This window comes from Polyodon spathula, chromosome 1, assembly GCF_017654505.1.
Source record: "Polyodon spathula isolate WHYD16114869_AA chromosome 1, ASM1765450v1, whole genome shotgun sequence".
In the NCBI taxonomy this organism is placed as follows: domain Eukaryota; kingdom Metazoa; phylum Chordata; class Actinopteri; order Acipenseriformes; family Polyodontidae; genus Polyodon; species Polyodon spathula.
The window spans coordinates 45,952,122-46,096,300 of NC_054534.1; positions in this window are offsets into that span (position 1 = coordinate 45,952,122).

Here is a 144,179-nt window from a genome sequence, read left to right on the forward strand (position 1 = left end):
AACATCTCTAACAATTTCTTGGCATGTGGAAAGCCCATTTCCTGTCAACTGAGATAATGTGTAGAAATAACTGCCTCTTGCAAGACAGTATAATGTTATGCCAAGTCTGCATTCTTGGGAAAGAAGCTGAGCTGTCACATTGTCCTTGTCAATAAGTGGTCTGATCTTTTCCAGTATGTAGCTGAAGGTTTTCCTGGAAACATAATTAATGATTAGTTCTATGCGACACTGATTTTTTTATTTTTTTAAAGCAAATAGGGGTTATAGTTAATTATAAGTTTACATACAAAATGTGTATAACTGTCTTTATGCAAACTGCTACTGAATTCAGTAGCAATTTGTGTGCTGACAATAACTGCCAGCAAGTATTGCTAGCAATAACTGCCAAGTGTAAAAGCATCCTAGGCCTTGATATTACAGTCTTTTGCAAAATTCAAAGCATATAATACATCTATGTTTTTATTTAATTTATAAAATTTGTTTTTGTTCAGTTATCCATATTTTAAAGTTGCTTTTTAAATTCTCTTCATTAATAAGAGTTGTAAATATGAACCGACTGTCTCGATCAAATCAGTAACACTGATCACTCAGCCATTCAATCAGGCAGGAATAATGAACAGATGATCATTATTAGGACTCATAGCAAATTAGCATCATATAGTGATATTTAAAATTTAAACATGGAAATTAATAATGGTATAATGAAAATTAAACATTCAAGGTGTATTTTGTTTATTTAATTTCATATAGGCCTATGACTTTTTTATTTTTTAATATTTTTTTTTGTTTTTGCTCTGTGGTCCTGTACAGTCCTTATGTTACACAGTACAAATTGTTAATAGTAGAACACGTGTTCCCTGAATACTTTATTGAATCATATGTTGCATGTAGTTCACCAATTATAATGTCAGTTCAAGCATCTACAAGACTGATGTACGTCTGTTGCAACAGATTGACTTGCAGAAAGAAGTAGTGTAGTTGTCATTAGGCATTTCATGAAGAAATGTCTTCTCACCATCATTTTCTTCTTTTCTGTCTCTCGAACAACCTTCCAAATAATGAAGAGAGACTTTAATGCATACTTAATCTTCAGTCTGAAACTGGCCTAAGAATCTTGCAGGTTTGTAGGCAGTCTGATGCTTTGTGTGTATCATTACATTGAAACCATTGCTCATCTTTTCACACCCAGGCAACACAGTGACCATGGCTGACGGTTTTCCCTTTATGGATCACAATTGCCAGAGTTTAAAATGTTTTCCTATCAATTACAACTCTGTCATGCTTTAAATTGGTAAGTACTGTATTAATTGCAATATCATATCATTTTAATAAACTAATAAACAATATGGTGAATAATTAATTATGTGTTTGAATTTTAAAATGGTGCTATATAAATCTGATGATACATAGAATATGCTATAACACAACAAATATAATAGATATCGATATACAAATATAATAAATAAGACACACAAATAACACATGCACACGATGTTTAGCAGTGCAATGTCATATCATTTTAATAAACTAATAAATAATATGGGGGATAATTAATTCTGTGGTTGAATTTTAAAATGGCTCTATATAAATCTGGTGATACAGAGCAGTATGTTTATTTTCTAACTCAGCACAAGTACCATTCCAAATAAGTCATTTTTGGTAGGAATAAACATATCATTCATGTATTTACAGAATCATTTCCATTTCAGAATATTCTTTCAAAAACTGTAAACAGGAGCATGTTATCATTTATGTCTTGTTGTCAAACAACATTTTTTGTGACTTCCTGCATGATTTTACGCCCTGCTCTTGGAGAGATTTTGGCAGGACAGCCACTCCTGGGAAGATTCACTACTGTCCCAAACTTTCTCCATTTGGACGATATGGCTCTGACTGTGGTTTGGTGGAGGCCCAGAGCCTTAGAAATGGCTTTGTAACCCTTTCCAGCTTGATAGGTGTCAACTTTTTTCCGGGGATCTTCAGGAATTTTTTTTGATCGTGGCACGATGTACCTCTAGAACTTGTGTGCTAACAACTTCATTCTGATGGTAAGGGCCAAAGTTAGTAGGAGTATATTGGGCAGGGCTGGCCCAAATCAAGCCTGATTGTCAACCAAAGTATTTAAACAGCTGACCCTAACTATCCCTTTAATTGGGTTGGGTTAACTGGGACGGGGGAGGGGGCAATAACTTTTTCACAGCTGAAGATTGCATGTTTGATTACCTTGCACACCAAACAAATGAAATAAACACAAAACTTTGGTGTCATTTTTTTCTCTCAGACTCCTTCTATATACTACTACAACCCGCAAAAAGATCTAACCAAATTCAATGTGAAAAAATTTGCAAAAATGCAGAAAATTAGACATGGGGAAAATACTTTTTCACTCCACTGTATATCTTATTTTCAGTGTGCAGAAGAGTAGGGGGTTAATAATTGATCATAACAAAAAATAAAAACATCTTACTTTGGGCCGGACCAAATCAAAGGTAGCCCTTAGTGAACAAGAAAGCAAAAGCATTTGTGGCAATAAAACACAAGAAAAATTCCAAGCGAAGTCTCGTGGAACCAAAACAAGCCCTTTTCGCCCTTCAAAAAGCAGCTATCGCTTGTTGACTACAGGTGTGTTGAGAAGGGGGAGTGGTTTGCTATCGCCCAACCAAATCTACTCAATTCCAGCTAAAAATCACATTGCAAGACTTTTGCAGGACCAGATTTTATAGTCAGCTTCGAACTTGTCAAAAGCTATCTCATATTAAGCAAATATAAAAAAAAAAGTTAACACTAAACAGCATATTATTATATGTATTATTTCTATTATTATCATAATATATATTGTGTTTGTTGCACTTTTAAGCCAGACACGCACAAGACCAACCTTTAGCCTACTACATTTTTTTTGGTTTTTGCCACAGTTTGAGTTAAATGTTTAGTAAAGCAATACGTATTATTTCTTCAATGCGTACAAACAATAAACTCTTTTCTACTTTGAGAGAGAACGGATTTTCAAAATTCCCCTTAAACTGAAAGTAATTGATGTGTAAATTCGTTACACCTTTGCAGAGGTGAATCCTATGGTGGAACTGCTGTGCGAAGCAAACAAGTCACACTGATCAACTACTTCCCATCAGATCTATAATGATTAGCTATGGATGAATAGATGAGAAACGGGATGATGCTTTGCTTGGGAGAGTATTTGCATATTATTGGCCTACACAGGCCACCGTTCTAGTACAAGGGAGCAGCATGCCAAACGGTCCCCTCGAAGTGTATAAATCCATGTAGATAACAAAATTATGTAATACCTATAATCAATAAATTAATCAATCAAATTTACACTTAATATAGCGCCCCATATACAGGGGGAGCATCTCAGGGCGCTTGTCACAAAGACGATAGTAGTGGGTGACGTCAGACCAGAAACAGGGACCAACACAGAATAGACAGACGTGGAGTTTGATGAAGCTGAGCACTTGCTTGCACTCCACTTTTAATAAATGATCAAACAGAAAATTAAAAGTTGTAACAAGAAAACAGCACATGTCACTTGAGGCCAAATTAAACAGACAAACAAAATGAATAGACACTAACAAACAGGGTGGACAAACGCTGAATACAAAACAGGTAAGGTGCTGGTGCTTCCAGCACTCGTTATATTTACTTTTTTCTTTCTTTGTTTTAAATTCTCTCCTCTCCACACCCGTTCTCTACTCACGAACATACAACCCTGAGTGAGTGAAACATGCAGGCTTCTATGCAGCTGTACTGAGACTTGATTGCTAATCAATCATTCAATTGGAATCTTGGTACAACTGCACATGAATTAAATTAGTGCACTCCCGTGTCCACTCACTATACGCTTTTTAATCTGCACGTGGAGTGATGTGCAATCCTCGTGCCTAAATACAAATATACATTTTAAATCCCTCGTGTTACACAGACCCATTTATATCCTGTGTACCAATGACTATACACCAACATTAACACACCACATGCAACATATAACACTGTGACAGGGTCTTCCTCGTGTCACGCATGTTCAAGCATACAGAGAGACAGAGGTTGGTGTTGAAACGCCGGCACAGGCGCGCAGGATTTATTAACAACAAACAGAAAACGAAAGTAAAATAAAGCCGGTCATGTGACATTACCAGCGATGGTAACCACAGATGACAAATACAGCAAACTGTACAAAAAGTGCAAAATAAAACACAATACCCCAAACTATAACTCAAAAGGCACCGTGAAAACGGCAGGCCTTGCAGCAGCCCCTATCACAGCGATCGCCATGCTTTTATACTGACGCTCCGCTGAGACACGCCCACCCGCCTGCGGGAACAGCTGATTGCTTTCAGCTGCTGCTCCACGCAGACGGGTACTCGTCCCCAGCGGAGTGCCACAGAAGCTAAACAATTAAATCAATATTAACAATTAACACAAAAACATACAATAAACTACATATTCCATTGTGCAAGGCTTACGCTTTGCCACATATCCTCCCGCTCAGAATGGAACTCATAGGGGTCCATTCGACAAAACAAAAAAACACAAGGGTGGGTGGGAGGGAACATTAGAGCCAGGTGCAACCTCCATACCATCATACCAGACACCAGGCTCCAACGTTAGCATTGCTATAAACAATAAACATGCACACACATATAACCACTATCCACATACCAATAATTATTAATCCCCAGGGCTTCTATAAGGGGGCGCCCATTCAACCCCGCTTACCCCCTAAACCAAGTGCCCCTTCACGGGGCTTCTCTCCAGAGAATTGACCCTCCTCCTTCTGAGAGCTGTAAATAACCACATTGTTGATATACGCTGCTGCATACTCACAATGTGGGTGTAAGACCTGGTCCATCAGTCTCTGAAAGGCAGAGGTCACACCATATAGCTTAAATGGCATAGTTAGAAAGAGAAAATTGAGTTTTCTCTCTAGAGCTGCAGGTTAAGGTGATCTGCCAGTATCAATTCGTCAGGTGCAAAGTGGAGATGAACTTAGCTGTTCCCAGTTTGTCGAGAAACTCATCGACCCGAGGCATGGGGTAGGTATCAAACATGGAAATAGAGTTTACCTTATGGAAATCAACAAAGTAGCAGTTGGTGCTGTCCTTTTTGGCAGCAACAATCACAGTTGGACTGCACTACTCGCTCCAAAGTTCGAGCATCTCCCGTACCTCTTTGCTAACGTCACCTCTCCGACTTTCTGGGATCTGGTAAGGTCTCTCTCACACTGTGATCCTGGAGGAGTGATAATAGCATATTCAACAAAATTAGTTCAACCAGGCAAGTCAGAAAAAGAAACATCATTGAACTCTTCAATTAACTTACGCAGATCTTTGCTGATCAGGAAATAACTGTTCCCCCATTGGAATGTCTCTGGTGCTAGGGGCCTCTAGACAGGGGCCTAAATCATTCTCTACTTCACCTGGGGATATAAATAAGGCCTCCCTTGCTTGCCAGGACTTCAACAAATTAACATGTTAAATTTCACATTCATTTCGGCGATCGGGCTGCTTAATTCGATAATTTACCTTTCCTATAGCCCGAATCACCTCATATGGCCCCTGCGATTTAGCACACAGAGGACTTGAAGTAGCCTCTTGCTCGTTCGGTTACACTGCGTACCAACCCCCTTTGACTGCCGTTTGTTATCATCATAGCACTCTCCCACCAGACCCCAGTCTCATCTCATTGATGCTCCCTCCCATTTTTCGATCTGTCTCTCTTTTTGTTTTTGTAGGACGAAAAGTAGGGGAAAACATATCAGTTATAAAGGGGAAAATCTCACCAAACGGTTCCCCTTTCTCTTTCTGCCACGTTTAAGTGTGTGACCAGGGCTGCCAGTAACTTCACCAATTCCTTATATTTTAGCCAGTCCCGGCCCAGAATTACTGGGTGTGTTAGCTATCCCTACTACCAGGTGACATTTGATCGGTCCTACTGATAAACAGATTTTTTAGTACTGGGTATGTCACCATGTCTCCATGGATATAGGCGACAGCCATCTGACCTTGTGGCTGCCACGACACACTGCCCAAAACAGCTGTTCGAATTAAGGTCTGTTCACACCCTGTTGTCCAGTAATGTGTGGGTTTTCACTTTCCCTATACCATATCCACAATACAAGGCCTCTCCCGACCATTTTCCCATCGCTCCCCCACTTTTGATGTCAAATAGCATGCCGTCACATCACACTCCATTGCCGTTGGGCATGACCAGGTGAGATGTCCTGGCTGTTGGCATCTGCAATAGGGGCAAAGGGAGCTGAAGTATCTGTCCCATTGCTTAAAGGCAACGGGGCAGGGGCAACAAATCTACCTTAGCTGGGGGCCAACCTTGGCCTCCATGATGGGGAGGTAAGGTTTCCCATTGGGGTTGAGGATCTAGGAGGTCTCGGTCCGGGCCCCGGTAGTGGTGGAGCTAGGAGAGTTGGCGGTGCTCGGTTGCTTCTTTGTAAGAGAGCGATGAGTAGGCAGGTCTTGGCGAAGATCATTGAGACCTTGAAATCCTCGACCAGTTTCATATCAGCTTCCAGGGTGTCAGAATTGTGCCGCCGTATCCATGCCTGGGCTTCAGCGATGACCACATGGCAAAACTTCTCAGTGAAGATGGCCTCGCCCACCTGTATAACTGTTGGCGGATAACTGTGGGCGGAGCTTTGTCAGTGCACCATGTGGTCACGTAATCACTGCACAACTACCCTGGGACATGTCTCTGGCGATCTCTGGTACTCCCTGAATCGTAACTTACGTGTTTCCCTCGTGATGTTCAGGCAGCGGAGAATTGCTTGCTTCACCAGGTTGTACTGGGTATCTTTGGTGTCCATCATGGCCTATTAGGCTGGCTTTGGCCTCCCGATCAGGCTGGGCCCTAGCTGGCTTGCCTAGAACACCTTTGGCCATGACGCGGTGGTAGCCAACTGCTCAAATGTAACCAGGTATGCTTCCAGGTCATCCTCCACTGTCATCTTTGTGCCGGAGCCTTTGGGGCTGTCATCACATGTCCTGTTGATGAATGGGAGGAGCATCGAAATACCAACCCTCTTGATTAGATCTGTTTACCTCTCATCTCTCCTTGGCCTCCTGTCTGCTATCCAACACCTCCAACAGTGCAAAAGTGTAGCGTGATCCATCCTGTGTTCTGACACCATGTGTGGCAAAGTAGTTTGCAGTGCACAGGTGTAGAGGTGATGTGATTAAGAAACAGAAGACAGACAACAAAGTTCACAATCCAAACAGAAACGTTTGGTCTGGCGACAGCAAAGATTAATCCCAGGCAATACTCAGCAATGTGTATTGCACTGTTTCAAAACAACAGGATACAGTCCTGAAAGAATAAACACGGTAAAATACACACAAAAACACACACACACACAATCACAAGTCCAGAATGCTAAAGTGTAAGTGGTGAAATACAATTTATTTGTGTACAGTTGTAAATTGTTGTCCGGGTTTGGTGCTGGCCTTAAGCGACAGCTCTGGATCGTCTTAGCCGTCTAACAAGAACAAACAAGTATAATTAGACACAACAAACAAACAAAAAACTCACAGTTAGTTTACAGTTCTCCTTTAGCGGTTCGCTCTTATAACCATAACAAAAGGAACAGATCACCTAGCCACGCCCCCTTTTGTACTGTCAGTCACGCCCCCCTGGTTAGCGAGTGCAACTGTTTTTCCTCCAATCCTCCTCCAATGCCACATATTTCCCTTCTGGGGTGATGACTTGGTGTACCATAGATCCGCCCCCTTTCTAGATGGCCGACTTCCACCTTTCCCTTTGGAATGAATTGTCAGACTATCCAGTCCGGGGCACTCTGTTCCCTTTACATAGCGACCTCACAGGTCGGGAGGGAGATTTATAACTAAGATTCATTCTTTCTGTCACAATAACTATACTATGTAACCCAATTTTTGTTCCTGGGTAGTAAATGTTATTTCTTAATTGCTCATGCCTCAAAAGTATAGAAAATGGCTATTATTCCCCACAGACTTTGCTTTTGTGACCAGGACAGTGATATTTCAAAATATCACTATTTCCAATGGGAAAACTGGCAAATGTGTGTCTTCTTGTTCACATAAAGTCAGAAAAAAACAACATATGAATCCAAATTAACATGTATTTATACTATAGTAATACAAAAATGACTACAAAAGATTTAGAAGTGAGTAGTTTTTCGAGATTTACGATTATACTGTAAATACAAGTACAATTGGTGATACCCAGTCAGATGCCTCAATCTGCTCAATGATACCAGATTCTAATTGCTTTAGTTCTGTTGCGACGGCACTTGTAACAGAAAGTGTCAAGCGGCACAGCTTTTACTGTACTGGAATCACGTTGTCGTGAGTTGAACAAAACAGTTAGCACATGCCATTAGTTTAACAGGGTCAGTGGACATTCGCAGTATTGGCTGAGTTTCCTCTGAAGTAAGCACCTTTTTGCCTGCAATTTGTAAATTTAAGACCATCACTAAATCTATTTAAGTAAAGGTATGTTCCGTCATACACCATGTCACCGCGTTGGCTGTAGCTGACTTGAATTGACAAGCAATAGTCATAGCTTTCTCCAAATTAAGGTCAGGTTCATGCAAAAATCTTTCTCGAATTCAGGCATTTGAAGCACATTCAATAATGTGGCCCTCAGCCTTTCATCTGAGGGCCTATTCACGTAATGCAGCAATGTACTGGACAGTATTTTTATCAGACCTTTGAGCACGCTGTCAGATTTATGGCGGTCAACACACACACCTTTGGGATAAAATGATTTTCTAAAGCAGTATCATCAGAAGCATAGGTGGTACCTGAATTTAGCAGAGTAGAATATTTGTTGTCCTTCTGTTCCCAAACAAAAGCAAAGCAATACGCTTTCAGGGCCCAGGCAATTGATCCCCAGTTGCCTCAATAACAAGAATGTAGTTTTTAAACATTTTCATCCATGTTTTAAATAGAATTGAAGGTTCTTCCAGGCAAGGGAGAAACAAAGAATGTAGCTGAACAGCAGCAGTGGCCATCCTCGTCACCAATTTTTAGTGACCGGTAATGTAATTAAGAATAACCACAACAGTATTGTAATCAAAATCAACAACTATTTAAGTATTGTAATCAAAATCAACAGCTATTTATTGTTCTGCATTCTCAGTGTACCCTTGCACACCCCTCATGTCTAGATTTTATAACCATCTACTGTCTTATCTAGTAATGCATTGAGTAGAAAATTAGTTTAATAATACCAACAACTAAGGTTTTTATAGACCACATTTTTTAGATACTCTTACTTTCCTGAAATTCTGTACTGCTTAGATGTGCTTTATAATAGTTTACTGATTTTGTTTCCAGGCTAATTTATGTAAACTGAGAATTAGAACAGCTTTTGGTTACAAATGTATTTAAACTTTTCTTTTGTTTTATTTTATATAATTTTTCAGGTGGGCAGTTTAATGTAAAAAAAAAAAAAAAGCATAGAACATTTAATAATAATGACCCGTAATCTTTACTATTCTGAAACTGTCACTGCTGAACGCCTACCATTTGATGAACGCCTACCACATGTGTCCTAATGCACATATGATGTGTGGGTGGATTTCAGAACAAGGAGCAGCAGCTCAAGTGGTGTGGGCAGAGCTCCAGATAAGGTTTTGGGTCTCGGAGTAACTTACCCACTAATTTTAACACAGAGGGAGTAAAATGTATTTCCAGGGGGCAAAATTCAACATTACCTTGAAGTCATGAGTAATCTCAATAAATACTGTACAATCTTTAATGGTAATGGGGTAGGCATTAAAGAAGTGCCTTCCATTTTAACTATAATATTACTTTAAACTACTGTACAACCACACGTGTGTTCTACAGGGTTCTTTATCGGCTCAGAGCATTTAATTACATTACTTATATTTTAACATTAAATTCTTAAACTTGGTAAATATTTTAAAACTTCACTATAAAGCCATACATCGAAATAAAATAAGGAAATGCATTATTAAGTTATAAAAGAGTTTGTTTAATATTATAAGGACCTTTTTTTAGCAGTTTTCTCTGATGATGGTTCCAGTTGGATTTGTAGTCTTCAACCTGTGTAGCTTTGCATTTTTCTTATTCTTACTGTGATTGGCTGCAAAGAGAACAGGGCTAGCCAATGATTGGATAATATTTGTTGGGTTGGTTTTTCTTGTGTACAGTTTCATAGTAACTGAAGACAATGTATTCTGGGAGATGTAGTTGTGAGTGGAAGTTTTATAGGAGGCACACAATCTGTGCAGCAAAATTGCTATGCATATTTTTATGCATTTAATTTAAATTGAGTGTGTATTTCGGAAATTTTTTGTGCAGAAAAACAGCAGGTATGCAGCTTTCAACTCTGATTTAAAAGCAAAGGTGCCTCTTTTTCCGGAAAAATATAAAAGGCTAAACTGTCCCTAAATAGATCTCGTTGTCTCAGGTGTCATGCAATATGAATTCCACATCTCTGCAGTAAGTAAGTCTGAGCAACTTTTTATACCACTTCGGACTAAATAAAAAACTATTAATTTACATGTAGTATCAAAACTACATGTTCCAAAACTGTGGCTTTCTTCTTATCTCAAATATGAATAAAACATTTGAATGGGAAATTCTGAGTATACTTACAGCTTCTGTCTGTGAAATCTCTACACTTGGTGCATCTGCAGATTCTGCAACAGGCAGCAGTGAAACTGTTGCCTGTGCTGGTGTTGTAGTTTGCCTACATGTAGAAGGCCTGACTTTGCTTGGCTTAAGGAGGCATTAAGCAGAGATTTACTTACAGAGGCTTCTGTCATTCCTGGTATGCCTAATATTAAAATTGAGAATTAGCAGTAGAAGCGCCAAGCTGGGCAATTTGACTGTTTTGAAATTTAAATTATTCTGCATTCCCGGAATGTAGTGCGCATGCCTGTTTCTGACTTTTTAAGCACGTTTACCTAGAAGCACCAAAACCGGTCAATTTAACTGGTTATTTCAATAAATATTTATTTATCAAATATAGCCTATAATCCTGCCTGTCCTTTTCAATACAATCACTTGTCCTTTTCAATACAATCAGTCCCATGATCAAGTGACATCTACCTGTCTACATTCTTTGAGTGCTTGAAAAACACACCTCTCTGAGTCATAGGTACCCCCTTTGTATAGCATTGCAGGTTCATTCTTACAACTATACTGAGATTGAGTGGGCATACTGAGAGTGATACACCAAAAATAAGTTTTATACAATCATTTGTCTTTCATTATCTTATTACAGCTTATTACAGCTACCGCAATCAGTATATAAAGTGTATAGCTAACCTAATGCCATCAGAACTGTATTAGCTAGCTAGCTAATAATAATAATAATAATAATAATAATAATAATAATAATAATAATAATAATAATAATAATAATAATAATAATAAATTCAGCTCACTTTAGTGTTTTTGAATGTACTTTGCTGCCACAGCTACATTGAAGTCCTTTGTGCTTGTTGTTGCAGTTGCAGTACGTAGACATGCATCAACACAACAGTTCTCAAGCTGATTCCTTGTGGATGTTTTGATCAGGGATCAGTGTCAGTAAAAGAAGTGACAACCTTGCCAGTTCACTGTATTCATCCTCACTTGAATTAAACAAAAGACATCACGATTTTGTAATATCACTGCCACAGCGGTCTGAGTTGTCTTTGCAGCCTCATCCTCACAGTACAATGTACAATGTATATTGCATTTTCAACTTTGCTGCTTTGTAAATCTTGCACCAAGTTTTTGAATTTCTGAGACTGGTAGCTTTTTGTTGAAGGGGTCCAAGTAAAGCATGCATTTCACCAGCAGTTTTTCAGGAAACCTGGCCTTGAATGCCTGTTCAAGTTTCTTTGCATATTCGATGAACGTTGCTTTTACCTGAGCAATCTTTGTGTCTGGCAAGTAGTGCTGCTCCTCCTACTCTCTCAGCATCGCTGTGACCTTGGCACTGGGAATAGACAGGTTGGAGATCTGAAAGATTCCAGCATAGAACACTCATTTGAAGGCTTCAAAATTACCTTGCAATACTTCTCCAGAGAGCAGCACTCATTTTACATATGAGAGATCTCTTTCTGCAGTGCCAAATTCATTGATGTGAGAAGTGGCAAAACCCAGTTCAACAAACTGAGATACAGAGTGACTTTAGGAGATTGTAGCCTGTCATGTCTCGTAATTTATGATGTCACCGAAACCCTAGATCAAATGGTTTTCCTGTAACTCCCTGAAGCTCATCTCTCTCTCTCTCTCTCTCTCTCTCTCTCTCTCTCTCTCTCTCTCTCTCTCTCTCTCTATATATATATATATATATATATATATATATATATATATATATATATCCAAGATTAGCTGACCAATGTTTCGATAGCTTGACTTTCTAAAGGAATGTGTAGAATCAAACGTAGGTATTAAAGAATTTTGACCCGGATGTACACAATTGTTTCAAAGAATTCCATATGAGGAATCCATAAAAACTGGCGTATTCAGGAAATATTATGCAAAAAGTTTTCGGAATTATGTAGAATCCGCAAGTGTTTCTAAACTATCTTGGAAATATTATGCAAATGTTTAGAGGAAGTCATTACTAATTGGACTCTTTTGCTCTTTTTATCTCTATTTTTATAATCTAGTAGACCATCTCTTTTTAGTTATCCACTTTTCTTTTGAGCATATTGTTTGTATTCTTATTACTAGACCTGTTAGGATTGCCCTTTTAGTGTGTTTTGGATGTGCAGAGGACATGTGTAAATATTGGTCCATGTCAGTAAAGTTACAGAAGAGGTCAGTCTTAATTGAACCTTCTTCAAGTTTTACTATGGTATCTAAAAATTGTATTTCTTTCCCATTGAAGGTCCACCTTAATATTATTGTGTATTTCATTTGTCATTTTATGAAACTAGAAAAGAGATTCTTCCCCATGTGTCCAAACCCCAAAAATATAATCTACAAACCGAATGTATTCTAAAGGTTCTTGTTCTGATTTTTCAAGTAGTTGTTCTTCCAATTTCCTCATGTATGTACTGGCAAAATGCATTCCTAATTTAGATCATATTGCTGTACCATCATTTTATAATTCTTATCAACAAAAGTAAAACAACTGTTTTCTAAAACTATGTTAATCATGTTCAGCACCACTGATGTTGGTATTGATTTATCTAGTCTATTATCCAGTGCTTTTTGATAAGCTTCTAAAGTTTCTTTACGAGGGATACTTGGATACAAGGATTTTACATCCATGCAAAATAAAATTGTATTCTCTGGAAAGTTGTGCTTTAGTGATTCAAGTCTTTTTTAAAAATTATGTTGTATCCTTAACATAGCTTGTCATTTCTCAATGTGTGACCTAAGTTGTTTTTTTGACTATTTCAGCTATTATGTGTGTTGGATTATCAATCATGCTGAATATCATTCACATAGGGTGATTTTCATTGTGCATTTTAGGATTTCCTCTTGCTAGGCCTGTTCTTGCATTATGTGGTTGCATGTATTATTTTAATTATTTTGATATAATGCCTTTATTGTATAGTCTCTTCTCAAATTCTTTAACCTCTTTTACCGACTTATTGATCTTATTTTATCTTTTAACTTCTTCATATGTATCCTTATGATTTAATTCACACTCTACAGATTTCATATAGTCATCTGTGTTCATTATCACTAGTCTTATATTCACCCCCCTTGGACTTTTCCACATTTTATTGTTTTACAACATTGGATTTAAATGGATTTAATTAGGAGTTTGCCACTGATCAACACAAAAAAAGTCCATAATGTCAAAGTGAAAAATAATATCTACAAATTGTGTGTTCTAAATTAATTACAAATACAAAACAGAAAATAACTGATTGCATAAGTATTCACCCGCTTGGGTCAATATTTGGTAGAGGCACCTTTGGCAGCAATTATAGCCATGAGTCTGTTTGGATAAGTCTCTACCAGCTTTGCACATCTGGAGACTGCAATTTTTGTCCATTCTTCTTTGCAAAATTGCTCAAGCTCGGTCAAGTTGTATGGGGACTTTTGGTGAACAGCAATTTTTAACTCTTTCCACATATTCTCAATTGGATTGAGGTCCGGGCTTTGACTGGGCCACTCCATAACATTGACCTTTTTGTTTTTAAGCCACTCTAGTGTGGCTTTGGCTGTATGTTTGGGGTCATTATCCTGCTGGAAGATAAATCTTCTTCCAAGTCCCAGGTCTCTTGCAGACTTCAGCAGGTTTTCCTCCAGGATTCCTCTGTACTTTGTTGCATCCATTTTGCCCTCTATCTTCATGAACTTTCCAGGCCTGACACAGAGACTCATCCCCATAGCATGATGCTGTCACCACCATGCTTCACGGTAGGGATGGTATTCTCAGGATGATGTGCGGTGTTAGGCTTGCACCAAACATAGCTCTTAACGTTGAGTACAAAAAGCTCTATTTTGTTCTCATCAGATTATGGATTCTTCTTCCACTTGGTCTTAGAGTCATGGCAAACTCTAACTGAGATTTGATGAGTTTTTTGCAATAATGGTTTTCTTTTTTTTTTTTGTGAAGCACCCGGGCTATTGTTGCCATATGCACAGTGTCTCCGATCTCAGCCGTGGAAGACTGTAACTCCTTTAGAGTTGCTATAGGCCTCTTGGTAGCCTCTCTGACTAGTGCCTTTCTCTTCCGGATACTCAGTTTTTGAGGACGGCCTGTTCTAGACAGATTCACAGTTGTGCCATGTTCTCTCCATTTCTTAATGATGAACTTTACTGTGCTCCAGGGGATATTCAATGCCTTGGAAATGTTCTTATATCCTACCCCTGATGCTTTTGAAGAACCTTATTCCAGATTTGCACCTTTGAATGTGCCTTCTTCTTCATGATGTAGTTTTTGTTAGGAAACATACTAACCAACTGTGGGACCTCCCAGAGACAGGTGTGTTTAACACCTTAATTGCACACATGTGGACTCCATTCAACTAATTATGTGACTTCTAAAGACAATTGGTTGCACCAGAGCTTATTTAGGTGTGTCATAGCTAAGGGGGTGAATACTTATGCAATCAATCATTTTCTGTTTTATATTTGTAATTAATTTAGAACAATTTGTAGATTTTATTTTTTACTTCGACATTATCAATGTTTTTGTGTTGATCAGTGGCAAAAACTCTGTTTGTAACACAATAGAATGTGGAAAAGACCAAGGTGGATGAATACTTTTGACAGCCACTGTAATTACCTGGCCATCCATCACAGTGGATGACAGTTTGTTTATGTAGATTTTGCAGCAAGGCTCTTAAAAGCAATCAATTATAATGCTTGCCTCACAGAAAGTTTTCTTCTGAGATTTCTACTGCTTTTTTTTAAAATCGATATATAAATCTAGAAATGCGTTGTAATTGTTTGAATAGATATGTGAAATTGCCTTTTACAAGGGCAGAAAGTCAGCAGTGTTTTAAGCTCTGAGTGTTTGTTTATTTTGTTGTGTAGCTAAGTGCTTTAAAGATATTAGGCACAGGGGAGATATGTTTGTTCAACTAATAAAAATGAAAGCTCCCAAACTAGTGATCCCAATTGACTGGTTAATTTATAATTAAAACACATTTTCAATGGTAATACACTGCTCTACTTGGACCAGACATAATATTTTACAGATTATCTACATGGAATAAAGACACAAAAGGATGAACAAAAAAATTGCGTCCCTTCCCTTGTGCAGAATGATTAATGATTTGTGTTTTCTTAATTGCAGGATTGCTACAAAAGGCAGCTGAAAAAAAGAAGGATGAAAACATTTTGATACATATTCATGATGTTGACTGTGTGGCAGCAGAGGCCAGGTACCATACAAATTGTTTTAAATGGTACACATGATTTTTAACCAAAGTCAAAAGATCTGAAGGAAATTAGAGGTGAGCATATTGATCTGTTTAACAGCCTTTATTTGATGTTACAATGTACAACATTTTTTTTTGAGAATCATCTAAGCAATATATTTGCATGGATCTCCTTTTCAGATTGCAAGAACAATGGCATCCACGGGGCAAGAGCTAAACTGAATTTTGTCAGCCTGTCATAAATAGGAAGATCATTGAAAAGCACAAAGCGAATGTCCTAAGTATGACAAAGCTGGTGGAGTTGATGTGTGGAATGTTGGAGAAGGAAGGGGAATCAGGGAAAGATACTCTTGAGTTAATTGCAGATGATATTTTGCTCATGATGATATGATATTGTCCTCTCTTCCTGGCTATGCAATCCATCACTTGTTTCAGTTACTTCACATCTAACCTATACTATGACTATTTTCTCTCATTCCAGGGCTGATCACCTATAGTAGTATCTACTGAGGCTGGATGAGGCTACTCCAGCCTGTCTCAATATACCGGACATGTGGAACTCAAGTGCGGACCTAGTGTGGAACAAGAAAAATGATTACGCACTGGTGCACGCTTGGGGGTAGGTCCAGTCTATTGAAGGTAAGAATGTTGAAGATGACAGGCGGCTGGTATTTCCGCATTTCATTATAAAAGGCCAATTGTTATACAGGGTGAAGCCTGCCACGGGCACAGGACAGCCTGTAATACAATTAATGCTTCCCCAGTCTTATTGGTCCGAGGTCATGAGGCTTGCAAATGATATCCCTTTTTAGTACAGTGCAGGATCACCAGTAATTTAGGGAGTTCGGAGCTGTGACAGAGTTCATCAAATGTGTTCTTGTTATTAAATACAACAGTTACATTCAATATTGGATTCATGTATTTTATTTAAAGAAGAACTGAAATATAGGATTCGGATTCAGTTCACCGAATCTGAAAACGAATCCTGGATTCGGTGCATCCCTAGTTCCATTAGACCAATACCAACCATATTTGAAGAGAGAATTCAAGCTTGACATGGCATACGTCCTTTTCAAGTGCATTGGTGCAGCTAAGAATGACCTACCAAACTGGACCAATTACAACACCCTACACCACCACAATGATGCGATGAAGAAGTCAACAGTGGCATACCTTCATGTTACCAAGGCTTCATCAGCTGAAATGGACACTGTTCACACTATTCTTCTGTGGACCATTGAATTGGCTGATATGTTCAAACTACAAGACATTGTCATTGTTGTTGATCAGAATATGTATGCCAAAACACAAGAAATTCGATGGATAACGAAAATATTCAAAGACAGACTTGTGATTCACCATGGGGAATTTCATACAACAATGTCATTCCTCTCTATCATTGGGTGCAGGTTCCGTGATGCTGGCCTGCTTGACATATTCATTGAGGTTGGAATTGTTGCAACTGGTTCCACTAATGGTGTTATGGACAGGAAACACTACAATCACAGCATTAGAGCTCATAAGCTCATGTACGAAGCTTTGAAACATCTACAATTTGTCTAATTTCTGGAATCTTTTCGCAACAACAGTCAAAAGATTACAGTTTCTTACATACAGTACATGGCTGAGGCTTTTCCTTCACTACTGTATGAAAATCTCAGCCACTGTGATGACTTTCGAGATATCATCAGTGTGTACCAATCATACATTGATCAACAAAGTACCAACAACAAAACATTTACATTTTGTGCCTCCTACATCCAAATGGTAGAGACTTTGCTTTGTTTCCAGGGGAATGCAAGACACTGATTGGATGCAACATATATCTTCAATTCACTCTATGTTGCTGTGGCAGTTTGCATTCCAACTATTCACGCTATCTACCAACGTATTGGGTGTGAGATGGTTGGTTAATTTATCAACATCGCATCCCAAGGTTCATGAATATTTAACCAATGATCATCAGTGGGTTGTGCAGCAAAATGGCAATTATGGCTTTTCTGCTAAGGCATCAAACAGACAATGAATAGGGACAGTAAAACTACCGGAGTCATAAGTGGCTTCACCCTCAATCGCAATGCTGTTCATAAATGGCTCGTCTGGTTGTGAACGAGCGGCCATTGTTCCAGAATGTCAGAAGATGGCAGGCTTCCATGCAGAGTTGAGAAATCAGAAAGACCTTGATGCACCAGTTATACAGAGGGATGAGAAAGCAGTGGAAAGAATCATCAGATGTGTTCAACAGATGATCAATCCATTCTCTGTTGAACAGAGAGACCTTATTATTGAGCATCAGCTCTGGTGTTGTCAGTGTATTCTGAAGATATTACCAGTGACCTTCAGAATGCATTTCATCTTGATGAGCAGGCATACACATCATTAATAAGCACATGTATTTTGAGCAATGTGACTGAGTTACATGATTCTATTAAAAAGCTCAAGCTGAAGACCTTCTCCAACCATCTGAAAAAAATCATTGCTGTGTCAAAGGGCAAGGAATTTGTACTAGAAGGGACATGCAAGCCGTTTGCGATGTCTGGTTATAGCCAGGAAGCACAACATTGATTTATGAGACATTCTTTCGTATTCACTCGAACCTACATCATGCCTTCTCAAATGAAACACTGGCAAAAACTGAGAAATTGGTCTTGCTCAAGCACAATGAAAAACAATGCAACAACAACTGCCTAGTTGAAAAAGTGCCACCCAGGAATGCTCTCATCATTGATGCTATGGCCTTCATCCAAGTTCTATTTAAGAACTTACCTGGTGTGTTTTTGTATGTATGTATGTATGTATATATAGTAGTGTTTTCTGGGGCGGGTTCTTTGTAAGGTGGGGTTTACACATAAAGCCACACAACACAAGTCCAAGTAAAGGTTAAAACCTGTTTATTATTTTCAGGCTTTGACAGCGTTCTTGATAAATAAAAATCAAAGCAAACAAAGTAAATAATCCGCCGCCAGTGGGAGGTCCTTCAAGTGTTGTCTTTGCAAGCCGGGGTTTGTTACCGAGGCTCGTTTTCATACAGAAGGTGGGTCCAAGTGCCGTTCAGGTTCTCCATTCCAGTCCTAGTTTGTTGTTGAGTGTTCAATCCTTGTTATAATTATCTCTGTAAAACCTCCTTCTCCACAGTACACATTCTCTCTCTCTCTCTCTCTCTCTCTCTCTCTCTCTCTCTCTCTCTCTCTCTCTCTCTCTCTCTCTCTCTCTCTCTCTCTCTCTCTCTCTCTCTCTCTCTCTCTCTCTCTCTCTCTCTCTCTCGTGGAGGATTGTGGGAAGGGCTTGCAGAGAGGTGGAACGCCGGTGCGGTAGGACCGGGAAATTTAAAACTTTATTTATTTTATGTATTCTCTCCTCTCTCCTATCTATTTCCCCTTTATTTATTTATTAGGATATTTATTTATTTATTTATTTATTTATTTATTTATTTAGTTTGTTTGTTTGATAGTTACTTAGTTGTTTTTTTTTTTTGTGTGTTTGTTTGTTCGTAGGTTAGTGGTGTGTGTGTGTTTGTTTGTTTGTTTGTTTGGAGGGTGTTTGGAGATCCCGTTATGGGGTCTCGTTCAGGAGGGCTGGGGGCTCTCACCCGCCGACACGGGGTCCGTTGCCTGCCTGACCCCGGGGTTTCGGTGGAGGAGTGCCTGCTGGCAGTAGGAGAGGTGGTGGGGTTTGAAAATATTATGTCGGCGTCAAGAATGAATAAAGCTCTGGTAATATTTTTAGCGGAGGTGTCTCTGGTACACAAGCTGGTAGAGGAAGGATTTACAGTGAAAGGTGAATTTGTTCAGGTTTCCCCTCTAGTAACCCCGGTTACGAAAGTTATTATTTCTAATGTGCCTCCGTTTTTAAAAAATGAGCAATTAGAAAAGAATTTAGCTCGTTTTGGTAAACTGGTGTCCCCGATTAAGGGAATCCCGCTGGGGTGCAAAAATAACAGTGTTAGGCACGTCATGTCGTTTAGAAGGCAGGCGTTTGTCTTACTAAATGATCCTAACCAAGTCATTAATGTTGCCTGGAATTTTAACGTGGAAGGGATGAATTGTGTAGTTTTTGTCAGTTCCGAAACGATGAGATGTTTTTACTGTGGAGAACAGGGACACCAGAGGAAAGCCTGCCCGAGAAAGGAGGCTAGAGCGGAGACAGGGCAGGATCAGGGCGATGCTGGCGGGGAGGAAGTCGGGGGTGTTGGGGGTGAGCGGGAGGAAGAGTCGGCTCCCCCAGCGCAGCCGCAGAGCGAGCCCGTGCTGACCGAGGAGGGGGCGATCCAGAAGGAAACCGGAGCAGAACCACCAACACCACGGCCTCGCACAAAGAGACCCAGCCGCAGCCTGTCACTGACGGGTTCGGAGGATAATACCGCTACTACTGAGAATGGTGAAGAATCATTCAAGGTAGTAGCGAAAAAGACACGAATTCAGCGGAAGGCTGCAGAGCTGCCGGATGGCAGAGCGCAGCCAGTGCAGAACTCCGAACCCGTGCAGACAGGGAGACTGCGGGCTCCAGGCGGGGCGTCAGTCCCTCCCAACGCGGAGGAAGAGAGCACAGCGCAGGGTGAGCCGGGCGCGGTGCAAGACTCTCCGCTAGCTGAATCTCAGCCGCCTGAAATAGTGCCGGCTGTAGCAGAGACCGGTGTCGAGGAGTCGGAGGGAGCTGCGGAGGAACGGATTCTCGGGGGCGAGCGAGAGGACAGCGCGGATGAGATGGAGGGGGAGCTCTCTGACTCCTCGCTTATCTCAGACATCCCTGATAGCCAACCCGTCAGTAAGAAAAAGTTATACACGCTTGAGCAGGTAAATGATTTTATGATAGAAACAAAAGGGAAAAGGGGAGTAGAAATAGAGAGTTTTTTCCCTGATCTAAGGTTATTTCTCCACTCCGCTCACGTTATAACAAGGAAAGCCACAATAGAAGAATTTGATCAGCCAAAACGTTATAGATTAAAAAAAATTGTTCAGAAAATTAAAAAGGATCTTAAAAGTGGTTCAAAATCTCTTGTTTAAAAATGGCTGTGTTTTATGAAACTTCTTTTATTACTTGTTTTAGTGTGTTAGTTTTTTTAGCTATGATGGAAAGGTGCGTTTTTATTTCTTTTAATCTAAACGGCTGCAGACAGTCTTTTAAGAGGGCGCAGCTAGTCGAGTTTTTAGAGCAGAAGCAGGCGGGGGTGGTGTTTCTGCAGGAAACGCACTCGGATCAGGAGAATGAGGAGGCGTGGCGAGCGGAGTGGAAGGGGCTGTGCGTGATGAGTCACGGCGCTAGTACTAGTGCAGGAGTAGCCGTGCTTTTTAAACCCAGCCTGGGGGCAGTTTTACTAGATATAGATGAAATCGAGAAAGGGAGGATTTTAAAAGTAAGAGCTAGGCTGGGCAGTACAGTGTATGTTTTTATTAATATTTATGCCCCCAATAGAGGGGGGGAACGAATTTTATTTTTTAAGAAATTAAAGCAAGCTCTTTTTAATATTAATAATAATGATGTGGTGGTAGTAGGAGGAGATTTTAATTGTACTGTTAATTTTAATATTGATAGAAATAATGATGAACCACACCCTCAGTCCTCCAGAGAGTTGGCTGCATTGTTAGAGTCCAGTGACCTGGTTGACATATGGAGATGCCTGCACCCCAGTTCAAGACAATACACCTGGTCTCAGTATCACACAGACTGTGTATATAGAGCAAGACTAGACCGGTTTTATACTTCAAAAAACGATTTAAATAAATTTATCAAAGCAAGAATCATCCCCAGTAGTCTCTCTGACCACCACTGTCTATTAATTACAGTATTAATTCAATCAGAACCCCACAGAGCATCTTACTGGCATTTCAATGTAAAATTATTACAAGATGTAAAATTTAAGCAACAATTCAAACTTTTTTGGATAATTTGGAAAAAAGAAAAAGCACAATATAAAGATTTAAGACAGTGGTGGGACATTGGCAAAATACAAATTAAATGTTTTTGTCAACAATATACTATAAATGCAACCAGGTCACTGAACACAGCCGTGAGAGAACTGGAGTCCAAAATCCTCCTCCTAGAGGAAAGTTTAAATTCAGAATTTAAAGAACAGACCCTGGAGAACCTAAAGGAGCAGAAAATCGCGCTGGGGAGCTTGCTGAAGGAAAGAGTGAAGGGGGCGATTGTGCGTTCCAGATTCATGGAGTTGAGAGACATGGATGCCCCCACTAGTTTCTTCTTCAACCTGGAGAGGAAGAGAGCGGACAGTAGACAGCTGTGTTGTATCAGGACTCCTGGTGGGAAAGAACTGCACACCCGGGAGGAAATCAGCAGAGAGGCGGTGCGTTTTTACAAGGAACTTTATAATAAAGAACTGTGCAACATAGAGGACACTGAGCGGCTGCTCCAGGGGTTACCCAGCCTCAGTGAGAAGGAGCAGATTCAGCTGGACGCACCGCTGACCCACCAGGAGATGACCGCCGCTGTCAAGCAGCTCTCCAGCGGAAAGGTTCCCGGGATCGATGGACTGCCAGCAGAATTTTATAATAATTTCTGGGATATAATGGGGGAGGATTTGCTCCAGGTTCTGAGAGAGAGCCTCAGCCACAGGGAACTGCCTCTTAGCTGCCGTAGGGCAGTGGTTACACTGCTGCCCAAGAAGGGAGACCTATGCCAGCTTAAAAATTGGAGACCTGTGTCAATTTTATGTTCTGATTTAAAGATTTTATCCAAAACAATCGCTAATAGATTAAAAAGTGTTATTGGAACTGTAATACATATGGATCAAACATATTGTATACCGGGTCGCTCTATTTTTGATAACTTGTTTTTTATTCGAGATTTTTTAACTGTAAGTGATATTTGTGATTTTAATGTAGGAATGGTCTCCCTGGATCAAGAGAAGGCTTTCGACAGAGTCGACCACACCTACCTCTTTCATACACTGGAAGCCTTCGGGTTCGGTCCTGGTTTTATTTCTTATATTCGGCTTTTATATTCCAACATTTTTAGTATTTTAAAGATCAACAATGGGCTGAGTCAGCCCTTCCCAGTGTGCAGGGGTATAAGGCAGGGCTGTGCCCTGTCTGGTATGCTGTATTCACTGGTTATAGAGCCCCTGCTGCACCTGCTGAGGGTCAGGCTAGCTGGATGGACAGTGCCCTCCTCGCCCTCCACACCCTCCTCTGCCACAGTGAAGGTGTCTGCCTACGCAGACGATGTGACTGTGTTTGTGAGGGGGGATGCAGATGTCCAAGCGCTGCAGCAGACTCTAAATGAGTTCCAGAGAGCATCTTCTGCCAGAGTAAACTGGGCAAAATGTGACACCTTCCTGTCAGGCGGCTGGGATGAGGGCACCCCTCCTTTCCTGCCTGAGGGGCTGAAATGGAACAGAACAGGTATTAAAGTGTTGGGGGTGCACCTCGGAACAGAAAACTACATGAAAAAGAACTGGGAGGGTTTGTTGGATAGGGTGAGGGGGCGGCTGCAGAGGTGGAAGGGACTGCTGGCTCAACTGTCCTTCAAGGGCCGGGTGCTTGTTATTAATAATCTGGTGGCCTCTAGCTTGTGGCACAAGCTGGTATGCTTGGACCCACCCCAGGGCCTGGTGAAGGAGATCCAGAGAGTGTTGCTGGAGTTCTTTTGGAGCGGGAGACACAGTTTGAGGCCGGCAGTCCTCTACCTCCCTAGTGATGAGGGGGGGCAGGGGCTAGTCAGCATTGCCAGCAGGGTGGCAGCCTTCAGACTGCAGGCGGTTCAGAGACTCCTGTACACTGAGGAGGAGGCTCATTGGAAGAGGCTGGCCTGTTTCCTTCTCAATAGATTTGGGGGGCTGGGGTTAGGAAAACACCTGTTTTTAATTGAGAACACCAGTTTTAGTAAAGCAGGACTTCCTCCTTTTTATCAAAGTATTTTAAAAGCCTGGCAGCTGGTGAGGGTGGAAAGGGATGTGGAGTCCTTGACAGGGCAGGACCTGTTTGAGGAGCCCCTATTTTTTAATCCACTCTTTCCAGTTAAGTTCCTCCAGTCGATGACGCTCTGTGCCAGTTTTTTAAAAGCAGGTGTAACCAGGATGGTCCACCTGTTAAACCTTGAGCTCTCCTGCTGGCTAACTGCCTCCCAGCTAACTGCACAGCTAGGCTGGCACTCAGAGAGGCTTGCAGAAAGACTGATGGGTGAGTTGAGGGGCTGCCTCTCCCCGCGGCTCAAGGCAGTCCTGAGGGAGGAGTTGTCCAGAGGCACAGAGCAGAGACAGCTTTCCTTATTTCCAGGGATGATCGTGTCACCAGCAGTAGGTGAGGAAGGTGAGGGCGGTGGAGAGAATGGAGGGACTTTGCTTAAATTGCAGAATGTGGAGGAAATTATCTTTCACACAATGAATGGAAAACAGATATACAAATTGTGTGTTAAAGCCACAGAGTATAGTAGGCTAAGGGGTCTGGTAGACTCTAAGTGGCGAGCTTACTTGGCTGTAGAGGAGGGGCACAGGCCGGTGTGGAGGGTGCTGTACAAGCCGCCTCTCGCCAAGAGAGTGGGGGACCTGCAGTGGAAGATTCTACACTGCATTGTGTCCACAGGCAGGTTTCTCCATAGAGTGGACCCCAGCATCAGTGAGCAGTGCGCTTTTTGCTCAGCAGAGGAAACTCTCTTTCATGCCTACAGTGAGTGTGAGAGGCTGCGGCCACTTTTTAATTTACTGCAGGGAATCCTGAATAATTTAGGGGTCGTTTTTAGTAAGGAGCTTTTTATTTTTGGGGTTCTATACAGTTTTAAAATGAAAAACAGGTGTGTTCTTATTAATTTTTTAATTGGACAGGCAAAATTGGCTATTTTAAAGACAAGGAAAAATCAACTCTCTGGTTCTGGACTGACCAGTTTAGTGGTTCAGTTCAGGGTGCTCGTGGTCAGCCAGATCAGAGTAGAGTTTGAGTATTTTAAACTGGTCAGTAACCTGGAGGACTTTCAGGAGAGGTGGTGTGTGGGAGACGCCTTGTGTGCTGTGAGTGAGGAGGGGGAGCTCCAGTTTTTGTTCTAATTTTATTTAATTTTTGTTTTACAGTGTTTTATTTTGGCTTTTATCTGTTTTCAACAAAGAAAAAAAAACACTGTTTAATATTGATTTTTTAATGATCCTTTTATTTTGTTTAAAATCTGTTTTTAAGGAGAACACGATATATTTTAGGATTTTTTAAATTTTGCTCAGGCAGTAGGAATCTTAACTTTTGTTGTGTTTTACCTTTATTTGAATTTTAATGGATTTTATTTGGAATATTTAAATAAAGGATCTTAAAAGTCAAAGTCTCTCTCTCTCTCTCTCTCTCTCTCTCTCTCTCTCTCTCTCTCTCTCTCTCTCTCTCTCTCTCTCTCTCTCTCGTGGAGGATTGTGGGAAGGGCTTGCAGAGAGGTGGAACGCCGGTGCGGTAGGACCGGGAAATTTAAAACTTTATTTATTTATTTATTTATTTATATTATTTATTTATTTTGTTTTGTTTGTTTGATAGTTACTTAGTTGTTTTTTTTGTGTGTTTGTTTGTTCGTAGGTTAGTGGTGTGTGTGTGTGTTTGTTGTGTTTGTTTGTTTGGAGGGTGTTTGGAGATCCCGTTATGGGGTCTCGTTCAGGAGGGCTGGGGGCTCTCACCCGCCGACACGGGGTCCGTTGCCTGCCTGACCCCGGGGTTTCGGTGGAGGAGTGCCTGCTGGCAGTAGGAGAGGTGGTGGGGTTTGAAAATATTATGTCGGCGTCAAGAATGAATAAAGCGCTGGTAATATTTTTAGTGGAGGTGTCTCTGGTACACAAGCTGGTAGAGGAAGGATTTACAGTGAAAGGTGAATTTGTTCAGGTTTCCCCTCTAGTAACCCCGGTTACGAAAGTTATTATTTCTAATGTGCCTCCGTTTTTAAAAAATGAGCAATTAGAAAAGAATTTAGCTCGTTTTGGTAAACTGGTGTCCCCGATTAAGGGAATCCCGCTGGGGTGCAAAAATAACAGTGTTAGGCACGTCATGTCGTTTAGAAGGCAGGCGTTTGTCTTACTAAATGATCCTAACCAAGTCATTAATGTTGCCTGGAATTTTAACGTGGAAGGGATGAATTGTGTAGTTTTTGTCAGTTCCGAAACGATGAGATGTTTTTACTGTGGAGAACAGGGACACCAGAGAAAAGCCTGCCCGAGAAAGGAGGCTAGAGCGGAGACAGGGCAGGATCAGGGCGATGCTGGCGGGGAGGAAGTCGGGGGTGTTGGGGGTGAGCGGGAGGAAGAGTCGGCTCCCCCAGCGCAGCCGCAGAGCGAGCCCGTGCTGACCGAGGAGGGGGCGATCCAGAAGGAAACCGGAGCAGAACCACCAACACCACGGCCTCGCACAAAGAGACCCAGCCGCAGCCTGTCACTGACGGGTTCGGAGGATAATACCGCTACTACTGAGAATGGTGAAGAATCATTCAAGGTAGTAGCGAAAAAGACACGAATTCAGCGGAAGGCTGCAGAGCTGCCGGATGGCAGAGCGCAGCCAGTGCAGAACTCCGAACCCGTGCAGACAGGGAGACTGCGGGCTCCAGGCGGGGCGTCAGTCCCTCCCAACGCGGAGGAAGAGAGCACAGCGCAGGGTGAGCCGGGCGCGGTGCAAGACTCTCCGCTAGCTGAATCTCAGCCGCCTGAAATAGTGACGGCTGTGGCAGAGACCGGTGTCGAGGAGTCGGAGGGAGCTGCGGAGGAACGGATTCTCGGGGGCGAGCGAGAGGACAGCGCGGATGAGATGGAGGGGGAGCTCTCTGACTCCTCGCTTATCTCAGACATCCCTGATAGCCAACCCGTCAGTAAGAAAAAGTTATACACACTTGAGCAGGTAAATGATTTTATGATAGAAACAAAAGGGAAAAGGGGAGTAGAAATAGAGAGTTTTTTCCCTGATCTAAGGTTATTTCTCCACTCCGCTCACGTTATAACAAGGAAAGCCACAATAGAAGAATTTGATCAGCCAAAACGTTATAGATTAAAAAAAATTGTTCAGAAAATTAAAAAGGATCTTAAAAGTGGTTCAAAATCTCTTGTTTAAAAATGGCTGTGTTTTATGAAACTTCTTTTATTACTTGTTTTAGTGTGTTAGTTTTTTTAGCTATGATGGAAAGGTGCGTTTTTATTTCTTTTAATCTAAACGGCTGCAGACAGTCTTTTAAGAGGGCGCAGCTAGTCGGGTTTTTAGAGCAGAAGCAGGCGGGGGTGGTGTTTCTGCAGGAAACGCACTCGGATCAGGAGAATGAGGAGGCGTGGCGAGCGGAGTGGAAGGGGCTGTGCGTGATGAGTCACGGCGCTAGTACTAGTGCAGGAGTAGCCGTGCTTTTTAAACCCAGCCTGGGGGCAGTTTTACTAGATATGGATGAAATCGAGAAAGGGAGGATTTTAAAAGTAAGAGCTAGGCTGGGCAGTACAGTGTATGTTTTTATTAATATTTATGCCCCCAATAGAGGGGGCGAACGAATTTTATTTTTTAAGAAATTAAAGCAAGCTCTTTTTAATATTAATAATAATGATGTGGTGGTAGTAGGAGGAGATTTTAATTGTACTGTTAATTTTAATATTGATAGAAATAATGATGAACCACACCCTCAGTCCTCCAGAGAGTTGGCTGCATTGTTAGAGTCCAGTGACCTGGTTGACATATGGAGATGCCTGCACCCCAGTTCAAGACAATACACCTGGTCTCAGTATCACACAGACTGTGTATATAGAGCAAGACTAGACCGGTTTTATACTTCAAAAAACGATTTAAATAAATTTATCAAAGCAAGAATCATCCCCAGTAGTCTCTCTGACCACCACTGTCTATTAATTACAGTATTAATTCAATCAGAACCCCACAGAGCATCTTACTGGCATTTCAATGTAAAATTATTACAAGATGTAAAATTTAAGCAACAATTCAAACTTTTTTGGATAATTTGGAAAAAAGAAAAAGCACAATATAAAGATTTAAGACAGTGGTGGGACATTGGCAAAATACAAATTAAATGTTTTTGTCAACAATATACTATAAATGCAACCAGGTCACTGAACACAGCCGTGAGAGAACTGGAGTCCAAAATCCTCCTCCTAGAGGAAAGTTTAAATTCAGAATTTAAAGAACAGACCCTGGAGAACCTAAAGGAGCAGAAAATCGCGCTGGGGAGCTTGCTGAAGGAAAGAGTGAAGGGGGCGATTGTGCGTTCCAGATTCATGGAGTTGAGAGACATGGATGCCCCCACTAGTTTCTTCTTCAACCTGGAGAGGAAGAGAGCGGACAGTAGACAGCTGTGTTGTATCAGGACTCCTGGTGGGAAAGAACTGCACACCCGGGAGGAAATCAGCAGAGAGGCGGTGCGTTTTTACAAGGAACTTTATAATAAAGAACTGTGCAACATAGAGGACACTGAGCGGCTGCTCCAGGGGTTACCCAGCCTCAGTGAGAAGGAGCAGATTCAGCTGGACGCACCGCTGACCCACCAGGAGATGACCGCCGCTGTCAAGCAGCTCTCCAGCGGAAAGGTTCCCGGGATCGATGGACTGCCAGCAGAATTTTATAATAATTTCTGGGATATAATGGGGGAGGATTTGCTCCAGGTTCTGAGAGAGAGCCTCAGCCACAGGGAACTGCCTCTTAGCTGCCGTAGGGCAGTGGTTACACTGCTGCCCAAGAAGGGAGACCTATGCCAGCTTAAAAATTGGAGACCTGTGTCAATTTTATGTTCTGATTTAAAGATTTTATCCAAAACAATCGCTAATAGATTAAAAAGTGTTATTGGAACTGTAATACATATGGATCAAACATATTGTATACCGGGTCGCTCTATTTTTGATAACTTGTTTTTTATTCGAGATTTTTTAACTGTAAGTGATATTTGTGATTTTAATGTAGGAATGGTCTCCCTGGATCAAGAGAAGGCTTTCGACAGAGTCGACCACACCTACCTCTTTCATACACTGGAAGCCTTCGGGTTCGGTCCTGGTTTTATTTCTTATATTCGGCTTTTATATTCCAACATTTTTAGTATTTTAAAGATCAACAATGGGCTGAGTCAGCCCTTCCCAGTGTGCAGGGGTATAAGGCAGGGCTGTGCCCTGTCTGGTATGCTGTATTCACTGGTTATAGAGCCCCTGCTGCACCTGCTGAGGGTCAGGCTAGCTGGATGGACAGTGCCCTCCTCGCCCTCCACACCCTCCTCTGCCACAGTGAAGGTGTCTGCCTACGCAGACGATGTGACTGTGTTTGTGAGGGGGGATGCAGATGTCCAAGCGCTGCAGCAGACTCTAAATGAGTTCCAGAGAGCATCTTCTGCCAGAGTAAACTGGGCAAAATGTGACACCTTCCTGTCAGGCGGCTGGGATGAGGGCACCCCTCCTTTCCTGCCTGAGGGGCTGAAATGGAACAGAACAGGTATTAAAGTGTTGGGGGTGCACCTCGGAACAGAAAACTACATGAAAAAGAACTGGGAGGGTTTGTTGGATAGGGTGAGGGGGCGGCTGCAGAGGTGGAAGGGACTGCTGGCTCAACTGTCCTTCAAGGGCCGGGTGCTTGTTATTAATAATCTGGTGGCCTCTAGCTTGTGGCACAAGCTGGTATGCCTGGACCCACCCCAGGGCCTGGTGAAGGAGATCCAGAGAGTGTTGCTGGAGTTCTTTTGGAGCGGGAGACACAGTTTGAGGCCGGCAGTCCTCTACCTCCCTAGTGATGAGGGGGGGCAGGGGCTAGTCAGCATTGCCAGCAGGGTGGCAGCCTTCAGACTGCAGGCGGTTCAGAGACTCCTGTACACTGAGGAGGAGGCTCATTGGAAGAGGCTGGCCTGTTTCCTTCTCAATAGATTTGGGGGGCTGGGGTTAGGAAAACACCTGTTTTTAATTGAGAACACCAGTTTTAGTAAAGCAGGACTTCCTCCTTTTTATCAAAGTATTTTAAAAGCCTGGCAGCTGGTGAGGGTGGAAAGGGATGTGGAGTCCTTGACAGGGCAGGACCTGTTTGAGGAGCCCCTATTTTTTAATCCACTCTTTCCAGTTAAGTTCCTCCAGTCGATGACGCTCTGTGCCAGTTTTTTAAAAGCAGGTGTAACCAGGATGGTCCACCTGTTAAACCTTGAGCTCTCCTGCTGGCTAACTGCCTCCCAGCTAACTGCACAGCTAGGCTGGCACTCAGAGAGGCTTGCAGAAAGACTGATGGGTGAGTTGAGGGGCTGCCTCTCCCCGCGGCTCAAGGCAGTCCTGAGGGAGGAGTTGTCCAGAGGCACAGAGCAGAGACAGCTTTCCTTATTTCCAGGGATGATCGTGTCACCAGCAGTAGGTGAGGAAGGTGAGGGCGGTGGAGAGAATGGAGGGACTTTGCTTAAATTGCAGAATGTGGAGGAAATTATCTTTCACACAATGAATGGAAAACAGATATACAAATTGTGTGTTAAAGCCACAGAGTATAGTAGGCTAAGGGGTCTGGTAGACTCTAAGTGGCGAGCTTACTTGGCTGTAGAGGAGGGGCACAGGCCGGTGTGGAGGGTGCTGTACAAGCCGCCTCTCGCCAAGAGAGTGGGGGACCTGCAGTGGAAGATTCTACACTGCATTGTGTCCACAGGCAGGTTTCTCCATAGAGTGGACCCCAGCATCAGTGAGCAGTGCGCTTTTTGCTCAGCAGAGGAAACTCTCTTTCATGCCTACAGTGAGTGTGAGAGGCTGCGGCCACTTTTTAATTTACTGCAGGGAATCCTGAATAATTTAGGGGTCGTTTTTAGTAAGGAGCTTTTTATTTTTGGGGTTCTATACAGTTTTAAAATGAAAAACAGGTGTGTTCTTATTAATTTTTTAATTGGACAGGCAAAATTGGCTATTTTAAAGACAAGGAAAAATCAACTCTCTGGTTCTGGACTGACCAGTTTAGTGGTTCAGTTCAGGGTGCTCGTGGTCAGCCAGATCAGAGTAGAGTTTGAGTATTTTAAACTGGTCAGTAACCTGGAGGACTTTCAGGAGAGGTGGTGTGTGGGAGACGCCTTGTGTGCTGTGAGTGAGGAGGGGGAGCTCCAGTTTTTGTTCTAATTTTATTTAATTTTTGTTTTACAGTGTTTTATTTTTGGCTTTTATCTGTTTTCAACAAAGAAAAAAACACTGTTTAATATTGATTTTTTAATGATCCTTTTATTTTGTTTAAAATCTGTTTTTAAGGAGAACACGATATATTTTAGGATTTTTTAAATTTTGCTCAGGCAGTAGGAATCTTAACTTTTGTTGTGTTTTACCTTTATTTGAATTTTAATGGATTTTATTTGGAATATTTAAATAAAGGATCTTAAAAGTCAAAGTCTCTCTCTCCATGGTCCTGCCTCTGTGGAATACTTCACATTGCTGTCCGTGGTCCTGGCAGCCAAAAAACAAAGAAACCCCCAGGCACATAACGTCCATCCATAACACAACCCCTGAAACATATATATATATATATATATATATATATATATATATATATATATATATATATATATATATAATATATACATATACACACACACACACACACACACACACTATACAACAGTGCCTATAGAAAGTTTACACCCCCTTTCAAAATTTTCACCTTTTGTTGCCTTATAGCCTGAAATTAAAATGCATTCAAATTGTTTTTTTTCATTTATCTACCCCACAACTTCCAAGTGAAAAAATTACTCAGCAATTTGTACAACATTCATTAAAAATAAAAACTGAAATAGCTTGGTTGGATAAGTGTCCACACCATTGTAGTAGCAATCCTAAATTAGCTCAGGTATAAGCAATCACCTTAAAAATCATGTTAAGTGGCCTCCACCTGTGTTAAATTGTAGTTATTCACATGATTTCAGGATACATTCATCAGTTCCTGTAAGTTCCCTCTGCTGGGTAGTGCATTTCAAAACAAAGAGAAAACCATGAGCACCAAGGTGGTTTCAAAAGAACTCTGGGACAAGCTTTTGAAAGGCACAGATCAGAGGATGGGTATAACAAATATCAAAGGCCTTGAATATCCCTTGGAGCATGGTTAAGACAATTATTAAGAAGTGGAAGGTGTATGGCACCACCAAGACCCTGCCTAGATCAGGCCGTCCCTCCAAACTGGATGACCGAGCAAGAAGGAGACTGATCAGAGAGGCTACCAAGAGGCCAATGGCAACTTTGCAAGAGCTACAGGCTTTTATGGCCAAGACTGGTCAAAGTGTGCATGTTACAACAATATCCCAAGCACTCCACAAATCTAGCCTATATGGTAGGATGGCAAGAAAGAAGCAATTACTCAAGAAAGCCCACCTTGAATCCTGTTTGAATAATGCAAAAAAAACACTCAGGAGATTCTGTAGCCATGTGGCAAAAAGTTTGGTGGTCTGACGAAACTAAAATGGAACTTTGTGGTCTAAATGCAAAGTGTTATGTTTGGCGCAAACCCAACACAGTGCATCACCCAAAGAACACCATCCCTACTGTGGATCATGGTGGTGGCAGCATCATGTTATGGGGATGTTTCTCATCGGCAGGGACTGGGGCACTTGTCAGGATAGAAGGGAAAATGAATGAAGCAAAGTATAGAGAAGTCCTTGAGGAAAACCTGCTGCCCTCTACAAGAAAGCTGAAAAACTGGGATGGAAGTTCACCTTTCAGTATGACAACGACCCAAAGCACACAGCCAAAGCTACACTGGAGTGGCTAAGGAACAAAAAGGTAAATGTCCTTGAGTGGCCCAATCAGAGCCCTGACCTAAATCCAACTGAAAATTTGTGGCATCATGCTGTACATCAATACTTCCCAAGGAACTTAACAGAGCTTGGACAGTTTTGTAAAGAAGAATAGTCAAATATTGTCAAATGTAGATGTGCAAAGTTGGTAGAGACCTATCCCAACAGACTCACAGCTGTAATTGCTGCCAAAGGTGCTTCCACCAATTATTAACTCAGAGGGGTGGAGACTTATCCAATTTTGATCTTTCAGATTTGTATTTTTAATATATATATATATATATATATATATATATATATATATATATATATATATATATATATATATATATATATATATATATATATATATATATATATTATCTAAAAACTTTTGCATGAAACACTGAGGCACTGTCACAAAGACTGCTGCAGTGGGTGACGTCAGACCAGAAACAGGAAATAAACAAAGAGAGAGGTGGAGTTTGGTGGAGCTGAGCAAATGGCTTCGCTCAGCATTTAATGAGTGAACAGAACAGACAGAAAATAAAACACAACAAACAAAAACACAGGACATGGCACTGGTAGCCAAAATAAACAGACAAACAAAACGGACTAACACTGAACAAAACATGGTGAGCTTCTATTTTTCTTATTACTTTTACAATTACCTCCTTCTCCAATCCTGTTCTCTACACACCGAACACACAACCCCGAGTGGGTGAAAACATGCAGCTTTTATGCAGCTGTACAAAGACTCGATTGATAATCAATCATTCAATTGGAGTCACGGTACAACTGCATGTGAATTAATGAAGTGCAATTCCCCATGCTCACATATTATTACGTTTTACTTGCACGTGAAGTACTGTGCAATCCTTGTGCCTAAATACAAATATACATTTTAAACACTCGTGTTACACAGACCCATTTATATCCCATGTACCAATGACTATACACCAACATTAACACATAACATATAACATAAAATACACACAGGGGCGAGCACTTTGCCACAGGCACTGACACAACAAAATATGAAAAAAAGTTCAAGGGGGTATAGACTTTCCATAGGCACTATATGTAGATGCCAGTACCCTTTTGACTTGCAGAATTGTATTAGCTTCTTGTGTGTCTTCTCTTACTAGGGTATACAACCTCACTGTCTAGTGGAAGCGAGCGGGTACTGCCATTGCTTGGCTATAAAACAATAATTGCACTTTGTCTTTGTAAATTCTGTTTTAATAAAATCAACTTTTTGTATTTTTACATTCAATACCTGCCTCCTTTATACACACAGCAATACTCACACTGTACAGCGACCCTGAAACAGGCATAAAACAGCCAGTTATAATCTCGGGTGATTGGGGCATGATTCAACTGGGGAGGGGCTTTGCTATAAAAATACAACGTGCCTTTTGTTCATGGAATCTGTTTGTTCTGTACCTGGGACCCATTTGCCCAGCCTGAATCCCTTGCAGAGGACCAGAACGAAGAGGACGGACGGAGACTGTTTCTACTTTCGGCCCAGACGGTGTGAGTGAGACCTTGGACCTGGACTTCAGCTCGAACCTACAATCATGTACATTTGTGAGTAAAACACATGTTTTATTGGTTTTTTAACGCAGTTTGGATACGTTAGTAATTAGTTAATTGTCATCACAAGGAAAATTGCTATTTTCTGTTACGAGCACTGCTTAGTTGAAGAGACAGATGTGTGGAACCATCACAGCGCTGCAGGCAGAGAGAGAGAGAGAGAGAGAGAGAGAGAGAGAGAGAGAGAGAGAGGATGTTTTTGCACTTCGTCCGATTACCACAGTAATAACCTCTGAAACTGAGGTCACCTCCTTGGAAAAGATTTGCTGAAGGCTAATGGTTTGATAGCTATTAGACTAACTCTTAATTTTTCTAACCTTTCACAATGAATATACCAAGTAAGCTATAAAAACCATTAGATACGTCCAGAGATAGAATGATTTACGTGTATAATAATTGGATAAAACACGTAATATAAACCCGTATGACTTTTTAAGGAAATTCAGACCTTAGAAAAAAAATGACGCATACCTGTTGTATTGGGGATACCTACCTAAAACTCGTAGATTGGTTAAGTTGAACTTATTATACAAATTTCAAACAACATGTGATTTCGTAACAAGGAAATGTTGTAATGATAAAAAAGAAGAATTCCTTTTAACAATAAAAGACAATGCTCGTGACGAATCAAATTCTCTGTCTACACCACTTTGCAGCCGACGTCCGCGCTCCTGCAACAGAGAGAGAGAGAGAGAGAGAGAGAGAGAGAGAGAGAGAGAGAGAGAGAGGTAAAGATTGCTGCTACACTAACTGTGTTTGAAAAAACTTTTAGAAAGAAAACAAATGTTTTTGGTAATTTATATCTGAAACAAATTAAGTTCTCTACCCAGAAATATTTTATTAAACATATTTTTGTGAATTAATGTTAAGTGTTTGTTTGTCTGTGTGGGAGTTTTATGTTTTAAAGCTATGGATGGATTTGAGCATCTATGAATCATGAATAGATATTTGCAGCACAGATTACACGAGTAATAGAGGTTGTATTATTGATTTGGCTAAAAGGACAGGGAAAGCAGCCAACAGTGCTGCTGCATGCTTAAAGGTGTTGTCGAAGTATCAGAATATAATTGTTGGTGTCAGATCCCTTGGCAGATTAGGATACAATATGCTTTATGTTTATCACAATTAATGTTTTACAGAGCTTCTTGTGAGCTTGCTTTTTCAGTTTGCCAAACGCAGTATCGGCATACAGAGGAGAGGTGATGATAACTAGATTAATGTGATAATTGAACCATAAATAAGATTGAAAATGAAATTGGAGTGTTGGTGCAAGCAATTGACAGAGCAGTATAGAACTGCAGGCTTGATAGATTGTGGTACTGGTATGATAGCCAGTCCATTAGTTAATGTTTATTTGTCTGTGAATATAGGGTACGAATACCCTCTTGTGCAAGTTCAGCACAAGAAGCTGAGCTAATGGTAGTATTGTGATGCGTAACAAAATAAACACTGCAGTAGCAAAAGTAATGGTGCAATCACAGTAGTAAAAATTTATTGATCATGACTGATTTAATGGGAAATCAGCATGTAAATTAATTAAGTAAAGAACTAACTGCCCCCCTCTATGAACGAGGGTAACTGCCCCCCCTCTTGAAACACCTCAAGGACACATTTCCAAGCAGCACTGTTAATGGGATTAATGGTCACATACCTTGTTTAAGGCATTAAAACAGGCACTGATTCCAACCCCCACACAGGGTTTCCTTTCAAACATGGGGAGGACCAAAGATTGGCTATAATATATTATAAAAAAAAAATTATTTTATAATTTAGGGACAATATCACATATGGACCTTCCATATGAGTATAATTTGACAATCTAGTGAGAAATTGGCATATAAAATAAGAGTTGCACTGAATTGCTCACTTGCTATTCGTTCGGACTAGTTTTCAGGATGGATGCAATAGACTAGTGGTACAAAATGAAACTTCCTAAGTGAAGGAGATGTTTAGCTATACAGACACACTGCAATGGGATTAAGGGTCACATACCTTGTTTAAGGCATTAAAACAGGCACTGATTCCAACCCCCACACAGGGTTTCCTTTCAAATTGGAGACCAAATAATGCTATAATATTTAAAAAAAAAAAAAATAGTATAAATCAGGGGCATGGATAACTGGAAAGGTCCATATGAGATAATGGACAAACTAGGAGAAATTGGCAATATAAAAAAGAGTAAGTGAAAACTGCCATGGAAACTAGTTTCACTGATAAGCAAGCCTACTGAAGAACTGAAATTCCTAAGTGAACTGATGCAGTTAGTTTAGTGTGACAATTGTGAACAAGAAGGAGATGTTTAGATATACAGTACTGTGCAAAAGTTTTAGGCAGGTGTGAAAAAATGCTGTAAAGTAAGAATGCTTTCAAAAATAGACATGTTAATAGATTATATTTATCAATTAACTAAATGCAAAGTGAGTGAACAGAAGAAAAATCTAAATCAAATCCATATTTGGTGTGACCACCCTTTGCCTTCAAAACAGCATCAATTCTTCTAGGTACACTTGCACACAGTCAGGGATCAGTCAGGGATTTTGTAGGCATGCTAGATCAGGTCAATATGTAGGTTGAAACACACCATCATTAAAAACAGCTGTGTAGGATACCAAACAGGTGCCTGAAGACAGTCATTACTTGAGGAACAAAGTCATACACCATGGCAAGACTGAGCACAGCAACAAGACACAAGGTAGTTATACTGCATCAGCAAGGTCTCTCCCAGGCAGAAATTTCAAGGCAGACAGGGGTTTCCAGATGTGCTGTCCAAGCTCTTTTGAAGAAGCACAAAGAAATGGGCAACGTTGAGGACCATAGATGCAGTGGTCGGCCAAGGAAACTTACTGGCAGATGTTTGCAATTTGTCCAGCAATGCCATCACCAGAATTGGCAGAAAACAGTGGGACCCTGGTACACCCATATACTGTCTGGAGAAGTCTGGTCAGAACTTCAAATACAATATATACATCAAAACAATATTTGGTGTGACCACCTGTGGCAGAGCAAAGTTCTGCCCTTTTTAAATTGGCAGGGATGGGGTTAATTTCCCCTACCTGCCTGGGTTTATTATGTTCAGGTGGCTGAAGATTGATTAAATGATTAACTTAATTAACGCTCAATCAGCACCCAGCCACCTGACATAAAAGGAGGCCTCTGCTTCTCATTTGGGAGGAGGGAGCTGAGGAAGCAGGTTGGTGGTTGGTGGTTGGTGGTGATGGTTGGTGGTTGGTGGTTGAAGACAGTTTACATCCAGTGAAGGCATTTCCCAGCCTGGAAGCCTTTTTTGTTTAAATCCCTTAATTTTGCCCTTGTGCACTTTTATTTTTGTGTATTTATAATAAAATTATTTTTTTAAACTACAGACTGTCTCTGGGCCTCTATCTACTCGCTAGCCTGCCACATCACCCTTTGCCTTAAAAACAGCATAAATTCTTCTAGGTACACTTACACAGTTTTTGAAGGAACTCTGCAGGTAGGTTGGCCCAAACATCTTAGAGAACAAACCACAGTTCTTCTGTGGATTTAGGAAGCCTCAGTTGCTTTTCTCTCTTCATGTAATCCCAGACAGACTCAATGATGTTGAGATCAGGGCTCTGTGGGGGCCATACCATCACTTCCAGGACTCCTTGTTCTTCTTTACGCTGAAGATAGTTCTTAATGACTTTTGCTGTATGTTTGGGGTCGTTGTCATGCTGCAGTATAAATTTGGGGCCAATCAGATGCCTCCCTGATGGTATTGCATGATGGATAAGTATCTGCCTGTACTTCTCAGCATTGAGGAGACCATTAATTCTAACCAAACCCATTTGCAGAAATGCAGCCAAACTTGCAAGGAACCTCCACAATGCTTCACTGTTGTCTGCAGACACTCATTCATGTATTGCTCTCCAGCCGTTCGGTGAACAAACTTTCTTCTGCTACAGCCAAATATTTCAAATTTTGACTCATCAGTGCAGAGCACCTGCTGCCATTTTTCTGCACCCCAGTTCTTGTGTTTTCATGCATAGTTGAGTCGCTTGGCCTTGTTTCCACATCTGAGGTATGGCTTTTTGGCCGCAAGTCTTCCATGAAGGCAACTTCTGACCAGACTTCTCCAGACAGTATATGGGTGTACCAGGGTCCCACTGTTTTCTGCCAATTCTGAGCTCACGGCATTGCTGGACATCTTCCAATTGCGAAGGGAAGTATGCATGATGTGTCTTTCATCTGCTGCAGTAAGTTTCCTTGGCTGACCACTGCATCTATGGTCCTCAACGTTGCCCATTTCTTTGTGCTTCTTCAAAAGAGCTTGGACAGCATATCTGGAAACCCCTGTCTGCCTTGAAATTTCTGCCTGGGAGAGACCTTGCTGATGCAGTATAACTACCTTGTGTCTTGTTGCTGTGCTCAGTCTTGCCATGGTGGAAGACTTTTGACAGTAAACTGTCTTCAGCAACCTCACCTTGTTAGCTGAGTTTGGCTGTTCCTCATCCAGTTTTATTCCTCCTACACAGCTGTTTCTGTTTCAGTTAATGATGGTGTTTCAACCTACATATTGAATTGATGATCATTAGCACCTGCTTGGTATAATTGTTTAATCATACACCTGACTATATGCCTACAAAATCCCTGACTTTGTGCAAGTGTACCTAGAAAAATTGATGCTGTTTTGAAGGCAAAGGGTGGTCACACCAAATATGGATTTGATTTAGATTTTTCTTCTGTTCACTCACTTTGCATTTAGTTGATTGATAAATACAATCTATTAACATGTCTATTTTTTAAAGCATTCTTACTTTACAGCATTTTTTTCACACCTGCATAAAACTTTTGCACAGTTCTGTAGATATTTGGGGTTACTTTCAAAGCACAGACACAGGATTGAGGCTTTCTCTTCTCCCACATGTTCATTTTGGAACTGATAGTTTATACTATATTCATAGTATGGGGTGGACATAGGCTCTTTGAAAAACCCAAGATAAAATGGTGATTCTTGTAACTGCAATAATATTATTAATGCAGATGAAAGAAAGAAAATTCAAAGAGACAATTACCCCTTTTGAATTTTGAAATTAAATCAGATATTATCAAAATAATAAATACTGCACAGGTCCTGACCATAACTTTTATGATATTTATAATAATAATATCTTTATAAAGCCCCTTTCATAGTAACCATCATCACAAAGTGCTTTACAGAGTTAGGCTGTGAACTGCACATCACAGTATATGCAGAGTCACTTACAATAGGACATTTATTTAACATCTCATCTGCAGGATGGAGCGCAAGAAGGTTAAATGACTTGCTGAGGGTCACACAGTGAGTCAGTGAGTGGCAGCGGTGGGACTTGAACTGGTGACCTTCTGGTTACAAGCCTTGGACTTTAACCACTGGACCACACTGCCTCCCATAACTGTGGATTTGAAGCACAGAACTGTTCATCGGAACCGAGGGTACCATTGCAAAAGTGTTCATGCAGCCAGTTCCACTACACTTATGGGACAATTTGGAAATGCAGCCAGTAACTGTACATATTAACCTGTATAACTTTACAACGCTTGCCCATGATGTATGTTATAATCAAGCCCTACCATGTGTCCGGAACAAGAGTGTAAGATGCTGAGAGATTATCACGAGGAAGTATTTTAAGCCACTCAGTACATTGTTACATATGGGGAACCATTCCGGTCTGCATATCAAAAGAAGAAATGTTTATGATGGCATTTTTGGGACTGTGATGGGGACTATTAATTTATATAGTGGAGTAGTTTAACACTTTGAATGGCATCTTACAGAAGGTGACTAACCAGTAAGTTAATATACCTGACAAAGAAATTATGTATTATAAACATGGGTTACAGATTTATGAGTAATATAAAGGATTGGTTAAAAGATTTGGCTCAGTTTAAGATACCAAAGTTAATATGTCAGAGATCCTGGAGTGCAGATATGGGATGGTATCATGTAATCCGTTACCAATTACACTTAGTGAAATAATATAAACTGCAAAGATGGTACCATTGCCTTCTAGAGATGCCGGGGGGATAACATTTGTGTTGTTCATGACATTCAGTGACATTGTTAAGACATGGTATCTGCCATCCCTGTTTGGACAGTGGCTTACAATGGTTCATTTGGAGTGTGGTTAAGGACATAATACTATATATTGATGTGTGCCTGTAGGATAAAGGGACATCCTATGTTGAATAAAAGTACCAGATGTGATGACAATAGAAACTTGGATGTTAGCCCAAAATATGAAAAACAATTCCCATGGTGGAAAGATGACTTAAGCTGTCAGAGATGCAATGATTAAAGCTAGTAGTGTGGTTCTTCGAAAAGATGGGGATTCACAGCTGGAACACAAGATTTATTCTGAGGCTACCGCTGTTTCAAATAGAAGATGCGATTATGCAAACATACAGAGTTAAACCAACAGTGCACCATCTAGGTAAAAAGCAGGATGGGTGGGTGAAATTGGGAGGCATAGAATTCTGTAGGGAATTGAGGACGTCAGGAATATGCACTTGTTCATTGTGGGATGATCCAATTTCTCGAAATGGGACAGTAAACAGTACCATAGAAGTAAAATCATTACAAAAGTATATAGAGGGGTCATCTCGGAAGAGATAGCATGTCATTGGTGCTTAAGCACCAAAATTAGAATGGCTCGGCACCAAAGGTTTAAGGGCTATCATACAGAACTGAAGCACATTAGATGCCAGAGAATGATTGAACATATGCCACTGACATCCACAGATAAAGACAAGCAGAACAGACACAGTTGACGGTTGTGAGCATTAAAAAAATTAGCTTGAAACTCATTAACACATTTTTTAAGCGATACCTTACACATAATGTAAAGAAGAATGAGAAGAACATGTTCCCTTTCAATTTGACAATGACAAAGACCACCAACCAATCCTTTTGGGATATGCTTGCCTTAGGCAGGTATTCACTGAGCAGTTTATGTCAGAGCTGCCGATAGGTCCCTCCGTGGAGTGACGTCCTCAGTCCTGCCTGCTGAGGGAATAAGGAGTTGCACCACAGAACCCTCTTTTGCCTCTCACCTATGGTAATGTACGCATCTGTATTTTTCAAAAGAGCTCTTCTGAGTCAACTGTAATTCCCTTGCATTCATGCTGAGAGCCGGTTTGCCTATTTTGAATGTCTATTTCCTTCTTAATACCTTCTGCTTCACTTGTCTTTTCTTGGCTGTCCGATGTACGAGTGTGACTGCCTGTGCAGTATTGGTGTGTGCGTGTGTTGTCTTTCAACCTACACCTTCAGGGAGAACAGCGTTCCTCAGCCGGCGCTCAGCTTGCCGCCCGGTCACTGACTTACTCTGCCAGCTGTCATTCGTGCAGCTTGGGAAAAACAGTTGTGTGTTCCTCCAACGGGGTTGTACTTTAGCCTGCCTCACTGTTGAGTAGACCTCACCGGCTGCCTCGGCCCACCCACCTCAGTGCTAAAAAAAAAAAGTATCGTGACATTATCGAGTATCATGATTCTGCGCTTGGTATCATATTGAGGCTCATTCACTCCGAGACGTGATGAGTCAAAGGGTTTTCGGTCTGTGATTCAGCCTCCCGACAGTAGATGGCATCAAACCAACTCGGGACTTCCCTTACCAAGATCTCGTGACCATGGCAAAAGTCATCTTTTTGAGGGGCGGCACCTTGGTGAGGGGCGGAAGTACGAGTATGTAAATTCCAGCCACTGGAGTCAAGTGAAGGATAAGGACACGTGTCGGTTGGGGATTGGTGTTCCACTGACTACAGAGGCGGGACATTACATACTAAAGGGAACGTACTACTGTGTTCGGGGTTGGTCCGAAAGTAAAGTAGGAGGAGTAACGGGTGGAGGGAGAGTCTGGTTTTGTGCAGCGGGATTTTTGAAACACTAACATTTCTTTTGTCTTTTTTTTGTTTATGTATGGTCACCACGAAGACAAATTAAAGACGAGTCATCACAGTTTGTTTTGGATTCCACCCCTGCACTCCTTCCCTCACACCATTTTGTTTTCTTTTTGTTATTTAATCCTTTTGTTGTGTATAGAAAATAAAAATAAATTATTTTATTTCTGTACACATAAATTACTGTCTGGACATTCCATTTAATACACTCTCGCCTCACACGTGGTGTCAGAAGTGAAAATGGATCCAGCTACAGTTTTGACAATGTTTAGGGAGCAGGAGGAGAAGCGAGAGGAGAGAGAGACACGGCACCTGGAACAGCTCGCCCAGTTCTTGGGACAGCTGGTAGAAAAACTATCAATATCAACATCAGAGAGAGCGGTTGCCCGGATGTTTGCAGCTCAGCCTAATCTTCAGAAGATGACCTCGGAAGATGATCCCGAGGCTTTCTTGATTACGTTTGAGAGAGTGGCAGAGGCTGCAGAGTGGCCTAGGGAACACTGGGCCATGAAATTGGCACCCTGCCTGACAGGGGAAGCTCAGGCAGCGTATCGAGCCCTGACGGCCACGAATGCAGGGGACTATGTCAAAGTTAAAGAAGCCATTCTCTCACGCCTCGGGATCACGGAGGAAACATACCGGCGCCGTTTTCGGGAATACCAGCTGTCCAAGGGGATGCGGCCCCGGGTTGCGGGACAATATCTTTTAGATCAGTGCACCCGGTGGCTGCGGCCAGAAGAACATACACCCCAAGAACTGGTGCAGAAAATAGTTATAGAACAGTTTGCGTCTATACTACCGCCAGGGAATCGAGAGTGGATTAAGAGGAATAGACCTACCACTCTCGAGGATGCCCTCCTCCTGGCGGAGGCCTACGAAGACGCAAACGAAGGTGCCGGGTCAGACCCCACTCCTGCCCCTAAACTAACTCGGACCAACCAACCAATGAAGCCCAGAGGGGGTAACCGGACCTTCAGACCATGGAGGTCGAGGTTAGCCCCATCCTGGGCGAGAGAGAATCCCCCTAACCTGCCGGTCGCGGACTCGCAGGACAGATTAACTCCGTTGATGCCTCCTAACCAAGTGTGCTACCAATGTAATGAGCCTGGACACATTGCCAGGAATTGTCCAGTAATAAAGGTGGACCTGGCGACAAGATCCTGGTCAGCAGTAACAGGTAGGAACACTGGGGAATGTCGGGAGGGCCCTTATCAGTTAAGAGTACAGGTCGGGGGAAAGAGTACTTACGCATTTGCGGACTCTGGGTGTGCACAAACATTGATTCGGCAAGCTCTCTTGGATGGGGTAGCCTGGGAGCCACAGGGTAAAGTGGCTATCTCCTGTATTCATGGAGAAACTCGGGTTTATCCCACCACTAAAGTTAGACTTATTGTAGGTGATTATTCAGCTTGCGTTAAAGTGGCTGTAGCGCAATGTTTACCATACCCTGTTCTCCTGGGAAGAGACTGGCCGTTTTTTGATCGTATTTTAGGTCGGGAAATGGTCTTAGTTTCTACCAGGGGACAATTAAAGCAACAGGAGAAAACAATTGGCGAGATTTTTCCGTTGCAATCCGACCTGTTTAACCCTAAAATCCGCCCAAGAAAAACAAAAAGAGAGCGTCGGGTGGAAAAATATGAGGGAACTCTGAGACGACAAGGGGAGGGGTCTGACACAAAAGTAAACCAATCGCTGAAACGGCAAGGAAAGGGAGTAGGTATTCAGTGTAACCGGGGCTGCGAGGTTACTGAGGTGGAAGGTCATGTAATAAAAGACACTCCTCTCTGTGTACCTAACCATTGGGACCGAGATATTGACTTGGGATATGAACAACAAAATGATCCCACGTTACAGTATGCTTGGAAACGGGTTAGATATATCGAGGGGAAGGATATGCAGGAAGGACAACCGGTGGTATTTCCGCATTTTTCTGTATCTGGGCACTTATTATATAGAATAACCCGGGCTCCCGGGACGGGACAGCTCGTAAAACAGTTATTGGTTCCTAGGCCTTTTCAGTCAGAAATCATGAGATTGGCGCATGACATTCCATTTTCAGGTCATTTGGGAACTGAAAAGACTCAGGAACGAATTCTGGCCCGGTTTTTTTGGCCTGGGGTTTATGGTCTGGTGCGGAAGTATGTATCGGAGTGTCCTGAATGTCAATTAGCTGCCCCTAAGTCAGTTCGCCCCGCACCTCTGGTTCCACTTCCAATTATTGGGGTACCGTTTGAAAGGATTGGTGTAGATTTAGTAGGCCCTCTGGAGGGAACAGAGTCAGGATATCGGTATATTTTAGTAGTAGTGGACTACGCAACGAGATATCCAGAAGCTGTTCCCTTACGCTCTATGAATGCAATAGCTGTAGCGAATGAATTGGTAAAAATATTCTCTAGGGTGGGAATCCCGAAAGAAATTCTCACTGATCAGGGCACTAATTTTATGTCAGACTGTATTCAGCAACTATATAAATTATTGAAAATTCGTTCAATTAGAACCTCAGTTTTTCATCCACAAACGGATGGGCTTGTTGAACGATTTAATCAGACTTTGAAAAATATGTTGCGCCGCTTTGTAGATCAAGAAAAACGCAATTGGGCTAAACTGCTTCCCTACTTGCTCTTTGCAGTTCGCGAGGTACCACAATCCTCAACGGGGTTTTCCCCGTTTGAGCTCTTGTACGGTCGGCAGCCGCGGGGTATCTTGGATCTCATAAGAGAAGGCTGGGAAGAACAGTCAAAGGAGTCTAAAAATGTAGTAAAATACGTGTTGCAGTTACGCGATCGCTTAGAATTAGTCGGTCGATTGGCACATGACAATCTCAAAGCGGCACAGCAGAAGCAGCAACAAAGCTACAATAAAAATGCAAGAATTCGGAACTTTCGACCTGGAGACAAAGTGTTGTTATTGTTGCCCTCATCGGAATCTAAGTTGTTTGCTAAATGGCAGGGTCCCTTTCAGGTTATTCGAGCAATTGGTAAAGTCAATTATGAGATCCGACAGCCTGGGCGTCGGAAAGAAAGTCAAATTTATCATGTTAATCTCCTGAAACCGTGGAAAGAACGGGAAGTCCATTTTATATCTCCTGTACAGGAGGGAGAGGATTTTGGACCCTCAATTGAGTCAGAGTCAGCAATTGAGGTCCCGATGGGGGAACAATTAACTCCTGATCAGCGTGAAGAGGTAAGCAATCTAATTAAAATGTTCAGTGATGTGTTTTCTAACGTGCCTGGAAGAACGCATTTGATCGAACATGCTATTATCACTCCGCCAGGTCTAAGAGTTAGACAGAGACCGTATCGCATTCCAGAGAGTCGGAGAGATTCTGTTCGAAGGGAGGTGGAGTGTATGTTGAAACTTGGGGTAATTGAACCTTCCCGAAGTGAGTGGTGTAGCCCAATAGTACCAATAGACAAGCCAGATGGGTCACTACGATTATGTATCGATTTTAGGAGGGTGAATGCTATCTCCAAGTTTGATGCATATCCCATGCCTCGAGTAGATGAACTCTTAGACAAACTGGGGCAAGCTCGGTTTATTTCAACTCTGGATCTGACGAAAGGATATTGGCAAATTCCATTAACGAAAGCCTCTCGTGAGAAAACGGCATTTTCAACCCCAGAGGGTCTTTTTCAATTTTGTACTATGCCGTTCGGACTTCATGGAGCGCCTGCTACTTTTCAGAGACTAATGGACAGGGTTTTACAACCTCATCGAGAGTATGCAGCTGCGTATATCGATGATGTAGTCATTTATAGTTCTTCCTGGAGAGAACATTTGACTAGATTAGAAGCCGTCTTACAGTCTCTGAGGAGGGCGGGGCTCACAGCGAACATGGCAAAGTGCGCTATTGGAAAAGAAGAAACTAAATATTTAGGTTTCATAATGGGTAAGGGTAGAGTGAAACCGTTGGTTTCAAAAGTCCAGGCTTTGTTGGATTCACCGGTACCTACCACGAAAACCCAGGTGAGATCACTGTTAGGGTTGGCTGGTTATTACCGCCGCTTTATTCCACACTTTTCCACTATAGCCGCCCCTCTCACTGATCTCACTAAAAAGAACGCTCCAAATAAAATTAAGTGGAGTGCAGAGTGTCAGACAGCCTTTGAATCTATTAAAACTAATTTGAGTCAGGCCCCAGCATTAATAAGCCCGGATTTCAGCCGAGAGTTCGTCCTGCAGACAGATGCATCGCAGACTGGTCTGGGGGCGGTTCTGTCCCAGGAGAGAGATGGTGTAGAACACCCGATACTATACATCAGTCGGAAGTTACTGCCCAGAGAACAGAGGTATTCGGTAGTGGAGAAAGAATGCCTGGCAGTGAAATGGGCAGTGGAATCTTTAAAATACTATCTTCTGGGACGACCCTTTGTACTCATCACAGATCACGCTTCTTTAAAGTGGTTAGACACGATGAAGGATTCAAACGCTAGGATTACGCGGTGGTACCTGGCGCTCCAACCCTTCGCCTTTCAAATAAGGTATCGTGCGGGTAAGTTACATCAAAATGCTGATTTTTTTTCCCGGGAGGGAGGTAAAAGGGAAGGGTTAGAGGTTTCCGAGTGTTCCTTCGGCTCCACTCTGAGGGGTGGGATATGTGATGAGTCAAAGGGGTTTCGGTCTGTGATTCAGCCTCCCGACAGTAGATGGCATCAAACCAACTCGGGACTTCCCTTACCAAGATCTCGTGACCATGGCAAAAGTCATCTTTTGAGGGGCGGCACCTTGGTGAGGGGCGGAAGTACGAGTATGTAACTTCCAGCCACTGGAGTCAAGTGAAGGATAAGGACACGTGTCGGTTGGGGATTGGTGTTCCACTGACTACAGAGGCGGGACATTACATACTAAAGGGAACGTACTACTGTGTTCGGGGTTGGTCCGAAAGTAAAGTAGGAGGAGTAACGGGTGGAGGGAGAGACTGGTTTTGTGCAGCGGGATTTTTGAAACACTAACATTTCTTTTGTCTTTTTTTTGTTTATGTATGGTCACCACGAAGACAAATTAAAGACGAGTCATCACAGTTTGTTTTGGATTCCACCCCTGCACTCCTTCCCTCACACCATTTTGTTTTTCGTTTGTTATTTAATCCTTTTGTTGTGTATAGAAAATAAAAATAAATTATTTTATTTCTGTACACATAAATTACTGTCTGGACATTCCATTTAATACACTCTCGCCTCACAGGCTCCCTAAATGAGGTATCGCAGAATACTAGTTTAAATATTGTCCTTCAGAGATTATTCTTTCTATTATGTTTATTATCTTTTGATACTGAAGCTATTCATAAATAAGTTAGTATTTTTCCATTTAGTTGCATATTATTAATAGGGTCTGGAGATAGGTGGGTGCAGAGTACAAGAGTCTTGAACTGGAAGCGAATGTTGATTGGGAGCCAGTGGAGTGAGCGGAGCAGTGGAGTACCATGGCAGAAGCGAGGCAGAGAGAACACCAGGCAAGCAGCAGAGTTCTGGATGAGGTGGAGTGGATGGGTGGCGGACAGGAGGGAGTTGCAGTAGTCTAGACAGGAGAGTACCAGGGCCTGGACGCAGAGTTGAGTGGAGTAGTTGGTGAGGAAGGGATGGATTCTTCATATGTTGCTTAGGAAGAATCAGCAGGTGCATGCTAGTGGAGATCTGCTGGGAGTAGGAGAGGCAGGGGTCCAGGGTTACTCAAAGGTTCTTGGCTGAGGAGGAGGGAGAGAGCATGGTAGATTCCAGAGGAATGGAGATATAGAGATCAGAGGAGAGCTTGAGGTGATGCAAGTGCATCCAGGAGGAGATAGCAGACAGACAGAGATACGGGAGAATGTGGTAGGGTCAGAGACGGGGAAGGAAAGGCAGATCTGAGCATCATCAGCATAGAAATGGTATGAGAAACCATAGTATGTGGTGAGGGTCCCAGGGAGTGGGTGTAGAGAGAGAACAGGAAAGGACCCAAGACTTATCCTTGGGGGACTCCTGTTGAGAGAGGGTGAGGTGTGGAGGTTGAGCCGAGCCAGGTTACCTGGTAGGTGTGGTCGGAGAGGTAGGAGGAGAGCCAGGCCAAAGCAATGCCAGAAATTCCCAGGTCAATGAGAGAGGATAAGAGAATAGAGTGATCTACAGTGTCAAATGCAGCAGTGAGATCAAGGAGAATTAGAACAGAGAAGCAAAGGGTAACTTGACATATTGTTATTGTTTATTTAGCTGCTACCTTTATCCAAGGCGACCCATCTATTTTTTATTTGTTTAATAATGCAAATGTTTGATTTGCTTCAAATAAACATTGAGGACCCAAAAGATCTGCCTAGTTCTGTAAGGGAGAACAAGATTAAACAAGATTAACCCTTTGCAGTACTATGTTGGACCAGGTCCGACATTACAATTTTCCCTTTCCCGTCCAACGTCGGACCCTGTCCGACATCATCAAAAAGACATAAAGCATGGGTCTCTAGTCCTTTTTTCTCCGGAAAAAGCCGGGAAAACCTTTCAATGGCCGAGTGAGACTGATAGGAGCCAAATGAAGCCGAAAAAAAGGGCGTATCTGATTGCCTCATACACCACAGAGATAACACGGACATAAATAAAGGAGACAGCTGCTTCTGCATCGAGCGCTCAAATAATAACATTTGCAGAGCTTTTTGAGATGCTAGAGTAATAAAATAATTACTTGGATCGCATTATTGAGGAATTTGGTGATAAAACGAATGATCAGGAGAGGATTTATTAGTATACATGACTATAAAGAGGTATTTGAAAAATACAGCGAACAAGGGGTGGGGCTTGGCTGGAGATACATTACTGAGGTTTTGGAATCCAAAAAACTTTTATGAACCATGGGGTCTGTTTTATTTTCTTTTAGTTGATGTTTACTTATCTTAATGGGCGCTTTCGGCTTATACAATCTTTATCCAGGTCATAAACATTCTCAACGCACCTGCTTTCTATACAGGATCTTTCTTTGTCGCAAGAAACAGGTCTCTGAAGGAGAGAGCAAAGCTTAGCCTATAGCATTTGCAAGTAAGATATTGAATCATGCCGAGAGTAAATACCCAGCACACCAGTTAGAGTTTCTGGCCCTTAAGTGGTCTGTCAGTGACAAATTTAGCCATTGGCTAAAAGGCCACAGCTTATCTCTAGAAGCGTTTTTTGGTTTAAAATATAATTTTCTCCACTCGTGTAACACATGTGGGGTTGCGTGTTCAGGTACCTTTCTGTCCGTATGTATTAAATATTCTCACAAAGCATGAAACGCGGGAGTGCAGAAATAAAGGAGATACATTACATTATACCTAAAAGCCCAGAGAGCAGTCAGAGTGATGGCCACACAGAAAATAAATTGTATTTTGATTATACAGAATGGTATTCTACTTTATTATTTATATTTACCAGTCTGCAATGTGTTTAGCAGTAATTAAATTAGTCTCTACTCTCTGACTGTGTGAATGATTGACAGTCTATTGTTTTTCAATCAGCCTTTTTTTTCAATCAGCCTTTTTTGGTCAGTCAGTTAGCATCGGGAATAGTGAAACAAAATATACCAGAGACCACAGAGTTTTACAGAGCAACAAAATACAGAGTTGATAACACGGAAGTATTCCGTGAAAGCTGGCTCCCGGTGGTGGTCTGTCCAGGTGTTTTACAATGTATTGGACCTAGCAGCCAACAACTCCTGGGTACTTTACAAAGAATGCGCATAGAAGAATTTACCAAGGAGAGCATATATTTTACAGTTAGCACAGGAACTTCGCAAGAAGCATTTGGAAAAGAGGGAGACTGCCAAGCGTGTACCCAAAGCTGAAGCGGGCAAACCCACCGAGACGCTAATGCCAGGTTGGCATGTGCAATAAAAATAAAACTTTGGACAGCTGTACCATGTGCAGAAAGGCAATGTGGAGAAGCGCATTATCTGTGTTGATTGCAAACAGCCTTAGATTCAAGGTAAAGTAATACCCTTTTGTCAAAAAAAGAAAAATAAATTAGACTTCTTTTATAACTTGTTGTGCTGCTGCGCTTCTGTAAAAAGTTTTCTTCTAAGTTTATTTATCTACATTGTTCAGTTGCTTTTGCACATCTGATAATAAGGTGCAAGCTTACTTTTTTATTTAAAAAATAAATTAGCAAGCGCGATATGTATATGAAGATCACAACCGGGAGTTTACAGTAACATACGACCTGTGTTCAGAATTTCAACAGCTGATTAGTAGGTAGAAAGTAAGTGTTCAAACAGTTTCATAATTAATTACAAAGACTTGTTGTGCGTGTATGTCTGTGTGTCAAATGGAAAGGCACTTCACTTTTAACAATGAAAGAAAGACTGCTTTACAGACAGTGCAGCACAGTTATCACTCGAAATGGAAGACTAACCAAATGTCTTGCCACATAACCCTAAATGTAACCCTAAAAACCCTTCCTCCTTTGTACCAGGTGCAAGCACCTTTTTTGAGAGAAAGGTGTATGTGGCAGAGATGTGCGGCTCTTTGGCTTCATTTCTTTGAAGTTTTCCCACTAATGATGAAGATGAAAATACAGAGATGGAATGCCCAGCTAACAAGATTTAAGTTTTTTGCAGGTGTCAGGCTTTTAAAGACTGTCATCCACACCTGTGATGTGCAGAAATGGATAAAGGATCATGTAGTGGCTTTGACAGACTCACTGAAAGCAGAACCTGACGACTGTCACTCCTGCTGGAAGCAGGCGGACCTTTGGGATACAAATTGTACTTTTATGAAATTGCAACAATGTTAAAATATTGTAATAACTGTACTGTGTTTTAAAGAATCTAAAGCCAGCAGAAAAAAAAAATTGCAGAAAAGGGAGAGTAGGCATTATCTAATGCTAGAAATATTGACAGCAAGAGGCAAATTAGTACTTGGAAACTGGTCAAACTTAAACGGCCTTCCCTTTTCACAGATCTACTAAGAGCTGGAAAAGTAATGGGAATTTGAATCTTGCCTGAAGGGCTGATCTACATGACATGAACTGGATGTAGTAAACAAATTGTTGAAACACACTGTTTAGAATAATGTTATGATATACTCTGTATTAGCTTAAGAGTTAATAATCCTTTATGAATATTTTATTATACAGTAAGAAATTAGTATTATTGGATCTCAGTAAATCTGTGTGGAAGGTACTTACTGAATAGAGGACAGGCTGACTGGTGAACATCTGTGAAAAGTACTAGCTTTCCTTATCTGAGAGCTACTGGCATGGGAGCCTGTGTTAACCTTGAGAAGAAAAGTAGAGCCAGCATTTCATTTAATTAAACTGGAAAAGTGTTCTCACTGAAAGTTCTCATCATGAAAGCAATAACTTCAATCAGAAAGAAGTTTGTAAGCCTAAACATGGAGTTGCTTAGGTACTGCAAAGAAACAAACAACCTTTAGACAGATTTATTTTTTAAACTAAAAAAGTGTTGCACTTATTTAAGTTTTACTGTAATCCAAAATAAAAGTATTTATTATGGGAAACTGTTACGTGTAAAAGAGAGACAATTTAATGCAAAGCTGTGACCAGATTTAATAAACTTAGGCACATGCATGAGGCTACGAGTCCTTATCAGTAGATTTACTGCAGAGTACCCCTCGGCTCTGCTTGCCTGAGTAAAGCAGTATTAGACATTCTAAGTTGATTTGCTGATTGGTCGTGCCTCCCATTCAAGGCCCTTGGCTATGTATAAACTGTTATATTTTAGTAAGAAGAAGTATGAGCAAGACAGCATTTGACCTGAGATAGATAAAGGAATTTTGACGTCCAAAGCGGGTTTTTGCTGGTTAGACGCTGTCTTCGGCTCAAGGTTTTTGCTCCATATAGACTGTTATATTTCCATAACGAGACGTACTGCATAGTACAAGAAAACAAGGTGATCTTACATCATTGTGTTATTGTGGCAAAGTGGTTAATAATGTGCAGGTGCAGATCAGTGAACAAACAGGCAATTATTATTCAGGTGCAAATTTGTTTAATGATTTGTATGTCCAGTGCCTGACGGCAAAACAAAACAAAAAAATAAACAATAAATGATGTTAAGTAATACAGCAGAGTGTATTACTTAATTTGTCATCCCTGGGTTTGTCCTGAAATAATAGTCCTGTTTATTATTCCTTCCAGGTTCTTTTGCACTAACCAAAACAAAGGAACAGATTACGTCACTCCGTCCCCTACTTATACTGTCACTCATGACACCTTGGTAAATGATGCAGCCACTCTTCAAGTCCATGGCTGCCACATAATTTCCCTTGCATGTTGATAAGTTAACGTTCCGAAGCTCTGCCCCTTTTCTAAATGAATGACTTCCTTTTAACCCTAGGAATGAAGTGTCAGCCAAAGCAGTCCCGGGAACTCTGTTCCCATTACTCAGCACCCTCACAGGTCAGGAGGGAGATTTATCACCAAGAATCATTGTCTTTTTGTCACAATTATTCACTTAAAGATAAGAGCTGCCCAAAAACAGACCATATGTTTGGATTTAATTAAATCTTCTGAAGTCAGCCATCTAGAAAGGGAGCGGAGCTACGGTATGCCAAGTCATCGCTCCAGAAGGGAAATGATGTGGCAATCGCGGATTGGAGGAGAAACTGTTGCACTCGTTAACCAACGGTAGGTTATCTGCTCATTTTGTATTGGTTAAGAGTGAACCTCAAAAGGAAAAATTGTAAACTAAGTGTTTTGTTTGTTTGTCATGTCTAATAATACTTGTTTGTTCTTGTTAGATGGCTGATATGATCCGAAACTGTCACTTAACCCTATGCCGCCTACGGGAGTGACCATATTTGGTCATAAATATGAACACTTTGGCCCAGATTTATAAAAGGATTTTGCATGTTTTACAACACGCAATGGCATAAACACACAATTAATATGTGATTTGCGGGAGCAATCTCTCTGTGTGCTTTAGCCCTTCATGCATATGTAATTCTGTATATGCATATGTAAATCTGGGGTGTTTCTGAACGAAACCGCTAAAATAGTGAGAGGGTTTTGCAAATGAGATCTATTAAATCTTCTGTCTAATTTATTAAAGCTGCCGGTAATTTTGTGATTATTTTACTCTGAAAAGCAGGTGTTAATTTGCCGCAGTCAGACAGTAATCTATATAAAAGGCAAGGTGATGTGGGAGACTTGTCTGCAGCAAGAAGGAGACACCATTTTCAAGGACAAAGAAACATTTAATAATATTTTGCGAAGAGCTCATTTTTTAACCGTTCTGAACAAGTCAGTTTGTAAATTACGGTTTATAATACCTGTACCGTATTGTTTTGCAAACTCCAATTTTCAATACATGTTTCATAACTTACATTACAAAACAGAAAGTCTGCAACTAGAGAATATAGAGTTAATGTAAAAAAGTTTCTTAGAAGCACCTAAAAAGGTCTCCCTACAGTGGCAAATCAAGGTTCTAACAGAAGTCTTTACTTCTTAGAGTGGAGGCAAAAGAATGGTATTTTTTGTTATATGGCATTCTGGTATTTAAGAATTCTGGTTTAGGCAGTATTGTTAAATTTGGGTTGGAAAGAAGATGGTAAAAATATCTAAATATGAAAAAATAATAAATAAATAAATAAAAAATAGCCAATTTCAACCTCTTTGCAAGTATTATATAATAAAAACTTAGAGTATATTGTAGCTTCACAAGAGTATACGTAGAGTATAGAGTATACTTCCAGCTTCACTGGAAAAGTCAATGCTTAATAGTATCAAACGCCCCCTGACACTCAGCTAACCACTTAATTAAATTTGGAGCATTCTTTTTGGTGAGGACAACTAAAGGGTTAACCACTGTGGCATACTTGGGGATAAAGCAGAGGTAATAACTGGTTAATCCCAGTAATGACCTCACTGGAGTCTTGGTTTTGGGGATTGCAGCGTCGACCAAAGCCTAGATTTTGGTGACTATGGGTCTCACCCTTCCATTCCCCATTAAAAATCCCAAGTCTCTGTAGTGTCAAACGCACATTTTCTCAAGTTAGCTGTCAGCCAGGTTACCTTTAGAGACTGAAGAATGGCTGCAATCCTAGCCAAATGCTCTCGCCAGGTGGAGCTGTAAATAACCACGCTGCTGCATATTCATGTTGTGGGTGTAAAACCTGATCCATCAGTCTCTGAAAGGCAGCAGGCGTACTATGTAGCCCAAACGGCATGGTTTTAAAGTGAAACAGCCCCTCTGATGTTGAAAATGCGGTTTTCTCTCTAGAACTGCGGGTTAAGGGAATCTCCCAGTACCCCTTTGTCAGGTCCAGAGTGGAGATAAACCTCGCTTTTCCTAGTCTATCTAAAAGCTTGTGGACCCCAGGCATAGGGTGCTTATTGAACTTGGTAATCGTGTTTACCTTCCTGAAATCTATGCAGAAGCGATTGGTGATGTCTTTCTTGGCCACTATGACAATAGGATTGCACCATTCACTAATGGAAGGTTCAATTATCCCAAGCTCAAACACGTCCCATACCTCTTTGCGAACACCACTTGGTCGACTTTCCGGGATCTGGTACGGTCTGTCTCGCATGGTGACAACTGGTGGAGAGATTGTCATATTCAACCAAATTTATTCTGCCAGGTAAGTCAGAAAAAAACATTGCTATAATTGCAATAAGCTTACGCAGCTCCCATTTCTGATCTGGAACCCATTGTTCCGCCATCAAAATGATTTTTGTGGTAGAAGACTCTGGACACGGGCTTAAATCACCCTCTATACTGCCTGGGGCTATAAACAAGACCTAACTTCCCTGCCAGGGCTTTAATAAATTCACTGCATATGGCCCCTGTCATTTAGCGGACAATTTCTATTCTGATGAGGGTATTAGCAGCATTACATTGTCTCCTGGTCGAAAGGTTCGAATTAGTGCATTTTGTTGTAATGCCGCTGTTGGTGCTGAGCCAATCTGCAAAAAGGAGGTAGGGAAGAAGCGATGCCCAATGTTTTTGCTCTTGTGTTACAAACCATCTCAGCATTGACTTCAAGGTCTGATTAAAGCGTTCCATCAAACCGTCCATCTGTGGATGGTAAACAGACATCCAGATGGGACGTATTTTTAATATTTTATATACCTGCTGTAAAGTTTTAGACAGAAAATTGGTTCCATGATCAGTCAAGATCTCCTTGGGGATCCCTACTCTAGCCATAATCTGTACTAACTTGGTGGCTATTGCAGCGACACTAGTGGATCTCAATGGAACTGCCTCTGGGTATCGCGTTGCATAATCTACCACTACTAATATGTGCTTTTTGTCTTATAACAAATGTGCATTTTTTATAAGACAAAAAGAAACCAAACAATCCAAATATATTGTTACATTTATTCATATTCTCAAAGGAAGAAGAATAAAGGTTAGGCTTCATAGTTAAAAACATGTATAAAGAAGAAACAAAATAAAGCATTCAAGGAAAAGTATTGCATAGTTAAATGTTCATAATGAATCCTTCATGTGCTCTCTGGTCATTGAGTTCTGCATTAGTGAAGCAGTCTCAATAGTTCATCATGCATTGTTTGGTTGAGTCATGCATTACATATCTTGCAGTATCTTCGTGAAGTCTGTAGGCAAAAGCTTCTGTCATTCTGGAGGGAGACCATTTTCTCCAGGACAGCTTTGAAGATGACATCATTGCGTCTTCGATGAAGAACTTTGGAGTTTGATGAGTTGAGAGCGATGAGATGTTTTGAAGAAAGAATGAATCCAGCGAGGAAGAGCGAATCCAGAGAGTGCGAATCCAGGGCATCTAGAGAGACAGAAATCCTTGTTTTGAGTTTAAATAACATGATGTATAGGCATTCCCTTGTACTGTAAACAAGTCCTTGTCGGTCCTTCCATTGCTTCACAGTATTTGATAGAGTTGCGTGTCACACAAAAATGGTGTATTAGAAATGGAATGTATCCACCCATTTCGTTATCAAAGGATTTAACATTTATCATTTAAACCTCATATTCAATATAACTTAACATAACAATTTCAGTTTCATTCTCTATACAAAATTATGATTACAAACATATAAAACACATCATAATTCAATCAAAGCACAATAATTAAAAATAGTTATTAGTTTACAGTATTCATTTAAAACACAATAAATCCTTCAGGTTTATTGGGAAAGTTGCTTGAAATAACTATTAAACTCGTCTCTACAAGTTATGCATTTAAAAATGATTCTTAAAGCACTGTAACTAACGTTTAACACAATAATGGTACAACTGCACTGTAGCTATAGCTTCCCTTGGTTTATGACACCATAGGAGGCCAAACAATCAGATAGCATTTGAAAGGCGAGCTTCAAAGAGTTAACACAGTTTTTGGCCTGTGCCTTATCAACAAGCTTTGAAGTAGATCTGGGTAAGAATGTTCTGGAATCAGTGTTAATAACCCAATCCCAACAGTATGACACACAGACAAGAGTCTGAATTAAATATTTGGAAAATGCTTATATTAAAATTAGTTTAACCATGAATTTCCTTGACAGGTAAAACTAATTTGATAAGTTAGTTATTGGAATGTTGGACCGTTCTGAATGGGAAGTAGAATTCATTCTTGTGCATTTTGATATGAAATATGATCGATTTTGCAACGAGAAACGAGTATTGAAAATACTAATCCAAAGTTGACATTTTGTGTGATCAGCCATAATTACTATTAGTATATTAACCATTGTATGGTAATAATGTTGTGTTGTAATAGTGAACTGTATACTATTCATGCATATCTCTAACAAGTCACCTTTCCTTTCTGTAATATTAGATTAGCACCCTTTTTATTCTTAAATAAAATATTGTTTTATATTTCTGAATGTTGATTATTATCAAAGGAATTCTGGTTCTACATAATGCGTAACTCATGTATACTTATTTATTTTTAAATAAATTGTATACCTAATTCACTATACTTTTAAGCATAGCCCGCAGTACAAAATAATTTCATGGCCGCAATGCAATTTGAATTTTGCATCCGCAATTATATGCACTGTGTCTACATTTAATGTAATAAGATTTTTCACATGCATGCTATTAAGATGATACAAATAACTACTATGCAAGGTTTTTAATTCGGTTTAAGGTATGTGGCACTTACAAGGTAGTAGGGGGCACTACTCTCATCTTAAATGGTGCACTCTGGTGCATTTTTGCATGGTTTAAGCATGTGCTAGACTTGTCATGGTCTGCTTGTAGACTGAGTGTACAAACTACTCCATTAGTGCAATGAATGAGCTTTATTTCAACACTGCTCACAGCAAGGCAAGACCAACAAGATGATAAATATACTTTTAGAGCATCAAGGCCCCTGCAATACAAGACAGGCTGAAAATGTGTGTGCAACTGGTGACCGCACTTTTAATTGTGTAGTTCAACATGGGATACAGCATGCTGCCACTCCCATGCTCAGCACCAAGCCCTTTTCACATCGACATGCTCTACCTGGATCAGACCCTACTTGTGTTGGGACCCGGTGTCATGCAGGTCGGCTACGCTATTTCACACTGCTTTTGAAGAAGCAGGTCAACCTGGGTGACAGAAGCAAAAACACAACAAGCTAAAAAGGTACTGTGTGAAGAGTTTTTCAGCAGCCCTGAAGAGACTGGTTGCTCGCCTTTAATACCATGCACCTGGATCTAATTTGCAATGATAGCCAAGTGCAGGTGATAATTAACCATTAAATAAAACAATTAACACCAGTTTTTGGTCTATATATATATATATATATATATATATATATATATATATATATATATATATATATATATATATATATATATATATATAAAAAAACAAGGTAGAAATGAGAAAAGATTTGAAAGTAAACTAATGGTAGAAGGGACTTTTGGACAATATTGAAAGTGTAAACATTGTATTGTTTTAGCTGGAAATGTACATCCATGAGTGGTGAAAACAATATGTCTGTTTTGGTAGGTATCAATATATTTATATTTATGTAGGTGCAAAACAACAATGCTATGAATGGTTAAAAAAGGTACATATTCTATCTAAAAGGTAGTATACTAACACATTTTAATGCTGATAAAACCCATTATTCTCCTTGTTATATAGGTGTTCTTAACTTAGGCCAATGTAAGGCATTTTTAAAGCATTAGATCTCTTAATAAAAGGCCATGTCCATGTCATTTGCATTTGTTGGCCATGGTTTGACTTGAATGGGTGCATCATTTGCATGCACTCATTTTCCAGTAGCACCCACAGCAAGAAGAGACACATAGTGTCCGGAAGTAACAACCTGTCCTTGGTGTATGATAATGGAAAATAACTAGTCATTCCAGCTGTCCACAGTAATTTTTCTCTTCTGCACAGCAGTAAACTTAGCATTGTATCGCTTTGTAAAGGTCCTGTCTGGTTTGCACTGCAATCATTCTTCCTGCTAACTGAATAAGTTTCTGTTTCATGATTGGAGAAGTTTTGCGTTGCCTACATTTGCTGCCAAGAATCGTTGCCCATTTGTTATTTCTATAAATTAGTTCTTCCAAACACATGGAATCTGTACCAGCAGGTACATGTAGAGGGTAAACATGCATCACCTGTCAGTTTGATGGACAGTAGTTACATCTACTACATAGAATGTCATGACTTATTGTGACTGAAACCATGCGAGATACTTCAGGACAAATTTCAGACAATTTGGTGAGAAACTGCAACATCTTGCTGCTCACTTCTATTGAAGGGTTCTCCTAAGAAGTGACAAATATCCACAGTAGTTAGAGATGCAGTGGATGGCAAGTGATCATAGTTTTGAACAAAGCTCCTGATAACCTCTTGTTGCCTATGTTTTAATGAATCCTTCAGAGGCTACAAGTGAAGAAGGAACTGCAATGTTGCATTTGCATAGCATGAGGTAAAATTTGGGTTGCTCGAGCCTCTTAATCGATGTGTAACTGCAAGTGTTCTCTTAGAAGATTGAGGCTTTTGCTGTTCCTGAACATTAGTGATGAACATTAGCCCTGTATGAAGCTAATTTGATACGAATCATATGCAAAGTTTGAAATGTATAAATGTTTTCTGTACCAAATAATAATAATGAGAAAGTGTCTTCAAATTCAATTAGGTAACTTTGTAACACCTCCCTGTTTGTGCCAATACTCTCAATTTACTGTTAAACCTATAATGTTAGTCTATTTATTATTTATTAAACTTAACCCCGTTACTTTGATTATTAAGTGGCTTACTTAATATAAAAGTCGAGGATTTAACAACAAATAAACAATATATTTGTCTGTGTGTGTTTTGGTTCAGCGCAGAAACTGGGAGTCACGGATTTACACTTGGTTACATTCAATGAGACATTTAAACCCATAAAATCCCACTAACCTATTCAGTGCACTGATATTCACAGTAAGCCTTATCATTGGAAGAGCAATTACATTCAGAGTTTCACTTGTGTAGACTGTCTCCAACTTGCAGCTGCCGCTGTTAATTATTTCTTAATTTTATTTAGAACTTTACAGCAAAATTCTAAAATAAAACCAAACAAAAAGACACTGCTTATTGGAATCAGTCTATGTAACTTATACTTTACATAACACCACAAAACGTTTGCAAATATTATATTATTTATAACTTTTAAATAAAATCAGTTCAGTGTAATTTCACTAAGTCCAGATTTAGGCTTCTTCCAGTGTAAAACGCAGTAATTCACATTCATGATTGTCTTTCTCAACCCCTGGTTTACTTAGTTACCCAACTCCTTACCCCGTGGCTCAATGACTTTCCTGCAAGCTAAAACTGTCTCTGGAACCTTCCTACCTTCCCTTTGGGTTGCTTGATAAACTTTAACTGAGTTAGGTTGGTTGGTTTCACTTGTCTCTGTGAGTGGCTCTCCTGCACTGCTCTGTGCTGCTTGTCTGCTGAAGCAGGAAGAGAGAGTGCACTCACAGCTGTATGATGAAGATACCCGTAGCCGTGGATACCAGATCAGATTGGATCGCCTGAAAATTTGGTGTTTGATTGACGTGGTCAGTTGGCCAGTAGAAAATGAGTTGGAAACTTCATCAGCCAATATATTTCCAAACGAGAGCGTGCTTTTGAGAGCAAGTTGAGTTGCAAATAAGAGGACAGGTAAGTTAGCACTAGTATCAATAAAAAAAATTAAAAACCAACTGAGTAACGTTAGATTTACTAAATAACATTCCAAATAATGAGCATGATTAGTAGCTTCAGTGTTGGAATCGCCTTTCTCTGTTCTGATCTGAGATCATGTTGCTATTCCTTTTTATCCAGGCAAGTTTGTTCATTAATGTTAGCTAACTTCACGGCGTTTATTAAATTTACATTTTAGTCATTTAGAAGAAGCTCTTATCCAGAGCAACTTACATTGCAAAAAATGTACAACATATATATATATATATATATATATATATATATATATATATATATATATATATATATATATACAACAGTGTATAAGTTCACATGAACAGCAGTATATACAGAAAATGGTCAGATCATATCTGAACATGTGCCAGTACGACCAAGTGCTATTGCAACTGATGTTATAGAACAAGTCTTATGGAGGTAGCACTAAAAAGTGCCTTTGTGCAACCCAATGTGAGTTGAAGGGGTTGTAACATGCACAAAGAAGGAACGGAATAAAAATGGGGAAAAACAGGGGAGAAAAAATTGATAAAAGAAACTCCCCTCTCTATATAGTGCTTCATAGTTGTCCTCATTTCAGCAAAACTTTTAAGAACTAGCTATTTGCATAACCTAGCTATTATCAGTTTGTAGTTAAATCTGAGCCCAGACCAGTTTTCACATTTGATCTTGTGTCAGTTTGTAATTAACTCTATCAGGTTATAATTTAATCTGTGTCCAGATCAGTCTCTATGTCTGACCTGGTGTCAGTTTATAATCAAATCTGAATCCACACCAGTTTTCACATCTGATATTGTGTTAGTTATAATAATCAAATCTGAACTCAGACCAATTTTTGCACCTGGTATCAGTTTATAATCAAATTTGAACCTAGACCAGTTTTGACATCTGAGCTGGTAACAGTTTGTAATCATGTCTGTGCTCAGACCAGTTTGCACATCTGATCTGGTGTCAGTTTGTAATCATATCTGAACCCAGACCAGTTTGCACATCTGAGCTGGTGTCAGTTTGTAATCATATTTGTTCTCAGACCAGTTTACACATCTGATCTGGTGTCAGTTTGTAATGATATATGTGCTCAGATTAGGTTTTACACTTGACCTACTGTCTGTTTGTTCTAATTATCTACTCAGACTAGCCTTTATATCTGAGCTCATCTCAGTTTGTCACTAGCTAGCTACACTAGCTTATTGCTTCCATTAATGTCTGTCTCATTGGTCTTAAAGTTGGCTTTCCTGCTAGCTTGTAAATTGCCACTGATATCTACAGTCATTGTCTTTACATTTTTGAGCTGGGCTCAGTTTTTATTATTGACATACTGTAGGATCAGTCTTACATAAGCCCATGATCTCAGATCAGTGTCTTTATATTTCTGATCTGGGTCTGTATGTATCAAGCATCTCAGCATGATCTACCATCTGATTTCCCAAGGCTATATCCTAACCTTATTCATTACGTGCTGATCCTAGATCAGCACTCTTACTCTGAGATGCTTAATACACCCGACTCTGGTCTCAGTTTATAGCGCTGACATGACACTTATAAATTAACTGACATCACTTAAGTTTGTGATAAATCTTTAATAAATGTGCTTGTAATAAATTAATTGCAAAGTACAATTGAAGAACATGAGCCCAGCTCTTTCTAAGATGAAAGAAGTAGAAAAAGCTATGGTAAGAAAAGGAATGGAAAAAGCTAAGCTTACAAGCAAAAAAGAGAGGGAACATTGTGAAGAAGGTAGCAGAAAGGGAAGAAAAGGCAGAAAAGGAGGAGCAGGAGCAGGCAGAAACTGAGGAGCAGGTGCAGGCAAAAACTGAGGAGCAGGTGCAGGCAGAAACTGAGGAGCAGATGCAGGCAGAAAAGGAGGAGCAGATGCAGGCAGAAACTAGGAGCAGGCAGCAGATGCAGGCAGAAAAGGAGGAGCAGATGCAGGCAGAAACAGAGGGGCAGATGCAGGCAGAAAAGGAGGAGCAGGTGCAGGCAGAAACTAAGGAGCAGATGCAGGCAGAAAAGGAGGAGCAGGTGCAGGCAGAAACTAAGGAGCAGGCACAGGAAGAAACTGGGACAGATGCAGGCAGAAAAGGAGGAGCAGGTGCAGGCAGAAACTGAGGAGCAGATGCAGGTAGAAATAGGAAAAGTCAGGGGGGAGACCAGGTCACCTTTGCCGAGGTGATTTTCCTGCTGGTCCCCAACTCAAAAAAAGGAAGAACCATAAAGAAGGTGATAACAGTGGGAGAAATCAGGAGAATTCCTCCCTCTGAATCAATGTCGGTGAAATCTCTGACAGGTTACATTAGAATGAGCAGGGAGCTGAAGAAAAGAAGATCTCTAGAAGAGCAGCTGGTTAAACATAACTTAGCCCCTGGAAAATTGATGAGGGTATATACTACCCTCAGTCATATCACAGAAGGGAAGAATTTAATAAAGAAAACTACATTTGTGGATCCCTTCAATTTATTTATTAATTTCATTGTTTTTCAAATACAACGTAAATGCTTTCAAGTTTTGTCTTTCATTGGTAATGTATAAAAATGGAATGCAGCTAAATGTACTCAATCTAATTAAGACGTAGCAGTTGTAAACATATATCTTGTGTGTTATTTGTAAGCCGTTGTGGATAACAGCATTTGTTAAATGTAGGCCTTAAATGCAAACTGGTTATTTCTTGTATTAGACCCAGAGCCTTAGGTATATAAGGCTCTGATTAGACCTATATGAAGTAATAGATCAATGATGCTTGATTTAAACTAATATAAAAACCAAAATAATTGCTTTCCTTTGGAAATCAGTCTATTGAGGCATGATAGCTAGACTTTAATTATTCTCAGCCTTAGCTCTCAATGTTTAAGCAGTTTGATTACAAAAAGTCAATATGTCAGGGATGCCAGTGCCCTGTTGGACGACAATGGAAAGCTGGCATCAAAGTACATCAAAGTAGAGGAGGTGGTGAAGAAGGTGGAACCCAAAGGAGCTCCCACAGCTCAACACATTGCCAATGTGATAGAAACCAGATACAGTAGCTAAGGCATACTTTAATAATACTTATCATCAGGGTAAGGTTTGTTTTTACAAATATATTTTTGTTGTTAATGACAAGTAACTACATTCATGGGGACATATTTTGGTTTAAGATTTCATTTCCTTTTGCCAATTTTCTCTGTGCTTCATATCCTCCTTTTGAATTCTGTCATTGAACTGAAATTAAATTATTTTGTATTTTATTTGTAGTGATCAACTCAACAAAATCAGAGAGACACTGCTGAATCAAGAATGCATTGGCCAATTTGACCTGTCCACTCATGGGATGGGGTCAGGGATGATAAATATAGTATTTGAATTAATAGGGGACATCCTGAACCAAGAGAAACAAATCATTAGCAAGGTTTAGCTCCAGAGATGGTCTAATAGAGTAGGAGCATGTGAGCAGTGGATTTTTTGTTTCCACTCTGCAGCTAATTCGAATTTGCATGCATTGTTAATTTTAGGATTGTATATTTTTTAATGTGTTGTCCCCTCACCAATTTAATAAATTGATGCTTTTTTTCACACTCCAAAACATTTGCCTTTTTAATTAAATATTTAGTGACAAAAGCACAGCTTTATAAATAATTTCCTTGCAGAGAGTAGTTAGTTGTTCCTATTTTTTATATTAGACCTTCGATATATCACACCTTAGAAGTTTTCCTCTCTGCAACATATGTATTACAAAGTTGGATGTTTTTAGAATGTGTAAAATAACTCACAGAGACTGAAAATACACAATATTCACAAGATAACATTTATTTTGTGCGCTCATCATGTTTATATACAGACCAATAGAATCTAAGTAGATAATCACTCTGCACATTTGATGATTCTCAATTAATTTTGCAATCTTTGTGATGGTGATTTTTATTATTTAGGCACATGAATGAGAGCAGTCTCCAGGAACAGTGCTTACAGAGAGCATAAACAATTTAACATTAAATAAACAAAAGAAACAAAAGTTGTGCAATCACTCAAAGAAATGGGTTCTACTGGCAGTAGTATAAATAAAACAAGTTTCATTTGATTGGAGGGTAATTTATTTGATAGAAAACAGGTAGAAAATTAATTTAATATAGTTTACTACAGTTGCAAACAACCTATACCACATTCCAGCCAATTCTGGTTAATTTGGGAGTAAGGGGTCCAGTTAGATTCCTTCACCTTCAGTAGAGTATCGACTGGAAAAATCTCTAAGATAAAGCCATAACATGTGAAGTTCCCCAAGAAAGTGTGCTAGGTCCATTGCTGTTCTTGCTGTTTCATGTTAATGACATGAAATCAGCTTGTTCCTGCCAACTTTTTCTATACGCTGATGACTCTGCTCTTCTGGTGTCCAATAAGAACAAAGACACCATAGAGAGCATCTTGAGTGCAGAGCTGAAAAACATCAGTACATGGCTTTCTGGCAACACATATTTCATGTCTGCCTTTTCCTCTTACGGCTGCTAATGGTAGGGTTAGAGTTAGGGTTCTCAGTTTTCAAATTTTTTGTGGTATTTTTGGACTGATAATAATTGTGGTATTTCATTGCAAATCGATTTTGCTTCTTTTTCTCCATGGGTGCATGTCACGAAGACAGCTGCAGTGGGTGACGTCAGACCAGAAACAGGAACCAGGAAAAAAACAACAGTCTACATTGTTTGGGGCTATAAGACCTCCTTTGCCTGGCACGGCTTTAATAAATTTACATGATAAATTTCATGTTCATTGCTGCAATCGGGCTGTCTAATTTCATAATTCACCTTTCCTATAGCCCGAATCACTTCATATGGCCCCTGCCATTTAGCACATCATTTCGATTCTGAGGAGGGAAGCAGCAGCATTACCTTGTCTCCTGGTTGAACTAATGCATTTTTGTTGTAATGTTGCTGTTGTCGGTGCTGAGCCGATTTGCGGCTGTCCGGGGCCAAACGAATGACCAAATCCAGGCGATGTCATAGTAGGAGCACAGCTTCACTACATTTTTGGATGAGTCTTTGTGCTCCTCCCAACCCTCTCTCAACAGATTGAGGATGCCGCGGGACTGTCGGCCATACAATAACTCAAGGGGGGAGATCTCTGTCGAGCTCTGTGGCACCTCTCTCACTGTAAAAAATAAGTAGGGAAGAAGTGATGCCCAATGTTTTTGCTCTTGTGTTACAAAAATGTCTCAGCATCTGCTTCAAGGTCTGATTAAATCGTTTCACCAATCCATCCATTTGTGGATGATAAACAGATGTCCTGATGGGATGTATTTTTTATATTTTAAATAGACAAAAAGTTTTTGTTAGACAGAAAAAGTTGGTCATGATCAGTCAAAATCTCCTTGGGGATCCCAACTCTAGCCATAATCTGCACTAATTCTGTGGCTATTGCAGCGGCACTAGTGGACCTCAATGGAACTGCTACTAATATATGTGTATACCTGGAGTCAGAAGGTAGTAAAGGGCCCACTATGTCCACTACAATGCGTTCAAAAGGAATGGAAATAATAGGCAGTGGAACCAAATGGGTGGGGCGCACTCGACCCGGCACTACTGACTGGCAGTCTAGGCATGTGGCTACATATTTCGAAACATCATTATGAATCGAGCCAATATATGCTCCCTTGTCTTGACAGCTCCGAGGTGCACCGCAAAAGGGATATCATACACCAGCCTCATGACCTCAGTCCGACAAGACAGGGGAACCAATAATTGTGTTACAAGCTGTCCTTTGTGCCCGCGGCTAGATTTACCCTATACAGTAATTGCCCCTTCATACTGAAGTGTGGAAATATTAGCGTCCCAGCGCTATGAACATCCTTATCTTCAATAGACTGGACCTGTCCCCAAGGGTGCACTAGTCATTATGTTGGCCCCACACTATGTCTGTGCTTGAGTACCACATGTCCGGTATATTGAGATGGGCTGGACTAGCACCTGCCCTAGATGGCCCAGTAACCTCATCCACTTGGTCACACTGCGTTTTAACTTCCTCTGACTGGCGTTTGTTACCGTCCAAGTGCCCTCCCACCAGACTCCAGCCTTGTCTCTGTAATGCTCCTTCCCATTTTGCGGTCCTTCTCTCTTTATTAATTTTTCTAGGATGGAAAATAGGAGAAAACATTTCAGCTTAAAAAGGAAACACATCACCAATTCATTCCCTTTTCTTTTATTATGCCATGTTTACATGTGTGGCTGAGACTGCCATTATTTGCATTATTTATTTGAATTTTGTCCAGTCTCGCTTCAGAATAACTGGGTGTGGCAACCTTTCTGCCATCCCTACTACCAGGTGACATTTTACCGATAAATGTAATTTTAGTGTGGGGTATGCCGCTGTGTCTCCATGGATACAGGAGATGGCCACCTGACCTCAGTGAGCTGTTCTAATCAAGGTTTGCTCACATTCTGTGTCCACTAATGCATTGGTTTTCACATTTCCTAAAACCATATTAATCATACAAGGCCCCTCCTGAACATTTTCCCCATGCCTATCTCAGGTTCCCAATTACACACGGCCACATCACACTCCATGGCAGGGGGGCATGACCTGACCAGATGTCCCAGTTGGTTGCACCAGAGAGGGCAATGGTAAGATACCTGTCTCGTTGCTGGTATGGCAACAGGGCAGGGTCAGCACCTCTACCCCAGCTGCGGGCCAACCCTGGTCTCCATGAAGGGGAGGCAAGGAGGTCTATTGGAGTTGGCGACCTCGGATGTCTGGGCTGATGTTGGTGGTGGTGGCGGAGGATAGAGAGGAAGGGCTTGGCTGCTCCGTAGGGTGGGAACCGACAGTATCTTGGTCCAAGCAGAGACTAGAGTCCTAAAAATCCTAAGACAGTTTCACAGCGTCTTCCAGGGTGTTGAGGTTGTTTTGCCGTATCCAGGCTTGGGTATCGGTGCTGACTGCATGGTAGAATTGCTCAACAACCACAACTTCCCCCATTTGCAGGTTTGTTTTCTTCTCTGGGGTAAGCCAGTGTAACACATGGTCACACAACCTTTCTGCAACCACCCTGGGGAGGGTCTCCGGGGATCTTCGGTACTCCCTGAACCATACCTGGTGGATCTCTGCCGTAAAGTTGAGGCGGCGGAGAATAGCCAGATTGACCAGGTCATAACTCACAGCGTTGAGGTCACTCATAGCCTGATAGGCTGCCTGAGTCTCCCTGATCAGGCCGGGTCCCAGCTGGCTTGCCCAGAACTCCCGCAGCCATGGCGCCTGGTAGCCTGCCACTCAAACGCAACCAGATATGCCTCTGGGTTATCCTCCACCATCATCGTCATCACCCGAGCCTTCATGCCGACTTTGCTGGTGTTCCTCCAGGGGCTGGTTCTGTGGAAAGTGCCAGCCCTACCTGTTCAATTAGTGCAGTGTAGGGGTCCTCCCTCCTCTCCTCTGTGTCCCATCTGCTGTCGAGTGCCTCCAGCAGCTCTGCCAGAGCATAGTGAGTGGAAACAGGTGCAGGAGTGATGAGCTGCGTGAAAAGAAGCAGAGATGATTGTAATCCGGTTTGGAAATGTTTTTATTGTAGTTTTCAGGTCTGATGACCAAACAATAATTCCCCCGCAGTACACACTAATGTGTACAGCACGGGGTAAATAACATGAGAAAAGACAATCCCAAATAATAAAAAATACCCACCCCACAATAATACAAACACAGTCACCAGTCCTGGGTGCGTGCATTAGTACTCATGGTGGGTGATACAAGTTTATATTTGTGACAATGATGAAGTGCTGTTGGTTTAGTGCTGACCCTTGGTGACAGCTCCCAATCTGTGTTAGCTGTCTAGTAATGCACAAGACAAGACAAGGAAAGACAAGACAATTACAAGACAAACAAACAAAACACTCACAGTACTTTTTACGTGCAACAGGGTCTCTCACAGTCCTTTTTAGTTTATTTACACAAACCAAAGTAAAGGAACTAATTTTGATTCTCCATCCCCTTTTATGCTGTCACACATGATCGCTTGGTAAACGAGTGCAACCGCCTCTCCAATCTGCGGCTGCCACGTCATTTATTGCAACAGAGTCCCACCCCCTTCCTGGCAGGCCAACTTCCCTTGAACCCTGGGAAATAACTGTCAGGCCAGCCAGTCCAAGGAACTCTGTTCTCGCTGCTTAGCATCCTCACAGATTGGGAGGGATGGAGATTTTCAACCAAGAATCATTGTATTTCTGTCACAGTAGGTCACATAGTTCAGTATGTCTATAAGCAAGATTCCCCCTTCTCAAGACACAGCAGTTTGACTTGTTTCTCAAGACACACAGTTACATTTAATGTAGCTGTGTTGTTGTCTCTCTGCTTACTCTTTAAGTGTTTAAAACTGTACACATTTAAGCACTATTGAGGGTTCTGGTATTCACCAGGGTGAACAAGGATATGGCACAAATTTGTCATTGCAAGGGTGGTCATAAACTGTAACGGAAATAACCGTGAGGACCACTAAAGTTGGGAATTTCAATATTATATATTTCTAGTTTTTTTACATTCCTGTTCCAATTGGGGCCAACACATTTCTTCAGAAGTTTTAGGTTTTATCTCCTGCCAATCATAACTCATACATATTTAATTATGTACTGAGGAACAAATTAAAGGCCTGTTGGGAGCAGCAGAATTTTGAAAAACAGTGGGTGGAAGTACACATTACAAAATAATACATGTTGGGAGGGAATGTAGGCCACCGAAGCTCAACCTTTACTACAGTAGCACACATTAGTCCCAGTGCAGTATCCAATCGTTTAGTTGTGGATATGCTTTTGATGTGACATCCTAGTCTTTGAAAAATGTGGATCAGGAGCAGTAGGATTTATTTCCACATAATTGTACTGTAATTCAAGTGGAATCTTCAAAAACTGATATTAGGAGGATGTTGACAGGATTTATTAAATGGTAAATATGGGAAGTGTAACAGCACTCACCGGTGCATTCATATGTTAAGCTTTGTGCTCAAGCAGTCTTTTAAAGCATTTCACCTGATTCTATCACACCTAATAATGGCAAAATTAATATTTATATGCAAGTACAAATACTAATGTACTTTTAATGGAATGTCAGGTATATATAATGTGCTCCTTATTTCAGGCTTTTGAACAGGGACTTAAGAGACATCATTAACCAATATTAAATCATTTATGGTTTTCAGAGTTAAGATAACTTATTGATGTCCATATTTATTATATAGTAATAACTAAAAGTTTTTAAACAATAATACTCAAGGCCCAGGGCATTTCCTGGGGATTAATGATCAGCTGAGAGAGTTGATGCTACATGTTGTTAATATGTCAAGTTTGTTTTCTGTTAATTTGACTGATATAGAATCATTTGTTCTGTAGTAGGCATAAATTAAGTTAATCAAGAAATGTATTCCAGTACACTTGGATTAATTACGACATGTGTTGTAACACGTTGAAAGGGATGCTGATAATATAAAGGTCATCACTTTGACATCATCTGTCAACATCTGTAACCATGTAATCGTGACAGAATAAAAATGTCATTAAACACCTATATAATTGGCTCTGTGCTTCTGGTGAACCACAGTCATGCTTAAAAATAAATGATTGGCATGTAGTCACAAAATACTGTGTGAACCTAATGCAAGTATTTTTCATAATGGAAATATTTTTCTATACACAGAGCAATAATTTCTGAAGATGTAAATATTTATATATAAGATAAAAACGTTATTTAAAATAGTCAGACACAAGTAAGTTCTGTGCACTTAGACCATATTTCAAAGATAAAGGATATGTTTAAAGTATGCTACTAATAGGCTTAATCATGGTGTATTGCACTGCAATTAACAATAAAACTACATTTTATTTCAGAACAAGTGAATAAATACTCAAAGGCAACTGCCCATATCTGAATTTAGGTAAAACTGTGGTTTTGTTTACATGCAATTTAAAATCTAAATTCTTTCTCCATTGTTGTGAGAGTATGAGTAGCATGTACATATCATGCATATTCCTCACAGTATAAGTGTGCAGCCAAAACTTGTAATGATTTAAGACACTTGTGTGGTAGGTGAGGGAAGGAGGAGAAAATTAAAATGGTCATGGCGGCAAGCATGCTGTTTACAGCAAGTCTTTTTTTTTTTATTTTTCTAAATATAGTTCCTAAAATAAACAATAAACAATAAGCGATCAAAACAAGTAAGGTTGATTTATTAAAAGGACTTTGTTCTTTGATCAGCACATTGGAACTGAGGGCCCCATTTTCAAAAGAGATGCGACAGCGCAGTGGGGCTTCCACAATTTTTTTGGGGTGCAAGGACAGAGTTGCAGCTGTGTTCAATTTTCAATATCAGAGTTGCACTGGAAAATGTTAGGTTACTTACCATAACTCTGGTTCCTTGAAAGTGAAGATGACCACCAATATACTTATAGGACCTGCTTATCATAGGTTGGTATTTACTGAGCATTTTATATCACAGCTGCCGATAGGCCCCTCCCTGGAGTGATGTCCTCGGCGCCACCTACCGAGGGATTAAAAAGTAAACCCACGGAGACCATTTTCTCTTTTGCATCTAACCCATGAGGGCAACCGATGTGACCTCTGTGATTGGTGGTCATTTTCTCTTTCAAGGAACCAGGGTTACGGTAAGTAACCTAACGTTCGCTTTCAATTCGGAGATGACCATCAACATACTTATGGGAAAGTATACCAGAGCAGTCACAACGGAGACCGACTGGCAGCATATGAGGGATGCATCAAAACCACATAACTCAAGGGTTAGCGGTGTGAGCTTGCAATTTCGAGGACCCTTGTCTCTAATTAAGGCAAGGAAGGGTCTACCACATTAAGGCGGCAGAATCTGGAGAAAGTATGAGGTGTAGCCCATCTAGTCACAGTACAAACATCAGACAGTGAAGCCCCTCTGAAGAGGGCCCAAGATGTAGCCAACCCTCTGGAAGAATGCACCCTAGGGCTGATCAGCGGTCCTCTTCAAGGGCCAGACCCATAATTGAAGCCTGTCTGGTTCCAGATGCCAGAGAGTGCCTTTTGCCTAACTGGGGAGATCCAGGTGAAGATCAAAAACTAGATTCTTCTGGGCCACCGGGGGGCTACTAGGAGAACTGTTGGTTTCTTTAACAGGACCTTCACTAAGAAGGCCGGGAGTAGTGGTATTGGCGGGAATGCGTAAAGGAGTGCCCTTGGCCACTCATTGGCTAAGGCATCGACTCCAAGTGGAGGGAGTACCACAGGGGGCAGTGTGTCGTCTCCACCGAGAACACCCTGTTCCCATTATCTCAAATATGTATGCAGGAGCTGTGCAGAGGTGATGGCTAAGAGGAAGGCTGTCTTCATTGACAGGTAATACGGACTCAAATCGGGTCTTTGTGAGAGCCTCCAGCACAACGGGTGGGCAACGTTTAGAAACCAAGTCCATCGGGTCTTGGCATGCAAATATGGCTGTCAGGTACACCTTCAATGTAGAAGAGCTTTACCCGCATCTAGCAGCTCTTGCAGAAACTGCAAGATGATAGGCATAGGGCAAGATACCTCCACTTATAGGCATATAATGCCCTAGGGGAGGCTTTCAATTTTTCAAAGTGCCCACAACCACGTCAGAGAGCCCTAGGGCTGTCCATCGGTCTCGTTCAGGGGCTAGACCGATAACGAACCTACCTGGTTCTGGGTGCCAGATAGTGCCTTTTGCCTAACTGAGGAGATCAAGGCGAAGCAGGATCTCTCAGGGCTGGCCTTAGAGAAGCTGGCACAGGGTTGAAAACCAGAAAACCCACGAGGGGAAACCAGGAGAACTGTCACCTTCTTGAACAGGACCTTTTCTAGGAAGGCTGTAACAGCGGAAATGGCGGGAATGCTTAAAACAGTGCTCTGGGCCACCCTTGGGCTAGGGTGTCGACACTGAGCGAACCACAGGAGAGGTGGAGAGTACCATAAGGGGCAATGTACATCTCTGCCACAACGAAGAGATCGACCTGCACCTGCCTGAACTGTTCCCAAATACGCTCTATCACTCTGACGAAAGCGGACCCTCTCTAGATAGGAGATCTGCTGCCCAATTCAGTACTCCGGGGAAATGCACTGCCTGGTGGGAGAGTAGATTCTTCTGGGCCCAAATCAAGAACTGGTAGGCTACGCAATGAAACCCCGGGGTCTCCCCTGGAGCACCGAGAGAAAGTGGTGGAGAGCGAGGGTGAACCGCCTGCATTTCTAATATATTTATGTGCAGGGAAATCCAGAGGTCCAACCAGGACCCACAGACTCCTCTGCCCTCCTAGACTGCACCCCAACCCATGTTGGAGGCATTTCAGGACTACTCCTAGATGCACACCTTTGCAGATGTGGGAGGTCTGTCTCCACCATTGCAGGGCTACCAAACACGCACAGGATACTGTCAGCCGACAGTATTTGTCGCATTTCGGGTGTAGCTGGAAGGTGATGAGCCACACTTGGAGCGGGCACATATGGAGTAGTTTTTTCTCCAGAAAAAGCTGAGAAAATCTTTCAGTGGCCGAGTGAGACAGATAGGAGCTGAATGAAGCCGAAAAAGAAAAAAAAAGGGCGTATCTGATAGCCCCATGCATCACATTGATAACACAGGCATAAACAAAGGAGATGGCTGCTTCTGCATCCAGCAGTCAAAGAATATTACAGACATTTGCAGAGCTTTTTGAAATGTAATAATAATAAAATAATGACTTGGATCGCATTATTGAGGACTTTGGTGATAAAACGAGTGATCAGGAGTGGATTTATCAGTATGCAGGTCTATAAAGAGGTACAGTGGTTCTCAAAAGTATTCACGCCCCTTGGACTTTCCCACATTTTATTGTGTTACAACATGGAATCAAAATGGATTTAATTAGTTTTTGCCACTGATCAACACAAAAAAAGTCCATAATGTCAAAGTGAAAAATAAAATCTAGAAATTGTTTTAAATTAATTACAAATATAAAACAAGCCCGCCAGGCCTAGCTTTTCTGCATTCTTCAAGGAGGCTAGCAGAGAAGCCTATTTCAGCACACTAGGCACTGAGGCTGGGTGTTCCCAGGAGGTGCGGCCCTCCTCTAGGAAGTCCGGGAACACAGGGAAAGCCTGAGGGCACTGAGCCACAGCCTGTGTCCTAAATACAGACTGGTGTGGTTCAGCCGCTGCCTTCCAGGGAATGTGCAGGAAGGCTGAAGCTCTCTCTATGAGTGCAGAGGTTGAGCTTGAGAGTAGGGACAAGCCAGTGTCTGAGGATTCTCAGAGCTGAGGCCCATTGTGTCCCTTTCCTCAGTGAGGAATTCACCATCCCACAAGGGCGTCAATGAAACAGTGTCCTCGGGCTCCGCCTTGCACGTTGCTCGGGAGAGGGAGAGTGGCTGAGCAGGTATGGCCTCTGTGGCTGAGTGCAGGGCATGGTCGCGCTCTGTGACAGCTGGAGGAGGGGGGATAATGGGGATCCCAGGGCTGCTGACGGCCTGGCACTACCAGGCAAGATGTTGGGCAATCCAAATGCTCTTTCAAGCCTCTTACACAGGGTATGAGGCTGAAAGGCTGTGCAGACCTGACAGAAGGTCTCATCCCCAAATGCCAGAGTGGCGTGCTCCATTCCCAAACAGCTAGTACACCATTGGTGACTGTCCACTGGAGGCAACTTAGCCTCACAGGATGTACACGTATAAAAGGACATTGTGCCAAACACCAAGGGTGTTGCGTTCAGTAATTGAACTGGGGAGGTGCAGGTAGTATATATTACCACTGCAGCAAGGGTGCTGTAGTGCATTATACACTACCAGGGTAGCTGAGCACCAAGAGCACGGGGAGCACCTTGCCCTGAGTACCACGTGCACCAAAGTGCCTAAGCACCGAGGGTAGGCAGGCCAGGAACCAAGGGTGAGCAGGCAGGTGCAGCCCTGACCACGTGTGGTCTAAAACTTGGCAGCGCACAGCCTACACCAAGCAGATACACAGGCTCATAAGCCGCGGTGTGTGAGAGTGCTTGTGCAACAAGTAATGCAGTGCCAGAGAGGGGGTATACAAGAAAAAAGAACCAATGTGGTTGGGCTGGTGTAGCCATGAGGTCACCTCAACAGCAGGGCTGCTTAAGAGCGAGACCTGAGAGGAAACACAGCTGCACACTGTTTTTTTTTTTTTTTTTTTTTTTTTAAGTTACCGTGACAGAAATACAATGATTCTTGGTTGTAAATCTCACTTCCGACCTGTGAGGGTGCTATGCAGCGAGAACAGAGTTCCTTGGACAGGGTGGCCTGAGAGTTCTTTTCCAGTGTTCAAGGGAAGTCAGCCAGCCAGGAAGGGGGCGAGAATCCATTGCAATAACGTGATATGGCAGCCATAGATTGGAAAGATGGTTACAGTCGTTTACCAAGGGGTCATGTAATACAGCATAAAAGGGGATGGAGAATCGTAATCTGTTCCTACGCACAAATGTGTGTCTTTTCGTTCACATAAAGTCAGAAAAAAAACAACATATGAATCCAAATTAACATGTATTTATACTAAAGTAATACAAAAATGACTACAAAAGATTTGGAAATAGTGATATTTTGGAATATCACTGTCCTGGTCACAAAAGCAAAGTTTGTGGGGAATAATAGCCATTTTCCATACTTTTGAGGCAAAAGCAATTAGGAAATAACACTTACTACCCAGGAACAAAAAAACAAAAAAAAAATTGTAACATGGTGTTATTTACAAAATCTTGTTTCTCTCATTACTTGTTAAAAATTGTAACTTTACTGCTCTACTACTTGCATATGTTGTAAAATGGAAGAACAAACTTAGTGGTGTGAAAGCTAGGGTGTCTGCATTGCAAGCTGTCTTGGGTTCAATTCCCACACAGTGTTTATATTGCAAAAAAGTATTGCACAGTGTTTATATGCAAGTATTTTTTTGTGAAAAAAAAATGTAGTTGATATGAGACACATTCATTGAACATACATACTTTTGCCCACATAACTTTAACATGCATATATAAAGCAGGATTTGAACCCTAACTAGTGACACTTTCACTCCAACAACATCACCACTGCACTACACAGATTCACACCTTAACCCTTTCAACGACTAGGCTACTATTTATATTTACCCTATCCAAACAGCAATACATTGCCTCAATGTAGGTTTAACAATTTTGCTATTCGCATAATGTGTGTGTGTGTGTGTGTGTGTGTGTGTGTGTGTTATTATACATTAAGAGAAAAAAATAAGTGATATCTGAAATAAAAACACATTGAAAATGTGAAAAAATGCCAAGTTATCAAAAGTGCCCAGCTATTTAAAGTGGAGATATCACATAAACACCAGCCAAGTTTCAAGAAACCATTGGGGAAACATTGCCCAGAACCAAGCAAACAGGAACAACTGTAAAAACCGTTTGAAGCATTTTGTGTACTTTTAGAAACCGTCCTTAATGACATATTTTAAACTGCTACCTAAAAAAGGCCTAAAGATACATGCTGTGATTTAAAAAAAAGGTTAGTATCTCGTGATCACCAAGTTATTATCGCCTTGTAATAGACAGCAGTGATAATTACGTGATAAGTGAAAGATATGACCCGTCACTCCTGAAGCAATATTTCAACGGGTGCATGACAGTGCTGATCCGTGCTTTTGTTTTACTTATAAAACATTGCAAACATCCATCCTGAAACTGCCAGCAGCCATGATACTAGTGACAGTTTACAAGAGCAATATTTTGTAAAATCATAACACCTTAAATACCATGTCTAAAAAGATACTAAGCTTTTTTTTTTTTTTTTTTTTTTTTAATAAACACTGTCATTAAACCCCAAATTCATATATATATCTATATATATATATATATATATATATCTATTATATATATATAATATTATTAAAACAAAACTTTTTAAAAAAACAAACTTTATAAAAGGTTTATTCCATTTAAACGTCTATATCTATATTTTATGATTTTTGTGTAAGTATATACATTTTTTTCAGTTTGGCCTTTTACAGCTTTAGTATAAACCATTTTGTTAAAAAGAAATTTAGTAAAATAATCTGTATGTTTCACTAGATTGCCACGACTGAAGAACTCAAATCTGTGGTAAACAGCAGTGAGGAATACTTGTCTTTTGCTGGCTGCAGTGGATGAAAAATATTTACTGCACTTCCATATGGTTAACTGCATAAGAGGACCATTTAAAAGATTTGTAACTTCACTCGATTAAAATTAAACCTTGTTTACCCCTCCTGCAATTTTGATCTACAAGTTTTAATTTAGGGACCCTACTCAGTTAACAGAGCCATTTCTGTGTAATTGTCACATGCTAGTATGCACTGAACTGATCGAGAGACAACCAGGTGACAACAAGGAAAATCCAAACAGCTTGGCTCTTAATTTAAATCTCTCTCTCTCTCTACAGGTACTTTTAGATTCATTGCTGCTCACCCCGACCCCCAGGTTATAATCCAAGGACCACAAACCGGCAACTAAAACTGAAGTTTCTTTAATACACCATTATTTACACACATATAGTACAGTTGGATAGATAGCTACTGAGAAAATGACACATGGAAACCTCTAATAGTCAACTCTTATATAAGGGTAGTATGCTATGTGCATACAATTAATTCTTTCCACGAATTGCAGGGTCGCATGTACCACATAATTCAAGCTTTCAGTTAGAGGCAAATATAACATATAAACAAAAGACTTGTTAGCAGCACATTAATCCGTCATATAGTATATCTAATATATGTAAACAAAATGACGAGTTAGTAACACAGTAATCACTCATATAGTATGTCTAATATATACAGCTCTGGAAAAAATTAAGAGACCACTGCAAAATTATCAGTTTCTCTGGTTTTACTATTTATAGGTATGTGTTTGGGCAAAATGATCATTTTTGTTTTATTCTATAAACTACTGACAACATTTCTCCCAAATTCCAAATAAAAATATTGTCATTTAGCCAAGTACAAGGTTGTCCTGGAAGAAAACTTGCTTCCTTCTGCTCTGACAATGTTTCCCAGCTCTGAGGATTGGTTTTTCCAGCAGGACAATGCTCCATGCCACACAGCCAGGTCAATCAAGGTGTGGATGGAGGACCACCAGATCAAGACTCTGTCATGGTCAGCCCAATCTCCAGACCTGAACCCCACTGAAAATCTCTGGAATGTGATCAAGAGGAAGATGGATGGTCACAAGCCATCAAACAAAGCCGAGCTGCTTGAATTTTTTTTGACATAAAGTCACCCAACATCAATGTGAAAGACTGGTGGAGAGCATGCCAAGACGCATGAAAGCTGTGCTTGAAAATCAGGGTTATTCCACCTAATATTGATTTCTGAACTCTTCCTAAGATAAAACATTAGTATTGTGTTGTTTAAAAATGAATCTGAACTTATTTTCTTTGCATTATTCGAGGTCTGACAACACTGCATCTTTTTTGTTATTTTGACCAGTTGTCATTTTCTGCAAATGAATGCAAGCAACAATATTTTTATTTGGAATTTGGGAGAAATGTTGTTAGTAGTTTATAGAATAAAACAAAAATGTTCATTTTACCCAAACACATACCTATAAATAGTAAAACCAGAGAAACTGATAATTTTGCAGTGGTCTCTTAATTTTTTCCAGAGCTGTATATAAACAAATGATTAGTCAGAAGTACTAATTAATCATATAGTATATCTAATATATGTAAACAAGGATGACTAGTTAGCAGCACACTAATCAATTAGGCTTCCAAGGCTAAACAGTCCCAAATGTTCACCCACACTCCTCTATAAAACCAGAGACAGTCTCGAAGATCATCCAAGGTCAAAACGGACCCACTTCCCTTCAGCCGCTGGTCCCCCAAGACTCGTAGGCATCCGTTAGAACCGAGGGGCTGGTGTACTCATTGAATTTGTCCCCTTGTACAATCGTCTCAAAGTCCTTTCCGGTACTCCACAACTGCATACCACATATTGTGTATTTTTCCGGTTCTCAACCCAGCCCAGCTTATTTACCTATACATCAGCGTTGTTTTCTTTCTATTGTGCTTGAGGTCCCCATCCAGAATCTTTCTGTCTCAACCATAGCCAGTTGCTGCTTCTTTCTGCTGCTTCAGATAAGTTCTTCACTGTGAGATGCAACTCTTGGCCACTGAGCCTGACAAATCTGAGAAACCAGGTTATGAAGAGTGCCACAAGTCCTCGTCAACCCACCTCCACTGGATAAACTCGGACTCTCCATCCTCGTTGTTTCGCTTCAGCAGCTAGTTGAGCATACTGAAGTTTCTTCCTCTCATATGCCTCATCCACAGCATCCTCCCATGGCACTGTTAACTCTACCAGATGAACAAGGAGTGCTGATCCAGACCACAATACAATGGTTAGGGTTAGGGTTAGGGTTAGGTTTAGGCGAAGATTAGTAGTGGCAATCTCAGATGGAAAAATAAGACATTGACCAACATCTGTCAGCATCTTCCAGTCTCTAGCACCTTCCAGTTGTCCTGGGCGAGGCTTGGTTTTAACACCTTTTCTTGGTGGTTGCTCTCCTGAATGGAGGAATATTGTCTTTTGTGTGTAATGCTTTGGTAGAACTGATGTCAACTTATTGGTCAGGCTACACTTATCTTCCAATGCTAAGGCCAAACATCGCAGCACCAAGTAAACCATGAAAGAGCATGAAGCAATATATATCCAACAATGAAGATGATGAACAAGACCAATAATTGCAACAAGTGCAAGGGATAATGAGCATACAAGGTAAGTGTATGGGAAGTGATGGGGCAGGCATTACAGATCCAGGGGTGGGGTTTTGGGGCATTTTTTATGATTGTGCATTATCAATGTTTTTGTTGCAGATGTGACTTTTGAGCTGATAAGGGAATGGTCACAATCACCTTGAAGTTGTACAAAGAGCATTTAAATGTAAAATGGAGCGATCAAAAAAAGAAGCCAAGTTAGAAGCAAAATTGCACCTTTCCAATTATGCCTATTTGCTTCATACTTGACAAGCTTGCTCCAATTTCTTCTCCTAAGTTGGGCTTTTGTGTTTGACATCATCACTTTAAACTGCTGTTGCGTTTTTATAACACAGCAGTAAACTTGGCATTATGTCGCTTTGTAACGGTCCTGTCTGGTTTGGTTTCCCAAAGCATAAGTTGACTGCAATCATTCTTCCGTCTCACTGAATAAGCTCACATTTTATGATTGGCAAAGTTTTGCATTGCCTACATTTGCTATCAAGAATCGTTGCCCATTTGTCATTTCTATAAATGTGTTCTTCCAAACACATGGAATCTGTACCAGTAGGTACATATAGAGGGTAAACATGCAACACCTCTCGGTTTGTTGAGCAGTAGTCACATCTAGTACATAGAATATCATGACTTTATTGTGACAAAACCATGTGAGAAACTTCAGGACACATTTTATATAATTTGGTGAGAAACTCTGCAACATCTTGCTTTTCACCTCTATTAAAGGGAGCTCCTAAGAAGTGACAAATATCCACAATAGTTAGAGATGCAGTGGATGGCAAGTGATCATAGTTGTGAACAAAACTCCTGACAGCCTCTTGTTGGCTGTGTTTTAATGAATCCTTCAGATGCTACAAGTGAAGGCAGCACTGCAGTGTTGCATTTGCATAGCATGAGGTGAAATTTGGGTTGCTCAAGCCTCTAAATGGATATGTAACTCTAAGTGTTCTCTTAGAAGATTGAGGCTTTTTTGAACATTAGTGATGGCTCAGTGAATGAAATGCACATGATCTTTTACCTTGTGTCCCTTATGAGTGTTGATCTCCTTCAAGGTTATCAACTTAGGGCAATAAAACCCTCTGAGTCTATTGTGCTCTGCAACTGCAATTTGAGGAGCCTTAATGTAGGTGGGGTCAGAAAGTTAATAAGGTGGACACTGCTTAAGGATGTAACTAGAAAGTGTAATAGAACTTTGTCCATAGTAGGAAATGGAGTTACCAAGAACCATCATAACTTTTTAGAGTCATACCCTGGCATTTGTGAATGGTGATTGCATGAGCCATGACTGGGAACAGCTCTCAAACAATGTAGACTCTGTCCATGATTTCAAACTGTGAGTGTAAACGTTCAAAGGTATGGGTGACTCCATTGTTAAATTTGATAGTTATGGTTTTAACCATACTTATGTTTTCCAGATAGTAGGAAACAGCTTCTGGATCTGGTTACAGGCATTGTAGACATTTTTTGCATTTTGTCATCTATATCTTGTAGCTGGAAATATCGGCTTTTCCACAGGTAAGAAGCGTAAAGTCAACGATCTGCGATCAGCTTGGTTGGTGGCTCCGTGTCGGTCACGGTTAAGGAGGTTACCAAAAGTTTTGTCCTGTTTCTGGTGCATATTAAGCGTGAGTTCATCATATGCAGACAAATTCCACAGATTCACAGATCCCATGGGGCCAGTCAGTTTGTGCAATTCCTCTTGAGTAACTGGCACATAGATGGATTCTGATGCACACATAGAAGCTGTAGCAAATCCCTAAGAAGTAAGATGTTGATTTTTCCAAACCAGCCATCATCTGTGTTAGAAGTCTGGAAAATCTCACACACACACACACACACACACACACAAAGATGGATGTACAATAAGGTGACATTGGAAATCATTGGTACCTCAATAACGAGGAGGGTCACCTCTCGCATGTCTGTATGAAGGCACTGGTTACGATACACCAGTGTTTTTCTATGTTCCACTGGAAGCATTAGTAGTCTGAATGGTCATCCCATTGATATTGTAAGCTGCAACTCCTGTGGGTGCTGTGCTCTTTTCTCAGGCTTTGTTTCACACATGCTGTGACAGTTTGAATGAGAAAAGTCTCCTAGGTGCCTCCAATGCCACTCACACGTTTGTTTCAGTTTGTTGTTGCAAAGTTTGGCAATGTGGTCAAACACTCTCTGCTGATCTTTATTAAGGTGATTGAGCATATCTCTGCCACCACATCTCTGAATTTAGCCATTGCCTTTAGAGCCTGCAGAGGATCAAAGTGTATTTGATTTTCAAGTCCTTCTGTTTCAAGCTCATTGTTCTCTTCGCCCTCTATTCCCTTTTGTTTCTGCTCTACTAGTTAAACTAGTCTACTTATCAGCTGCAGCTATTTGTTGTAGTTGGTCATGATAGGCTATAGCTTTTTGAAGGCTACCCCTACAAGCGTGGAAGGCTTCCAAATAGTAATGCATCCTTCAGCAAGAAGGTCTGTTCTGTCTTTCTATGGCTTGAAAAGTAGGAGGATAGCATGGATGTAGTTCTCTGGGTAGTTTTGTACACTGTAATGTTAATGATTAATTAAGTAGGGTGTGCTTCTCTTTTTGATGTATCCCAAGGGACACATTTTAGGCTTCTCTGTCACCACATCATGCCATGCAATGAAATCATAGAAGCTTATGTCTTGCAGAGCCTCCAGACGTTTTGAGTAGTATGAGTCAATCCATGAAGGAAAGTAGATGTCGGTTGAGTCAGGACTTTCTTTTACTAGCATGTCAATGTGTTCCTTGGATTTCAGCCGGTGGCTAGAAACCTTTGATACATCAATCTGCTTGATGTTTTTCTGCGGATCTGTGCCATAGAGAGGTAAGCCTAGGAGATTGTCTGTTGCTTCATGTGCGCCACTTTCTCTGTTGGACAAGCTGTGGAGTGTAACATTTCATAGTCTGCTGGCCAGAAACTTGTTTGAGTTGATGTTATTCATGATGCCAAGGGCAAAATTCTTCTCAGGTTTTGAGAGGTATTTTGTAATATAGCAGTTGAGGGCTGTAGATTGTTCACCAATGAACTGAATATCCATATTGCCTTCCCAAGCTAGCAAAATGGTTGGATTGTAGTCATTTGTTTCTGACTTCTGCAGTACTCCGTGGTAGATCATAGAGTCTGCCATGACGTTTGAGTGCTTTCTGGCCAGCAATGGCCTCATCCACATCTCAGAACACCACCATGGTTTATTCTTTTCTGGGAATTCCAAAGAGACAAAATACACTATGCAACACAATTGTAACACAATCACCGGCTTTGACCTTTGCCTCAGACAGCTTAGGGAAGAAGTCTTGAAGGTAATTGAAGGCTGCCGACTCCTTATCTAGAGCTCTGACAAATTGTTTCATAAGGCCCAATTTGATGTGCAGTGGTGGCATCAGCACCTTCCGGGGGTCTACCAGTGGCTCCCACTTGACGTTGTTCCTCCCCACAGAGAACTCGATCCGCTGTGGCCAGTCCCGCCTGTGGTAGTGCGCCTTGGTGTCCCTGCTGTCTCAAAGGCAAAGATAGCAGGGAAACTTGGTAAAACCGCCTTGGAGACCCATCAGGAATGCCACCATTGCAGCCTCTTGATGCCATCTCAGAAAAATGCAGATATGTATCCACTTAGGCAGCTGGAACTAAACTGAACTGGTGGGCTTAAGGTCCCTGTATTTATACTACTATTTATATTACTGGAAAGTTCTAGAAAGTTCTAGAAGTTACTCCAAGTTTACTCAGCACTGAATCTATCTGGAATTTTCTGGAAAATAGGTAAATTTCAAAATATCACTGTCCTGGTCACAAAAGCAAAGTTTGTGGGGAATAATAGCCATTTTCTATACTTTTGAGGCATAAGTAATTAGGAAATAACACTTACTACCCAGGAACCAAAAAAAAAAAAAAATTTGTTACACGGTGATATCACCACCTTGTTTTTGATTTTCTTGGATCTTAGACAGTACTTGTTGCTGCCATTTCAAAACAGGTGCTATTAGGTCATTTGGAATGGTACAGGTGACATGTTGATTAATGTACTGTGCAATTTGTGAGTTGGGGAACTTCAATAAGTGGTGCATCTTCCACCAAAAGATGCATGTGGAAGTGCTGCATTCCACAACCCAGTCCAGATCCTCTGTTAATCTGACAAAGACTGGCCTGATGCTGATGCTGATGAAAGATATATTGCTGATTCAGCCTAGATTGCGTGTGGCATGACTGAAGCCGAGCTTTGACAATCTCTGTTGGATTCAAACGGGCGCCCGTTCAGCATGCATTCCATAAATTCCATGAGTGTACAAGTCGGGGAAATGCAGTAGGTCTAGTTTCTTCCCTCCAGTCTTCCAGAGCGTCATCCTTTATGTGAAGAATTTGGTAAAGATAAAGATCAGAGAAACATCATTCATGTGTGTGTGTCCATCTGTCTGGGGTTATTGTTCTTATACAGTTCTACGATTATACACCATACAGCGCTGTGAACACGGTTTATATTTTATGCACTCAAGTATAGTGCACACACTAGTACAGGGTGGTCCATCAACCATGTCGACTCACTCTTATGTGTTCGTGGGTTGCTTTGAGCTCCCTATGAGATATTCGGATACAAATAAGCCCTGTATAAAGCTAATTTGATACAAATCATATGCAAACTTTGAAATGTACACATTTTTTTTTTTTCTGGACCAAACAATAATAATGAGAAAACATCTTCGAATTCAATTAAATAACTTTTCTGAGCACTTTATGTCAGCATTTCTCTTTGCTGGTCATAGCTGGGGATTTTTTTTTTTTTACTTGGGTCAAGGTATGCGATTATAATATGGACAATTAAATGGTATTCCTTTCTGAATATACATTACATCTTTTCATCTGCAATCGGCAACATGAAGGGGGAAAAACAGATAGTTTATTTACTTATTATATATCCTTTTTAATACTATGTGATCGGAGCGTGTCTATTTTATCTGGAGCGGGGGAGCAGAGCGGGAATCACAAGGAGTAAAGCGAAATGAAAGAAAGAGCCTAGCGGAGCAAAGAAAGAGCAGTGCTTCAACAAAAACATCCAAAATAAACAAACAAGAGCCTAATTCCTTAACAGAGTAACTATACTATACTATACTATACTAAATATAACAGCAAGTTTCCCTAACGAACAGTCCAGGCAGCTAAGCTGCTTACCGGCTCCAAATACCAGGACTCTTAAGTCCTACCTTGCAAAAATGACTCTATTCTCTCACCCAGCTCACCAAGCTCACCAAGCTCACCAAGCTCACCAAGCTCACCAAGCTCACCAAGCTCACTCTCCAACTCTCCAACTCTCCTCAACCAACAGGTTGACCCTGCCCTTTTTAAAAAGCTCCCACTTGTTTAATTGATGGCAGCTGTTCAATCATTTACACAATCACCTTGTCCAATTATGCTATCTAACCTGGCCTCCTGAGAATTGAAGTCGTCAAGACCTCCAGACCGGCAGGACTGCATTTCCTTAAAACGGGTACAGACTGTGCATACTCCGTATACAAAATATCGGCCCTCGACCACAATGCCCCACACATATACATATATATATATAATTTTTTTACATGAAACATACTTTTTATATAGGTATACATATGTCAGTTGCTCTGGATAAAAGCATCATCCAAATCAATTAATATGACACATTTTTCTGGCTTGCTATTGTCATTTATTTATTTCTACCTAAGAAATTATGTCTTCATTTATTTTTAATTAAATGAGGAACCACAATTTATTAGAGATCAGAGATTTAGACAAGGAAGCTACATGCCAGTCTTGTGTACTGATCTATTCTGTGGTATCTACCAATCAGGAAACTGGATATTTCAAACAGGAAATAGAACATTTCTAGAATCTAGCAGCACCTTCAGGTTTTCAGCGAAAGCTGGTCAGGCATGGATGTAATGGGAGGCATGGGAAATTCTTTGCTTTAAAAGTAAGCAAACATAAACGAGATTAATTAGGCTAAAATATACAGTGTTGCTATGTGATTTACTATAAGCCATCTCCACACTAAGCTTTAACAAAATGTATACAAACAAATGGTAAACGTACAGTAACCTGCAACTGGTGGTTTCTTTCTTAACTCAAGAAGTTCCTACCTCCCTGCTTCTGCTTTCTTAATATCTCTGTCACGGTACTTTGAGCTCTTTCTTGATATTGCCAACAGCCGATAAATAGCTCTGTTTAAATATTGCTTTGGTTATTTTAAACAAACGGCCAGTAAGCTCTGCGTATGAAGCTTGCTTTGTTGAATTCAACTGTATTTAAAAGCTACAACATGTTGCCAATATCTGTAACCGTGCGCTTTATCATATAAACACATTGCACAAAAAAGAGTAAAACACAAAGCTTCCTCAAATGGTGTATTGAAACGTCACTGCTACACACAGCTGACTGTCATACACACACACACACACACACACACACACACACACACACACACGCACAGCCCATTTCTCTTAAAGGGGAATGCACCAAAAGGATGATTGCTATAACGCTTTCTTTTGCTGCACTTGCTGCCAATATCATTACTCTCGTAGCCTAATTTTAATATTTATTTACTTATTTAGCGGGGTGGTTAATTGATGAGGGCGGCTATGTGACAGTCAGATATGCGATGTTCCACTGTACATCCAGAAACACACGCACACACATACGAATACACTAAATTGGAATCTATGGCTAACGGATGACCTTCTTTCAAGCATACTGGTTTGAGTTATTTTGCCCCCTAAACAACTATCATTCTTGAGGGATTACAAATGTTTTCGCTGTACAATGTGTTTTGAATACTATCTTGCTTAATAAAACTTTTTAATGAACAAAAACAAAAGTTTAATTAATATTACAACAAATAGTAACATACTGATGTACATTTTTGAATCAGCGTTGAAATAGGTAAGTGGATTGTTGTTTATTTGTTAGAATTATTGCTTGCTTAGATAAGCAGCCTGCACTTAAATTTAAAAAAAAGGCGTGTTGACTTGTGAGTTTGATACAAATTTAATGTTAAGTATAAGGCTACCAGCTGACAGGTTAGTACAAATTGGCAATCAGTGTCTTGGAATGCCAGCTGTTCTAAGCACCACAAGTCCAAGGGCAGTCTGAGCTGTGGCAGTCTGAGCTGTGACAGTCCGAGCGAGGACAGGTGGAGCGAGAACCTTTTCAAAATCCCTCCCAATGGCTACTACATACCTCATTCCTACCTTGACACCTAACGTCTGGATCCCCTGGACAAAGCGGACTCACTCATTCTCCACTCCCAGAATGAACACATTCTCGTATTAACTGCTTCTCCCCCTACGCTGCCTACTACAAACTTACTACAAAAATCACCTTTTTCAATTGTCACTTTCTGACTAACAAATCTCTGCTTCTCAGCAAACTTTTAACCGATGCCAATCTAGATCTTCCCTGTCTAGCTGAAACCTGGCATTCTCTGTAAACGACATGCACTCACTGCATCTAGCTACCCCAAAGGGCTATTCCCTCTTTGACAAACCTCGTCTCACTGGCTGAGGTGGGGACACTGCTGTTAATGCAAATTCTGTGCTCGCTTCCTCAGTTCTTTATTTCTTTGCCTGCCTTTTCTTCATTTTTTGAGCATCTCGCCATCAAGCTCCGCTCTCCCATATCCCTTACCCTTGCTGTTATCTAGCATTCACCTAAGAACAATTTGCTTTTATTACAGTTTTCAGAATTCTTCTCCCTTGTCGGCACTTCTACTGCAAAATCCTACTCCTAGGTGACTTCAACATTCTTGTTGACTTGCCTTCCTCCTCAATAGTGACCAACTACAACATGCTTCTGGACTGTGTTGGACTTTTTCAATCTGTCAACGTCCCCACTCACACCCAAGGATACACCGTGGATGACTGTGTATCACTATGGGCCTTGATGTCTCCTATCGCTCCATCTCAGATGTCTCTCTGTCTGACCATTTCTTAATCACTGCTTATATTTATCTCCCTACTCCTTCACTGCTACTGATACTGTTGTCTCCTTCCGTCCCAAGAATCTTCTGAATCCTCTGAAACTCTCAATGTGTCTCTGCATCCCCTCTAATTGGTACTCTCCTGTCCTCGGTTGATGATGCGGTGACCCTCTACAACACCAACCTTACTCATATCATTGACACTGTTGCCCCACTTACAACCAGAACCGTCAAGAAAGATCAAAACTGCCCATGGTACACCCTCGAACTTTGACTGCTTAAATTTGCCAGCCGCAAGCTCGAGCGCAAATGAAGGTCATCTGGACTATAGTTCACAGAGAGATCCGAACTGACAATCTCACGAGCTACAGGAGTTCGCTTCACGCAGCCAGGATGAAATACTTCTCTGAAATCATAACTATAGGTCACGGTAAATCCAATGTTCTCTTTAAGACCATCGAATAAATCCTACACCCAGCCACGAACAGATCCAACTCCTGTCCATCCACCACTCTTACCTGTCATGATTTCTAAATGAATAAAATCGACAACATCTATTCTACACTCACCCACCACAAACCCAGTCTACTACTTGACCACCTTGATGCTCCTCCAGCTGCCCTTCCTGCCCTCTCCTCTTTCTCTCCTTTCTCCATTGCTGTTGTTTACGTCTTACTGCCACATGTCCCGTGGACACCTAGTCGACTAACCTTGTCCAACTCTGTGCTTCTGAACTTGCTCCCTCCATTATGCACAATCTCAACCTGTCCCTGGACTCAGTTCCTGCAGCCCTTAAACTTGCTCAAGTTACATCGATACTCAAAAAACCCTCCTTTGACCTGGCTGACTTATCTAATTTGAAAGGGTTGTAGCAGGTCAGCTGATGAAACATCTCACGGACAACAATCTGCTTGAATCTCTACAGTCTGATTTCCTGCCACATTACAGTACTGAAACTGCTCTGCTCCGGATTGTGAATGATCTCCTGCTCAATGCTAATGCTGGTGCTCCCTCTATGCTTGTCCTCCTTGACCTAACAGCCGCTTTTGACACAATAGAGCATGGCATTCCTCTTGACTGCCTACAGAACTATGTTGGAATCTCTGGAACCTGTCTCTACTGGATGTCCTCTTACCTATCCAGACACATTCAGTCTGTTTTCTATGCTGTATGCAGTGGTGTCCCCCAAGGATCTGTTCTTGGGCCCCTTCTCTTCAATATGTATATGCTTCCCAGCTCTACTTAAAATTCAACCTTGGTAGCTCCTCTGCCATGGTCCAGCTCTCAGCTTGCATTCAAAACATCAACGCCTGGATGTCTGCCAATTTTCTTCAACTGAACACTAGCAAATCTGAACTCCTTCTAGTATGATCTAAAACTCAACTTAAGAATCTAAATATAGCTGTTCTGAACCTCGGAAACTGTCTGCTGCTGCCTTCCCCCAGAGTACGAAGCCTTGGTGTACTTCTTGACAGCAACCTCTTCTTTCATGCCAACATCTCCTCTGTGGTCAAATCTTCCTTGTACCATCTTCTAAACATCTCCAAAGTCTGTCCCTACCTGTCCCTCCCAGATGCAGACTCTGTTGCAAGAATGTATTGACCCGGAAGGGAAACGACGTGGCAGCTGCCAATTGTAGAGACAGCTGCACTTGTTTATCAACGGGTCATGCAAGACGGCATAAAAGGGGCTGGAGAATCGCAGTCTACTCCTTGGCTTGGTTTTACGTTTGAACTTGAAGGACCGTGAGAGACGCAATAACCACTGTTGATAGAGATTATACTTGTAAGTGTTTTGTTTGTTTGTGCTTGTTAGTAATTGTCTTTGTTTGTGAATCACTAGACTGCTAACATGTATCCGGAACTGTCGTCTTGGGCCAGCACAAAGCCTGAACAGCACTACACTACAGTCACTTAAATAAATTGTTATCACCCACCACGAGCACTACTGCACACAACCGGACTGGTGACCACGTTCAGTATTATTGTGGGGCGTATAGTGTGCATTTATTATTTGGGCTGCAATCCCTTGCTTTACGCTCTGTGCATTACACATTGGTGTGTATTGCCAGAGATTTATTGTTTGGTCACAAGACCGTGAGTATAAATAGTTTTCCAAAGGGATTACAGTCTCCTACCTGCACCTGTCCATAATCAGCAGCCATTTTGCCACAGTGCCATACATTTTGAGTGAATGATGGAGGAATAGGAGCTGGCATGTGAAATTCATGTTTTGTTCTGGATATTGTTGAAATTGATGTGTGGGATATTGAAATCGGGGAATGATTCTTTAAACCTGATTGGACTTTGAATAATATATTGCTTTTTTTTTGTTTAGCCAGTCTCCTGGCTTTCTCTGCGGTGGTTCTCTTTTCAGATGCCACATGTCTGCTAAAATATCACACTCCACTCTTGTACGGTACTGGCGTTTTTGAAGACATATATTTAATTGAATGTGTAACAATCAATCTGCACAACTGAGAAGCAGTTGCACTGACCCCCCTAAAGGAGATACTACTGGCCCTATTAGCTAACTAATAGGCCCTATTTTAACTAAATAAGTAATTTTTATGACAGAGTACAATGCTGTTCCAGCTTTAGTGCTGGCCCTTGTCGACAGCTCCAGAATCGTGTTAGCCGTCTCGTGTAGTGCTACAAACAAGACGATTACTCACACAAACAAACAAACAAAAAACGCTCACGATACTGTTTCACTGGTTTATGGGGTCTCTCACAGTCCTACTCGGTTCTATTCAAAACAAACCAATGCATAGGAACAGATTAAGATTCTCCATCCCCTTTTATGCTTTCATCCATGACCCCATGGTAAATGAGTGCAACTGCCTCTCCAATCTACAACTGCCACATCACTTCCCTTCAGAGTCAGTGCATTATTGCAACGGAGACTCGCCCCTTTCCTGGCTGGCCAACTTCCCTTGAACTCTGGGAAAGAACTGTCAGGCCAACCTGTCTGAGGAACTCTGTTCTTGCTGCTTAGCACCCTAACAGGTCGGGAGGGAGATTTGCGACCAAGAATCATTGTATTTCTGTCACACTGCTATATTAAAATGAGTATAAAACTTTGTCGCACGCACGAAACTGTTCTGTGTTACTGTTTGTGTTAGGATTATGTTTATGATACTGTTTTTACAGCCTGATTGGTACACGAGAGGGACACCTCTTACAGCATAAATGGGGACACAAGACTTTGGGGTGGTGTTGGAAGGGTAGTTACAATCGGTTGCATTGTTTAAAATGTTGCACAAAATGCTGGTCTATAGAATGGGGTGGTATTAGCAGCTCAGAGACGATTTTTAGGGTGCAGCGGGAGCTTCCGACACTGTGGAGCGGTAGAGAATGTTTGAGATTTGTTTGTTTGAGTGTTTCATTTTATACAAGTGTTTTCTGTTTACCCTTTACTTTGTGCCTGAGTCCGACTCCGTTAGCTATTCAACAGTCATTTCCATCTCCAGTCTTGCAATATCTGGTTTGCTACATTAACATTCCATAAGTTTATTTTTTGTTTTGCAATATAAACATGCACAACAGGACTACATAAAAAAAATGGTTTATTAACATATTCAAAAGCTTAAAGGATGGAACTTTTAACTGTCTAAAACATTGTTCAACTATTCAAAAGGTAGAAAGGTAAAACTGTAAAAAAAATGTGCATAATTCAAATATTCAGAAGATGGAACGTACAACTGTTAAAAAAATAGAAACGTATAACTGATCAAACGTGTTCCATATGTTCCCAGATGACCACTCCGATCACAGGACGTTGGATTGCTCACTACCCCAAAGATTTTATTTTAAAAAATACAGGCAGTAGAGCCTTCCACTACAGGGCTCCTAAACCTTGGAATAAACTGCCTCGTTCCATAAGGGAAACACCAAGCATTGCTGTTTTTTAAAACAATACTAAAGGCACATTTTTATAGTCTAGCTTATTTATCTTAAACATTATTTGGCTGCAAAAATTCTTTGGACTAAATACTGTTGCTCTATATAACCCTCTTGAACAGACTATCCCTCAATGGCCGCCCAGAGGATTGGGAGAGAGTGAGGATGCGTTGCCGAGGAGAACAGAGTTATTCGCCACTGCAGTTACCCCCAAGGCTAACTCCACTTTGGTCTAATTTAAGTATCGGCATTCCAGCCAACCTAGTTGAAGGACACTATATGGCTATACTATGTGGCTGTGTTCTCTCTCTCTCTCTCTCTCCCACTAGCATCTGGAGGCATGCCAGTTCAGTAACCAGGGTAAAGCATACTGTCATTGTTCACTTTTTGGGCCAACGGGATTGCAATACTGGATATGGGCAAACTGAAACTGAGCAAGACTACTTAAAGCTATAATCAACGCTATACTTTATAAATATTTTATATTTATATATTTATTTATTTTTTTTTAGGACTGTTTTAGACATCACATTTTATGACTGGCCTGTTGTGAATTGTGAATCTTTATAATTGAAATCTTGGTGGCAATGGGAAATTTTAGCTGTACAGAATGCTTTCCTGTATGAAAATAAACTTAGTATTATTTGGACTGCCTGCCTTTTTTCCTCTGTGTGTGGTCCTAGGTGGTACCCTGGAATCCAAAACTACCTGTGTAAAACAAAAAAAAAATAAAATACAAGGGTTAATAAATTATAGTATTAGTTTATGATTCATACCATTTCAAAGGTTGTCTTAACTCATTCAGCTTCCTATAGTCTAGACAGAACTTAGAGCTGCCATCTTTCTTTTCTTTACTATCACAATGGGCAAGGCCCATGGACTACTGGAGACCTCAGTAACCCACTGCCTTTTGAGGTCTCTAGCAATACTTTCCACATCCCCAAGTTTAGCTATTGGGATCCTACTAGGGGCCTGTTTAATTTGTACTGTATTGCCAGTATTTATTTTATCGGTTACCAATGCAGTCCTACCAAAGTCATCCTCATCTTTGCAGAGTCTGTACGTGGAAAATGTGTACCTGACTCTTGATGCACACCAACCCCTGCCCTCCCTTATCCAGGGGGAGACACAGAACCCCGACAGAGACCCAGTGCTTTCCGGCAGAGAAGTCTGTTATCTTCCTCTGGACCCTGGCCACAAACTCAGGGGGTGATCAAGGTGATCAGCTGATACCAATCTACATGATCAGCTAGATGATCACCAGAACCCTGCTCCTGGAAAGCATAAGAACATAAGAAAGTTTACAAATGAGAAGAGGCCATTTGGCCCATCTTGCTCGTTTGGTTGTTAGTAGCTTATTGATCCTAGAATCTCATCAAGCAGCTTTTTGAAGGATCCCAGGGTGTCAAATTCAACAACATTACTGGGGACATGCCTCCTATTTTCTGTTCTGAATGCCCCTTTGTCTAATCTCCATTTGTGACCCCTGGTCCTTGTTTCTTTTTTCAGGTCGAAAAAGTCCCTTGGGTCGACATTGTCAATACTTTTAAAATAATTTTGAATTTTGAATGCTTGAATTAGGTAGTCTTCTTTGTTCAAGACTGAAAAGATTCAATTCTTTTAGCCTGTCTGCATATGACATGTCTTTTAAACCCGGAATAATTCTGTTTGCTCTTCTTTGCAATCTTTCTAGAGCAGCAATATTCTTTTTGTAGTGAGGCGACCAGAACTGAACACAATATTCAAGATGAGGTCTTACTAATGCATTGTACAGTTTTAACATTACTTCCCTTGATTTAAATTCAACACTTTTCACAATATTTCCGAGCATATTGCTGGCCTTTTTTATAGCTTCCCCACATTGTCTAGATGAAGACATTTCTGAATCAACAAAAACTCCTAGGTCTTTTTCAGAGTCTTTCTTTAATTTCAGTATCTCCCATATGATATTTATAATGCACGTTTTTATTTCCTGTGTGCAGTAACTTACACTTTCAGCAGACCCGACCAGGACCTCAGCCTTGCAGCAACTTTATCCAGTTGGCTGCGACGAGGTCTCCACTGGGCTGAGGTGAAATCCAAGGTATTTAACATTCAGTCTCAGTGAGGCAGCCTTGGCTATGATGTTGTAGTCTGTACACAGCAGCAAGACTGGGTGGCAGTTCTTTAAGCAGCTTAGATCCCCCTTCTTAGGCAGCAAGGTGATAACTTTCCTTCTCATTGAAAGGGGCATGTACTAAAATGAGCCAGTCACAGCACAGACATACCGCAATTAGCATTTTTGTTGCGACACTTAGCAAAGTATATATTTTGTCGTATGTACTAAAAGAAAATATGTGAATGAAGAGAGCGCAATATACTAATTAAAATAATTGTTGCATCTCCTTAGCAAAATCTCTAGCATTATACATTGCAAGAGTCGTCTGAGTTCAAATAAATAGCGGGAGTTGAGTTGTGGTTTGCTGCAGCAGACGGTGCCCGAAGGATAATGTCTATACATGCAAGGGTGCAAGAATCAAAATAACATTGTTTTTGTAAAATGTAAATGTCATCTACACAATGCATTCTGTTCTGTCTTGATTTTACCTATTTTAATATATATCAGATTTTTTTCATAATAATACAGTAGCGCCTCATTAAACCAGACATGCCAGTCCGACATAAGGAGGTGTCAGTTTTAAAAACAATACAATACAATCTCACACACATACATGTATAGTGCTCAATGCATTTTAAATGTAAACCATTATGCTGAAAAAATACTAATGTGTTTTTGGTAGGCTACACATTACATTATGCAAAAATATAAATGTGTACAATAGTAAAAACAAATGAATACCTAGCACACTTTCTTCTTACTTTAACCTACCAGTAACACAAAATAAATCATGCTGCAGCATTGTACACATTGGTATACAATGTGAATAAAAGATTATTTTAAAGGGTTAGCGGCACATGTTTGTATCCTTGCTCTCAACACTTTGTTGAAACCGAAAATGTAATAGAAATTTGTTCAAGGCTTGTAAGTACACTCTGCTTTTAGTGAAAATTAGGTACTTGGGTGTTCGCCTCAAAAATGCATTGAGCAGAAGAAAACACGGACTGGGAAATGCGAGTAACAACTGCGACTGTTTAAAAAACATGCTTTCAAAAGTTCTTAACAAATTGATGAAATTCTAAGTGTTGTAATTGCTGGCAGCTTTAGTACATCTCATAATAATATTTGAGAACCCCTTTTTGTGAATGTATGCAGTAATGTCCATAATTACAGAAAAACTGCCACAAAGCATTTCCTAAAAAATCGCTAACATCATTGGGAGTGTTTAATGCATTCCACCCTAGACTTCCGACTCGTTTGCAACTGGTTTGTGACTATTGCAACAGGCACAGCATTTAGTACATCTACCCCAGTATGCTATAACTAAAGCACACACTATGTCTGCGTTATTTCTGCAAAATGTCCATGGTTGGACCTTTTTCATAATATGCCCCCAAAAACAACTTGATGCCTGCTGGGCCTGCATATACTGCATGCATAGGCAGGTCACTGTGTACAAATACAAAGTTGGATGAAACCACAGCATGAAATTTGAACTTAGAAAACTGTTTAAACTATTAACATGAAGACTATAGAATCCAACTGCTACATCATCACAATCACCCTCTCACCCTGTGCTACAAAGCACCTGTTAAATATGTATAGCTCCGCCCTTACTAATAGGTGCCCCAATTAATCTAGGTCATTTAATTTGGTCTTCCTAGCACTCTATAACATCTTCCTTTAGTAACATGCTATCATTACATACACACACTTGCTAAAAGGTAAGTATTCATAATAGTACTTTTATTCTTTCCACCTGTAAACAACACACATGTTTGAATAACAGTGTTTAACAAACAATTAACAATACCATTCAGCATCACTTTGCTTTGGTACAAATGTAATTAACCAGTTCATTGTCTCTTTGATTTCTATGGCTGTTGGTGTACACCTTGATGTAGCGGTCCTGCTGTTGATCTTCAACCTGGCCAGGTAAGTTTATCTTTTAATTAACAACAGTCCTTAAAAGTAACAACCCAATGATTTACAAAAGTTCAATGATCAGGCCCAAGGAAAGGCCTTGTTCCATTCTTTGTCACAGTGCTGTAATATGTTTCCAGTGCTGTCTCCGGGTGGTCGTGCTGGCTCAGTAGCTTCAGTTCCCATGATCTTCTGCCAAAATACAACCCAAAACAAAACAAACAAGCAGCACTCCGGCTAGTCAGCAGCAGCATTAGGGGCCGTGCTCACATAGCTCCATCCCCTTTGAACTGCTAAACTCCTCCCTAGGATCTTACAGATACGCCAATTCCTCAAGACCAGATTCCTTCTGTCCCGTTCACATACCCCACCCCTCAGAATGGAGCCAAAGGAACACTTGGCTAACCCTAGCTCTCCAGATTGTCCCCCCTCTCGAAAAAATTTTGGTGCTCTTTACCCGCATTATGCTTCACTCGGAAGTTGAAGGGTTGCAGAGCCAGATACAACAGAGTTATCTGAGCGTTTGTGTCCCTGTGGCGAAGTGTCGTGCCCCTTTATGTTTATTAGTGTTTTATGTTGTATGTAGTGTGTTAATGTTGGTGTTTATGTATAAAATACATACATAAATATGGATTACGAGCATAAGTGTTTAAAATGTATATTTGTATTTAGGCACGAGGATTGCACAGCACTTCACGTGAATGTAAAATAATATGTGAGCACGGTGAGTTGCACTTGTATTAATTCACGTGTAGTTGTACCACTGCATAAAAGCTGCATGTTTTCACTCACTCGGGGTTGTGTGTTCGGGAGTGGAGAATGGGAGAGAGAAGGAGAGATTTGATTCTACCAACAATTGTGATTTCGTTCTGAAAGCTCCAGCACAGTATTTGTTTTCAGTCCATCCAATTTGTTTGTCTGTCTATTTACTTTGGCCAATGCGCCCTTTATTTGCAGTCTTGTGTTTTGTTTAAATCTTTTGTTTGTTATTATTATTTAATAAAACACTGGATGCCGAGCATCTCATGTTCACCACCATTCCTCACTGTTTGGAGTCTGTATTTATTGTCTGACGTCACCCCTGCGAAGCCATCCTGTTCACAGTTGGTGTCAGAAATGGATCGACAGCACCGCCAAGCATCAGACCAGGAGTGTTTTTTTTTTGTTTTTGTTTGGGGGAAAAAAAAATAAAATTGTATGGATTACAAAATAAAAAATAAAAAAATGGGAAGAAGCGGCAGGAGAAAACAGCAACAGCAGCAGCAGGAGGTGAAGCAACAGCAGAGCGGGGCCGGTCGCAGGTCCCGTCACATCTTGATGGGGCCGGATGTTTGCCTCGACAGTCTAGATGAGGAAGGGTGGTGCTTCCTGTGTAACGAGGTCAGGTACAGCACACTCAGCCAGAGCCATGAAGGAGCCTGAGCATCCGACGTTGGGGGGAGAGGTCCCACTGGCTCAGAGGCCGACAAATTCCCTCTCTTCTGAGGGAATCTGGGGATAGCTGGTGGAGCCTGGGAGGAATGCTGAAGAGGCCCTCTCCTGTGGGCCAGAAATGGAGAGCAATGGGAAGCCTGGGAAAAGCAATGCCGCCAGTGTCCCTCCCAGACATTGCGGACATAGTAATCCACTACCTGGCTGCAGATATGGCAGGGTTCCCACTATCTACAGCTCCATCGGGAAAAGCTCCACCGCTGCCACCTCCAGCGCCAGAGAGAGAGGAGCCATCGCTGCCCACTGCCCACAGCCCACTGTCGTCTCCAGCGCCAGAGGGAGAGGAACCATCGCTGCCATCTCCAGTGCAAGAGGGGGAAGCCCTGCTATCTCCAGTGCAAGAAGGGGAAGACTTCGCTATCTCCAGTGCCAAAGGGAGAAGCCCCGCTATCTCCAGTGCAAGCGGGGGAAGCCCTGTTATCTCGAGCATCAGAGGGAGAGGAGCCATCACTGCCTTCTCCAGCATCAGTTGGAGAGGAGCCATCGCTGCTGTTTCCACCAGCAGAGGGAGAATACCTGCTGGTTGCACCACCACCCTTACAAAGAAAATAGCAGCAGGAGCTGCCTCTGCCTCCGCCACCTCCACCGCCAGAAGCAGAGCAGCAAGAGCTGCCTCTGCTTCCGCCACCACAAAGGGAGGACTGCTTGCAGCTCCCACCTCCACCAGCAGAGGACGAATTCCTGCTGTTTCCGCATCCACCACCACAATGGGAGGACTGCTTGCAGCTCCCACCTCCACCAGCAGAGGATGAATTCCTGCTGTGTCCGCATCCACCACCACAATGGGAGGACTGCTTGGAGCTCCCACCTCCACCAGCAGAGGGTGAATTCCTGCTGGTTCCGCCACTGCAATGAAAGGACTGCTTGCAGATCCCACCTCCTCCAACAGAGGGTGAATTCCTGCTGGTTCCGCCCAAGGATGCCTGCCTCGCTCCGCCCAGGGATCCCTACCTCACTCCACCTGGGGATGCCTGCCTTGCTCCGCTCAAGGATGCCTGCCTTGTCCCATCCAAGAATGCCTGCCTCGCACCGCCCAAGGATTCCACGTTTGCATCACCTGGGGCTGCCTATTGCTCTGCATCGCCTGGGGCTGCCTGTTCCTTTGCATCGCCTGGGGTTGCCTGCTGCTCCACATCGCCTGGGGTTGCCTGCTGCTCCGCATTGCCTGGAGTTGCCTGCTGCTCCGCATTGCCTGGGGTTTCCTGCTGCTCCGCATTGTCTTGGGTTGTCCACTGCTCCGCATCACCTGTGGAGCGACCTGTTACAGTGCATAAGGGAGAAGTGGAGCTCTCGCTGCTGCCTCTATGGCCAGGGGCTCCCCTCCCGAGTTCGCCTCCCGAGGGTCCACTGCTGCTGCCATCGCCTCCCGAGGGTTTTCTGATGCTGCTGTCGCCTCCCGAGCATCCGCTGCTGCTGCCATCTCACCCCGAGGGTCCACTACTGCTGCCACTGCCTCCTGAGGGTCCGCTGCTGCTACCCTCACCTGAGGTCACTGGAACTGCTTTTCCGGGGGTTAGTGTCAGCCCTGCTTTTCCGCAGGAAATACTGTGGCCAGAGCCCAACAAGGGGGACCAGCAGGTTATGAAGAAGGTGGATGGGTCAGGAGACCACCTCCCCCTGCAGCACTTTCGCTGCAGGGAATTTGGTGGCCGGAGCCCCACAAGAGGGAGCTGCCGGCTACAGAGAAGGGGGAGGAGGTCAGGAGACCACCCCCATAGACAGCCGGGTGGCTGCCAGGATTAACTTGGCCTGAGGAGCTGGCCTGTGTACAATCGTCTGGCCGCTACAGCTGTTGGGGTGGGAGGAGGACCTCCCTTCAATTTTTCAAACTGCATGCAATGAATCATACCAGTGTCACCTCCAGGTCGTACTCCCAGGAGTCCAGATATAAGAACCGTTACATTTAGGTATCGCAGTGCACCCATGCTTAAAACAAATAATGATAATAATCATATGCCCTCTCCAGGTTGCTAAAATCCTCCACATAATAATTTTTTGTTTTTATGTAGCAACTTTCATAGTTGCCTACCATCACAAAGCGCTTTACAAGATACCAGACTAGGGTGTGTGAAAGATGCATCAGCTGCAGAGTCACTTACAACAACATCTCACCCAAAAGATAGAGCACAAGGAGGTTAAGTGAATTGCTTAGGGTCACACAATGAGTAGGTGGCTGAGCTGGGATTTGAACCTGGTCCCTCCTGGTTACGAGTCTGTTTCTTTAACCACTGGACCACACAGCTTCCTAATATAATAAAATCAATATATGTGACTGCATATTTCCAATCGGAGTACAGGACCTGGTCCATCAGTGGAAGGTCGCTGGGGCTCCATGCAGTCCAAATGACATGGTCTGGGAAAAGAACAGCCCATCTGGGGTAGAGAAAGCAGTTTTATCTCGCAAACTGTGAGTTTGTGGAATCAGCCAAGAGGTCAGATCCAAAGTCATGATAAACCGATCCTTCCCCAGCCTATCAAGGAGTTCGTCCACTCGGGGCATCGGTTACACATTGAACTTTGGAGATCACATTCACCTTGCAAAAATCCACATAGAAATGAGTGGTGCTGTTCTACTTAGGAACCATCATTTAGGACTGCATCGCTGGCACCGGTAAGGCTGAATGACTCCCAGATCGAGCATGTTTCATGTTTCACTACATTTTTGGAATTATTAGTTTAGTCTTCCCACTCCTCTCTCACAAGATCTCTTACAAAGATTGCAATTTCAGCAGTACTTGCAAACATAACATAAACCTAATGAGAGTGTGTGACAGAAAGATAATGAGTTCTGGTGATAAATCTCCCTCCCTGGTGCTAAAGAACGGGAGTAGATGTATCTGGAAGGGCTGGCCTGACAGTCCGTTTTCGGGACCGGGAAGTCAGTCGGCCTGGAAAGTAGCGAGACTCTATTGTAAGACCGTATTGACCTGTAAGGTAAACGAGGGGCAGCGGAAAGTAATATGGCAGCTGCAACCGTTTACCTAGATGTCATGCGGGATTGCATATAGGGGCCAGGGTAACACTGATCTTTTCCTTCATTTGGGTAAACGTGTGGAGAGAGAAGGAGCGAGAGAGGAACTTTCAGTATTTAAAAAAAATTAAATACGTGTTGTGTGTTGTGTCTGTATTGTTAACTGTCTGTGTTTTTCACTTTAGACAGTTAAAGCACATCTCTGGAACTGTCGCCAAGGGTCAGTACTATCCGAAACACCACTGCACACCGCTACCTGTGTTTGCACTGACCACCCGCATGACTGCACTCACCTAGGAATGGCGACAGTGTGTTAGTTTTTGTTCAGGACTATGCCCTGTTTTTGTTATCCCTGCGCTTTACATATTGTTGTGTATTGCCGGGGATTTATTATTTTGTGGACACCAGACCTGGATTATAATTAAAGCACCATTTTCACTGGATGCCATTGTCTGCCTGTCACTCCTGCACCGCATCACCGCTACACCTGTTCCCCTTCACCAGCCACTTTGCCACAGACTGTTATCATTTTACATATTGCACTGATAGCAGACCTTTAGCTGATTTAATAGGAGTTTGATCTTATCTTGCAGAACCATCATTCTAACACAAGGAAACAATTGTAAGCATGGTCCACAACATTCTCACACAAACTTCAGTGTTGAAAAATTAAATAATTTATGTTTGAACGTGCTGTAGCAATTCACAAGCTCCATAAAGTGGGTGTAAGTTTCACCCATCTGTCCCTTTTATTAGGGTCAGTAGCCTGGTCAGGTTAAAACTCAATTTCCCATAGCTCCTTGCTACCACCCTCTGTTCATCCTCTCTCCCCATTGGCTCATTCAGATATTCACTCCTCCAATCCCAGAGCTCCTTGGAAGCCAGCACCTATTTAAAGCTGGCTGGCTAGGCCAGGAGACCACTCCCATTTCTCTTGAGGAGTCAATTATACAACCAGCATATTACTTAACTACAGTGTAACTTTATTTTAGATAATACATGTGAATCCATTTACTCTTTTGTTAAAATCTTGTACTTTGTCTAAACCTTTCTTTTTTGTTTACAGTGTTACTTGTTTAAGTTTAGTGGCTGTTCAAGGTCTGTTTAGGGTTTGTTTTTGTTAGTGTGTTCAGTCTCCATTTTGTTCCTGATCCTCCTGATTTTTCCAAACAGCTGTTCACCGTTCAACCTGGTACTACTCGACAGACTCATCATTTTCTACGATCGTTATTTTTTCATCAACCTTCATCCATCATCATCAGTACAGGACTCTATTTGGTACTTTGTTATTTGTTGGTGAGATTATCCCTTTTTTGATTGCTGTTTTTTCTACTTTACTTTGATACTTTGGTTCCTGTAATTTCTGGTTTTGTTCTTTTGTTACTTTGGATTTCATGTGCATTACTTGTTAGGCCTAAATTTCATTTATCATCCATTGCCATCAGGACTGTCTTTGTAATTGGTTTCCCTGTATAATTATTAATTCACCTTTGTCTTTTTTCCCCTGTCTGTGTGTTTGGTTTTGTATTGGTGTGGTTTTTGTGTGTGTGAGGGTTTATTGGAGGCCCACCGGACACTGCATTCATTTTGCTTTAGTGTTGTTTTGTTTGGATGTTTGTTTAGTTCACTTTACTTTCTTACTTGCCTGTACCTTCCACTTAATTAACTGTTCTCTGCAATAAGTTGTTGTCCTTATATTTCATTTATTACATTATCGTTCACAACAATACTGTTTGTTCGTGAAATTGACACCTGACGTCTCTGCTTTTGCTGACTTAGTTAGTTGTAGATATTGGGCCAGCAGTATCTCCTTAGGAAGCACAGTTCAACTGCTTTGCAGTTGGGCAGAGTGATCGTTACAGTGCGTACACATGTTTAGAAGGTATCGCTTGAGCGTGCACAAATGATAACTATAGACCTTGCTATCTACCCAGAATAATAGTTCTAAAAAAAATTGAGCCATCCTCCAGGTGGTTCAGAGGTCTTTTCACAAATGTAGTTGAGGCATTTTTTTTAAATGTTCCCAAGGCAAATGACGAGCACTAGAAGTTTTTCATGGGACACGTTGTATTTTATCTTGATATAACTTTAAAGAACAAAACAAGGAGACTATCTGTAGAAGGTTACACATTATTTTATAACCAGAGTATGTGAGAGGAGTGGAGCGCCCTGTTCCTCGCTCTCTTCCTATTTGAAACCATTCGTCCCGAGGCTTTTAATTCCCCAGTCCGCGCCGCTGGTTCTAATTCTGCAGCCAGCTCCGCTGCTAGTGTAAATCGCTTCCAAAATATAGAGATGTGCAAACCGGTTCCTTTGAAATCAAGTACCCAGTTCCTGCTTTGGTACAGATGAACCGGATACAAATCATTAGGGATCCAGTTCCAGTAAATATTATATTTTTAGTAAAACTGATTAATAAAACATTTGTTTCTTTAAAATATGTATTTGACAGAAAATATATTTGATTAACTATAACTGGCATATTCACACTTAGAAAAAAAAATGTCTGCAAAATATTTTACACGAATATCTGTATTAATGATTACATGTGTTTTAAACTTTGATTTGTTAATGTATTTCTAAGGTTGTATTTATTTTTGTACCAAAACCAATGAAGATTGTAACAATGCAGTGGTGCTGTGCTATAGATAAAGCATATAGTCTAAAATTAAATACCCTTAAATTAATAACAAACTATATTTACTTCTGATATTCCACGCAATACTACTGTTAATTATAATCAACATTACACTACACTGTAATTTCAATAACAGACTGTAACCACCTAATGAGAATTAAAAAAGTACAAATAGATTTAGCAAAAATTTCACTTGATTCAGGGGGAAAAAAATACAGTATATTAAGACGTATCAATGTAAATATTTATTTCATTTTTACTGATGTCATTGCAATAAACACAAGCTTCATTGAACATGAATTGCTACTGTCTGCAGGTTAAGGTCGCCTGCATTCAAAACTATGTTCGTCTTGAACAGTTTGTATTTTGATTAAGATTCAGAAAGTTTAACAAACTTTCTAACTAAGAAATTATAGCGCAGCTAGTGCATTGAAATAGTTGTTTAATTTAGTTAAATTTACTGTTTTGAGCAAATGAGAAAGTGTAGCAATTCGATTCAGAGCGGGTCATAAATATATTTCAAACGCGCACTAACGAGTCTTTGACCCCTATGGCATAGTATAGATTGCCTTCCATAGTAACACAATCTTCAGGGTGTGAGATCTGCTGGTAAACAGATGTATTTCAGTTATATCTCTCAAAAATACCAGTTTTAGCCACATAGCGCCCTCTATCCTGCAAAACATGTAATAGCTGGTTAAACAAACCTCACACTACACCAGCCTTAATTGTGCTGCATGTTCTGTCGGAAGATTTTGCATTACTGTGGACTGAACATGCTGTTCTGATATATGCACACCTGCCCGTAGTGTTTCTTTTTTAAAGCTTCCTCATGGGACTAGGTGAGACATTATAGGGACATGCAAGGCAGTTACAGGAGGTCAATTTGCATCATATTTTTTTTAAAAAGCTTAATGTTTAAGTGCACATTATGTCCACTGATTAAACTGAATATACTGCTGCTGAAAATTAAATGCAAATCCTATTGAAGACTTTCATAATATTTTATTAAAATTTTTTATTTATTTTTTCTTCTTAGAGCCCACAAGGCAGCTGGTCTGAATTCAAAGGAATTAGATGTTTAGCAGGGTGGAAGTATTATAACCCCTCAAGAGGAAGCTTTTCTAACCCTTGTAGCTATTCAGAAGGTGACCTACAGATTACATAAATGTGCCATCCTTCTTGGAAAGTATTCAGGATTTTTTTTCTTTTTTTCTCAAAGGTTTATATAAGCATCCTATCTGTAGGCTGAAAGAAAAAAAAAAAAAAACAAGGACGTGTGTCCACACATATTAACACATTACACTTCACACCAGAGGCCCTGGAAACAAACATAAAATAGTCAGGGAAAAGCACAAACAGCTTGACGAGTAGATAGATTTTTGTATTTATAGCTGAAAGTACTTGCACTCAAGGACAGCAAAAGTTTTTAAAGTCATCAGCTCTACTGAAGTCTTTATAATAAAACAGAGTATCATAAAAACTCAGATATCACATACATTTCTGTGACACTTCCATCTTTTAATATATTATGATATTTATGTTATGATCAACCCCCTCCCCAACCTCTCCACCTTATCCCTTTTTAGGATCCTGGGGCGTGTTTTACAAAAGCTATTTGTGACAATTCACAATCGCAAGCATCTCGCAAATAAAAAAAATTGTATTTCAGAAAACATTTGCACGGCTGCAACATCGCCGATTTTCACCAGAAACCTGTGACAGCCAGACAGTAGCCGCATGTAGCAATTTTCATCGCAGACGCTGTTTGAGGACATATTATGTTGCATACACATTTTTTTGGGATATATACAAAGGGTTTAAAGAATTATAAAACAAAATTATTTATTTAATGATGTGTAACTCAAACTTATGTGATTGAAAAATAACAGCAAATGAAGCAAGGTCAACTTATAAAAACAAACACGGCTTATTTATTAAATACAATCATATACAAAAAGTACCGATTTATTCAGTATTGTGGCGACACAGGGTCTCTTATTTTCTTTTAAACAGAATAAATGGACGGACTTAGGTATTGCAGGTGCAAACGGAATATCCACTTTTTTATTTTCTTTAACACTCGGTCCTCCCTGTGTGCCAGTAGGCTCTATAGACTGTCAGTGCCTGCTCCCTCTCATTCCTACTCCAGTTGCTCTCACAGCCACTACCCAGCTCTTGTTCTGGCTAATCTTCATAGGCTTATTTACTGTAATTTTACTTTTCTGTCTGCTCTCAATCTTTCTCATTCATCACTCTCCTGCTCTGACGTATTCCCAGTATTTTCAGAAAGGCATTAATAGTAAAGGCAAAGAAAGTGCTCATGGTTTGAAGATGTGCTATACATTCCAGGAGAGTGGGGGTTTACAGGCCTTGTCAACAACATTCGTGATCAACCCCGCCCACCTTGTTCTCTTGCCCCACAAGTGAAAGAGAAAAGAAATATATATGCATCTTAATTTTTTGCCAACACGTCCATTATTTTGGCCATTTTCTGCAATGTGACCTGTAGAACTGCACTATAACTGTTTAATTCACAGCACTGTACTTATTTGGAGCAATGAAATAGCAACTTGCCAAGACAGCCGTCTGCAAGCACCAATGCAATGGGACACAATCTTAAAACTGCCTTATTTTTTCAGTTATTTTCCTTCAGTTACTATGCCGAGATTGATTTAGATATTAATTTAGCGATGTTACACTGCAGACACACTTTACACCAACTGTCATACATGTGTTAATAGCACTGATTACATCAGTAGCCCCGGGGGACTGAGTAAAAGCGAAAATCCGCCAATTAGCTGAGATTTTTCATCTCTGTTTGCAACACTGCCATTGTGTACTTGCCTAATCGGTCACTGTGCCTTAAAATTGATTACTGAGTGAATTATTTCACTCATTGCAGATCGCAAAAGAGTGAGCGCAGCGACGGCACTTGTGAATTGCTTTAACACAGCGCCGACCTCTGCATCCTCTCAAGTACATCGCAATCGCAGGACTTTTGTGAAATGGCCTTGAAGTGCCCTAATCATTTCTCAGATTCCTTGTCTATTATAGCTCTATCAGATTGAATATGGTTAAAATACATTAAACTGTCATATACACATGTTAGCCTGTTCATTACTGTCTGAGATTATGGGAACTGTCTGTATGCAGTGTTTAATTTGTAAATAAAGAGGTGCCAGGGTTCAAGCAATGACAATAATACCGTTCTTAAGAACAACAGTTAGAAAATGTACTAGTGTTAGATGTTTTCAAGCACATCATTCAGCAACATTTATTCAGAGATTTTTTTTTGTTTTCAACAGTACAGAGAACTTGAATGTAACTCTAGAAAGTTGTAGCCTATATAATATCCTTTAGTCTATTTTTTTTTTTAAATTTGTACTTGCTGTTTGATTTTGCCTCTTCCAAATATTTATTATTTTTAACGGCGACATCGTAGAATTCCACAGGTTGCATCTGTAGCGATCTCAATGGGCGGGTGCACAGGAGGGCGCATCACATAGGGCGAGGCAATCCACACACAGGCGGAGGGCGGGCGCGAACCCAGGACCTCTCGCACTGAAGCATAGCGCCGATACCACTGTACAAAATGTGATTATGTCACTTGCTAGCCCTGCTGCTGCCTTCCTCTGTGAACACTAGACATCTAATGCAAAGTTTTCTTTGACGCAGGTCTCCTAACTCTTGTTTGATTTTTCAGACTCTCACATGTGCTGCGCTTGGTGTTGGTGAACAGACATATAGCTGCTGTATTTTAGGAAGTTTTAATCTGTTATCACTTAAACTGGGCAAGTGGCAATACTGCAGCAATTATATTAATGTTCATATGGTTACAATATTTTTTCATTAAAACTTGTTCTTTGTTGAAATTAATGTTTGTCTTTCATATAATGAATGCATAACGTGATCCAACATTGGGCCAACGTATTGCTCATTGGCAGAATGTTTGCACAACTTTGTTTAGCAACGTAAATACCATGTTTCGCCAATGGTGGTCCAATGTTGTTTTTATGTTAGCAATTCAACAACTAGCACGTTTGCTCGACGTACTGTAGGTGTAATAATGTGGTATTGCAGGCGGCATGCCCTTAGGCATCATGTGGGCTCTGGTTATCACCGTGAGGCTGTACTGTTGGGAATCTGGAGCCACGACAGCTTTGGTACAGCTTCCCATTCGGTAATGGTTGTCATTCCATTGAAAGGGAATGCTAGGTTATGACCATAACCCTGGTTCCCTGAAAAAGGGCATGCCGCCTGCAACACCCTAGAGCACAGAGAGGGTCTCGCTCGGTTTGCCACATCAAGGCGGTAGAAATGTACAAATGTCAGACTACCTGTCCATGTAGTGGCATTGCGTAGCTCAGCTAAGGAGGCGCCATGAAGGTGAGTCCACAAAGTTGCCTGGCCCCTGGTAGAATGGGCCGTAATGTCCCGCTGTAAGGGGGAGTCCATCTCTTCATACTCCAAGCATATAGCATCTGCCACCCAGTGCACTATGCATTGCTTTGATAGGGCCTGACCTCTAGAGCTGGACCCATAGCAGACAAACAGCTGGTTGGACGGTCTCCAGGATGCCATCCTATCCAGGTAACAGATCAGAGCCTGAACTGGGCATTTCGTGTGCTGTCTACGGTCCTCCTCTGACTCGTTCGGGGGAGGTCTGAAAGTTTCAAAAACCACTGGCTGGTTAATATGGAGATACCACCTTTGGCAAAAAGGCTGAATTTGTTCTTAATGTTACCCATCATTTCCGGTGAAAGCCATGCATGTGTCATCAATGGACAACGCATGAAGCTCACTTACTCTTCTGGCAGATGTAATGGCTATTGAAAACGTCACCTTCAAGGAAACAGGCGCAGTTCTGCTGACGCCATGGGCTCGAATGGGGGACCCAGAAGGACCCTGTGGTGGAAACCTGAAAATCAATAAACTACTACCCGAAGCGTCTTTTAAGAGTTTTATTCACCCAAAGCACTTTCTCGAGAAAGGATCAGACACACAGAGTGCAAAAGCTGTCTGCAAAGAATCTGATAGCGAGTTTTTGTCAGTACACCACTTTTGTAAGCCTGAATAGCGGAACTCGGTCTCAGCTTGCGGTCAGGCTGGAACATTCCAGCCCTAGTGCTTGCGTTCAAATAAGTTTCATAGCTGCTAAGTTCCTCTTTACTGTAAATCAAAGGTTACATGAAAGTAGTGCATGTACAAAAGCATCCTCAGTATTGTTCCATTAAACATTTATTTAAACATTTTTAAACATGTCTAACACAGTTCCTCCCTTTTTGTCATTTATGACAAACCAAAATAATGAACAATGAGAAAAATGCATATCCAACGTATCAATTCAGTCATGATTCAAGATACATCTTCATAAACTTCTTCATTGAGATCAAGCAAACAGCTGTTTTTGCTGACTTTAGTCCTTACATTTAAGCAAGCTGGAGGATTGCATTGTTAATATTATTTAAGGACACACTGTCTTCATCACTTCCTTCAAAGGAGGGGGTTACCCAGTCCGGGACCGGGTAAAGACCGGGGCTGTCCCAGTCATTAGTCTGTTTCAAAGCCTGGTAATGGACCATTTGATGTGAGACAGATTTCTCTACAGCACGTACAGCTAGACCTCGAACACATGGTATCAAACAGCATCCACAGAGAGATAACACAGTCATGGCCACAAGTATACCAGTTACCAATGACAATAAAATTGTTTTTCATTTCCCAAACATTTGATCCATCCACCCCCACATACCACTATCATCATAACCAGAATTGTCAGACATTTCCTTTGCTAATGATTTCATTTTTGATAGGGCCCTTGTGATTGAGCCATCAGGGGCTGTGTTGTTAGGTATGAACGTACAACAGCGGTCTCCAAACACCTCTTCTTTCTGCCAAGAGCATATCTAATGATAACAAACAATATAAGCTTCTCAGCGAATGGGGGGTGGGTGACCGGGTGTTTGTCCGTCATTCCAGAGTAGGGTATCATAGTGGAACATTGTTTATCTCTTGTAACACTCTATATGGACAAGCCTTCTATTATAGCATTACCCTTCTGTAATACACAATCCTACATACACATATGACTAGAGTTATATGTACAGTTAGGTTGATATGGAACTCCTACCGTAAACAGATGTGGATTAGGTGACATACACACATAACATGATGCATTAGTAGTAGTTTTCACTGAGTAATTTACTGCCAGTATCCACAGATTGACCCTCCCATGTCCTGCGTCTCTACGTATTTGGTGGTTAGGTGGTGTACTGGTGGTGGGAGGTTGTGGGGTGGTACTGTTGTTCATGTGGGCATGTTTCTCAGTCAAAAGGATAGGTATTACAATCAAAAATGCTATGCCTAACGAACAACAGACCGTCCCTCTCAAGCCACAGAGGCCTGGTTGTCGAAACGGGTGCCATAGTCGTCAAGCCGCGTCGTCCATCGTTGCTGTGTGGTCTTTCTGTTGCAATCCGTGTAGTGGCGCTAGGCTCGCACTGCGCGTTGTGACAGTGTCTCGATGTCTACTTCTGTTGTGTGAATGTCTCAGGCGTCGAATCCACTGCTCCTGGCTGGTCTGGAACCTTCTTTCAGTGATTGGCGTGCACCCACGTCACTCGTCCCTCCACCTTCACTGCTGATTGGGTCATCAACAGCACCTGGAATGGACCCTGCCACCGTGGTTGGCGCCTTCGCAGGTCTTTGATCACCACCCAGTCTCCAGGATGGATGTTGTGTCCGGGTCCCTCAGCTGGATCAGGCAAGGCAGCTCATACCCTAGAGAAAAGATTCTTAAGTGCATTGTTAAGGGCCACACAATACGCCATTAACTCATCGTCACATCCCTGAAGGGTCAGCTGGTGCCTGGTATGAGGTAAATGATTAGTCATACACATCACTCGTCCAGTCAAAACCTCATGCAGACTCAGGCCGTGTGCAGAATGAGAGCGTCCTCTCATGTACATCAAGGCCAGTGGAAGAACCGTCCCCCATGCCAGCCCTGTTTCAGCACAGAGTTTAGTCAGCTTGCTTCTGAAGGTCTGATTTGCGCGTTCCACAGCGCCCCCGCTTTGCGGGTGGTAAGCGCAGTGTCTTTTTAAATCAATATAGAAAGAGGCCCCCAAACAGTCAATTATTTCATTCACAAAATGTGACCCACTGTCTGAGCTCAATTTCATGGGCACTCCATATTGGGGTATAATTTCCCTTACCAACATGCGGGCTACCGCTAGAGGGGACGCATGTTTGACAGGGAAAGCTTCTACCCAGCGTGAGAACATATCTACAAGGACTAGGCAGTACTTCAATAAAGTCCATCATAACGTGATCAAAGGGCTGGTTTGGTTTGGGATGGGCTGCCATGGGAACCCTGGTTCCTTTCCCCATGTTGTTCTGCATACATATAAGACATTTAGAACAAAACCGAGCAGCAAAAGCAGCAAAGCCAATGCAAAACCAAAATTGATAAACATAGTCCCTCCTTTGGACACATGGTCAAGACCATGTGCCCACTTACACATCAAAGGATAACAGGCTCTGGGCAAGATGGGTTTGCCAGTGGGACCAATCACAGACCGGATTCAGTCTTGCCACCCTGTTTCTTTCTCCATTGGCGTTTCTCTCTGTCATCCGCAGATGCCTGGAGGTCAAGAATGTCCTGCAAGAAAAAGGTTGATCTACAACAAGGGAGGTTAATAATTGTTGAACAGAGGGAGAACCTTCACATGTTGCTGCTGCCTTAGCCGCAGCATCAGCTTGTGCATTACCTAGGGAGACAGAATCAGTGGAGTTAGTGTGCGCTGCGCATTTTACTACAGCTATTGCTCTGGGTGTCTGTATGACTTGTAATAGGTTGTGGTATGTATAGCTTCAAATTCTGTCACAGCCTAGGGACTTTCCCTCTGCTGACAGTCTGTGACCCAAATAAGTAACTTCCTGCTTGCAAAGCCACAGCTTGTGTTTGCTGGCTTCTTGAGCAAGAATGAACAGAGCAAGGCCTTTGTATCAGTTTCGCTGGCTTCAAAGGATTCAGAGCACAGTATTAAATCATCGACATACTGTACCAACTTACCCCTGGCGTGGGGATATGAACCTTGCTAAATTTGCCTGCATGGCAGCACTAAACATGGCCAGGGACTCGCTTTGGCATACAGTCCAAGCCCAAGTCCATTGTTTACCTTCAAACGTGAAGGTAAACCACTCTTGAGAACCCTTTTTGACAAGTAATTGGATTCTGTACAATTGGGGTCCTTTGCTGCACAGCGAAATTAATTTTTCAGAGATCTTGCACAAGCCACCATTCTCCATTAGCCTTATGCACAAGCACAATGGGGTAATAACATCGTTTGGGTCGATGGGTGCTTTTTGGCTCTACTACTAATGGCTCACAGTTTTTGATGCAGCCAAACTCATTTTTGGTTCAGGCCATAATTGCTGGGGTATATCTTTCAACCAGTCCGGATCCGCCCCTATGTCTGCAGTCATCAGGGGTTGTGCATCAGGACAGAGTGAAAGTTCCAGTGCCACCCTGTGACAGGCCCAAGCCCCCCCCCTTTTTTAACATCCGGTACGTTTGACCAGATGGGGAGCGCTCCCCTTCCTTCGGAGAGGTCCAGTCCCATAATTTAGACATTTTTAGTACCCATGGGCCCAACTCCCTCCAGGCAAAACCTCTATGCTTTGCCAGTGATACATGTGGGGCTGCCCCCACTATCTCATATAGTTTTTTTTTTTTTTTTTTTTTTCAGTGAGTTTAATGGATAGTGCGGCAAAACCACTAGATCAATATTGATACTGTGATTATAAATATTCTACATATATATATATATATATATATATATATATATATATATATATATATATATATATATATATATATATATATATATACAATACACTATAATATATATATGTGTGATATGTGTATGTATATAACACATACATGTGTGTGGTCAAACCATTTGTTTTCAAATTCTGAATCTCTCTGACTGTGTGAGTACAGGGCAGAGCAGTGCATTCATGGTGCAGGCATGATTTCATGCTGGTCTCCCCAGAGCTCGACAGTGAGTTTCTCTAGCTGTGCAGCTTGAGTACCCGGCAGCAGGTCCCACGCATAAAGCCAGTCAGATCAAAACCCACAACTGATATGCATCAGGGGCACATCAACAGTGATACCCTCAGAGTTGCATTCAATCTTTATGCATAGGGCTGTCAGTAAATCTCTACCACACAAGTTCACTGGGCATAATTGGGAATATATAAACAAGTGCATCACGAATATATCATTACACTTTACAATCACAGGCTCTGTAAACAATTCCTTATTAGTCTTGTTGACACAGAGTTACTAGACACCCTCAGGTGCTGTGCATCTTCCTTCTTTATTAACGACATTGTTGCTTCTGTGTCTACCAAAAAAGTTATTTCTTTGCCTGCTACGTTTAATATCACCTTTGGCTTGTTTGGGTTTCAAATATTAGGGGACATATTACTTTTTGTACTTCCTGATTATTGTCACTTGGTCTCTCTGCCGTTCCCTCCTTATCTCATTGTCTCTGTGGTCCATTTGCCCATAAACCCTGGGATGCCCGACTCCCTGATCCTCCCCTTGGGCAATCCCAACTCCTATGCCCCTTCTCTCCGCACGAATAACAATCTACATTCGGGCAATTATTACTCCTTGAACCCTTGACCCACCGGGCCCCTACCTTGTCCTCGCTGTTGCTCCCGTCCTCTTCCACCACAACCACCACGCCCCCCTGCTTTGCCCCGTATTCAGGTATTTGATTCTGGTGGTATTACACAGGCACCAATTGCAACTTCCCCCTTTTTTTTTCTTCTTGTGCAGCCTGTTGTCGGTTTTGATGCACAATGTGTGTCAAAAGATTGTCCAATGTTCCAGTTTCCCATCCGATGGAGGATTGGGCTACTGGACCCCGAAGGCCGTGTTTTATTCCACTCATGACGACTGTTTTCAACATTTCATTAAAGTGTTCTTGACCCTGCTTCAGTCCATTATGGTCACGAAGGCAACTTCAGTTTGTGGCACAATATCTGTCCTATTTCATCGACACTAGGCCGATACATTTGAACCAGTCCTCACACTTGTTCAATGAACTGTCCAGAGTCCTTACGGTGATCAGACAGGTCCCTGACAATATCATTCAGTTCGCCAATATCCCAATCCCTCTGGATATGTACTGTGGGTTGCCACTCATCATATCCTTGCTAGTCTTGAGGTGGTCTTGGTTGGGGATTAGGGTACAATATCAAAGGAAAAGTCTTTTTCACTGTACTGTGTTGTGCGGTTTTTTGCTGTCACTTAGTTTTCTACTTTCTCTTAAACACGGTCTTTTTAATTCTTTGTTATTATTATTCCAGACTTGATATTTCCAGTTTTAACACAAATTGCCCATTTATTATAGTATTTTCTTTTAAAGTTTTGACCATATGGGCCAACACCTACACTTAATTTAAACAATTTACATTTAAACATTTGTATTTCAATTTCGGGCCAGGTATTTTTTTATAAGTCGACTATAACCATTCTTTTCAAACCAGATTTTATTCAATTCAGACATATATTAGGACATAACAAGCCGGCACAGACACAGAAAAACACAGAAACAAGAAAAAACAATAGTAGTTATTTCCAATGTTACATAAATGCTTTTGATCCTGTTTTTGTATTCATCAACTTACATTATGCATTAATTATACATTGCTAATTCATCAGTCCATTTAAATCAGCAGTTAAGACGTCCCAATATTCACTGCCCAAACTGACTGTATTCTATTTAGAATCCGTGGAAGATCTCATTAGAGCCTGTATTCCACTTTTAGTCGTGGAAGATCTCTCAAGAGCCTGTCTAATGAACTACGCGTTTCTTACTCTATAAATTCCCCTTGTCGCAAATTCCCCCCTTCTGTGTATTATCAGAGCCTATCTTACTTTTTTGGTACCATTTGAATCTACTTCACGCTCCGTATGATCAATACTTCACACTCAGTATTATCAGATATAGTGGTCTCTGTAAATTCATTTAAGTATTACTCGTCAGTAAACTTCCAGGTTTCATCTAAACCTTGGTTAAAAACCTTATACGAGGACTCAAACCTTGTATGAGGACCCAATCCTCAAACCATAAGATCAGGCCTTCCAATTACACAGAAGAATCATGCATGAACTCAATTTGATTAAACCATAATTTCTAAAAGAATTAAAACTAAAAGATTTTCAAATTCTCACCGTTCTTTTCTTGTCTCGGGTCTCAGGTCCCCCGTCTCACTATTTGTCGTGAGGTTGAGGCCAGGTATTTCTGTTTCCCAGGATGATCAGTCCCCTGCCGACACCGAGTCCGGAATGACCTCAGTCGAGCGATCCCACTCTCACACCAAATTGTGGTGGAAACCTGAAAATCAATAAACTACTACCTGAAGCGTCTTTTAAGAGTTTTATTCACCCAAAGCACTTTCTTGAGAAAGGATCAGACACACAGAGTGCAAAAGCTGTCTGCAAAGAAGCTGATAGCGAGTTTTTGTCAGTACACCACTTTTGTAAGCCTGGATAGCGGAACTCGGTCTCAGCTGCCTCAAGGGGTTTCTCGGCTTGCGGTCAGGCTGCAACATTTGGGACTTTCCAGCCCTAGCGCTTGCGGTCAAATAAGTTTCATAGCTGCTAAGTTCCTCTTTATTATAAATCAAAGGTTACATGAAAGTCGTGCATGTACAAAAACACGCTCAGTATTGTTCCATTAAACATTTCTTTAAGCATTTTTAAACATTTCTAACACAACCCGCAGTACCAGTAATTGATCGCACTTGGGGACCATAATTTTCATGGGAGGACGAAGCCTCCGAGCCAGAAAATGTGACCCAGGGGACACAAGTCAGTTTTGTCGTGGCACACAAATATTGCTGCCAGGTATACCTTCAAAGTGGACGCTGATTTTCTTGCGTCAAACAGGTGTTGTAAGAAGGTTAATATTGTATCAATAGGGCAGGTCACAGGAGCATGACCTTCGGCAATGCACCAGTCTTGGGGAAAACTTTCCATTTGTATGAGTACTGGGCTCTAGTGCTCGGTGCCCTAGCAGACTGTAGTGTTTCCACTACTGCATCTGGCAAACCTCGTCTGAATAGACGGCTCTGTTCAACGGCCAAACCCAGAGTTGGAGTTGGGCTGGGTTTCGGTGCCATAATAGCCCCTCCGCTTGGCTCGGGAGGTCCTTGTGCAGCGGGAGCTGCCACGGCTGACCTGACCAAATGTCGGAGAGGAGAGCAAACCAGGGGCATCTCGGCCATCTGGGTGCAACCAGCAGAACCTGTGGTCTCTCCACCCTGATCCTTTCTAGTGTCAGGGGTAGAAATGGTAGAGGAGGGAATGCATACAAGAGCCCCTGTGGGCAGGGGTGAGCTAGCACGTCTACTCCAAGGGGGCCCCCCATCTCTATCCAAGGAGAACCATAGGGGGCAATGAGTGGACTCGGCTGTGGCAAAGAGGTCAACTCATTCAGTATGGAACCTCTTCCAAATCTGTTTCACCACTTGGGGATAAAGTCTCCATACAGAGCTGTCTGGAACTCTTCTGGATAGGAGGTCTGTTGCCTTTTTGTCCACACCGCGGAGGAACGTAAGTTTCTGTGTGTCCAGGACAGGAGTCTGTGCGTTACGTGGTGAAGGCCCGACGAGTGCAGGCCACCTTTGTTGTTTATGTAGGCTAGTAGACTGTAGTATTGTCCATCCGGATCAGCACATGTTTGTGCACTAACTGTTGGTGAAAATGACATAACGCCAGGTTCACTTCTTGCATCTCTTGGGCATTTATGTGTGCTTGCTGCCAATGTCCCTTCCACTGACCTCTTATTCCTCTCCCATTCTAGACTGCTCCCCAGCCCAGGCTGGAGACGTCTGTAATCTTTTTTATAGTGAGGTGACCAGAACTGCACACAATATTCAAGATGAGGTCTTACAAGTGCATTGTACAGTTTTAACATTACTTCCCTTGATTTAAATTCAACACTTTTCACAATGTATCCGAGCATCTTGTTAGCCTTTTTTATAGCTTCCCCACATTGTCTAGATGAAGACATTTCTGAGTCAACAAAAACTCCTAGGTCTTTTTCATAGATTCCTTCTCCAATTTCAATATCTCCCATATGATATTTATAATGTACATTTTTATTTCCCGCGTGCAGTACCTTACACTTTTCTCTATTAAATGTCATTTGCCATGTGTCTGCCCAGTTCTGAATCTTGTCTAGATCATTTTGAATGACCTTTGCTGCTGCAACAGTGTTTGCCACTCCTCCTACTTTTGTGTCGTCTGCAAATTTAACAAGTTTGCTTACTATACCAGAATCTAAATCATTAATGTAGATTAGGAATAGCAGAGGACCTAATACTGATCCCTGTGGTACACCACTGGTTACCACACTCCATTCTGAGGTTTTTCCTCTAATCAGTACTTTCTGTTTTCTACATGTTAACCACTCCCTAATCCATGTACATGTGTTTCCTTGAATCCCAACTGCGTTCAGTTTGAGAATTAATCTTTTGTGCGGGACTTTGTCAAAAGCTTTCTGGAAATCTAAATAAACCATGTCATATGCTTTGCAATTATCCATTATCGATGTTGCATCCTCAAAAAAATCAAGCAAGTTAGTTAGGCACGATCTCCCTTTCCTAAAACCATGTTGACTGTCTCCCAGTACCCTGTTACCATATAGGTAATTTTCCATTTTGGATCTTATTATAGTTTCCATAAGTTTGCATATAATAGAAGTCAGGCTTACTGGTCTGTAGTTACCTGGTTCAGTTTTGTTTCCCTTTTTTGTGGATCGGTATTACGTTTGCAATTTTCCAGTCTGTCGGTACCACCCCTGTGTCAAGAGACTGCTGCATGATCTTGGTTAGCGGTTTGTAAATTACTTCTTTCATTTCTTTGAGTACTACTGGGAGGATCTCATCCGGCCCAGGGGATTTGTTTATTTTAAGAGCTCCTAGTCCCTTTAACACTTCTGCCTCAGTTATGCTAAAGTTATTTAAAACTGGATAGGAACTGGATGACATGTGGGGCATGTTGTCAGTATCTTCCTTTGTAAAAACTTGTGAAAAGTAATCATTTAACATATTTGCTATTTTTTTTTCTTCATCTACGATTTTGCCATTTGTATCTCTTAAACATTTAATCTCCTCTTTGAATGTTCTCTTGCTGTTGTAATATTGGAAAAACATTTTGGAATTGGTTTTAGCTCCCTTAGCAATGTTCATTTCTATTTCTCTCTTGGCCTTTCTAACTTCCTTTTTGACTTGCGTTTGCAGTTCCGTGTACTCTTTCTGCGTACTTTCTTTTTGGTCCTTTTTTAATGCTCTGTAAAGTGCCTTTTTTCGCTGAATATTTTTTTTAATTGATCTATTAAACCATTTTGGCAATTTAGTTTTACATTTAGATTTGTCTACTTTAGGGATGTAATTGTTTTGCGCCTCTAGTACTACATTTTTGAAGAACAACCATCCTTCTTCTGTGGGTGTTTTCTCTATTTTACTCCAATCTACTTCTGTTAGTCTCTGTTTCATGCCTTCATAGTTTGCTTTTCTAAAATTGTAAACCTTAGCTTTAGTCTTTACTTTTGGGGATTTAAAAAACACTTCAAATGAGACCATGTTGTGGTCTGAGTTTGCCAGTGGTTCTCTGACCTCTGTTTTAGTTATTCTATCTTCGTTATTTGAAAAGACTAAATCAAGGCATGCCTCCCCTCTAGTGGGTGCCTTCACAAATTGTGTTAGGAAGCAGTCATTTGTCATTTCCACCATTTCTATTTCATCCTTCGCGCTACCCACCGGGTTTTCCCATTTTATTTGGGGGAAGTTGAAATCCCCCATTAGTATGGCTTCTCCTTTGCTACACACATTTCTAATGTCATTGTATAACAGATTATTGTGCTCACCGTCTGAATCTGGCGGTCTATAGCATGCTCCTATTATTATGCCTTTTGAATTTTTGTCTGTTATTCTGACCCATATTGATTCGATTTTATTTTCTTTGTCCAGGTTTAACACCTGGGCTTCAAGACTGTTTCTTATGTATAGCGCTACCCCTCCTCCTCTTCTGTCCTGCCTGTCTTTCCTATACAGTGTATACCCACAAATATTATATTCGTCCCCATCACTCTCAGATAACCACGTTTCTGTAACACCTATCACATCATAGTTACCTGTTAGTGCAGTAGCTTCAAGTTCTAGAATTTTGTTTCTGATACTTCTAGCATTTAGATAAATACATTTAATGGTTGTCTTACCTGAGTTGTTGTTCTTGTTTTGATGCGGTCTCCCTTCTGTTTTTTTGTTGATTTCTCCCCCCTTCCTTTCTAGTTTAAATGCTTCCGAACCTGCTCGAGGATGTTTTCTCCGAGTAGACTAGTTCCCTTTACGATTGGCTAGTCTGCACACATTCCAAAGCACGCATAGAGTCGCACACAAAACAGGTCATAGATCATGTGACGAAGTTAAGGCTCTCGATACATCAACAGAAGAGCAACTTCGTACTGAACTCTGTAAGCATGCTTGCCAAACTATCGGAAGACAGGATTTGGCCATTGGAGGCCACACTCTCCCTATTCAGAGAGGACGCTCTCCTACAGGTCAAAATATATCAAAGGTTGCTAGGACTGATGGCAGCTGCTTCAAGAATCGTTCCACTAAGGCTGCTGAGAATGCACCTGCTTCAAGCCTGGGTAAATACGCTCAAGGTGCACCCAGTCCAAGATCTGTACCGGCTGGTGCGAGTGTCCAGACAATGCCGGAAGACACTGGAGTGGTGGCTCCGTCCCGGCAATCTGCGCCTCGAATCTCCCCTTGGATCCCCTCACAGAATGGAAGTGATCACTACAGACGCGTCCAGCCTGGGCTGGGGAGTGATCTGGAATGGGAGAGGAATAAGAGGTCAGTGGAAGGGACATTGGCAGCAAGTGCACATAAATGCACAAGAGCTACAAGCAGTGAACAGTGTTATCTCATTTTCGCCTACAGTTAGCACACAAGCATGTGCTGATCCGGACAGACAATACTACAGTGGTGGCCTGCGTTTGCTGGTCCTTCACTACGCAGCACACAGACGTCTGTCCTGGACGCACAGAAACTTGCATTCCATAAGGGAGGTTCACCTCCCCAGTGTGGACAACAAGGTAGCAGACCTGTTCAGAAGAGCTCCAGACAGCTCGGAATGGAGACTACATCCTCAAGTGGTGAAACAGATTTGGGAGAGGTTTCATACTGCACGAGTTGACTTCTTTGCCACAGCCGAGTCCACTCATTGCCCCCTATTGTTCTCCATGGAGAGAAACGGGGGCCCCCTGGGAGTAGACGTGCTAGCTCACCCCTGGCCACAGGGGCTCTTGTATGCATTCCCTCTACTACCATTATTACCACTGACTCTAGAGAGAATCAGGGTGGAGAGAGCACAGGTTTTGCTGGTTGCAACCAGGTGGTTGAGACGCCCCTGATTTACTCTCCTCTCCGACATGTTGTCAGATCAGACGCGGTAGCTCCCGCTGCGCAAGGACCTCCTGAGCCAAGCAGAGGGGCTATTATGGCACCCAAACTGAGCCCAGCTTCAACTCTGGGTCAGGCCGTTGAATGGAGCCATCTATTTAGACGTGGTTTGCCAGATGCAGTAGTAGAAACACTACAGTCTGTTTGGGCGCCAAGCACTAGAGCCCAATAATCATACAAATGAAAAGTTTTCCAAGACTGGGGCATTGCCGAAGGTCACAATCCTATGACCTGCCCTATTGATACGATATTAATCTTCTTACAACACCTGTTTTACGCAAGATAATCAGCATCCACTTTGAAGGTATACCTGGCAGCAATATCGGTGTGCCACGACAAAATTGACTCTGTGTCCCCTGGGGCACATTTCTTGGCAGTGCAATTTCTTAAAGGGACTGAGGCTTCATCCTCCCATGAAAAGTATGGTCCCCAAGTGGGATCTATAACTGGTACTGCTGGTCCTTATGGGTCCCCCATTCGAGCCCATGGCATCAGCAGAACTGCACCGTTTCCTTGAAGGTGGCGTTTTTAATAGTCATTACATCTGCCAGACGAGTAAGTGAGCTTCATGCACTGTCCATCGATGACCCATGTATGGCTTTCACTGGAAATGGCTCACGAGTAACATTAAGAACAAATCCAGCCTTTTTGCCATATCTCCATTCCATATTAACCAACCAGTGGTTTTGGAAACTTTCAAACCTCCCCCGCACAAGTCAGAGGAGGATCGTAGACAGCACACGTTATGCCCAGTTCAGGCTCTGCACTGTTATTTGGATAGGACGGCATCCTGGAGACAGTCCAACCAGCTGTTTGTCCTCTATGGGTCCTGCTCTAGAGCTCAGGCCCTATCGAAACAACATCTAGCGCACTGGGTGGCAGATATGATACGCTTGGCGTATGAACAGACTGACTTACCACGGGACATTACGCCCCATTCTACCAGAGGCCAGACGACTTCCTTCATGGCGCCTCCTTAAATGAGCTATGCAATGCTGCTACATGGACAAGTAGTCAGACATTTGCGTGTTTTTACAGCCTTGATGTTGCAAACCGAGCGAGACCCTTTCTGGGCTCTAGTGTGTTGCAGGCAGCATGCCCTTAGGCGTCATGTGGGCTCTGAGGCTATCGCCATGAGGCTGTACTGTCAGTAATCTGGAGCCACGACAGCTTTGGTACAGCTTCCCGTTCAGTAATGGTTGTCATTCCATTGAAATGGAATGTTAGGTATTACCATAACACTTGATCCCTGAAAGAGAATGACAACCATTACCTTTCGAGGTCGTGTCCCCAGCTGATCTCTGATTTAGAAAGAAATTGGCGATATGTTCCTGTGAGGACATCCCTCTTCAGCAGGAGGTGGGAGAGACTTCCCGCTCACAGCAGGGTCCTGATAGGGCAGCTTTTTTATATACAGTACTGTGCAAAAGTTTTAGGTAGGTGTGAAAAAATGTTGTAAAGTAAGAATGCTTTAAAAAATAAACATGTTAACAGATTATACTTATCAATTAACTAAATGCAAAGTAAGTGAACAGAAGAAAAATCTAAATCAAATCCATATTTGGTGTGACCACCCTTTGCCTTCAAAACAGCATCAATTCTTCTAGGTACACTTGCACACAGTTTTTGAAGGAACTCAGCAGGTAGGTTGGCCCAAACATCTTGGAGAACTAACCACTGTTCTTCTGTGGATTTAGGCAGCCTCAGTTGCTTCTCTCTCTTCATGTAATCCCAGACAGACTCGATGATATTGAGATCAAGGCTCTGTGGGTGCCATACCATCACTTCCAGGACCCCTTGTTCTTCTTTACACTGAAGATAGTTCTTAATGACTTTTGCTGTATGTTTGGGGTCGTTGTAATGCTGCAGAATAAATTTGGGGCCAATCAGATGGTTCCCTGATGGTATTGCATGATGGATAAGTATCTGCCTGTACTTCTCAGCATTGAGGAGACCATTAATTTTGACCAAATTTTGAACAAACTGCCTTCTGCTACAGCCAAATATTTCAAATTTTGACTCATCAGCCCAGAGCACCTGCTGCCATTTTTCTGCATCCCAGTTCCTGTGTTTTCGTGCATAGTTGAGTCGCAGGTATGGCTTTTTGGCCACAAGTCTTCCATAAAGGCCACTTTCTCTGGACAGTAGATGGGTGTACCAGGGTCTCACTGTTTTCTGCCAATTCTGATCTGATGGCACTGCTGTACATCTTTCGATTGCAAAGGGAAGTAAGCATGATGTGTCTTTCATCTGCTACGGTAAGTTTCCTTGGCTGACCACTGTGTCTACGGCCCTCAACATTGCCCGTTTCTTTGTGCTTCTTCAAAAGAGCTTGGACAGCACATCTGGAAACCCCTGTCTGCCTTGAAATTTCTGCCTGGGAGTGACCTTGCTGATGCAGTATAACTATCTTATGTCTTGTTGCTGTGCTCAGTCTTGCCATGGTATATGACTTTTGACAGTAAACTGTCTTCAGCAACCTCACCTTGTTAGCTGAGTTTGTCTGTTCCTCACCCAGTTTTATTCATCCTACACAGATGTTTCTGTTTCAGTTAATGATTGTGTTTCAACCTAACTATTGAATTGATGATCATTAGCACCTGTTTGGTATAATTGTTTAATCATACACCTGACTATATGCCTACAAAATCTCTGACTTTGTGCAAGTGTACCTAGAAGAATTGATGCTGTTTTGAAGGCAAAGGGTGGTCACACCAAATATTGATTTGATTTAGATTTTTCTTCTGTTCACTCACTTTGCATTTTGTTAATTGATAAATATAATCTATTAACATGTCTATTTTTGAAAGCTTTCTTACTTTACAGCATTTTTTCACACCTGCCTAAAACTTTTGCACAGTACTGTATGCTCAGTGATTGACAGTCAGAGAGGGCTCTTCCCATTCGGTAATGGTTGCCATTCTTTTCAGGGAACCAGGGTTATGGTAATAACCTAACATTCTCCAACTTCTGCACTGAGAATCGAATCCCGCTTAATTCATTCAATCAAGAAATCCTGCTAGTATTTATAGTCTATCTCAGAGACATTCTCAAACTGGCTCCATCATCAATGCAGTCATACATCTCCGGCATCCAGTACTGGTACTTCTTCAAGTCCATTTAATCTTCTCCCTTTCTTTCAACTCCAGCAATACACCCAACACTCAGAGGGATTGTAAAGAGCCTGTCTGCATCCTCTCCATATAGACAGCCAATAACATTGGACATTCTCTCCAAACTGTTCAATACATTGTGAAGCAGCTGCTTCAACACAGCTGACGACCTCACGATGGAAACATTATGTTTAACAGCATTTTTCAGCTTCATGTGATGCACCAAGTTCATAGTTCCATCAGTGAACAGTTTTTCATTTTTAGGCATTTGTCACTCTGACTTATTACTGGTCCCAGACAGTCATTTCCTTCTATGTCTCAGAATATCCAAGACTGATCAACTTCGGCAAGGGCAGCTTATTCAACTTTCGAAAATTAACACTCCATTATGCCTGTTTTTAGCCCTATATAAATATTTAAACACAATGAACTATGCTGTCTCATCAGAACCGCTGTTCACAGATGTATCCAGGACAATTATCATGAGACACTGGTTTTCCTCTCATTTATCTGTACTAACCTCAAGGACAGGATTGCCCCCTCAATTCTGTACACCACACTCCTTCCAGATAGGAGCAGCTACCATAGCAGCAAGCGCAGGAGTAAATCAGTACCTTATCAAGAACATGGGGTGCTGGTCTTCAGCAGCTGTAGAGAGTTATATCTGAACATCTCCCTCGGACTTTGCAGTAGCCCAGAAATTAATCGTTAGCATGCACGGAGTGGGGGTGCCCTCTGCCGGGTCCACCAGAGGTTTTCCACCCATTTTATAACTTAAAGAATGTTTTTTTTTTTCATCTCCACAGTGCAGACAGCCTCCAATACATAGTCGTGTTACTAACCTTTTTATGTTGTCCTAAAATATTTAAATGCTTTTGTCAAATTCAAATCGCCCAATTTGCGCTCCTGAGACACACATGTGTGGCGTGGTTTAATGGCAATACTTCAAACGATTATCTTTTGGAATAAAAAAATAAAAATAAGAGTGATAGACTACATATTTTATTCGTGGAACTTTATATTTCTGTAGTTGATATTTATAAATATTATAAGAAAGAAATCCATTCTATCCAATGATGCTTTTCAAATATGTACGCAAAGTATGGTGGCCTCATAAGTCCGAAGAACAACGCACATTTATCCTGTGTAGCCTTAAGCATTTTACACTTAAAATAAAAAGCATTTTAGGATTTGTTAAACTAAATATTTTGTGTAAAAGCACATGTTAAGTATATACCAGTTCAGAGTAGAATCAGTGTTTTTTTTGTTTTTCTGAAGCGAATACTTTTAACAAAAATGTGTGCTTTTATGATAATACATTCCAAGCTAATACAGTTCAAATATATGGTTTACAAAAGGTAAAAAAAAAAAAAAAAAAATTGATCTCAACTAAGACTGAAATCGTGTATTTTTTTTTTTTTTTTTTTTTGTATTCACAGATGCATAACACTGCAAGTTGTTACGGAGTGCTGTTATTTATTTCTAAAAAGAGCTGCCACTACAGTTGAGACCATACTAGATACACCAAGGTGATCTACTCTGTGTAGGGGAACTGCTCTTGAAGGGACATAGAATAGTGATTCCTGAAAAACTACAGAAAGAAATGCTGACAAAGGTGCATGACAGCCACATGGAAATCTATAAGTAAGTGCAGAGCTAGAGCGCAACAATCAATCTAGTGGCTGGGACTCCGCAGCCAAATTGAAAACTTGGTGACCCAGTGTGAAATCTGAGTGAAGAACCAAATGACCTACCCAGAACCAATGATTCCAACACATGCCAAAGAGGCCATGGCAGAAAGTGGCAGCAGATTTGTTTTACTAGGAAAACCACACATGTCTTCTAATAGTTGATTATTAATCAAGATATATTGAGATCCTAGACACCCAGCTCAACAGCAGCCTATATCATAAATGAACTAAAGTCCATTTTTGCCAGGCACGGCATTCCAGAGGTGTTGATGTCAGATTACGGGCCACAGTTCGTATCACAAAAGTTTGGAGAATTTGCAGTGGAATTCGATTTTCAACACATTACAAGTAGTCCCCACTTCCCACAAAGCAATGGGGAAGCTGAGAGGCAGTAAGAACAATAACGATGTTGCTCAAGAAGAATTCAGCACCATACAGAGCACTGTTAGCATATAGGGTCACGCCATTGCAGCATGAGCCGTCACCGTCAGAATTACTAATGGGAAGGAGACTAGTGACACCAAATCAGCTGACATCAGGCTGGCCTAATAGAAAATCTTTTGGACAAAAAAAGACAAGGTTCTGAAGAGCCAGCAAACACGGAACTACAACAAGAGACACTGAACCACACAGAAGACTGAGCTGACACCAGGACACAGTGTGTGGATCTCTAACACAAGGTCACCTGGAACAGTGTTAGGAAAAGAGGAAGCACATCGCTCATACATTGTAGAAATTCCTTCAGGGGATAAGAGAAGGAACAGGGTACATCTTCAAGTTCTTCCAGGGCTTTCAGAAAAAGAGACAGACAGCAATGGACCCCTAGAAGCGAGCCCTGAGCCAAGCGAGAGGGAGCCCAGGACACCATCAAGACAAATTCTGCCAGAGAGAAGGGCAGGACCACCTTTGTGGTTAAAAGAAGTTGGTGGTAAAAACTAGCTCCAACAGTGGGCCATGTACAAGAAAGTTTATATGTAAATAAGTTAATGGTTAAACAGAATTGAAATGCTTTTCCTGAAGGTAATTCCTGAGGGAGATGTAGTAAGATATGGTGTTACACTGTCACCTACCGTTAACAGTTTTATATAGAGATGTCATACATGGGGCTATGTAGCTAGGGTCTGAGGCAACCTGGCGCAGACGCAGTAGAATAATAAAAGTTCTGGTTAAGTTCAGAAGCATTTGTGTTGATCTCCGTTATTTTACATACATAAATTTAACACAGTAGTAGCTAATCCATCACATTTACCCAGTGGTTTTTGACATAGTTTCTTCATCAAAGCATGTTCAAAAATGGAGTTCATAGAATTTGATTGGTCTTGCTAATTTGATCAATAAAGATATTGATGGACTAATTAATGAAAAAAAACACATGCTCAATATCATAATTTAAGTCCTGAGGAACAATCGGCTTTGAACCAGTTAAGCCTAAATAAGAACATAGTAATCAAGTCTGCGGACAAAGTGGGGGCGATCATTGCTATGGACTTACAGGATTATAAAACAGAAGTATTGTCACAAATCACAGATGTTACAGTCTGTGCTCCTTTAAAGAATGAACCTACTATGGACATTAAGATGAAAATAGACATGTTTTTAGAATGAACTTTGAAGAATGGATGGATTAGTAAAACAGAATGATTTTTTAAAAGTCGAACACCCTATCTGACCGGCATTTTACTGCCTTTCTAAAATCCATAAAGATCCAATACGTTCTCCTCCTGGGTCCCTAACTTAGCTTAAAAGACTGAGCTTTGCTAGACTTTTTTCTATTTAAGCTCTCAGGAAACCTATTTTTACTGTTCAATCTGTTTCAAGTTATTGTTGTAATTGTAAACCCACAAAATTGAGGTAGTGTTTCAACAAAAAATATGTATCATTTATTAACTACACTCATTAAGTATAAAATCAAGTAGCAGTAGCTGACAGGAGCACTTCTAGTGGCATATTTGCAGAATGTTATACAGTACTGTGAAGTGGGTGAACAGATGGGAGGAGGCAAGAAATATTAGTGTTTTTTAGCAGTTTTGAATCTGTAATCAATCTTTTTTTGTGTTGAAAATCGAGCATTTATTTTCACTTCAAGTTTTCATGTTGAAGTGAAAATAAGATGAACTCATCAATCTAGCTGGTCTTAAAAGTCCAAAGTTGTTCTTTCTTGCTGCTGCGCAGCATGAAAACTCAAGTCCTATGGCTTCAAGGTCAAGCGAGTCGGTTATTTCTTGGTGGGTGTGTAGAAGCAGCATGTGGTTCAGTCATGACTGTGTCATTCTGTTCCACAGGTAGGTTTTAAGTCTTCAAGCCTGAGAAACTTCTCTCAGCTGAAGCAGATGAGGAAGGCAAAACCAGTAAGATCTTTAGAACTGTATGCAATTGGTTAAATACGCTGGCAGCCTTTCCCATTTTGTTTAATTCTGTCATTGTTGCCTTGATAACATCACTGCCACTGGTGATGTTGATGTCTGGTTTGGAAAGTACGTCTGGAAGCAGAGTTAACTGAACTTTGAGACGTGAGATGTCAACATCTGTTAAATAGTGTGTCTGAGTTACATTAAGCTCCTCGGTAAAGTCTGTCTATTGTACTACTAAGATGTCAATAGGCGGTAGCCAATGTTGAATTCTATACATTTCTCCTACATTTGCAGGAAAAAAAAAAGAGTTGCCCAAAACTTCATGTTATTTTTTTTTGGGGGGGGGGGGCATATTTGGCTCTTCCAAATTCAAGCTCTCTGCCATTTCTTTTGTTTCATTCCACAGAACTTGGAATAAGTCTTCTGTTCTCAAGCTGGCTATTATTTTTTTTAAACAGTCAGTGGTCATTTTGGTTTCACATACAGTGATTTTTGAGCTTTGTAAAGCTCTACTGACTTCTTCTGATTTCAAAAATATAGTTTCACTCATTTTAAGTCCAAACACTGTTTTGAACTCCTCAAGTTGCCAAACAAACCCTGCTGCTTTACTACATCCTGGTCAGAATTCATTTTCTGACATTTCCTGAAGTGCCTGCAACAATGAATTGTAATTTTGCTAAATGCTTCTGATGGAAGAGCTACGCATGGTCCATCAGGTTGGACACAGTGGCCTCAGTGTTGCTGAATGGTTTTCATCTTGCAAGTTTGAAAAGAAGTGCCAGTCGTTTGGGTGAGTCACACACACATTTTACAGTTTCATGTACCAAATCTATAGTATCTCTGACAAGGGGGACTGATCGTGTAGCTTCCTGTAAAACTCAATTGAGTACATATGCTGAACAGTGCACATAAAAAGCATTGAGCTGTTCTTTAAGAATCCTGGCCTGGACTGCTGAATAAATCCCAGACATTGCATTTGCTCCATCATTACATTGTCCACGGCAATCTTCCAATGTCAAATCGAGCCTCAAAAGCACATCTTTAATGATTTTGATCAATGTAGCAGCATCAGTTCTCTCTGCGCTGTACAAACCAACAAAGTCTTAATGAATGTCAAGACTACTGCTGACATGGCGTAATAGGACACTGACTTGTTCAATGTTTGAAACTTCGGATGTTTCATCAACAACAATGCATAGTATCCATCTTACTTAACCATCTTTGCCACATTCTGAGAACAGTATTTGCCATTATTTCTAATATTTCATTTTCAATATCATTTCCTCACTATTGCTTTTGTTTCAACTATTTCTCAAGGTCAGCAGAGTCCCCTGCATGTAAGTGAAGCAGCTGATGGAGATTGCTGTTGACATCAGAACGTCCTTGTGTTGGCATTCCCTGTCTTGCCAGAAACTGCATTGACTGCAAAATTTGCAACAAAGCCGTCTGTGCTGACTTGGTGTCCTGAGATGCTTTGGCAGATCAAATACTGACAACACTGCTATCTGAAGAATAGTTACTAAATTTCATCACAGCTTCTTTATGAGCATGTGTTTTTTCATGTGCACTGAATCTCTCCATGGCCCTTTTCCAGTTGCAGATCCCAACAGATACTAGTGCTTCCTCCTTACATTTGGAAAGTGACATAAGGCTCAAATGCTCAGCCATTCGACAGGGGTGACAAAATGCCTTTTCCAGTTCTGAGTCCCATTCTGTCCAAGGAAACCTGGCATACCAGTTAGATTTAAATGACTGCTGGTTCTTTCCATAAGTGGTTTTTATATTGGATGTTTTGTGATTGGTTTGACGTTGTTCTAAATAAATAAAACCTAAATCCTATTTATTATTATTACAAACACAAAAACAGTAAAATTTACCACTAGAGTTTAGAGTTCTAGATAAAAACTATTTCACCCAGAATATCTGAAAAGCTCAGGGTCAAATCAATACTGTAAGGGGGAGGCGTGTGGGGTAATTTGGTCATTTAGAATCTGGGTTCGCACCTGACAACATTTTGCATATGTATATTTGATTTTCAACTTTTTCAAGAAAAAAAACATTGAAAAGTTGTATAATATGCATAATAGTGAGTGAGAAAAGTGTGTGTGTGTGGGGGGGGGGGGGGGGGCGGTGCAAAATATATAGTCGTCCCCCCCCCCCCCCCCACACACACACACACACACACACACACACACACTCTCCTAGTGGGGGGACCACTCGCCCCCTGGCCGTCAATGGGAGTGAGTCTATGGTTCTCCTAGAAGACCTTGTCGCAGGTACCGGTTCAGTTATTGAACCATTATGACAATACGTAGATTTGTATCTGCAACCTGTTTGTAAATTACCTTCATTTTTATCTGAAACACATGTTCTTAACCACATTAATGATATTTTAGTGATCCCTTCTAATTTTCTAGTTAGACTTGATGTCACCGGTTTGTATACAAACATTCACATACAGGAGGTATTGATGGGGTTACTTTCTGTTTAAAATCTAGACCAGTTGAAGCCATTCCACCTTCCAATTAATTGTAGATTTACTTGAACTGTGTTTAAACTGTAATTACTTTGTTTGAGGGGCAATATATTTCTCAAATTAAAAGGTACAGCAATGGGTGCAGCATTTGCCCCAAATTATGCCAATTTGTACATGGGACTTTGAGACGAGAGATTGATCTATAATAACAACAATATTTTTCTACTACTAATTGCTCTTAGGCTTAGATACATTGATGATGTCCTACTAATATGGTCAGGCACAAAAGATGAAATTGATCAATTTGTCATTAATTCTGTAAATAGTCATTTAAATTTAATCTAGATAGGATGCATTTTTTGGATCTCAAATTTTAGAGGAGAAAATAACACCCTTCAAACTACTTTATTCAGCAAACTAATGGATCAGAATTCGTTGCTTTACGCAAAAAGTCAACATCATCATCCGCTTATAAAAAATATACCGAGAGGTCAATTCTTAAGAGTAAGAAGGAATTGCAGTAAGGAATTACAATTTATGATAAAATCGGATTAAATGTACTCCAAATTTATCACCCGAGGGTATGATGAATGAGTTCTCATAAAATCAATGTACAAAGTCAAAGAGCTAAAGAGCCAACTTTATACTTTTAAGGCTTTACATGGTTTGGCTCCACAGTATTTAGCTGATCTCTTATCAGTCTACACCCCTTCACACAACCTGCGCTCAACTGATCTTGGATTATTATGTGTTCCCTCTGTTCACCTACATTCTATGTGTGACAGGGCTTTTTGTTGTTATGCCCCAAAACTTTGGAACACCATTCCTAAAGAGATCAGGGATTCTGCCACTCTTAATGCTTTTAAATCTAGCTTAAAGACCTACTTTTATAGAAAGGCATTTTTATGACACTTTTTTATTTTCAGTTTTGTTTGTTTGTAAAGTGCTTTGAGATGTTGCTTTTAAAGGCGCTATATAAAAACAAGTTTATTTATTTATTATTAGTATTATTATTAGATCGAGAAATATTCCTTAAAAAGAAAGGTAAAAATACAAAGATTAATTCAACTATGTGTTTCACCACTGAATTTAATTAGTACTAAAAGGGATAGTTTTAAAACACTGGCAGATATTAAGAAGTGACACATCTCTGAATTCGACAACAGAGAACAACCCTATTTTGCCTTCAAACTTGCAAAGAATATTAGGGACAGATTTGTTCATTCATTCCACTCCACTATAGTAGCAGACCAGCGAAGCTGGACATGGAAGCTAGGATAGAAGATGGTCACTGACTGAGGGCGGCAATGCCGATACGAGCCCAGGGCCAAAGGACCTAGCAATCGAAAACATATATGAGGGTTATGACTCGCGGAGCCGCCCCTCAGAGGAAGACAGTCCTGGAAGACCGGGACACGAAAGGAGATAGAGAGGGAGAGGTACCCAGCATCTGAGACTTCTGTAAAGGGGCGCGTTAGACCCCCAATTGGCCGAGACTTCACGCTGCCTGGGACCCGAGATAAGAACAAGGCACAGAGGTTAGTATGGGACTCGAGCATGAGTAGCCATGTCCCGAAATGAGACAGAGTATAGAACAGCCTTGAGTGAGGCAAGATAAGCGCAGGAGCTGCGAAAGAACAGAGTGTGGCCGGGGGTCCGCTCTGACTCACATGGTGAGAACCCACCTGAAGGTCAAGGGAGGCTGAAGCCTGCCCTGAGGTCAGGGAAGTGTTGATCACTTGCACCCGAAAAGGATGGACCCCCGGCTCCTCACCAAATCTCACACACCGTGAGACAAACAAAAGAGAGCACATGCCAGCGCATAACATAAACAAAAGACTAGAAGGACAAAAGGGACAAACAGGAGGATGGTTAGTAAATTTAGTAGGATATGACTGTGTATACCTGCTGCTCAGTGGAGAGGAAAAAAACCCTTGTAGCTAATACGGCAGACAGGTAGCCCTCACTTCAGGCATACCAGCAATTTTGGAATGGGCTGCAACTATGTCGGACGGAGACGAATGAACAGAAGAATCCACTGCAGAAGAGGACCAGTGCCCCATGGTCTTGATCAGGCTCTGATTGATGCTGGCCCTTGCAGCGAAGGTGGCTGCACCGATATGGAATGAATGGGGTGAATAAAGCTGAAGAGGGAGGCCTGTCCTGGAGAGGAGGGTAGAGAGGTGGGTTGAGAACCAGAGACAAGTGATGATAGATCGTGAAGAATTGATGAATAGAGGGTCCGGGAGGGGGGGGGGGGCAGGGTTTCCTGCATGAGAGATATCTTGACATTGCTGAAAAAGCAGATAGCAGACTTGGTCCTTGAAAGCTGAATGAACTGACCGTGCCGGAGTTGGTCTGTCTTTGAAGTGCGGAGCCGAATAAGGAAATAGGAGTTGGGAATAGAAGAGAGGTCACATAAATGAATACCCACCGAGGGGAAGCAAGAAGCTGAGGAAACTGTGAATTCGGAGCTTCTGAGAAAGCCAAAGAAAGCTGTGAGGCAGATGGTATCCATGAGTAGATCCTTTCCGAAGAGTAGAGATGATTCTAGCATCTTTAGATGGAGCAGCAACTATATCAGGGAAGGATGAATGAATGTAGGAATCCACTGCAGAGGAGGACCAGTTCCCCCACATTCGTGATCAGGCTGGGGGAAAGGGGAGAGTCGAGCACAAAGGCCTGCTCTGGAGGAGAGGGTGGAGAAGAAGGAGGCCTGCTTGGAGGCAAAGGTGGAGGAATGGACGGAGGTCTGCTCGAGGCGAGGCGGGTGATGATAGGAGTGAGAGGAATCAATGAACAGATGGTCTGAGGAGGGGAGTGGGGGGGGGTCCTGCTGGGGAGATATCTTGAAAAGGGAGATAGGGAACTTGATACTTGATGTGTGAGTGGAACGACCACGCTGAATTGATTCGTCTTGAGTTATGCAGCCAAGTGATGGAGTAAGCATGGAAGGTGGCCGAGAGGCAGCTCATCTCCATGGGTAAATCTTTGTAGGGGGAGAAGCGGTTTTTCAGAAGAGTGGAAATTAGCAAATGGAGAATATATGTTGATATAGACAGACAGGAAGGTGAGGCAGGGGGAACGCTCTTAAGAATCCCACAGAGGGTCAGGCGGAATGCTTATATGGAGAGACTGGAGGGAGTTGGAGAGAATCCCTAGCACGGACCATGAGAGTCAGGTTTTGATTGAAAGGCTGATTTATTCGAATCTGTGCAGAGGATTGAAGACACTGAGCAGGCTGTAGAATAGGAGCTCTTGAACAAGGTGGAGGGCTGCAGACATGTAATGTTGAGCAGATTGAAGGAGGTTACTGAGAGTAGGTTTCAATCAAATAGCATCTGGAGAAGCTGAGGATTCTGGATGGGGGTTGTGGAAGCAAATGGGACCAACTGACTGAATTTGGATACTGAAAGTAGAGGCAGAAGAAGAGCTGGAACTGAGAACTGAGTTGGCAGCTGGACTGAACGAACATGGATCGGCTACTGAGGAAGCACGGCGCCTTTGCGCCCCATATGCTGGAAATGAGGGCAGAGATGAGATGCCACCTTTCTATGTGTTAGGTAATACAGGATCGATCAGCGGTTTGCTACTATGATGTCTGCTTGAAATGGAAAAGGTAAATTCACATTCAAGATTTGGGTTTCGCAATGCCAGTTATTCTCTTAATAGTGGAAATCCTTAACTCATAATCAAGACAAATTTCCAGTCTCATACCACGTCTCAAACCAAGTATTAATGCTGTAACATTCGGGAGGATGAGCTGAGATATAAATAGGATTGCTGAAGAAGTGCCCCGTATTTTGATTAGATGGAGATTTACGTTAGCCTTGATTGTGGGAATGCTGCCACGATCTATGTATTGGAGGAAGACTGGAGCATTGTAGGCTCTGGAGAAGTACAGCTGCAGATTTAAACAGTAAACTAGAGCGACTTTTGCAGCTGCAGTAGTGAACTGATCTGAAGAGGGAGTGGAGATCTGCTGTAGTGAGGAGCAATTAACAGTAGAGGGCGGGATATGCTGAACAGAGCAGAGGTCTGAGGAAGAAAACAATGGAGTGCTGTCAGTAGTGTGCAGAGGCCCAACTGTGAGAGTAGAAATCTGCTGAAGCAAAGATCTGCAATAGAGAAATGAGGACTACCATCGGTAGAGCGCGGTGGTCTGTTGCAGAGAGCAGGGATCTGCTGAATGCAGTAGATATTGGTCTTTCAGTGTAAAGGCAGATTTAGATGGAGCCAGAGATAGGGATGCTTTTGGGCAGAGATGAAGATTGCAGAGATCTGAGACTGCTGCTGTGAGCCAGAATGAAATGATGACTTTGATGAAGCTGGTCGGATTGGAGGAGCAGCACCAGATGAGGAAACATGAATCTGGGAACAGGGATAAGTCACAGGAATGGATATGTGATGCAGGAAAGCAAGACGTTACAATGATGGTAGATACTGAGCATCTCGAAAACAGCTGAGTAAGGTTGCTTCATGGCCAGGTCCTTGAAGAGGGGAAGAGTTGAAATTGGAGAATGTCAGTTGCTACAAAAGGTTGAGGAGGAGGGGGTATCCTGCAAATCCCTTGGAATGACAACAAACTGCAGGAATGTATAGAAAAGCTGGAGCGTGTGAGCTTCACAGTGACAGCAAACCAGCTTAGAGACTGTATCAAATTTGTGGTGTTATACTGCCATCTAGCGGTTATGATTAGAATTAACCATTGGTTTGAGTGAAGCCGAGTAGAATATACTTGGTTATTGTGATTAAAATCATTGTCGGTGTAGAACAACAATTGCGTATTCTTTTAGATTTTAATATCTTCGTTACATGTTTTAGGACAGTTAGTCATGTATATAAATACGTTAACACAGTATTTAGATGTCACAATTCGGCGAGTTGAACGAGCCCTCGCAGGTTCTAAAAGCGCAGCAGCAAGACAGAAAATTGCAGTACTGAGGCATGGAGCTCGCAGTGCAAATGAAGCTGCCTGGTCACCATGGTTACTTACCACTCCCCGCAGTCACGCAATGAGGGAGTTGCCGTGGTAGCCACGGACTGAGAGGCGCCGGTGGAAAAGTTGCAAGACAGCAGTGTTTTTGGATCTTGTTGTGACCAGTCGAAAGCACAAGCCGCCACATGCCGAAATGGAGCACGAAACTGAATGGACAGGTCCCTAAAACGCTGAACGTAGGGAAATCCAGGGCAGGATCCCATGAAGGAACGATAATTTGTGCTGGCTCTGGGAGCGGAGGAGGGGCGCTTGATTGCAAGCGAAGAGTAAAGGAATGTTCAGCTGACAGATCTTTATGGTGGTGTGGCAGAGCAAAGCTCTGCCCTTTAAATTGGCAGGGATGGGGTTAACTTCCCCTACCTGCCTGGGTTTATTATGTTCAGGTGGCTGGGGTTGATTAGTTGATTCGGTTAATTAACGATCAGTCAGCGCCCAGCCACCTGATATAAAAGGATGCCTCTGCTTCTCATTAGGGATGAAGGAGTGAGGAAGCAGGTTGGTGTTTGTTTTGTGGTTTTTGGAATTTTCTAAATCCAGTGAAGGCATTGCCCAGCCTGGAAACTTTATTTTTGTAAGTTTTGTTTTTGCTTTATTTGTGTTTGAATATCTGTTATTTTGCCCTTGTGCACTTTATTTTTGTTTATTTATAATAAAATAGTTATTTTTTTGAACTGCAGTCTGTCTCTGGGCCTCTATCCACTCGCCAGCCTGCCACATTTGGTGTCAGAAGTGGGATAGCGCCACCTAGAGGCTCAGAGCAGTATTTATTTTTTTTTTTTTGAAAAAAAAAAAAAATGGGAAAGAAGAGCAGACAGCGGCAAAGGCAGGAGGAAGCAGCAGTTGAAGAAATGTAAGCTGCTGCAGCCACCCCTGGAGGACCCGGCCAGCCTCTTCCCCTGGTGTTCCTGGTGTGGGAAGGAGGACCATCGTTGGCGGTCCTGCCCAGACGTGCCACCGGCAAACTGGTGTGGCCGGTGTGAGGAGGACGGCCACAACTGGGCAGGATGCCCCTACAACCAGGCCCAGGAAGAGGTGCAGTATTCACCCCGGGCATCAGGGGCCACCCCACTACCTCCAGCACCACCACCTTCACCACCGTCCCAGGAGATCTGGGACTGGTTGATGCACCCTGAGGCAGACCTCGTCCACGAACTCCCCATAGTTATCAACACGCTGTGGCGTCGAGATGGGGAGAGGTGGGAACAGTGGGAGGAACAGCACCACCCGGCCTCCTTCCCAGAGGTTGCCCTCATGGTGGTTAATTACCTGGCGGTAGACATGGGAGATCCACCGGTCACTCCAATAAAGAGAGGTGAGCCGCCTTCCCGAGAGCCAGAGAGGGGTGAGCCGTCCCTCCCAGAGGTGCTCCCTCAGGAGTGGATGGTGCTGTAAGAGTTCGTGTTATTCTTAATACGATCATCTGGCAGACCCTCCTATCTCGGTTCTTATATATCCCAATTTACGAACAGAGACCGGTCCTCGGTCGGTCACCCTCTAATTAGATCGACATTGAGAGGAGCTATTGTGTCACAGACTATATCCTTACCCGGCAGCGAGGGTTGTGTAAGATAAATCAAATCCATTTGCCTCTGTTAACCTGTTTGAGAGCTCTTCAGGCTGTCGACGTTCTAATTTGGAGTTTGATCTTTGCTGGACAAAACGTTTGTGTGATGTGTGTGACAGACTTGGGTCACGTAGTAGACCGTACTTCTCGGAGGCAGGCAGCGGTCCAGGTGCTTCATACTCCTAGACGTGGCTATGGAGGGTCTTCGTCTCGTAGGATCCTGACGACAAGCTCTTGGTCTCGGTCACGCTTAGCTTTGATCAGACGATTTCTACGGTGCGTTTTGGAGTCTCCCTCCTCTTTAGACGGCGCGAGGTTCTAGTGTCTCTAGTTACCTGGTATCTCTTTGAGGGTCATGGTTTCCTGTCTTCCGCAGCCTGTGACCAAAACGCCTGCTCGTTCCATTGTGATTTTTTTTGGTTGTTGATTGTGTGTTTTTTTGATTTCCTGTTGTCAGTTGTACTTGAGATCGCGGGCTGGTTTCTCGCTGTTGAGTCCTGAAGGAGGGTCTTTGTTGTCACCCTACGTTGAGGCTTGTGAGCTCTCTAGGTATCTAATGCATCTTTCGAGACTGACGTTGATTGTTGATCCCTCCTGTTGATTGTTGTTTACCTGAGTGAGTTGTTTCAAGTGACTCGGCTTTTTGTCTATTTCAGGTTTGGGGGGTCGGTTTTCCTTGATACTTAACTTTGAGTGAGTTTGTTCGTTTTCTGTTGTGATCCTGACGATTTTGCGTTTGTGTTTGTGAGACTCCTCCTGTGTTGGTTTTGATTTGTTGGATTGTCATTCAATGTGACGACTCGTAGAGGGTTTGTGTGCTTCCTCACTTTGTTTGACGGCACAGGTTTTTGTTTTTGGTCGTTTCCCACTTTTGTTGTTTTTGACTTGAGGGTTTTGTGTATGTCATTTGTTTCTTGGTTTGAAATTGCATCAGGGCTTCTCCCGCCTTTGTTGTTTTGTTGATATGTTTGATGATTTCGACTTGTCGGTTACAATATCACTTTATACGGTAAACTCAGAGTTTGTTGTTTGTGTTGATGTTTGATGCGTTTTTTGTTGAGTATCATAGTTTATCTCCACCACTCGTGACGCAGTAGATGGGCCAATCACTAAATTATAGTGTCTGGTGAAGTGATCATCTTCGATGGGTATTTTGCGTCTCTCCTGTACTCCCTGTGACGGCAGCGACTTTGTGACTCCGGTCTTCTTTGTTTGGTGAGGTGGTGTGTTGTTGTTGATATTTTGCCTTTGAGTTCTCCTTGTTTTCTTCGCTTGAGTAATGTGTTTTGCAGCGAGTGATGGGTCTCGGGAGTCTCTCATGTTGTTTGAAAGGTTAGCGGATCTCCCTCCTCAGCCGGCTCAAGACCCCGCGTTAGACGACAGTGGTGCAGGGTCTGTGTCTCTGACTCATTTGGTTTGGCGTGAGCGGGTTGTGTCGGTGAGCCCCCTACTCTGTAGCGGTTGCAGTTTACTCTCCCCAGCCATCCCCGTAACGGCCGAGCGAGGCGTTGCGTGGTTCTCCATACTCCTAGCGGGGGTGTGTGTGTTGATGCACCGCCATTGGTGAGCTGGTGTGTGTTTCCTTGTTCAGTGATTTTTGTCTCATGTGTCCTCAATGTTTTTGTGACCAGTGGTTTTTTGTCGTGTCTCCCACTCTTCAACAGGTGGTCGGTCGTAATTTGTTGTGTTTTGACGAGGGTTAGTCTTACAACTCCTATTTTTGTGTTTGTTTGTTGTTTGTTGAGCCTTTGTGACAGTTGAGAGTGTGTCGTGTCCTGGTCCTGCTAGGTGATAAGCGAGCTTGGTCTCGTTATACCTGATCTGATCAGAACACGGAGAGATTCGTTCGCTTGTTTTTGAAAGCCAGGAGCAGCGTTGTTTGGTTTTTTTTGGTAATTCTCTGTGCTTTTGTAAAAGAGTGAGTTGGTGAGGGTATCCTCATGTCGCGCAACTTGGTGTTTCGAGGTTCTGAGAACGTTTTTAGGTGTTAGGTGAGTTGGTGATTTTGTCTATTTTTGGTTGTGTTTTGTTTGTGAGCCTTTGTGTGTGAGTGTTTGATGAGCAGTGAGGGTTTGCATACTTGCTGGCTGTCTCCTCACACTCCTAGAAGGCAGTGTGGGTGATCACGGTCGGTCTCTGCACCGAGTCTAGCGGGATACTTGTTGTTTGTTTGCGAGGTCTCGGTTGTGTGGTGACTCATCGTCAGAAGCTGATGTGCCACTGACAACTGTACTTATTCGGCCCTTTGTGTGTGTGGTGGTGATTGTCCTTTGGATAGTGTCTCTACCCTCTCACGTTGCGTTTTGATTGGGGGTGTTTTTGGTGGTGGCACCTTAGTACTTTTTGACTCCTCACTGTTTCGAACTGTGAGTTGAGATGTTGTGTCGGTCTCTTCCATCCTACTAGGACTAGAGTGTGTTTGTGTTGACCTCTTGTGGTCTTCATGATTTGTAACTCCAGCGTGTTTGAGCGTTGAGGAGTGTGAGTTTGTTTGTTGTGTTTGTTTTGGCTCTGTTTGGCTTTCTGTTTCAAATCTAGACGGCCGCGTTCCTGTCGGGGTATCTCCTGCCCATCGGAGGCAGTGAGGGTTCGTTCTATCCATGCTTCCTGAGTTCCGAGCCAGATTCCCGGGGCCAGAGAGGGGTCCGTCGCCTTCCCAGGAGCCAGAGAGGGAGGAGGAGCTGCCGCCGCTCCCAGAGCCAGAGAGGGAGGAGGAGCTGCCGTCGCTCCCAGAGCCCCAGAGAGGGGTTGAGGATCTGCTGTCGCTCCCAGAGCCAGAGAGGGGTGAGGATCTGCTGTCGCTCCCAGAGCCAGAGAGGGGTGAGGAGCCTCCGTCGCTCCCAGAGCCAGAGAGGGGTGAGGAGCTGCCGTCGCTCCCAGAGCCAGAGAGGGGCGAGGAGCTGCCGTCGCTCCCCAGAGCCAGAGAGGGGTGAGGAGCTGCCGTCGCTCCCAGAGCCAGAGAGGGAGGAGGATCTGCCGTCGCTCCCAGAGCCAGAGAGGGGGAGGAGGATCTGCCCGTCGCTCCCAGAGCCAGAGAGGGAGGAGGATCTGCCGTCGCTCCCAGAGCCAGAGAGGGAGGAGGATCTGCCGTCGCTCCCAGAGCCAGAGAGGGAGGAGGAACTGCCGTCGCTCCCAGAGCCAGAGAGGGAGGAGGATCTGCCGTCGCTCCCAGAGCCAGAGAGGGAGGAGGATCTGCTGTCGCTCCCAGAGCCAGAGAGGGAGGAGGAGCCGCCGTCGCTCCCAGAGCCAGAGAGGGGAGGAGGATCTGCCGTCGCTCCCAGAGCCAGAGAGAAAATCGAAGGCCGGAGGTCTCGCAGGAGGAGGAGCCTGCCGTCGCTCCCAGAGCCAGAGAGGGAGGAGGATCTGCCGTCGCTCCCAGAGCCAGAGAGGGAGGAGGAGCCTCCGTCACTCCCAGAGCCAGAGAGGGAGGAGGATCTGCCGTCGCTCCCAGAGCCAGAGAGGGAGGAGGATCTGCTGTCGCTCCCAGAGCCAGAGAGGGAGGAGGATCTGCCGTCGCTCCCAGAGCCAGAGAGGAGTGAGGAGCTGCCGTCGCTCCCAGAGCCAGAGAGGGAGGAGGATCTGCCGTCGCTCCCAGAGCCAGAGAGGGAGGAGGATCTGCCGTCGCTCCCAGAGCCAGAGAGGGAGGAGGAGCCTGCCGTCGCTCCCAGAGCCAGAGAGGGAGGAGGAGCCTCCGTCGCTCCCAGAGCCAGAGAGGGAGGAGGATCTGCCGTCGCTCCCAGAGCCAGAGAGGGGGAGGAGCTGCCGTCGCTCCCAGAGCCAGAGAGGGAGGAGGAGCCGCCGTCGCTCCCAGAGCCAGAGAGGGAGGAGGAGCTGCCGTCGCTCCCAGAGCCAGAGAGGGGTGAGGAGCTGCCGTCGTCCCCCAGAGCCAGAGAGGGGTGAGGAGCTGCCGTCGTTCCCAGAGCCAGAGAGGGGTGAGGAGCTGCCGCCGCTCCCAGAGCCAGAGAGGGAGTGAGGAGCCGCCGTCGCTCCCAGAGCCAGAGAGGGAGGAGGAGCTGCCGTCGCTCCCAGAGCCAGAGAGGGAGGAGGAGCTGCCGTCGCTCCCAGAGCCAGAGAGGGAGGAGCCGCCGTCGCTCCCAGAGCCAGAGAGGGCCGGAGGAGCTGCCGTCGCTCCCAGAGCCAGAGAGGGAGGAGGATCCGCCGCCACTCCCAGAGCCAGAGAGGGAGGAGGAGCCGCCGTCGCTCTCAGAGCCCGAGAGGGAGGAGCCGCCGCCGCTCTCAGAGCCCGAGAGGGAGGGGCCGCCGTCGCCGCCAGAGCCCGAGAGGGAGGAGCCGCCGCCGCCGCTCCCAGAGCCAGAGAGGGAGGAGCCACCGCCGCCGCTCTCAGCCCCACCAGAGGGAGCCGGGCCGCCGCCTCCGCCTCCGCCACCAGAGGGAGCCGGGCCGCCGCCTCCGCCACCAGAGGGAGCCGGGCCGCCGCCTCCGCCTCCAGAGGGAGCCGGGCCGCCGTCGCCGCCTCCGCCACCAGAGGGAGCCGGGCCGCCGTCGCCGCCTCCGCCACCAGAGGGAGCCGGGCCGCCGTCGTCGCCGTGCTACCTTGGAGATTCGGGGCCCCCTCAACCAAAGAAGGCTTGGGGGCTCCGACATCAACCCCGCCCACCACCACCCACCATAACAGCCCACCCAAGGGACATAATTGGACTCTTGGGGGGAGGGGGGTGGGGAGGGTGGGGGGAAGGGGGGAGTTGGCCGATTGCGGCCAGTGTACTTTGTACATGGGGGGAGGTGTGTGGCAGAGCAAAGCTCTGCCCTTTAAATTGGCAGGGATGGGGTTAACTTCCCCTACCTGCCTGGGTTTATTATGTTCAGGTGGCTGGGGTTGATTAGTTGATTAGGTTGATTAACGATCAATCAGCGCCCAGCCACCTGATATAAAAGGAGGCCTCTGCTTCTCATTTGGGGAGAGGGAGCTATTTTTTTGAACTGCAGTCTGTCTCTGGGCCTCTATCCACTCGCCAGCCTGCCACAGGTGGATTAAATAGAGGAGCTATGGCAAGGCAAACGTTGACGACGGGAATGTCGAAGTCTTGTTGAAGGAACTTTAGAGATTTTAGTGGAGGGCCAGTTTGTCTAATGAAGACGCGGACGAGTTGAGAAATGAAGCTGCAGTTTGGATGGTGCTGTTGCTGGGCTGGAGGCTGGAAAGAGCATGAAGACTAACGTTGGAGATCCTGCAGCCAAATGGAGATGCTGAATGATGAGAAGCAGCACCGGAGCAGGTAGGAAAATATTTGATATCATCTTGGGAGTGTGCAGAGAATTGACCTCCAGTGAAAGGCAACAAAGTGTAGATTAGCGGTGAAGCACGAAAAGACGGCGTCTGAGCGTTTACTACAAAAACGAAACCCTAACCCTAACCCTAACCCTAACCCTAACCCTAACCCTAACCCTAACCCTAACCCTAGATACTAATTGACAGGAAATTGGAAGCCCCCTGCTGCATGCCTCCTGAACTATGCTAGCTAACATTTATAAAATCAAGTCATTGTTGTGGGTGTATTTCTGTGTGTCAAATGGGAAGGCACTTCACTTTCAACAGTACAGTACGTAAAGAAAGATACGCTCAATAAAAGCGGATCGAATGAAGAACACAAGCCAAGTTAGTAGAAACCATTGGGGCAACCATAACCCCCACTGCTTTTGCAGTTGTGCCTGTTTGCTTTGTGCTTGGCAAGGTTGCCCCAGTGGTTTCTTGAAACTTGGCTTGTGTTTTTGATATCTCCACTTTCAGTGGCTGAGCACTTTTGATAACGTATCGTTTTTTTCACATTTCCAATGTGTTTGTTTCAGATGATACTGTCAATCGCAATAATATTCCTTTCTAAACATTTTAATTGCAAATACTCCTATTGTAGAAAAAAAAAGTGTGTTGGTGTCCTGTTAAATAGGTTGAGATACCTGTACTCTATTTAAAACTTTATTACCATAACCCTGGTTCCCTGAAAAGAGAATGACAACCATTATCGAATGGGAAGAGCCTCTCTGACCGTCAATCACTGAGCATATATACAAAAGCTGCCCTATCAGGGCCCTGCTGTGAAGGGGAAGTCCCTCCGACTTCCTGTTGAAGAGGGACGTCCTCACAGTAGCACAGCTGGGGAAACAACCTTGAAGGGAAATGGTTGTCATTCTCTTTTCAGGGAACCAGGGCTATGGTAATAACGTTCCCGTCAAATTCGAATGACAACCATTACCGAATGGGAAAGCTATACCAAAGCTGTCGTGACTCCAGATTACCGACACTACAGCCCCACGGCGATAGCATTGGAGCCCACATGACGTCTAAGGGCATGCCGCCTGCAAAACTCTAGAGCCCAGAGAGGGTCTCGTTCGGTTTGTAACATCAAGGTGGTAAAAATGCACAAATGTCTGACTACCTGTCCATGTAGCAGCACTGCATAACTCATCTAAGGCGGCGCCATGAAGGAAAGCCCACGAAGTTGCCTGGTCCCTGGTAGAATGGGTCGTAATGTCCCCCGGTAACGAGGAGTCCATCTGTTCATACGCCAAGCATATCGCATCTGTCACCCAGTGCACTAGACGTTGCTTCGATAGGGCCTGACCTCTACAGCGGGACCCCTAACAGACAAGCAGCTGGTTGGACTGTCTCCAGGATGCCGTCCTATCCAAATAACAATGCAGAGCCCGAATTAGGCATTGTATGTGTTGTATACGGTCCTCCTCTGACTCATGCGGGGGAAGTCTGAAAGTTTCCAAAACCACTGATTGGTTAAAATGGAATGAGGATACCACCTTTGACAAAAAGGACAGATTTATTCTTAATGTTACCCGCGAGTCACTTCCAGTAAAAACAATACATGTGTCATCAATGGACAGCGCATGAAGCTCCCTTACTCGTCTGGCAGAAGTAATGGCTATTAAAAATGCCACTTTCAAAACAGAGCACAGTTCTGCTGACGCCATGGGCTCAAATGGGGGACCCATAAGGGCCCGCAGTACCAGTTCTAGATCCCACTTGGGGACAATACTTTTCATGGGGGGACGAAGCCTCCGAGCCCCTTTAAGAAACTGCACTACCAGGAAATTTATCCCAGGGGACACAGAGTCAATTTTGTCATGGCACACTGATATTGCTGCCATATATACCTTCAAAGTGGAAGTTTCCTCCTCCGTTGCCTTGAAAGGTGAAGCACAGATATTTTCTGCACGCGGGATGGATCGGGATGTGAAAATAGGAGTCTTGCAGGTCAGTCGATGTGAACAAGTCGCCCGGTTTGATGGACTGGAGGATACGCTGTGCTGTCCACATGTTGAACTTCTTCTGTTTGAGGAACAAGTTGAGGACCCTGAGGTCCATAATTGGTTTGAAACCACCGTCCCTTTTGGGCACCAGGAAGTACCTGAAGTAAAAGCCGTTGAGGGCATCTCTTGGATTTACCAAGCATATAATGTTCTTCCTTCGAAGATTGGCAATCTCCTCTTGAAGGAGTTTCACCCTCGCTCATTTGACAGTGGTTAGGAGCACACCCTTGAAGGGTGGTGGACCTATGCAGAACTGTAGAGTTTATCCGTGTCTCATAGTTGATAGCACCCCGGAGTCCTGGGTGCAGCCTTGCAATGGAACGGCGCAGAGGAAAAGCGCTGTCGGTGCCGAGTGGGCGGCGCCGAGTTAATCGGCGCCGAGGTCGGTGCCACTGTGTAGCATGGTCGGTGGCGGGCTGTAGACTTCCCCCTCACAGCAGTGCCCTGATAGGGCAGCTTTTGTATATATGCTCAGTGATTAACAGTCAGAGAGGCTCTTCCCATTCAGTAATTGCTGTCATTCGAATTGAAAGGGAATGTAAAATTATACCACATCTAAGGATTCCAGCCAAGCACTTGCAAATAGCAAAGCTCTTGAAGTCAAAAAACATTTTTTGATGAAACAGGTGCTTTATTTTTAAAGAAAAAAACAAGTTATGGTAAACGTACTATAGAAGTCCAAGAAACATTATTGCCCTTGGACTTCCGTGGTGATTTCACATACAGTGGACATACAATATAGTGAAATAAATACATGTATTACAAAAACTTACTGTTAACAGTATTGCAATGCAAAATAACACAGCTCCTAAAAGGACAAAGGTAGTCTATATAACCATTCAATTGTGTTTTTTTTTTTTATTTTGGAAAGCAATTGTCTCACATTCACTATTGAGGTATTTGAAATGTATTGCTTTTAACAGGTAGAAGTCTGCCCATTCTGTAAAGCTGTGGTTTTTCACTCCTCTCTCAGAGTAAGACAGAATATGGTTCATCAACAATGGATTTATAAAGCAGGTACTTTACCACTATCATTTGTCTTTTAACAATGCACAACATGCTACCTTTTATAAAAGTCAACATCATACAGGTCTGCTTTGGAGGAAGATTGCAGCAAAGATATCTGCATTAGTCTGGATAGGCATTTATGAAATAGACTGTAGATATACAGTAGGTAATGGCAGATAAAATAAAACATGAGAGTGTGTAACACTCATCTCAACCCCACAAGCAAATTACAAAAACCCATCCTACCACAAAATATTTTAAGATGGAAGTAAACTTTGATCTCATTTTTATATTTACATGAGGATATTTTAATAGAGATATTCCAAAACGGGTCTACACCCAGCCCACCTGTTGGATTGGACAGTCTCCGGACCATCGACTCTGTACTACAGATTACCATACAATACCTCCAGATGAGTTCAAGGAACTACAGTAGTGTTACTGATATTTAACAGTGGCGGCTCGTCATAAGAGGCTACGGAGGCTAAGCCTACTTGTTTTGTAATTGTAAAAAAAAATACTTCCCTTACATCAGGCTTTCTAAAGTCTAGTATATTGCTATTGGCAAATATGTAGCCTCAAAATGGGTGGGATTCTATGTGTTTTCTGCCTGCAATCACTACAAATTACATCACTCAGGATTCATCAATCAAGTAAGTCCACAACGTTTATGTAATATTCAGTTGTTGCCTTATGTGCTATATACTATATTACGGTATTACAGTTCTTATTAAATTTCAAAGTACCTTTTGAAACATGCAATATTTTATTGCTTATAATAAAAAGTATATAAATACATATATTCGTTTGCAAAAAAAGTTTGTAAATGGTGGTGGTGATGGGGGTGTAATAGGGTCCTGTGTAATTCGCCCTGCCGACCTCGTGGCATTGCGCAACGTAGTCCGAGTTCAGGGCAAATGGCTGGAAGTTGGCCAGAATGGAAGTTCTGGTGTGGTCGGCCGTTTTGCTCTGACATGGAATCACGCGGTCGCTGAGCCCACTTTCTACAGTCAGCTGTGCTGTGTCCGCGGATTGGCTGATTGCAGGGGCGGGGCTGGATAGTTTTTAGGAAGCGCGGTTTCAGCATTTGGGCTCTCGATCCTGGTATAGCAACCTGGAGAAGGGTGCGCTGCTGTATATTTATTGCTACATGTTTGTGTGCTTGTCTTCTTCAGAACCTTGAACTGAGGGTGACCTGTCCAGTGTCCTGATCCCCACCCTTCTTTTCCCACCTCGACGGACATCCGTGGAACTCCTAGAGACACCAGCCATTCCCAGGGCAGAGAGCGCTGCAGTGCGCTGTAGATGGAGGTGTATATTACATATGTATATTATGTTATATTACAAATAGCATTACAGTTTTGTGCATGCATTTTCATATAATAACATATCTTGTAAATATGAATGGCTCTTAAATAAGGAATGTTTAAAGATGTTAGCTGAAGAA